Genomic DNA, 139,492 nt, shown 5'->3' with positions numbered 1-139,492 from the left:
AGAGGATCCATGTATTCTTGCCCAGCATTGACTGCTGGAATGAATGTTTTCCCATATATTCTGTCCAGTGCTGTCCATACAGAAAGTTGGAGTTCAGAGGTGAGGTTTCCTAAAAGAATAATGCCACTGTCTTAAACAGATTTACACCAATATTCAGTAGCTGCTTCCTGAGCTCAATTCACTCTCTTGCTAGAAGGAGAACCTGTCCCATTTTGCTAAAGTAAAAAGTATGATGTAACAACTGAGTCGATGTAAAGGCACTTGGGAATTTCTCTGCAAGAGAGGTGCCTGAGCACAGCTGACACCTGACAGCATGTGTAAGGTGTCCAAGAACTGGGAGGGGATTTAGGCTGAATCCCTGACTTAATGCTCCTAAATCCAGGAAAAATGGAAGATTTCAGACACATCCCCCTCTTTAGTGTTTGCTATCAGCCAGTCTAAGCACCCACTTGCTCCATATGCCGACTGCTACTCATCTGATTTTGTTCCCTGTATGGTAAACTCAAAGTCTGTAATGTCCTCTTACAGACCTGGACACTTAAATAGCTTTGTGAAGCTGGATTTGAATTCTCAGAAACTTGACTGGAAGGATCAGAAGTTATTTATCAACAACATGAATCACCTGCTGTGCCAGGAACCAAGATGGTGTGTCACTCTCTAATGAGCAAGATTCAAAGGCATAAAGTCCACATGATTAATTTTCATTTGGGTATGTCATGACTCAGTGAAATCAAAGCAAGTTCTAAAGACTGATCAAGTTTTTTCTTTTCTTAGGAACAAAAAATACCTGCACATTCCTCCATGTTCATCTAGTTATCATAATTCTCTTTTGAGGGATTTTCTTTTTTTAAAAAAAAAAATTTCACTACATATGGATATGTGAGCCTCCTTACTATAGCACTTCCCTGTTTCTGCTCTTCATTTTCCTTTTTCTTTAATTCTTTCCCTTCAGGCCATAATAAAACAATAGAAGAGAAAAGTTTATCAGTGAATATACAACAGGAGAAAAATCTGCCTAGCTCCAGGGTCAGCACTTACCTTTCTCTGGAAATCCCCATTCTATGGCCCATGAGAGCTGTAAAGCTGCCAACTATGTCAGTGAAAGAACTGTTATTAACCCTTTTTTGATGCTTTTGGGACATGAAATAATAAAGATGCCCCCCAACTGGGGCACAAAAGGGAATTTCCCAGACAACTGCTAAATCAGCCTTCCTCAGGTACCAGATTTTTCTTTCACGCTAATTCTCTTGTACCACTAAGTTGACAGCAGCATCTCTCCAAAGGAGGCAACATTATGGGCAATGAAGTCTTTAGCACTGCCTGCTGTCCTGATGCACAGCATGTAGTGCTAGAGAAAGGATACAGAAAAGTTGGGTCCCATCAGGATCATCTTTTGTCTGAAGGTGTCTTGCAAATAGGCATTTTTTCTCCCCAAGCTTATTCTGGAGAGGGAAACCACACGCTCTTCTTCTTAGCAGCAGGCAACTTGCAGCAGCATTAATGTACCAAGCAATGTCCCTCTTATAGTAGAAATGGATGTTAACTAAACAAATGTCAACACACTTTAGAAGCAAGCCATTTTTGTGAGAAAGGGGGTATGAATTCCTTACCAAAAAATAGGAGAAAATCTTACAGCTTTCTCCAAATGAAACTTCTCATATACCTGTTATTTAAACATAGTTGTCTTGTGAAATCATCCTGGCGATCCTAGAAAATGCCACCACATTGAGGGTTAAATTCCAATTATTATTTTTTTTCAAAGTGAACATGTTTAGCAACAATTGTCCTTTTGAGTTTCCTGTGCCCAGTGCATCACTGGGAGGTTGACCAATTATTTTTTTCCTCTTTTTTTCTGCCCTGCACATTGTGTTACATAAAATAACAAGTCTGCCAGGAATACTGGGCATGACACATCAGTGACTGTGCTAATGAAAGCCTTGGTAGTTCATTACAAACACAGGAGGTGAATAAACCATTGTTATTGCTATAGGAAAGCTTTCAGTATGGATCACAGTTTGCTTGTTTTTTTAATATGCAGGGGAAATCAGGTCCAATCTTCTACTGCCGTAAGCTGAAAAGCTTCACTGGAGCAATGCTGATTATTTGTTTGTTTTGAGGGAGGCTTTTTTATGTAATTTTCATGAGTTTTGTTACCCAGATTTCATCACTGCTGTATGCTGTATGCTCTGTTTCACCATGGCTCAACTGCTCTGGCTCACAGTTTGTCTTTGGCACAGTCCGAGGTGCTGATTCAACATCAGAGACTTCTTTATAATAGTGAATTTCTTTTAACTGCCAAGTGTTATAGGGCACTGGATGTTGAGCTGATATGAAAAATAAAAGGGAGACCTTGAGGTGAAACTTGTGACCTATTTCCCAAGCAGAAAAAGCCTTGAGGTGAACTTTGTCAGGTTTATCACACAGCTGGGCTTGTCAAATCTATGAGATCACATTGCAGCAGCAAAGAACTCACCATCTTAACACAGGCTGAAGAAATAAAGCAATAAAACAAAGTAACCATAGGCAGAGCACTTGTATGCCTTGCAGAATGTTGTGCCAGAACATAGTAAATGGATCATTTTGGCAGGTTACTTAGCCTTTCCTGCATCTCCAATTACACTTACAATCCTCCTGACAGCAGTTTATCTAGTCTGTCTTAAAGACCTTCCTCAAGGTACAAGATTGTGATTCTTGTACCCCTTTATATGATCAATGCCAGTGCTTACTGTTAGAAAGGTTCCTTTACATCCAAACTTCCCAAATCTCCTTTGTTGCAATTAAAGCCCAACAACATGCATCTTGGAAAATAATTTATTCCCTTCCTCTCAAAAATGTGTGAGAATTTTAAAGATTAGTCCTATTCTTTCTAGACTAATAACTCATTTTCTTACAAACTTTCTTCTTTTGGTCTTCTTGACTTCTATAAATGTAGTTCTTTATGTGGTGTTTGTATGATCATAACACTGTGAATTTTCTCCATAGGATAACCTCCTTTGTACTTCAGACCAGTTTTACAATTCACAAGTTTCACCTTAAATTCTAATCTTGCACCTCCAGAGTACTGCTGCTTCTTCTAACTCAATACTGTTTGCAACTTTAACACCTGTTCACTACACCATCACTCAAGATGTCATAGAGCAATTGAAAATAACACACCAGAAGAAGATCCTAGAAGAGCCACTATCTCAGTAACATCCTTAATTTTGATAATGAACCATTGCTAATTATCTCTCAGGTGTAGTTTTCCAACAGTCATGCACTTACTGTAGCTTCATAATTCTGGCTGGTGTTGTCCTCCCTTGCTTACAGGAACAGAAAAGTCAAAGTTTCACTAAGGTCAGGAGACAACATACCTATTGCAACTCACCTACACATAACCCTTAAAACAAAAGAAAATCCTTAGCAAGAGTGACGTTCATCTTATCTGACTTCAGAGAGTTACCATTATGTTAGTTACACTTGTTTCCCTTACAGTCAGTGGAAAGAAAGAGGCAGTTTTGGCATTCGACTCACGGAATGTGTTTATACATCCGCTTTGGATGCATGGCGCTAGAGACACCATTGACCGTGTTGACCAGATCTTTACTTCAAAGTAAACTTTGATATGTAAAACTACTGTGCTTGTTTGTGACACAAATTATTAGCAAGACCTACCATATTTCTCCAGGAATAAGCATAGAGCATGTTGGCACTCGGAAAGCAGTAAGAAGTTCTGTCAACATTGTCTGCTTTGGTTGTAACAAAAACATAAGTTACAACTGGGAATGGATTATGGTCTTGTGGACATGAACTATTACAGACTGAATCAGTTTCCTGGTGGTTGTCTTTCATCAGGAAACACTATATTTAGCCACATGATTAACCAGCACACACACGAGTAAATCTACAACCTCAGGAACCTTGTTCTGCAGTTATTTTACAGATTGAAGACTTATGCGGCCTGGCTATACAGGCACATGTAGGCAAAATATCTGCAAGGCCTTTAGCTAAGATTTGTCCTTTTTCACACCGGGTCTCATGCTAATTGCATTCAGTAGCTTTTGGGCTTGCATGGCCATGGCAGAAGAGGGCTCAGCCATTTACACATATCTGGCATCCTGAAAATCCCATTGTGATCTGCATATGAAAGGACTGAAGACTCTAAATGTTGCTTTTCATCAGGAGGGTAGATTTATAGGAAATGCAATGACCTTCACCCCGAAGATCTACCTTTCCTCTGCCATACATCAAGATAACATGAATCACTTTCAGGTGTCTGTCTTCCTCCAATAGCTGTAGAGGGACCTCAGATGATCAGTTTAAACTCAGTAGTTAATTTCTGGATGGCTTAAGATAAATGAAATTATCTTGCTCTCAGTGAAGACCTCAGACAGAGAAACTTAATCCAAGCCTTGAGTTCTCCATATTCTTAAACTCAATTCTTTATGTCCATATTCTTTATACTCAAGTGAGTGGAGCTGGGGTTCTCTCTAGCATAGCCAAAACACAGCACTACATACACTACTCCTCTGTGTTCACTGAAACAGTCTCCTAAAGCATCTTTGGTGATAAAGCTCTCCTATCAACTGTCTTCTCTCTCTTATTGAAGGTACCTACCACCTGTCTTCTGAATACTCAGGAATAATAACCATGGGCATTTGTGCACCTTTGAAGGCACGGTTTCATCCTTGAGCCTCTATGGGTACTGTAACTTGCTGTAAACATAGTTCAGCCTTTCACTGAGCACTTTGTCTTCCTTGGGACCACCACACCTTGCAATGTGAGTCTGTATGTGGTCATTTCACTGTTTGAACACATCTCTCTTTCTGTTTCACCTTTTGTCCTTTTCTTCTTTCTTCCTCATTTTTATCAAACAGATCCTCTCTTTCTTTCCAGGTTAGAAAATCCTGTTCATTAGAAGCCAGCATCACACACAAGAGTTGCCCTTCATTGTGGCTTGTTTTATCTCTAAATGAGAACATGAGGACACCAGTGAAGACATCAGCACTGGAGCCAATTAATTAAAATTGAAATAAATATTGTGAATAACCTTCAATTATCTCCCTACATGATAATGATCTTTGCAAACACCTTACCATCATTACAATTTGAGATCCCATCTGAATGTAAAAAAATAAAATGAAATAAAAGCAGATTAGGAGAGTTTAATCATTCCTTGCAGTAAGAATTCTAAATAAGGTCACATTCATTATATGAATATTTATAGGGATGACCATTTTCTTTCTTTGCAGAAAAACATAAATGTGCAGAACCATAGAGTCTATCTAGAAAATTTGCCAAAAAGCAGATCAGTTAAGTTGCTGCAGAAGTAGTCAGAGATGAGTTGAAAAAAAAAAAAAAAAAAAAAGTCTATAAATTACATTATGTCACAGGTTTCCTTCAGAGAAATAAATATGAGATCTAGGAAGCATTAAAGTTTTTTTTTTTCCCAAAGTAATCTCTCCGTTTTGTGGTTGTGTGATATTGTTCTCATCTCACCAGTAACAAATGGTCCCTATTATATTCCCTCCTATTTTTCCATCTTATCCTGATGTTATAAGGAAATAAGATTCCAGCGTTAAGTGCATGCAGATTTGTACTCTGGAAGGGCACGTTAGCACCTCACTGTCTGACACTGAGTGAGTTCACACTGATTCATTGATGTTGAATCAGGATACAAAACAGTGATCCTGGCACAAAATGAGCTTTTCTAGGAGCTTGCTGTAATGGTTTAAGACATGTCTGTATCGAGTGTCGTCCTTGCACTGGACAGTCCCCATCCCACAGGTAAACTGGGGTCACGGTCTGTGTTCAGAGGAGACTCAAACATGCTCACAAAGCAGTGACTTAAAATAAACCCTTTGGCTTGGACAGAAATAGATTACGAATATGCACATCTTGTGGTGTGTGTCAGCTGGCTGGGTAGAAACTTTTCTTTAATGGATGGTAAAAGATGGACAGAGAGGAACCCACTATGGCTAATGTGACATAAAGAGAGCTGGGCCACACCCTTAATTTGTGCATTCATTCCCCTCATTGAATGAAGGCTGGGATAATTATACCCCCCACCAGGGTTTGCAGAGCTCTCAGTAATTCCAGACTAAGTATTTATATTCTGCTGTGAAAGTGTGTCTGTGTTTTTATATCACACAGTTTTCCAAGCTGTTTCTTCTGGGGGGACTATCAGAATACCCTTGAGTGGTTCAAGCACTATCTTTGTATGTTCAGTATGCTCATTACTGTTTAGCCAATTACAGCATATAACCATGTAAGTATTGCATTAATCTGTTAAATTCCCAGAAAGTGAATTAAAAAGAAAAACAAAACATTGCCATATGCCACAAGATTGCTTTAAAGGAACAAAGAGATTCCAAGAAACAAAGCTTGTAAGGCAAAACCGCAGTAAAATGAAATCAACAGTAAGCATATAAATTTAAAATCTAAATTACTGTTAATAGGGATAGTGGCTTAAATGAGCAGCTTTTGAGTGAATTTTGATAGAAATTTCCGGTGCCTCATCCTATCCCAAAACATAGCTGAACTCAAATACTTCAAGGTGTTAGCATGCTAGTGTTTATTTTCATTTTCTGTTTTCGTCTACTGGAGAGACACATATAAAGCCTGCTACAAGATTTCTCCAGACTTCTCAAAGAGATGGAGACACTAGTTCCAGGTAGAGTCATTGGGACTGCTTAAGGTTGTAAACCAGGAGTTGTTTTCATCAGATGACATTGTTCCTTAGCCTTCCTTGCTACGAACTGAAAAAATAAACCTTCTTTGGGTTGATAGTGAAAGATTTGTTTTCCTGCCCTGGATTGTATTTGCAGTTCTCCTTTGAACTCTTCCCATTGTTTAGATGTCTCTTCTGAAACGTGTACTCCAGAGCTGGGTACATCATTTAAGAACTAGTTCATAGAGGCAAGGTCACTTCTTGTCTTCTACTGAATGTTCTTCACAGACATCCAAAAGTTGCACTGGTCTTTTTTTTTCATAATAAGTCATGTTGAGGCAGTTATTGATGCTTCGTTTGCCACTTGCCAGTTAAATTTCTCCCCTCCCACACATACAACCTGCAGTCTTGTCTCCCAGACATTTTAACTTCAGCTGGACATTATTAAAACAAATTTGATTGGACTATGAATATTTAGTCATTCCTGTCCTATTAATTACTTACTAATCTACCTTTGTTGTGATACCAGAAAACTGAACTCACAAAGATATCATATTCTTATGGAGTTGTTCCTAAACATTGGATAGCATTGGACAAAGATTATCCTTATTTTTTTCTCTCTTAGGTGCTTTTCTGAAGCCCTAGGAACCTGAAAGATCTCTGGAAAACTGGCATGATAAATCACTTCCAAAATAGTCTTTTCTGCTGAACACATGATCTTGTTTATTTTTATGCAGAGTCCTTCACTTTCTTATAAGGGGAACAGATAACTGTCCTGCTGTTAGCTCATTGAGCAACATTCTGTCTAGTCTTTCCCTTTGGAAGGCCTTCTTAGTTCTGTTTGATGTTTATTGTGTTTAAGATGAACAGTTTCACAGCTGTCTCCTTTGTATCCATGTCTGTAACTTTTCCTGAAGGTTCTTGCAGACTGTTCTCTTCAAATATTTTATTTATTGCTTTGAGTTTTGAAGATACACTTTGGGTTTTCCAGCTCTCGGGTTCCTAATGTTTGTATGTTCCATAGTCTCTCCTTATATCTTGACTCTTTTGCATTCATGTGCAATCTGCAGCACTTTTGGAAAAATCAAAAAAACTTCACATCATCCTTTCATACTCTTTGCAAGGTGGCCAGAAGTTCATGGACACCTGGACTTTTTGGTTCCTTCAGGATTATCAACATGAGACACTTTGACTCACACAGAAGTTTCCAAATTTTTTTTTATGAATCTTTATGTCAAAAACTATAGTTACAAATCAGACTTGCAGAACAAGCAACTGATGAAATTACTTCTCTGGCTCACTGCACTGTGTCCACGTGGTCTGGAGAGTGAGTGAGGAATGGCTGCAGTTCAAGGCTCACACTCCTGTCCTTCCATGTGTTCAGAAATACTCCAAAACTCTCCAGCAATTCCAGTGTTATAAGTTTTACTCATGGTAAAGACAAGAATCAGGGCACCTGAGAGGTGGGCGCTCAGGGTCTCATCATGTAGTTGAGGCCCAGCTGAAACTGTTGATCTTCTCAACGTTCATTTACATTGATTTTTCTAGGATAAATGCTCAGAGTGGCTCACTCTAACCATAAAATCTGTGAAAGAAGTGAAGACTAACACATAGTGCAGAGTCCTAAATGATAAAGATCTTTTATACTTATAGGAACTTTTCTTTGTACAGTGGTGGGTACTGAATTGCCCTGAGAGCACATACACTGCCAATTACCTAAAGACTTGATGTCTTTGGCAGGATCACATAAATAATGCTTCTCTTAGAATAACATGTTCTTGAACTCTTTCTCCAGTGTATTTTCTGCACATGTTTCCCATCAGTAACGGATGGGGAAGTCTTACCCAAGAGCACTTTTATATCCAGTTTACAGAGGTGAAAAGGAGAAAACCGAAAGATTTCTAATACTGTCTTTGATTCTGATTTGAAAACTTTCTGATTTGCCTCATGCTTCTTTAAAGTCATGTATGTGGAGCCTGTGCAACTTTTGGTGCTTTAGGATCACTTCCCACACTTGTGATCTCTGAGAATTAGATAATTCTGTAGGTTAGGAGTGAAGTAAAACGTTAAACACAATTATCATTGCAATATTATTATAAAACACATCAAAAAAACCCTCTACATCAGTCACTGTGAGGTAATCCCAGTTTAAGTGCACATGGGACTAGAAAAATTCTGGTGGCTTAGCAGTTTTATATCAGGAATGCACTGCATGGAAACTTCATATTACTCAATGAATTTAGATAGCACAGTCAGTAGACTCTGGGGGGTCAGTCAGCAGGGCAGTACATGGTGTAATTCTTCTGCCTAAACATAAGTATCTGGCACCATTTTATTCATTACAGTCTCTTGCCTGGCCTCCAGCAGCTACACCAGAAATAAGAGGTCTCCTTGTGCTGTTTCTTTGTCATATCTGCCAGCCCTATGTAGATATCTCAGCTACCCAGTGGTAAAGAGTTTCCTAGCTTAAATAACTAACTAATGATGTGTGGGAATTTAAAATCAATGCTCAGGTGTATGAAAGCTGTGTGGACCCCCTTTATTGACAGTAGATACAGATCGACATGGTCAGATGGCAATGTACCCTGTCCCAATACTTTGTCCAAAAGAGGTGATGCAAACCATTCCCTGGAAGTACCAGCTTCTGCCTAGAGATGAACCTGCTCCATTCGTTTTCAGATAGCTAAAGGTGAGGTGGATCCCAAGCTTTACAACACACTCAGTGAACATTTGTTCAATACTCTTTCTTTTACTAGGAGAGAATGAAATGTAACTCAGCCATAATTAATCACTTCAGCTTAATTCCCTTTGGAAGCCTCTCTGACACACATGCAGACTTGTGCTAGCACTCTTCACCTTGACAAACATACAGGACTGACACAATCTCATTCCAGCATTGGAAACATAATTAATGATGTGTCAGAATGACTCACATCACCACGTACCTCATGTTTCCCCTTCTACATCTTTACTCTGCATAGTCTCATTTTCCAGCTGCCACCCCTGTGCAGGTGGCATACAGACCTGTCCACTCTGAATTCTTATCCTGCTCAGTGTGGTTTCTTCTCTTCATCTTCCTTTGAGGAACTAGAAAGAAGCTGCAAATTTTCATAGTTTTCAAAGATTCCATGTTATTGGGAAAGACATGTCATTAGCCATCCCACCTTACTCCAACTAATATATTATTGGAAATTACTTTTTCTGTCCATCCACAGAAGGGCAGATCTCATTTGGGCTTTTATCATCTTGTATCTTTTGTCTCAGTTCTTAACCTATGCAACCTTACCTTGGTACTACAAATCCTGAATATTCCTCCACCTTTCCTTAACTGGGAGTTATTCATATGTCATCTTTCTCCTCTGATCCTTTGCCTAATTCCTTTTCTAGTATATGAAACAAACTGCTTGTTTTCAATCTTAGAGACTTTCATGGAGGATATTTATCTTCTTTTCATTCAGGTATACAAACCTCTAAGTAGGCAGTGAGGACAAACTTCTTTATTTGTTATTTTCAAGTGATCTCATCTTAGACTTTTTTTCAGGTTATGTTTTACACACCAAAACATTATTTCTATGTATGTTCAAAATATCTTTATTGTTCCTTACTCACCTCTTCACAAAATATCAGAATGGTTGAGGTTGGAAGGGATGTCTGGACATCATCTGGTCCAACCCTCTGTTCAAGCAGGGCCATCTACAGCTGGTTGCTCAGGACCATGTCCAGAGGGCTTTTGAATATCTCCAAGGATGGACACTCTACAACCTCTCTCTTTGAAACCAGCTTTCACTGTGAAGCCTGCAAAGCACATGAGGACAGCTTGTGCTGAGTTGTGAGACGCCCATCCAGTGTAATTCTGTAAGAGAGAAGCCATCTTATTTCCACAGCTATAACCTGCTCCATTAAGGATGATGGTTCTAATCTCTGAGGGATGGTTTAAATCTCTGTGATGGTAACATAAACGACATGTGTCTCAGTATTTTATTTGGCTACACTTTTCAAAGGGTCAGTAACTGCCAGGTGATATGATCTCTCACAATCTCATTTCATGTGATACACCCCTCAGATACCACACAAGTTAGGATTTTGGGGAAAGACCTAACAGTGCAGTATTGTGATTGAAATATGTCTCCACAGATTCTCTTTTTTTCCTCTAGGAATACAATGTTCTGTTATTACTAACCCTATAATCTCTCTTCCGAGACCAGCTAAGAAATCATGTGATGTTCATATCTTAAAATGAATGCCCCAAAAAGTCTGCCAAAAGAAAAGAACCTATATGTTGAAAAACATATTACATATGTCAAAATCTAAGCACTTGGTAGGAACACCATGATTTTTACCTTTTTTTTTTCTTTTTTTTTTTTTGTTAATGGCAGTTTCTGGTGGCATTCAGCTCAAAAAATTAGAAATCTCAGTGTTCATCTCTACATGTAAACTAGGTGCCTATGATCCCCTTATATTTAGTTGAGATCTGGGATTTAATTCAGTTACCTTAATAAAGGCATCAAGGTGGCATATTTTTGCGTCAAGGTCATCTGAGATTCCTTCTCCCATCAGATAACCAGTTGCTAGTCCATAAATTTGTAGATCTTCTGTAATGGCCACCATTTCCATGTAGATTCATCCCAAATGGCACTAGCCTCTTTAGGCAACTGAATCAATTAGTAAAACAAACAGAGCCTAGGACCTTTTGAAGTTTATGTTGTAGAATGTGCATATATTTAACCAGTTGAATTATTCTCTAGATTCCACCGATTATATTCATTGGACATTCACAGATTACATTGGGAGAGGGGACGCAGTTCCATGTAGACATCTAGATGTAAACATCTAAATATAAGTGTCTTAATCTCTGAGGTGAAACCCAGCACATATTCCTAGACATCGTGCTTCATAGTATGCTGTCTGTGTCCCATTATATTTCTTGAGAAGGCACAGTTTTAATCAACAGCTGGAAAAAACACATGTAGAAGAAAAATACAAAATATTTGTCACATATTGTTTTGGAGGCCGTTTTGGAGGCCATTTTGGAGGTCGTTTGTTTTTTGGGTTTTGGTTGTGGGGTTTTTTTAAGCATAAGGTTTGGAGACCTTCCAGGGAAAGTGCAATCAGTGTATATTAGATTTTGTTCAACAGCCAAATGTAACGGACAACTCCAATTATATATGAAACTGAAAGAGTCATATTGAAAGGATCAGTTTATTTCTTGTTCCAAGAAACTTCTCAAAAATAATACCTGGATGCAAACACTGAGAAAGTAAATACATTCACTTCAGACCATTGTGAGTCTCTCTTAATTGTAATGTTTATATATCGATTGTACGCTTGCTTACTACAGTATTTTTATACTCTATCCAACCTGAATTTAGATCTCTTAATTGTGAAGAGTTATTTATTACCCTTGGAAAACTGTTCCAGGACCTGACAGATCTCACTATTATAAAGTTCTTTATTGCATTTCATTTAAATTATTTTTTTCTTCCATTTTATTCTATGCTCCTGGTTATATTCCACTGCATTAATAGTGCTGATTCCCTTTTTCTCTGTTGCACATATCCCTCACTATAAGAGTGCTCTTAGGCCCCTCAACCATTGTTGGATTTGGTTATTTATAAAACTTATTTTTCATAAATCTTAGCCCTTTCACAGCCTTTGTTGTTTCTCTGAATTCATTCCAGTCTCTCTCCATCTAGATGTTTTACGTTTAGAATAATGTAGTTCACAACAGTTTTCCCAGCCACAATATGTCATATGTGAGTATTAAATATTTTTAAAAGTCTTTCAGTGGATTGTCTGTCTGTATTTTAGGATTATGATGTTGCTATTTCCTGCACACATAGCCTCCTTCATTATTTGACAAACGTGATAAGTCTAAGTGCCTAAGTTCTGCGTTACATCAATTTTAAATCAAGTGTTCTCATCCATAAGGAGCTGTATCTATTCTGAAGAGAAATGAGAGGTTCTGCATAACATTTTCCATCATGGATTTACAGTGCCATTTGGCAAAGTAATATGCCAGTTATTCATAAGAACAAAAACACAGTGAACTCAAAATATCCAGTCTACTTTTTTTTTTTTTCTTACCACAGGTTAAAATTAGAATAAAATAATCAGCTAGATATAAACTTGGTGAACTTACAGTTTCCAGCTGCATTTTTCCTTTACCACCTGAAAATGTGAAGCTAACTACCCTGGGTCCAATTCTGAACCTGTTTACCAAAATGTAAATAAACAATAACTCTGTTGAAACTGAGAACATATAGAATGTAAGAATAGTAAGTTGGGACCCCTAGGTGATATTATTTTCCAGCACAGATTTTCCCAGTACAATAAATGGAAATTATCCAAGAGAAGAAAACAATGAAGCTATCTATCTATGGTGGTGTAGTGTGAAAGAATAACAGAAAAAAAGCATTGTTGGAGAAAGCAGCTGGAGATGTAAGGCTACCCTTCTTGCAATGTATTTGTGATGCTGCAATCAATTTTCTAAAAACCAGAGCATTAATGAATGGGCTATTATACAGCAACTTACTCCAAGGCCTGGTTCTTTTCCAAGTGATTGTCAGCTTCACCCTGCCTGCAGTGCAAGTATGTTGGCCCTGGGCCTTTGATTCAAGTCTAAAAGTACTCTTCAAAGATGCTCCTTCCCAGTGCAGTTCTCCCATACACTACAAATTGCAGATTCATGGTTAGTTATTCTGCCACTGACCACAGCAGGCCATGGTCTACAGCAAAGCCTATATTCAGAAGGATTAAATAACATATAGGCCTTATTTAGAACAACACCACACCATGCAAATAATATACTAAGACCTTCCTTACTATGTGGCAAGCCCACCCTCTGCATTATATCTCTTAGCATAGCGGAACTCCTCTTGTGTAGGGTCACAATAAAATGGGCTTAGGGAGACGACCTTTGATTTTCACCATTTTTTAAAAATATTACTACAACAGCTGACACAGGTTGAAAAACACTCTGTGATTTTGCTGCACTTCTTACAAAGTACCCATTAAGTTACAACAAAATAGTCTCAATAGCAATTTCTATCATGACAATCAAAATCATAGAATCATAGAATGGTTTAGGTTGAAAGGGACCTTAAAAGTCATTTAGTTCCAGCCCCCCTGCCACGGGCAGGGACACCTTCCACTAGACCAGGTTCCTCAAAGCCCCGTCCAACCTGGCCTTGAACACTTCCAGGGAGGGGGCAGCCACAACCTCTCTGGGCAACAATGCCTGGAAACAGACTGTAAGAAAATAGTCAAAAAAGAGTCCTGGAAGATGAGAAACAGAAATTAATCAGTGATACATCGTCTTGTTGAGGATACAAAGTGAAAACAGATTTCTCGCATTGTTCTGAAGGTTTCAAAGAAGGAAAAAATAGCATACTTCAGGCTGGGGTTTAACTGGTATTTGGAAGACTTCCGGTGGTCACTGACTGATTGAGCCTTGTGCTTTAAAATAAAATACAAATGGCTTGACAAACCACTGGGAATTTGTGTAGCCAGGGAAAAGAAGGCGGTATCAGGCAGAGGCACATTCCTAACTCTCATCTGGATGGGATGTTAGAATGCACCAGTCCTTGTCTTGTGTCAAGAATTTCTTGTAAAAACATGTCTGGGGATGTAAAGGAGGTAGGGGCCACAGAGCTCTCAGAGCATTTCCTGGGTGATCCAAAAACCAGGGCCTCGGTGTTTGTTGCTCTGCACACCCACTTTTTCTGTACAAGCATTCAGAAATTGTTTACATTTTTAGCATGTTAAGTAACAAATGCACAAGACAAATATGCTCAAACTAATAAGAATTCAAACCGTGTTTTCCAGGATTTATAAATACATTTATTCAGTACAGAGAATTAAAGTCTGAAAATTGTTCTTAAAAAGAAAATCACAGTAATTTAAAAGAAAAAAAAAGAGGACATGAAGGTAAATGATGCAGATATCAATCCTGGTTATCAATGCCAAGGGACAGATGGCATGCACTGATGCATAGTAATAATCATACAGATCAGCTTTGAATACACTAATTGTCAACATGAAAAGAAAAGCATGATAGATAATCTATTGTTATTTTCTATTCTTCTCATACAGTGCTGCTAGGAAACGTATTATTGGGGCTGAACTATACATCAGTAGTAATGAGTGTTCTACTGAGCACGACCCCATGTGATGACAGAAGTATATTTTTAAATTTCTGCTCCATATATTTCTGCATTCTCCTCCATATTCAAAAGGAATTTTGAGACTATAGGGCCACACTAAAATCAAGTGCCTATACAAGGTTCTACAGCATTTAAATAACGTGCTGTTCAAGAGAATTATATGTTAACCACAAACACTTAAGCTCAACTTCTCTATACCAAGACCTTGGGGAAACCAAGACCAAGATATCACTAGAAATTTAGCTAGATGACTTCCATCAATACACATAAGAAACCAGTGAACTACAGCATCCCATTCTCACAACTGTGGATAGAGCCTGCAACAATGAGGTTCTCAGCTTCAGTGTTTCAGCCAAGAAGTCTGGTGGGTTGAAATCCTTCACTGGTGTTTCTGAAGAGTTGTTAGCCTACTTCTCCCAGCAGAAAGTCTGGGGAACAAGCCACATCATGCCAGAAATGATGGTGGCAACTTAATGGTATAAATGATTGTCTGCTGGAGACATACCCTAGGCCCTGGACCCATTCAGTTTGCCAGTACAAACACATGCAACTTCAGTCACCTGGATCCACAAGGTACTGTTACAGGAGATGAGGTGGTGTCATCTGTGGCTGAAACTCCTCGGTGGATTTTCAGCAGGACTGCTTTTAGTTCACTTGGGTGATGACATGAACTATTTGTGCCACAGTAAGAAGACTGAGACAGCATCAGCAGCAAAAGAAATGATGGATGAACATCTTCAGGGCAGACATTTGATTTGGAGGATTCTTGTTACTTGTGCAGTTGAGGGTAGATTATATGGTTCTTGCCCAAAAGGCTTGCTCCTAACTACTTCAGGGAAGAAGCTGTGCTGTACCGCACTGTAATAATCTCTCATCTTTCCTAGTAGACTGTTGTGTTTTTCCACTTCCGTTAGTTGGCTTGGCCACAGGGCCTCTGAATTTTTTTGTTTACTTTTATGTAACAAGAATATCAGGCAGTAAGATCTAGTGTCTTGATGCCTGGCTGATCAATCACTTAGGTTTATTAACAAAGATAGCCAGTGTGGAACATTAGAGGGAGATGGGTAGAGAGGGGGTGGGATGGGCATGAGATATTATTTCAGATTCTTTATCTTCCTATTCTGTCCAGTGTTCAAAAGCAACAAACATCAGAGTGTCTCCACACTGTAAAATGCAGACAAAGTTTCTCTGCTTTTGACTTTTCTTAAATACTGGATTAATATAGCAGTAGTATTATACTAGCAGTATACTCCTAGTGGCCTACTAGTAAAGAGTAGAAACATAATCAGAAAGCACTAGAAAAATTCCCATGATGACAGCAATATACAGTACAGGAGATGATAGGAATAAATGATCTTAGAGTCTTTTCTGACCCTGAAAGCCAATGAAGTCTAATGCATCTTTAAATCCCTCAGGCACACAAAACAAAGACCCTAAGAGGAACAGCTGTATTAAATTGGACTTAAAAGCCACCATCCTTGGCACTGGGTAGTAGTCTCTAGTACAGAGATAAGTAGTGTGATTTTCCAATGGGATAAATTATAACCTCTTCCAGTTTTGACTCCACTATTTCAAATTCATGAGCTGATTGAAAAAAAGGGGTCTGATATTGCTGAATGTAATAAATTGGGCCACGAAGGCATAGTCTTAGGTATGCATCCCAATAAATTATACTGAGATAACTACATCTTGAATACATTGAACATAAAACAGCCTCTTCATTTGCTGAGAACTGCAGCCTGATTTCAAAAACTGTCCTCTGCTGAAATCTTCCATATCCTGTCCCTAATCTCCTAAAACATCTCAACCCTGGAGCGCAAATATTAGAGAAAAACAGGGAGATATATTTCATTCCATGTGCTTCCTCTGCTTGGATGTGAATGGCGTTCACAATATCTTAGCTAGCCCATGTGCAAAGAAGACGTGGTTTTGTCAGCATCTGTTTCTTGAAAGTGAGGTGAGCTGCATGACCTCTTCCATCATCAAATTAAATTCACTACTGTTAAAAAGAATCCATACCATATTCTTGCTTCAGTAAATACATAAAGCTCCATCTCACAAGCAGTTACCCCTTTCTCTCCTTCCTCTGTTTCTCCCTTTACAATGCTGTTCCCAGTCTTCAGTGGAAGCATGGCTAGGGACGTCTAATTTCAAAATACATACATATTAGTTTTCAGATTATCCCTACCATTCCTGTGCCATGCTTTACCTTAAACAATTCTTCTTTTTCTCTTCTTCATCTTCCCTCGAAGTAATTGCAAAGAACATCTAAAGCCTTTCTCAGACATTGCTTTTAGCCAAGTTCTTAGACTCTCTGCTCTGAAGCCAAGATGACCAATTTAAAACAGTCATAGAAACATTCCAGAGAGAAGTCTTCTAAATTTGCAAGATTTAAAGATTTTATAAAGGTGAGTTTTGACTCAGATTAAATTGTATTTCTATTAAAATTCATCCTGTCTGCTCACATATCCATTCAAATTGTCCAGAATTTCTAGAAGTCCTATGGTTATCAAGTATTACAGCTCTCAGCTTAAGCAACCAGCCAGGTTTCTCACGCTAATCTAGGTTGCTTCCATACAGGGCATCCTTTGGAGTAATGTAAAGAGCCTGATGATGTTTTTATGCAGTTTGGATACATTTTATATGAAATAAAATTATGCTTGGGGAAAAAAAAATATCTTTCCTTGGCTAATAGGCTTACCAGGAAGAACTTTTTTCCTTTTTTCCTTCTGCTGCCCATACTCCTGGTTATATTAGGGAGCAACGGTGTCCAGCCAAACCCCCCTTTGCTGGCAGATTAAAGACATATTTCTCTTGGTTTTAGGCAGTTGAACTAAATTATCACTAATGTCTTTTCTGAGCCTAAACTAAGAAAATTAGGTGGCTTATATCAGGCCTAACCTTGTACTGCTTATTGAGATGAATAATTTGATATACTTCGCTGTGTCTAATATGAATGATACAGGGGGATTTAGGAGCAGATTCCCCCTGGCTGGTTTGAGCCAGCTGCTGAATTTGGGACCTGCACAGTCTAGGCATACTGGGCAGGGTAAAGTGGAAGGTGATGATCCATTAATCCTCCCCTGGTTAAAATATCCCCATTTACGTGTAGTTTAGATAGTTTAATAATGGAAATGCAAATCTTACATCTGCAGCTACAGCTTTCAGACCTTTTTTCTCCTTAGTTTTCAGATGTAGAATATAATTTTTAGATATGCTCTGGGCATTGTTCTTGGATGCTGACTAAGACTGTCAAGCACGTTGCTGCTCTCAGAGACTTTTAGCTGTTCACTTGGAGGAAGTGTTTTCCACTGAGCCAAGAAGAAGGATACTGGAGTCAAGATTAAGTCCCCCCCACCTCGCATCACTGAATCAAATAAAACCTTATTCCACCCACACATTGCTATCTCAACTTAACAACAAAAATAACCTGCCAATCTCTCCCCACACAGAAACCTTCAGAGTTTTCATCAAAAGCAATAGAAAGGTACTGCAAAATTTCTCAAGTACGTCGGCAGAAATTGACATAATTCCTTTCAATTAATCTGCTGTTATTTTCTTTGACACCACTGGATGAATCAGATCAGGAGCAAGGGAGTGGGATATTTCCTGTACCAAAAACATGTTACAAATAAAGACAAGAAAGTTTTGCTCCCCTCTAGAGGAGCACTTGTTGGCCAGAACTATCAGTATTTTCTGAGAAAAAGCTTCAGTCCATAAACTCAGTGAGATAAAAGCAAATAGGAACCTTTAAATGTAGTTGTAGATATTGAGGAGATTAATCTGGGAAGGGCTACCAACAAAAATAGTAAATTCAGGAAGGACCTGCTCTAAACAGGGACACGAAAAGAGACAGGAAAATAACTGTGACATTCAATCTTGATAAAGCTGAGACAGCTAGGGAAAAGAAAACGTCCAAAACATTTGCACTGACAAGGAATGAAGAGAACTAAAGATGAATAGTCAGAGTCTGATGGAAATAATATGGCAGAGCAAGAATCTGAATTTAGGTCTTCCCAGACCTGGTTATTACTGTAGCTATAAGGCAATGGTGACTTACTAGAAGCAAGCTGGAGAAATTATGAATATTAATAAGGGACTCATAAGAGTCCATTGTTTATCCAATCTGTAGGCTATGCAGGGCTTTGGAGTACCATAGCACTTAATGATGTCTTAAAAAACAGAGTCAGGAACTTATTTGATTCATTCACATTATTTTAAACCTTTCTCAGTATGCCCCTCGCTAATCTGCAAACATGGACTCAGCCCATGAATTTATCTGGATCACAGTATCCTGCAAGTCTTCATTGACCACATCCTCACTAGTGAATAACAGTGAGGTTAGACACAATTCTCAGGACAAGATGTGGCCAAACTCTTAAGCCACCCAACTAAAAGCTTCATTGCCCTTCTGCTCCCCAGGTGCCTTTATCCACACCACCCATTGTGAACCTGTGGTCTGTGTTACTCATCCAAAGCATATCCAGGCCCCTTCTGGGAAGGAGCTGCTCATCCCAGACCCAAAAACAATTAGGGACTGTGCTGGAAAATTACACAGTGTGGACAACTGTGAGCAGGTTATTGAGTCCCTCTCCTGGCCATCTGCACCTTAATAATGTAGGTGTAGCTTGTGGGTTACATATCCAGCTGTGCCAAACTGAAGGGTACCAACATATACATGGATAAAGATGACACTTAAGTAAATCATAAGCAGCAATAGTCCTTATGGGCATGTCTTTTGCTGAACAGAAAGGTATGAGGATTGGACAGAGGATGCTGGAAGATGTTGAACACAACTTTTCTCCTACCTGTGAGTCACTTAGCAAGTCTGAGTTTTTTTCATAGCCTTCAACACAGCTATGACACAAGATTAATTAAAAGCTGTACAGGATTATTCTTTGAAACCACTTTTTTACTTAATCTTGTTTTTCAGCTCTGTGCACTATGCTGTGCTGCAAGATGGACAAAATGGAGCATTTAAGCCCATTTCTTTCATTTATTTTTTGGGTGGTTTTGATGCCATATGAGAGTGTGTATAAATTTCTGTACAGGTGGTTTTGTTCATGTAAACAGATCTTGGCTTATTTCAACCAAATTTAAGAGAACGATGGAAAACTCAGATGGTAAATTTCTAAAACACTTATTAAAATAGGCAGCTAAGTAGAAAAGTCCTCTTAGTGAACTTTAACTACTTTTCTAGACATCACAAAACCTACTCATTGAGGAAAATAAATAAAAGAGGAAAAATATACACAAACATGACCAGTGATAACCAGTCTTCATTTATTCCACTGCTTACAGAACAAGTACTTTTTTTGCTTTAAATTTAAGTCTTACTTTATCTTTAGCCCTTTGGTATTTCATGAAAATCGTCACACAGGGAAATACATCAATCTAAAATTCCCAACCATAACACAATTCCTGACATTTATATTAAAGTGAAATCTATGAGAAGTATGAAGCCAATTGCTAACTGTGTCATATACATGAGAAATAAACTCTCTCATTAGCATTCAGGGTGTTTTAGACCTCCTTTTCTGCTATTGCCATAATTTTAAAGAATTTTTTTGTAATTTGCTGACAGCTTTCTTTTATTCAAACTTAGAAACTAGAAAACCGTATTACATTTATTCATTTTGGGCATTTTCTATTAATAGTGCCTCTGAAACATACACCTGCACTTAAAAAACTCAACAAACACAGCAAGAGAACTATCAAAACATATATATACATGTTTATATAAATATATATACAGAGAGAGAGAGAGAGATACCCTTAGGAAGAGAAAATCTAGGTTAAATTATCAAGGTGGAGGGGAAACCTTCCCAACAAGAGCTATTATAATAGTTACCCTGGGGAAGTGATGAGTACACAATTTCTTGAAATACTGAACATGAGCTTTTTCAAAACCAACAAGTGTGCACTGGAAAGAAAACCTCTACTGGCAAGGATCTGGACCATTTAATAGTCCTTTCCTATCGGTGCAATTTGTGATTCTGTGAAGATGTCTAAGGTCTAAATGAACCACAGAGATTCTGACAATGCTTTCCAGTAGTTTGTTATCAGTCACAAGTGAGAAAACAGATGGGGAGTTACTAGAGCAGTTCATGCAGTTTCCCAAGCCCAGTCAGACTATGCAATCTGTCACCTTGGTACATAATAGATTCAAGAGTGGAAGTGATTAATACCACGTAACATCTGACTATACCACCCATACTGTTCTGCTGTAAAGACCTATGCCCTGTCATTAACAAAGACATTGTTCATTAATTCCTTATTAATTTCATAAGAAAAATTCAGAAATACAAGGATGAAGACAATCAAAACTGAGGAGGCAGGGAAACATAATTTTTCATTTTTTTCCAAGCTTTCTTTCCAGTGGACCCTTGTTGACCCATCTAACTCCAGACCCTGGTCTGCAACCAGATAGCCTAGGGCAGCAGCTTTGCTCAACAAACAAGCTTGTGTACCCACCGCATGTGGGTTTTGCCTATGAATCACCTTCTGATGTTGTTCCAGTTCTTTTCTGTGCATTTATTAAAAACCATTTCAAGAGTGGGACGGACATGAGACAAAAGATGGCTCTGTAGAAGCTGGAATTTCATATGGAATTGCTTCAGGACTTATCAGTCTGAGGAAACTGCACAGATGTTGTATTTCTAAACATTAAATTATCACTGAATAAGCACTGTTTCAACATAATTCATATTTCAGTCTTGGGATTTCCCTGACAACCTCCTCCAAATAATTTCTAACTGTTATTGTTCTGTCAGATTTAATGATTCTGGCTTCTCTGACGATTTTATCTTTAATGTGAAATAAATGTCTTCCTGATGCTTCACTCTGTGTTGCTAATGGGGTGGTAGCTTAGCATTTTTATTCATGTTTGTCTTTTGGTCTTCAGAGGCTAATCAAAGCTGTCTGTTGAAGGCCAAAAATGGATTCTGCTGACCTCACTGAAAATTAGACAAGTCTCCTGGCCAGTTGGGACTGCAATGGTCACTGAGGCAGATGTGGAAGGGGATGAATCTCAAAGGAAGCCCCTCCTACTGGATAGCTAAAGACAGATGAGTTACTTGAGAGAGAAAACATTTTTGCCAAAGGAAGAAGAAAGAAGGGAAAGATTCATCACAGGCACAGGGTCAGCTGCATTAAGCACAGGCCAGAGTAAGAAAAGTTTTTGCTCACTAAAACTTCTTTCAGTCTATACAACCAAATATTCAGGTTTCACAGTGCACACAATCTAGCTGCAGCACCACAGCCTGAATAACCAGCCTTTGTGTATCAACCACAAAGACTCACTCCAGACACAGAGAGGTCTGTCGTTTCTTCACTCAGCGCTTGTAAGAAGTAACATGCTTGACTTAGGTCAGAAATCCTCCATAAGACTGTGCTGATTCCCTCTGCTCCAGTAATGTAGGAGAAAACCTGTTCAAAGGAATCTTTGAGCTACAATTCCCTGATCTATCAAATGCTTGATTCAGCAAGACTGGGTCCAATCCAAGGTCAGCAGTATAAATGGTCTTCTCTTGGAAGTTATCATCTTTGCAAAGACTAAATCTGTTCCTCAGGATTTGCCTTTGCTGGGCTGCAAATCTCTATACTGTAGTCCCTAGGGACTGGTTATTATGGGAAGAGGATAATAGTTATGTGCTTAGTGTCCTAGATGGTTGGCATAAAGAGAGACTCCTCCAAACACTCGTCCTTCTCCTTTGAATAAGGAGAAGTACATGAGGCCTAAACTGCTGACTTTTGTGTCAAACTTGGATGCTTAACATTAGATGACATGAATATCTCCCTCCCCACATCTGCCACAATCAACATTCATAAGGATCCAGGAAATTTGAGGTCCTTAGCCATGAAGATGGAAGAGTGTGTTTCCATCAAGAAAATGGTGATCCAGGTGACACAGCTGTGTAGAATAATTGAAACACTGGCAGCACGTTCTAATACTGATAGAAGATAGAAATTTCCAACCCAGAGTTCAAGGAGTACAATTTCTCTTCCCTTTTATTATGGGGGCTACTGAGGGATGCACATTGTTCTACAAACATGATGACAGAAAAGCAAGACAGTCAAAGAAGCATTTTCCTTATGGCAAGACTTGATTCTGCCTTATTTGAGTGATTTTTCTATGCCTGCTTATTGTGACCAAAATGACTTCAAAAGAAGACAATGCAAGAAAAAAAGGTGGCCCAGAAGCACAAAATGTGAGGTGGAGAAGGGACTCTTGTCTCTATCACAGCAAGTATTTCAGAGAACCTTATTTTTCATACTCACTGTTTCCTTCTCTGATTTTTTAATCTCTTTTTTTTTTTTTTTTTTTTTCCACAGAATAAGCCAAACAAAAAAACCTCCCAGAAACCAGAACCTTCTCAAAAGGTCAGAATGAAAAATTATATTTCATACTGCAGGTTGTGGAGACATTGCATTCCTTTTCAACAACACCAGAACCACATGAGAAAGTTTTCAAATACCATTTAAGATTGCAGAGAATGAGTCACCTTACATAGGACCTCACTGTCCTATTTAGGTAATACTTGGCCTAGCTAAAATTGTAATAACTGGTACCAGCTATCACTATTAGTAACAAATACTCCATAGGCAAGTTATTCCTTAATCTGCCAGTATCACTGCCAACACTTAATTAATCTGCCTAAAAGCCTGGTGCTGCCTCAGTGGGGTAAAGGAATGTTTTGCAACTTATTTAGAACTAAATCATAACCCAGTTACCATTTTTAGGCACTTGAACATTCTCAGATTTTCCAGATGTGCAACACCATTTGTTTCAACAGCACAGCCATCTAGATGGTTTCTAAACAGATTTAGAAGCCTAATTTCTGAGCTGACAACGGGTTTTTTTGTAATATCTGTAATGTTTAAATACCTGGCCCTCTGATGATACTTCGTCATCATTATTTTTCTTCATTCTGTAAATGAATATTCATGAAATAATAAAATCCCAGGACACAATGGTGGGATAAACTACTTGTGTTTCACATGTGAGAAACTCCAGGTTTATAACTTTTCCTTCCACTTATTTTCCAATTCAGTCAACCTACTGGAAGGGGTATTTGTTCCAGAAACCAGTTTGGTATGAAACCTATTCAACCCATAGGCTGTGAATGGAAAATGCTGGTATCTATATGAAGTGCTCACATGGTGTGTCCTTATGTGTTGGCCCATTTAATCTTCAAATATAAAAGACACCACTACATGTATAGTTACTGTTTTGTGATAGAAATAGTCTTTTTTTTTTTTTTTTTTTTTTGTAGTACCATCAGCACTTTCATCAATCACTATAACAGAATAAATTTATGACCCCTAGGTCTCAATTTCATACAAACCCTTTCTCAAACTAATTTCTGAATTTGAATCATCTCTTTCAACAACAACAAAAATGTAAAGTTATTATATTCTTGGGATTCTCCAACAATCAGTAATGCAGAAACACAGGAAATAATAACAAAATTACTTGCAAACTCCCCCCTTTTGACCAATGACCACACCCAGCACAACCTGGAGTTCATCCTGTATCCATTTGTTTAAACAAATAAAGAACAATGAAACATTTCTGGACGTTCCTGCAATTGCCTTCTATCCATCAGTTCTGGCAGCTGCTTGGCAACTCTTTACTTGGCCTCCAGAGTAAACCCACCCTCTGAAGAAAACACTGCAAACCTCTACAGCCAGCCTGTTCGCATGCTAAGAGATTAATTTAGAGCATCTTGAAATCAAAACCAGCGTGCTGATAACATGAAGCAAACAGCAGGAGCAGTGTGTTGAACAGCTCGGAATGAACTGTTCCTGCTTTGCAAACCAGGTTTATACTCTCACCACACGTTGTTTTCCAAGTGATGGAAAATAAGCACCCCGGGCAAGTTTTAAAGGCTTGAGAGGAGGTCTTGCTTGTTATCCACCTTCTCATCTCTATGATTGTGGATACACACTTTGATAAACATACATTTAAGCTCTTAATGTTGCTCAAGTCTGAGATCAATCTCTCTGCTGAAATTCAGGGGCTTCCCTCTCTGAGACATCCTTGGAAATTCCTTCCATTATTCTATTGATAAAACAGGAATATTTCATATAATAACATATACTGATAAGACACGAAGGCTGAGATGAAGAGGCCTCTTATGAAATCCAGTTAAGAAACACTTGGGTTATCTCAAACAGATGTTATTAAACTCACCACAGGAATTACTGGCTTGGATATGCTGGCCTGTGTTAGGAAGTATTCAAGCCACATGATAAAACAGTCTCTTTTAGCTTTAAAATCCACATATCCTTGCAGCTATGGAACTTACTAACTCCTTCTCTGGAATTTCATGTGACAATATTAGTTTACACCATCTTTTCAGAAAAGTGTTTGCAAAGAAAATCTTAAAAGCATCAAGAGAACCAAAGAGTCCCTTTTCCTTTAGTAATTTTCAAGTCAATATTACAATCTGGAGGGATCTGCCTCAGGATTTATATGAAAAGTTAGCCTACTTACCTACCATGTACGCTTTTATCTCATGCTCATCCCACAGTTTCTGGACATGCCCAGTTGTAGCCAAGGAAAACTTAATTAATCTTCACTTAAGTCAAGGTAAACAATTTAAAGCATTTTAAAATTCTCTCTGGGGCTCAAAAAAAAGCAAACAAGCCTCACTAATGGAATACATGATTTCATTCCACGAGCTATTGCTGAGGTTTCTTCAATTTGGTTGAACATCTGTAATGATTTTCTAAAAAGAAAGCAATAACTATTGTTTGTAGCTAGAGGGCTTGATTTCATGTCCCATCTGATTTTTACTGACAGTCCTCAAGATGCTCCTAGCAATGTCCCAGTCTTTTTGTTTGTTGTTTTTTTTTTTTTTTTTTCTCCCCACCCCTTCCTTCATGTATAGCAAAGCGTCCTGAGAAATTATGACAGACTGGGAATGGAGGTGTCACCTGCTTGTTCATTTAAACAGACACAGTGTGCTCACAGCATGCTATACATAACATCACAGGCATGCATGGGGATGGTATATCCTGGGTCCTTCTAAAACATTGAGTTCCTCTTGCCTAAGTGTTTTTGGAAGGAGACCAAGATGATGTATCATTGCAACCAGCTTCCAGCATGCACCTGAGTTTACTTAACTTCAAAATGAAGTCTGTGCTGGACATCGCTGGATAAGATGTTAACCTCTAAAAACTGGTTATACTCTTTATTCACCTTAGAAAAACACTGAAATTAAGTTGTTAAAGACAAGTCCTGAATACATTTGAGCATACTGAAGGTAATCTAAGTGGGTGGCTTACAGTTCATTGAACTATCACACCCTCACTGCTACCATAGCCTGGAAAGATTTCCAAGAGATACAAACCAGTGAGACAGGATTGAGCAAGGTGTCAGAGAGTTCAGTGGGACTGCTTACATTACTGTCAAGACCAAAGCATGACCAAGGGCAAGAGACTGACCTGGGAAAGGCACTCACACTAAGATTGATGAGCTACAGAAAGAGACCAGCTATGAACAGCAACTTTAAAAGCCTCCAAGGACTTTTGTCAACATTTGGTGATGCCACTGGGAATCCAGTCAGGGCTCACAACTTCATCTTTCTTATGTAGATAACAACAGCAACCTGTCTGTATTTTGTCTTGAACCTCAAAAGCACAACATTCATCACATTAATTACCCAATAGAGGTCCATGACTCAGACCAGAATACAGTTTCTAAGGGATTTTAAGGAAAAAGTATTATCTACTGGTATGTCTTGGGACTTGGCATCCTGAAAGAAAAAGGTTATGAAAGCTGTACCCTAAGCAAAACATGAAAAGGAGGAAAAATTGTTTTTTGCTTGTTTGCTTGCTTTTTTGTTCGTTTCCAAATATAAAATTAAGGAATCCCTTGTTGCCCTGTACAGGGTTGTATAGTTCTGGGCAGCAAAAACTAGTGACAATAAATTTCAGTGCTCAAGAAAATATATCTTTAGAAAGCTGAGAAAACTTCCCTTTAAAATTTCTAAACAGTCTTAACTTTTACCATGTACAATATCAAGATCATCAGAATAATAGCTGCAAACTGCTCTTCCATGTAAAATCTTTTGAGGGAAAAGAAACACTGAGATATTTCTTGTCCTCTTTCCACCAGATATGGGAAGGAGAAGGAGAATTATTTTAGGGTAGAGTTAAATTTTTCTTTTGGATAGAAGTCCATGTTCTGTTAGACATCTCAGTGGAAATATGGTGTAAATCAGCCATAATCAGTTGAGTTCTGCATTTCTTTACTCTGCCTGAATTTGAGTCCTTTGTTATTCACATAAATATAGAAGTTTATAAAGGTCACTCAAAGCCAAGCAAGAGTGATACATTAGTATATTTTCATCACTCAGGGTCTCAGCCTATGAAGCCTTTTGGTTTTCTTCATGTTCATTCACCTGTTTTGTTACTTCATGGTGACGATTGTCCTTTATTTCTTCATTATTCCTTAATTTCAGGCATGATTTTTTATTAATTTCCCTTCTTCATATTTGATTGATGTTCTGAACAGTTAAAGCTGCAAAATTTATCTTTTAATGAAAATTTTTTTAGAAATTAAGGAATTAAAAAAAATTCAGAAAATACTATCCTGATGGTGTACATATGCTCCACTTCTGAGCACTGTTAATCATTTTGATAAAATCTTTGATTTGAAAAGACTGTTTATCATTACAGTTCTGACAGGTGACATCTGTCTTTTTTTTTTTTGGTTTGGGGTATTTTTTTATAAGGAACTTCTGGACACTTTAAAAATATAAATGTAAAAGATGTCTATGAAAACATAATATGAAATGTAACATGAAATGTTCTAGTTCTGTGCCATTGCCCTATTCTGGATGAAACATCAGACCTACCATTGATTTTGCATTTCTTTTACTTTATGATAACTGTGTTCAGGCCATAAAAACACACAATTCTAAAACATCAAGAAAATATACGACTTTAGCTGAAGAAAATTTTTTGTTTGGTTGGGTAGGGGGGGAGCAGAAAATATGTGTCTATTTCCACCATGAGCTGTAAACTTCAAGTGTCACAATAATGGGCACTTGCTCAGAAACAGTCCACACATTTATTACAGCCTGTAAAAGCAATGTCCTGTTCGCATCCCTTGGCTGCTGAGAGCAGTGAATGCCAGTGCAGTAGCACTGGTGTCTGATGTACCAGACCAAAATATCCCTTGGCAGAATAATTACCTTGTGCTGAGATCTGTGCTACTGTGGCTGCTTCACCTCTAGAATGAGAGCTGGCTTGGTTGAAGGTACAAGCTACCCTGGCTGTATAGGATGTAAAAACATGCTGTGACACTAGATATGTCTTATTTATACTGCACAGCAAGACTTTAGACTTAAATTTCCATTTACTCATTTCAAACATGTTTACTAGTGTATGGAAGCTGTTGAGAACAAGATTTAAGCAATCGGCATTTCACAGCAAGCACTGAAGGTCTACATGACTGTAGCATTAGAAAGGTGGTTTGGGATTCCTAAAATCTGCAGTTTGATCTATGTATAATGGAAAGTGGGAAAAGGAAGAGAATGGGAAAGAAGTTTATCTTCCAAGCTGTCCACATATCACCCCTGACTTAAATATATTTGTCATCTCTGTTCATGGGTGCATAGTCTTCTCCCTCTGTTCTCAGAGATGTCAGAAGCTCCTATAAACCTTCCACCTAGCAAAGCCCCTGAAACAGGCTGCTATCATCTATCTTACTCCCCCTCCTACAAAGCAAACCCTTCATCCATGTGTTCCACTGTACATCAACAAAACAGATAATAAAGATGCCAAGAAAGGTTATTTTCTGTATTTTTTTTCTTCCTGTTTCACACAGCTTCTGTGAAAAAACATGACAGGTGCTTTGAATAAAACATCCTACGTGCTTTCTTTTTTTCATCACAAAGAATGGCTTGTCTGTCGCATCCCTTTTGCAATGTCTTTATTGGGACAGGATGAGACAAAGGCATTTTTGGAAGCAACAGTGTTCCCAAGCATTTCTGGGTGGCTGGCCTGAACAGCGTGTGTGTACAGATGATGCATTACAAGCCAATACCTTCACCACAAGCCAGCCAGGGCTACCAGGGATTTATTACAGTTGAACTTTGGCCAGTGGGTGTCACTAAAAATTAGCTGTAAGGGAATTTTTTTTTTAAAAAAAAGCATGGGGGCACTAGAACCTGAATATTAAAAAAGCATTTCAGAACTTATTTTTGGCCCCACGCCTTGTTTTGAATCCTTCCTTTGGTCAAACAATGGCAATGAGATCAGAGGCAGGCATCTAGTGCCCGCTAATTACTATCTGGACTGACGCTTGCAGTGAATAGTTGGTAGGAGGCCCGGATAGGATGGGAAATTATTTTGCTGAAGTATCCCACGTGGATTCCCTGGTGATGGTGGCATGTTTCTTTATGGGCTTCCTACGCTGCTCTCCCTCACGCAGTGGGGGAACGCCAGCCAGGTGACTCACTGAGATTCTGCCCCGTGTTTACTGCAACAGGCCTCTCCACAGGGACTTGTTCACTCTGTGGAGTCTGATTTTCCCAAGAACATCTCAAAGGGCTAATTTTAAATTAACAAAAGCTTTGGAAGGCAGGGACAAGGGAAGGGGGAGGGGGATTTCTTGCAGGAGGAAAGAGATGGCAGAAATAGACTCCTTCCTTTTTCCTTTCTCTTGTCCAAGATAAGGAAACATCACACACTAAAGGCAATTTAAAAACAACTTAAAAGGTAGATAAATTTAGTCACAAATATTCCACTGGGTGGACAATCGAGATATAGAACAAGTCTTCAGCCAGAAGGTTTTTAGGAAAAATTACCAGTGGTCAAGGCAAAGGGGCAAAAATCAAGGAAATACTGTTCATATTAAAACTACCACAGGACCAGGTCACAAACCCCTTTAGAGGAAAGATGGTCCAGTAGTTAACACAATGGACTTTAATTTATGCAGTCCACTTAGGTCTCCTGGTCCAGTCTAGGCTTCCTCTCCAATTTTGACAAAATAACTGCAGTTTTTCTGTGTCTTGGTTCTCCACTCATAGCATAATATTATTAACAAGATGATGGCTAGGGCCAACATATGAACAGCTATGAGCTTTGCTGGAATTATCATTATATTAATGAGAAGTTACACTCAGATCTGAAGAGGCCTACTGTACCCTGCAAAAATCAAGGTTAGAGAATTTTTTGGGGGAGATCAGATACCCCTGTTACTTTCCAATTCATGGTCTAAGTTTCTAACTAATTGACAAAGACGAAACATGTGAGACCTGCAAACTGGTCCTGTAGATGATGAGATTTGCTTCCTGAGCATATGAAGGCAATGGCATACTTTCACTGTGTGTCTCCTGGAAAGCTGGAAGTCAACTCATTCACCCATGATAAAGGGAAGTTGAATTGGGATGCCTTGATATACTTTGATTGGAAGTGCCCTTCTGTAGAAAGGGTGGACTGGCACATGATGAGCATAAATCTGTAATCTTTCAGAAAGCTTAGGAGGAGATGTTCTTATTGAAGAAATTATGTTCCAGTTCTATCAATACTCAAACTCTTTCAAATCTTTAAAAGGGTGAAGAAATTCATTACTCAAGGAGATAAAAAGTGAAGATGGTGAAAGAATTTTGCAGGCACTGCTACAGCCTGATGGTTCTTGTGTCAGATCTTGAAGGGACTTGTAGCTCTGGGGCAGGGAGATGCCATCAGAAAATTACACTGGCAACTACTCAGTAGAAGTAGAGGTTTTGCATGGAACCAAACCTAATATAGTCACACTCCAGATTTAATACAAGGATTATAGTATTATGTCTCTTGTCAACTGCTACTTATTATCTGTTTTCTCGGTGGTCTTTGGGTTATATGGAATTTGATCCAACTTCTAAAGTTCAGTGAGACAACAAAGATATTCTATCTATTATTGTGGTAAATACGTATCAACCATAGGTCAGCACGAGCTTGAGGTTGTCTGTATAATGCTCCATTGCACTAAATAAACATGTCTTTAATCTCTCTGTACCATCTGGAAAATCACAATATTTTTTTTATTTTTCCCTTTTGATTTTCTTTTCTGTTGAGATTACAAGTATTAAAAGGCAAGCCCTTTCTCTTATTACACAAGGATACATGAACAAAAGTATGATAAACAGGCCAGGACCTGTTCCTTGGCCCTGAAGGCAAGTAGCATGATTCATCTCATGTTTTTATGGCTAAACTTTCTTCAATGTGAAAAAAAGTGTGGCCTCACACATACTACCTACTGGGAACAGTGTCTGACCTGTGATATTACTTGAACCATCTCAGAGCATTGTCTGGAAAAGAGAAAAATTACATGGAGCAAAACTGTGCTAACAGTTGATCGCTGTGGAAGATTGCAGGTCCAGCAATCTTCTTTAACATCATAGACTCAATTTAAGTGTAGAATGCCCAAGACAAAACGCAACAAAGTTGATTGGGGCCTTTAGATGTTACCATAAGGAAAAAAACCACATATTTTTCCAATTGACTTTTGATTTGGCTTCTATTAATTCAAATCACTAGTCATGAACACCTCCCTGAAGAAAAATACCAACTCAAAGGCAGCATGCAGTCTCTACACAATCATTCCTCCAGCAAATGTTCTTGTGTATTGCCAGCCATTCTCTGCTGGTTTTCCAGCTCTGGAAAATCAGCACAATATGTTACACCAGTGCATGAGAAGAAAATGTCATTAAAGAACATGACTCTCTTGACAGAGGTAGAGGTGTGTATTGCTTGGCTTGGCTACGGTGCACTCCATTGGCGCCTTTGAAACATGTGACTGCGAAAGCAACATCACTCAGATAATCCTTCCCAAGTGTAGTGAGAAGGAACTGCTGGTGCCACAGAGCAAAAAAGATTTCCAAAGCTTGATTCTAATTTCCTGATTTTTAAAAAGAAATTGTTCATCTGCAGCTAATCATGTTTGTGCCTTTCGTTGTCTCCAAAAGCAACATTTTCCGAGGTGGTTTTAATGAACTGAACAGTCTCCTAAAGTCTCATAAGAGACAAGGAGAATGTCAGAGACAAATTGCTTTATTTGATTATGCTTCACAAGATCTTGGTACATTCTTAGTGGAAAAGAACACAACAAAGATAGATCCTCCTCCCACTTAAATCAATTGGACTTTTTCTGCAAGATGAGTTCAGATCCAGAACATATTAATTAGAAATGTGTTTTGATGAAATGTTGCTATGTAGTATGAGGTGTGTAACCAGAAATGCAGATTAAGTTACAGGAGAGACGTAGCTGGAGGTGACTTCTAAAGGGAAAAATGACAGGGAGAGGTCAAAGTGGTAGGTTTCAAACTGGAGGGCTCAGCAAAGAGCAAGAAGGGGCATCCACGCACCCTCAGTCTCACCTCTTGTGGGGGCTTGGACCCTTCTGACTTGAAGGATATAGTCCCATAACTCCACCTACATTCTCAATAGCTTTGCCAATAGATAAAGGCATTTATTTACAATGAACTATTTCATGTCCCTTGGCAGAAAAGCACATACTTGCTGAACAGTTGGGAAAGTGTTTTGTCAGAGGCAGTCTGGCTGTAGGCTCGCCTACAGCACTGTTTGTTAGAGCTCTGTTGGGCTACATTTCTCATTTACAATCTGCTCTGCTTTTCCAGTTTTGTTTTCTTTAATTATGATTTCTAAACTGCCTAAAAGAGCACTCTTCCCCAAATCCAGATGAAATTTTCAAAATTCTTTATTTAGTCATTCAGCAGTAAATTCTTGCATTTACTCACAGGTAACACAGTCTTGATAGCAAGAAATTTCATAAACTCTTTTGACAGAAATCACAAGAAACCTTCTGCACTTCTAGGTGCAGTCTGTGGTTTGGCTGTCAATATATCTCCCATTTTCACTCCCTCCCTCTTTCTGGTAGCCAAGTACTGCATAGAATTTGAATCACTTTAGCATAAACTGAAACATTGACAAAAGTTTATTCACAAGGTATAGATTCAGTCCCACAGAAGGATCAACTTTCTTTTCTGCTCTGTCCTTTTGGTGATAAACTGCTTTAGAACAAATGAAAACCCACTTAAATTTTCATCTATACCTTTCCTGACAAGTGAAAAATTGACTAACTGTGAAATAATGTTTTCTCTTACATGTTTTCTTTGGTACAACTGAGATTTGGCTAGGACAGAATATCAATCTGCCAGAATTATGCGGAAGGCGTAGGATTCATGGTATTTCAGACCCAGTCAACACAATTAAGCAAGCTTTGTTCTATTTTAAATTCACAGAACACCCCGATCACCTTAGAAGTAACTTCCAGAAAGTTTTGTTTTGTTTTGTTATTAAACTATGCAAGTTCCCAGGTGATTTCCAGAACATTTAAGTTTCTATCCCAAATAAGAACTTCTGGGGAATCACCTGAGCTGAACCTGAAGGTCCTTGACAAGACTTACCTGTTGAGAATAGACAGATGTTCACTTCACACAGAGTTCTGTTTAACTTCAGGTGTCTCTGTAAGGTCTTCTATTACTGCAAAATTAATATTTTCAGCAGTATCTAACCTCTCTATGAGAAAAATCGAGCAAAAAGCTCAACAACTGTGATGAAGCCTGTTAAGCAAATGAAAAATAAAATAATCTAAAAAGCCCTCCAATGTTTCAACAATGCTGATATATGCTGATGAAAAAAATCTCAGATGTGTACATTAAAAAATATAAGCCATTACTCTATCACTGTTTTTCCATTCATTTGTAAATTCATTCAAACAATATCAGGTTAAATCTAACTTGGCCTCTTCAGAGCTATAATAGCCCCAAAGAAAATTACATCCTCAGTTCGTTGACAGGAGTCTTAAGGGTTATAACTTTAAGTTCCATCAGTTTGGTGTAGTGTTAGGAATTTTGGAAAGGAGAAAAAAAAATCAAGTAAGTTTCATATGCATCTTAACAGATGCAAATAATTTTAATCAAGTGCATCCTAGAGTCACATCTATGTTTTACTCTGACATGTCAAATAAAACCTAATGAGAAGTTACCATAGATTTATGAGAAGAAAAAGGAGAATATTATTTTTTTTTAATTTCCAAACTGTTGTGGAGTCAGTAAGGGATAAGAATGATATGTGCCAGATACTATGATGTACAGTTTAGACTGTGGTTACTGAGTCTTGGTTATTATATAATATCAGCAGAGAAACATGGAAAAGGAATAATTACAGGGCATCTTCTGGGCTTGTAACCTGAAGAAGATCTTTTTGTATCCATTATAGATTTAACCATTATTAACCTACTAACACTTAACGCTTCCAAATTACAATGCAGTGTTCTATATTTTTATTATCATATATCTCAAGTGAGATGCTTATATATATGGGTAGGTAAATGTTCAGGAAGAAAAACACTTCTGAAAATCAGATCACTCAAGAAACTCAAGAAGCCAAATTTTGGTGCTGGTTTTTTTTTTTTTTTTTCTCTGATGATTTAACACTGTCATGGACTCTTTTCTGATATTTGTCATGCATCAGAAACATGTTTTCCCTTACACTTTTTACAATTTAGCTTGCAGAATTTCCTCAGATATTAGTGTCCTTTAAGAAAATTATGCAGACAGCACTGGCACAATTTGCTGTAGGTTGCAGAAATAAGCGAATTCTGTGAAATGTTTAGCTCACCTAGGTTGTTACTAGAGGAAAACCTGGGACATTGGGATTCAAAGCATGGAAGCCAATCACTTGGACTCCACTATGTGGCAACAAGCTCTTATTGCTTACATGACCCAATCATTAGAGGAGAATGTGAAATCTGAATACTTTTTTTGGAAATAATATCTCTCTGGATATTATTGGAAGCATAATGCAACTATGATACTTAGACATCTCAATCAGATGTTTAAATGGAAATGGGATCAATCTGGTCTGCTGTTTCTAAGCACAAAGGTAGTGAGGAAGTCCTGTTGTTATAATAACAGTCCCTATAGCTCTCATTATCTTGACAGCTTCAAATTGTGAAAACCATTATAAAATGTCACTAATTTTCCAGAAATGTCTTTAAAAAGGGGGGAGGTGAGATGTCTTGGGGATTCTGGTGTTAAAGTGAACCATGTGTGACATTTCTGTTCTCTTCTCAGAGAGAATAAACCTAGGGAGACATTGATTAAATGCAGCAGATAGAGAGTAATGATTCTTTTTGCTCCTTGGCATGAGAAGGCTCCAGGATTATCCACTCCACACAGCTTCCCTAAAAGGAGAGGAGGAGAGCATGTGGTGCTTTCTATAAATTGCTTCCCAGAGAATGTGAAGTGAGTGTTTAGGCAGTAATGATTCTCCCGTGCCTCCTTGGGCAGGGAAAGGTCCTGTTTGCTCTGGCCCAGACTAATTTTTCAGCACGTTTGCCTTAGTAACAGCACTACTTTTTGACATCCCTATTTTCTGTTGACTCAGTGATTTGGTTGTTTCAGTTCCAAGTTTTCTTAATGTCTTCTTTTCTTTTTTTCCTATTAACCTTGGTAAACAGTCCCGTATTTGTCAGATTCTGACTGATTATTTTCACCTGGCTGAGGACTCTGCATTTTTCCTTCTTTGGTAAAAACTGCATGGATGTAACAATTTGCTCCTTGTTGCAAATTTTTCACTCTAATTAACTAATAAAAAGAATACGTTGTTGTAGTTTACTTTAGTTAAATGGCCATAGTTATTTTATACCAAATGACAGAATTCTTCTGTTTAAATCAAGGCTATATTTTGTCTAGGAATCTGTAACTGTTCACCCAATTAATCCATCTGAAATTGGCCATATGATCATTTGTGTGGGGACCATGGTCCTCAATTTAGTACTGACAGTGCACCATGGCTATAAAACTGAATTCAGCTGAACGAGGCTAGCCCAATGGTCTAACACTTAATCTTTGACTTCGGTTGGTTTACACACTATTCTATTTATATTGCTTTGGGAGCTACCAAATTAAGAATCCATTCTCAATTATGGAGTTGTATTTGATTCCATACACCTCAAAGCTGATTTTTTATTTTTTAGTGAAATCCTATTCATTTTGAAATCAAATCATATTGATGTCAGCAGGAATGGAATTTTGCCTTTAAAGATTTTTAATGGTATACTGAACTTTTAAATTGAGTTACTTTCCTTCATTCCTTATCATAACACTTTTTTTCTCAGAGAAGCATATGGTAGAGATGCAGTCAGCCTCATTAGTTGGTCATTAGAAATGTGTAGGCCTGTAAAGCTCTACTATCAATTACTTTATACATCTTATGCCAATATCGACAGGACATATTTAAGACATCATGATACTGATGAATACTGAGAAGTATTTAAAGGCAAGTCAGAAATTCTCTGATTAATTCTCATAGAAATGTTCCATTTCTAATTTTACAATATCCACTCAAATTCACATGGGAAATTCTTTTTGATTTTGCAATGAGATCCTTCATGTTAGATTATGAAGGTGTCAGTTTTATTCTCAAACTCCATGTAGTTAAGAAATAGGAAAGCAAAAATAAAATTCAGTCAACAAAGATTTTCTCAAATATCCCTAACTATATCAGGACAGAAATAAGCATAAGACAGTTGAATGGTGGTACTCCATATATCCTTGATTTCAAGTTATGTTCTTTCTTCTCTGAATGTCCCTTCACCTTACTGCAATCATGTGTTTTGCTGTTGTCATTATATTTTTTCTTTCATTTTCAAATTACAGAAGTGCAGCCAGGAAGTTTTGGTTATTCGCTTTCAATTTTGTTTTTTCATTTTTACATATAGAAGTATTTTTCTAAATATTCACCACAGACTTGGCTGTCCTTTTCCACATTTACTGTGAGTTTCAGAGTGAAAACATTTAGAACATCACAGTTTGTTCCCCTGTTTATTGTAAATGGGATTCTGAATCAGTACTATGGAACTGCTTAAGAATTTCTGAGATTTATTCTTCTCCCCACTTTCAGTTTAGAGCTCCAGTGCTTTAAGCAAATGAAGTTTGCTTGGAGCTGTTCTGCTTTGTCGCTTGCTGGGCTCAGGGATCATTAAAATAGTTTGTCCTCCCTGAACTTCTCAGGTACAGAGGACTCAATGAACAAAATAATTCATTTTGTGTGCTGTGACTCTCTCCTAGCACAACTGTTTGCTGTTATGTACTTACGCCTTTATATTGTGAGTCCATTCATTTCAGATTTTTTTTTGCTTACTTCCCCAAGCTTAATAAACCAGGCCTTTTTATCAAATATTATCAAGGTAATAATAAATTATTATTATTTACAACATGGATACATTCAGAAAGACATGCACAATCTTAAGTGGGGATGCCACATGCTGTTAATTTTGAATAAAGCAGCAGTTTTATGCTTCAGCTCTGGAGAATGTTAGGTGTATTCACGGTTCTCATCCTAATGTACACAGAGGGCAAATGCAGCATGGTTTAGTTTATTTGTTATAGCAGCAATCGTTTTGGCACATGCTGGCAGGGGCACTGAAAGCAGAATAATGTCACCAGAGGCCGTCTCCTACACACTGCACTGGAATTGCTCAAAAATTTCAGCTGGAAAACAGCCTGCTGAGGCCTGAGATCATAAAGAGCTTCTCGTGCATAAATGACACTGATCCTGATGCTGGAACAAGCAGTTAAACATTCTGCAAGCTCAGAAAGATCATGGAGAAAAAGCCCAGAAAATTACACCTGATTTTGTAATTTTATTTTTTTTCCACCAGCTTATGGTCTGCACACAGATGTCACTGGCTATGATCCATATATAGAAGGGGAGGGGGATTAAAAAAACCAATCTGTACTGTTACAGTTGTAAGCAGAGGGTTGCTTGAAGGATCTTCTGAAGTCACAATTCATCTTGTATGCTGTGCTCCACTTCCAGAAATGTATTATTTGTGTTTTCCTAAATTAGGTGTAAAAGGCAGGTCAGATGGAGGCATTTGTTCATCTGACCCTAAAAGATGTGTAGGATGATGAGTTCAGACATAATATTTCAAAAATGAAACTTTAATTGACAGCTTCCACTCAAGAGAAAAACAGCATTTAACAAAATTATGTTATTCAGGTATCAGTCTGTGTTAGGGCTGCTCCAGACCAGGTCATCACTTCACACACACACTCATAGCCCAAGATAACCATATGTCTTTCATTAAGGGATGAAAAACCAAAGCTCTTTCCCTCATTTTGCTCCATTTCTGGTATGCAGTGGAAAACAGAATACTGCCACAGTAAACAAAATGTAATTGTCCTTTAACCTGAGGGGACCCTTGTTTTTAAACATAGCAGTGATTACAAGAAATATAATAGCCATGGTTTTGGCACAGAAACTGATATAATCTTCTGGATAACTATCATTTTCCCTACCTGTATGGTTTGTTTCTTCAGAGGTTCTCTGTTTTCACACTTAAAATTTTTGTGTGATTTGCAGATTTATATACCTCAACAACTGGCCATAAGAGCCTTTCTGGGAAACCATGATCGAGATGTGTTTATCAGCTTATTCATTCAAAAAAAAGTTCTTTATTCTCAAAATCCTTAGCAATAAACTGAAAAGGAAAAACCACAGATGAAAATAAAGGTCATGCACTTTTAAACAGCAGGTAAGCACATCTAAGCATAAAATATTTCTGAACATGAAGAGCAGAAGAAGAGAGTAGATGTGCATTTACTATAAGACCATGGGCAGTGGCTTCACTTTGGATTTTGATTACAGACAAAAATTATCCATGGTATAAATTCTCTTTGCTTGAATCTGTCTAGATGTTGAACGTTTTCTGGCAAGGAGAATGTTTTTATATTACATGCCATTAAAAACCACAGCAAAGTAGAACCTGGTATTAGTCAGAGTTTCACTGGGGTGCTGTGGAGTTAATCAATAATATAATTCTAGTTCAGGCACCTGACATTTAATTTTGGATTTGCGATTAATATTGGATGTGAGGCATAATACACTGGTATGGCATTTCATAACTGTTCACCTTTATTATAGAAAAGATGCTAAGAAATATTAAATCAGAAACCCATCAGTCCGTTGGACAGAAGTAGGTTCTGTAGAGACATGGAGAAAAAAATGATCTGAATTGTTTAGTAAGCAAGAAGTCAGAGAGATGACATCATGAAGGGGGAAATTTGAAACCTCCTCAGACCAAAAGTGGTGGTGACATGACTTTCACATATGTCTACAGTGAAATAAAGGACCAGAGGAGATTTCCCCAAGTTGCTGAACAAAACACATTATGTCCTACAACCCCTTTCAGGAACTTTTGTTGGTGGACGAACAAGTTCCCATCCCTTAGATTCAGAGCACAGAAAGGCCTCAGGGGGTTGCAGTTGTCCAGCAGTGCAGTTAAAAGTCCCAAAAAATATTAACGTCAAATTTATTTCCTTTTTTTAATAGCTTAAAATATGTATCCAAAAGTTTGGTCTCTCCCTCAGTGACTTACATCACATTATATGATTAAAAGATAATCACCGTAAACACCAAGATTTAGTGATGATCAGATAGATGGTCAATGACTGGGGACACCACAGGTCAGGACAATGGATGTTAGAGGCAGTTGGATCCAAGAGCCCAGTGAATGTGAGGCTGCCATAGCTCCATGTCCCTAGGTTCAGCCCGCTGTGACGTTCAGCACGTGTTCCCAACAGGCTTGCACGCACACTCACAATCTCTCCAGTAGCTTCTTCAGACCTACAAACCTCCAGTAACCACTTGCCAACCCTCTGTTTCCTCCAGTATTTGGCCTCAGGGCCATAGTCTCTCCCATGCCTGGCTTCCACACCTCTTGCCTTTCTTGCCAGCTAGTCTGGTTTGAAGTTCGCTAACAAAGTAGGCATATCCACGTGTACACACACAGAGGACTGCAGCTCTTTAGGGAAACACTCACACACCCTGGTCTCTCTGGTTCCTTGCCCCACAGACACACGAGCCTTGTGAGCCACAGATGCTTCTCCAGCTGCTGGCACTCAGACCCCATACACACACATGCACACAGCATAGGGACCCCCTCACCCAAGAAAATATTTGGAAATTGAGTTTAATAAGAAGAGAGGACAGACTGAACTGAGCAAGCACAGAGCATGGCCAGCCCTGCTCTATATGTGTCCGACTGCTTTTATCCTCTTGTCTCTCTGTTTTCCCACACTTGCTCTTCCCCAAGACACATTGATTGGTTCTTCCCATAAACATCCTATAATAAGTCTCACACACTCTCACAATTCCCATAAAAACATCCCACAATAAGTTTTACACAATCCTCAGATGCTCCTCCCTGGTATCCCACTATGAGTCCTGTTCCTGTGACAGCAGTAAAACTCGTGGCTTTCAAAGCCACCTGGGAAGTATTTCATTGGCCAAGGCAAGTCATCTTGGTGGGTCTCAGCCCTGATCATGGGTTGATCACCCTCCCTGGGTAGCCTATGAAGCGACTGAGTCAGAGTACTCCATTGGCACTAATTGGCATTCCTCCACCTATTGTAGTTCCTCAACTCCTTGACAAGCACTTGTTTATGGTGATTAGCTCTTAATCACATATGTTAATGGTTAGGGAAACATCCTGTCTGCTGACTAGTTTATTGCTCTTCTGGACAGCCCTTGCATGGCATCTAGCACGATTTGCCCACTTGCTGATCCAAAAATATCATGCTTTGCTGCTTCCCATGGCCCAGGCTGCATTAAGCTCCCAAGGTCTGGGGAACACCGCCTGGCCAACATCTCATTGTGCTCTCTTCTTTTCAGTCACCCTATATCAATCATCTCCTTACTCATATCTGTGAAGGTTTTGAGATCCTATAACTGTTCCTGACATACAATTTCTGTCTCATTTTTTATTGTGGGCCTTTCCCTTTGGCTCCTTCCCTCCGGTTAAGACACTAGTCTTTCCTCTGAGTTTCCTTCTCATTCACTCTCAGAGATGTGTGATGCCTGCAGCTCTGCTCCATTCACATCCCTACTCAAAACTCCTTTTCCCTGGAAGAGTCACCAAATCAGCTAGTGAAGCATCTCTCTACCTCACTGTGAGATATAAGGGCAAGAATGAATATGAGTGAAAACCAGCTGTAACTCTGCTTTATCAAGCAGATATTTTAGATTTTGCAGATTGGTTTTAAAGAGAATAAATCATTTTGAAGTAGGGTACACATGAAATAGTTTCCCTTTCCCAAACCTGTTAACAAATATGAAGGTAAATAATTCCTTCCAGACTTATTCCAGCAGACATAAAATCTGCATGAGCCTTCTGCTGCCCCCAGGACCGACCACAATTGGGGCAAGGCAAAGAAAATGCTCCACCTCCCAGAGATGTGTATCATAAAATTTAGTAACACCCGAACATACATTCTCCAAAGCTAATTCTTTAAAGACCCCAATAAGAACAGATTGTTCAGTTTCTCTGTTTTACCAGCCATTGTACAGCATACTTTTTCCATACGCTTTGATGCTTTACTAGAGCAGGGACTATGCCCTGGCAAGGTGTGGCAACAGTGCAACTCAACTGAAGTCAGAGGATTTACGCACTCTGAAGACCTGGCCCTACGTTTCACCTTGGCCTTTCCAGCATGCTGATTTAATTTAACCCAAGGCCAGGAATTAAAATAAAAAACAACATTTCATGCCTGGTTACATTTGTGCTTGTGACCTACGCCTGTCCGAACAGGGGTTGGACAGGACAAAGCACAATGCACTTCCTTGCTTTTATTGCTTTCATTTACTTCATGTCATGCCAAAGAAGGTTGATTTAGGAAGTTCTAGTAATTAACTGCTGATGTTTTTGACTGCTGTTCCCAAGAGACTTACAATGACTTGTAATGGCTGTTCTGTAGGAAACTCTTTCTGGAACGATTGTCAATAACACACATTCTCCGTATGGCTTTGCTTTTACTTGATTATTTTTTTAAGCAGGGAGCATCATTTTTCCTTTAAGCAAAAGTCACCTGTTCCCTGCATCCCAGAAACCTTATAAATCAGCCTTCCCCTCTCAGACCATACTGAGATATTTTGCTGTCAGATTCCACAAAAGAAAGAGGCTTCCTGATTCAGTTACACATTAAATGTAGAATATGTAAAGTGGACAAAACAAGCAAGGAGAGAGTAAAAATTAATGCTGTCTTTATACTACAAGTTATGGAGTGCCTTTCATTGTTCTCAGCAGTTGAGAAAACTCAAGAGGAGGAAGCACAGGAGCAATGTGGATTTGGATAGCACAAGTTGATAGAATTTTAATCTAGGCTGGTGCAATTAGAGGAGACTCTTACAGCTCCTAACATGGTTTTATGGCTGTTTAGTCTCTCACTCTTCAGGATGTTTCCCTGTATTTTTAAGTTATGCTTCTGTTAAAAATTAGTGGATGCCTTAACACTGTTGCATAAAACCCAACAAATTCCACCACAAATTAAAAGAAATATAATTATCACTCTAATTCATCTTTCTGTGCCCTCTGCTACTCATACACACATGTATTTCTCAAAGCATATGGCATACAGACATTAGATACCTATTTTCTTTCTTAGATGACTAAACAGTTGGGTATCCATGGCTATATTTCATACTCTAAAAAAAAAAAGCCTGACTTTCAGATTTTCGCCTACTATGTTCATCTGCTACTGCCATTGAAAACTCCTGAAAAATAATACCAATAAAAGCAGAGCAGATTCTAATGTGTGTGTTGCATTTGTCAGGTTTGCAAATTGGAGTCACAACTTTAATAAAAGTAGATTGTTTCTTACAGAACTGACTTGACCAAGAGCGACAATATCCGAGAGGAAGGATATTGTGCGTGATAGGAATTCAGCCCTGAGAAGGATGTCAGTCATAATAAAACTGTACTGTATTGAAGTGCTCATAAAAAACCAGCATTCTTCACACACCATTGCAAAGCATTACTTATTTGTCACACTATCTAGGACTGACATTTACCAGATGGAACTTGCTATTGTGATATTTTTTCATTTTATTTCTATTAACCAAATGCAAACAACGTATGACAGCAGATCTGAAATCATATCAACAATGTATTACAGCCACTTAAAAACAGGAATACAGAGATGTATCATAGACAATAAGACATAAAGACACAAGCTGGGAACCTTTTTCTCAGCCAAAACGTAATAGCATGCAAGATCATTATCTTCTATGTGAGATAAATAAAAATATGGAGCACACTGAAAACAGTGTATTTGCACTTGGCATGAGTTTGGCCCTTAGTATGTTTTTCTCCTGAATTTAAAGGTCAATAAAGTAAATGAAGTGTAGGCCTAAACCTGCATCACAAATAAAAAAATCTAAGTAACACAAAAATCAGTGATTCATGATGTCCTGTACCTTTGGGGTAAAATGATTTGTAGCCTCTTCTATGTTCAGTGTTTAAGGTGGATGTTTTCTTTTTACTTGAGTTACTGAAATTAATTTACTGTTGCACTTTCTACCCCCACTTATGATGATGCCTTTTTAATGTTTAGGATTTAATCCCTACCAAAACTTCACTAATGTGACCCATGTCACATGCACAGCTGACTGAGTGGCTACTCAGTAACTGTGATCTTCAGTTAGGGTTTTAACTTCGGTTTGGAAATAACCTCGCAGAAACCCGGATGTCCTCAGGGGAACTGTGCCACACAGATCTGCACAGGTGGAGATCGTAGACCACTCCCTTCCCTTAGCCAGAAGCTACGTTTTTCCATGCTCCCTGCAGCAATGATCCAGAATTCAAGGTCTGGAGACTTTGGCTCATACCCACAACACTTCAGCAAAAGGTATGTTTGCACAACGTAACTTTTAACCTCATATTCTTTGTGTATTGTACAGAGAGGATCTGAACAGTTTATTCTTTTTTTTTTTTTGTTCCACATTCTTTGCTAGTGCTTTGTCAATTAATAAATATTTGCTGAATTCCAGTGTACAAAGTATTTTTACAAATGCCCAGAATATTTCTTACATTAATTTGGAAGTCCTTGCCAAATGATAAGATAACGATAAGAAAATAAGCAGAACACCCACACAAGGTACAGATATCTCGGGTGTTTTACCAGGATTTAGGATTGTGACACAGTCCTAGTGCTGTTATACAAGAAATCTGTGCTTACAAAATCTCATGTCCAGAACACCTTCCAGGTCTCAACTCTGATATGCCTCCTGTGTGCCCACGTGAGCAAGTAAATGTTATCAGCAGCTCCTTCTCCAAATGCTGGCAAATTCCTGCTGCTCAATCCTGTGATTTCTTTCACAAAGAGCTGTTTCTCTATCTCACACCTAAAAGTTGTGAAGTGGAAAACAGAGGTAGAATGAGGTGGAGAAGCCAGGAGGAATCTAATCCATCATCTCATTCACTTGTTTTCACAACTATATGGGTCTATAAACAGATTCTTCTTCTTTTCTGACTTTATCATTCACACACAGTGGGATTCATTTGAACTAGTCATGCTAGCCTCCTGATAGTATAATCAGTGGATATTCAGCCAGTAGCAGGCAGGGAAGTGAAAAATGCGATTCACTTTGTAGACACCTAAAATAGGTCAGGTGGCTCATGACCATATTGTTCTTATTTCTCACCAGTGGCTTTAAAGATTGTCCTGGGTCACTGGTTTACATGGAGATGTAAACCTGTCTACCCTCTAGACACCTCTGACTAGATCAGGTGGATCCTTGCCTGAGATTGACAGATCATAGAACCATAGAAACATAGAATGAGTTGGGTTGGAAGAGATCTTAAAGATCATCCAGTTCCAACCCCCCTACCAGGGGCAAGGATACCCTCCACTAGACCAGGTTGCTCAAAGCCTTGTCCAACCTGGCCTTGAACACTGCCAGGGAGTAGGCAGCCACATCCTCTCTGGGCAACCTGTTCCAGTGTCTCACCACCCTCACAGTAAAGAATTTCTTCCTTATATCTAATCTAAATCTACCCTCTTTTAGTTTAAAGCCATTACCCCTTGTCTTATCACTACAGTCCCTGATAAAGAGTCCCTTCCCGTCTTTCCTGTAGGCCCCCTTTAAGTACTGGAAGGCCACTATAAGGTGTCCCTGAAGCCTTCTCCAGGCTGAACAACCCCAACTCTCTCAGCCTGTCCTCCCAGGGGAGGTGCTCCAGCCCCCTGATCATCTTCGTGGACTCCTCTGGACCCGCTTGAGCAGGTCCATGTCCTTCAGATGTTGGGGGCCACAGAGCTGAACACAGCACTGCAGGTGGGGTCTCACGAGAGCTGAGTAGAGGGGGAGAATCACCTCCCTCGACCTGCTGGCCACACTTCTCTTGATGCACCCCAGGATACAGTTGGATTTCTGTGCTGCAAGCGCACATTGCCCAGTCATGTTGGGCTGCTTGTCAACCAACACCTTCAAGTACTTCTCCTCAGTGCTGCTCTAATCCATTCTCTGCAGAGCCTGTATTTGTGCTTGGATGTGACTAAACCTCCTACATCAGGAAGCCACCCGAGCAGAATAAATATTGCCAAGTCTAGTTGACAATGTTGGAAGTTTTTGGCTTGGGATGACCACTTTCAGACATATGAAAGACCTTTATTTTGAGACTGTGGATGCTCACTACTTTGCAGTGCCTTTATAGGCATTAGTACATCAAGCAAACGGATTGTGCTACAAACATCTTCTAGTAAGCAATGCATGGACCAGCTGCAAAAATTAAATGTGTTGCATCTGAATCCATTAGCCTTGCTGCATCTCACTCAATTATCCTCCATAAAAGAATAAGAGTTTATCAGTTCAGCTTCAGAGCTGTATTAGTCACACTGCTGCTTCCAGATTTACTATCTCTGAGTATCTGAATCTAGTCTCTGCACAGGACCACCTCATCTCAGGCTGTCTGCAGACAACTCTTTATTTTTTCATAAATGATCTCTGGTTTCTTAAATGGGCCTTGAAAATTGACGCACACAGATCCATGAGTTGCTATAAGACATTTTAATATGTGCAGACCAAAGACGTGTTATGTAAAGCATGCAGTGTGTACAGTGCCACAGAAACCACACACTGGCTAAAATTCACCTTGATGCCAAGTGCCAGAGATCAAATAAATTGTGCTCTGGTTCAAGAGTCTAGCAAAAGTCTCAATGCTATCATTCTTGTGAATAGCTAAGAGTTGTGCCTTTAAGCACAATCTCGATGAAGTGTCAATTGTTTCAGTTTAGCATAATTCCTTCAAGTAAAAGAAAAATTTAAAAACCCACAGCAGATGAAACTTGAAATCTTAAACTGCTGATAAATATTAATCTTAGAAAAAAGTCACTTTGCATACTTTACAGGGTTTTTCTTTTTAAAATTGTTTGTTTCCATGTTGATATAGTCAACAACTATTGTTAATGAGGGATATCACAAAAATAGGTTGCTTTCCACTGCAAAACCAATCCCTCCCCACCCTCGTTGAAAAGACAAATGAAATACCTGGTTGAAAATGCCCTTTTTCCTTCTCTGGTTTTATAAACAAAGCTGCTAAGGAGAAACTGCTTCCTTATTTCAGAGATAATGTTGGATTTATTATCTTCTAGCCAATGAAAATAAACACATGAAGAGTACTAGTATATACAAAGTGCTCTTAATGGGATGAGTTTTCCTTAGGTTATGCAGCAAACTGTGCCCTGTATCAAACGGACATGCAGGAGCAATCATTTTCTTTCCATGAAGAAACCTCTCTGTTTCCTACATGATCTTACTGATGAACAGAAAAATAAAATAATGCACATCAGTCATGAAGGCTTTGGTGCTTGATTCTAAAGTTTTATGTTTCTACAAATGTGAACTGAAGAGACAAATTATTACAAGACAAACTTTGGTGTGGTTAATTTTAATCACGTACTCCACAATAACTTTCTGTATACCAGGTATGGTCAGTGTGAAATAACTCAGGGCAGTTTCCTCCATAGTAAACTTACCCTGGGACAGGAAAATGAAACAGAGTTAATAAAATAACGTAAATCTATATTTTGTATCATGTCTCTGTCATGGAGGCACTCTGAAGAACTATTTTACTCCTTCAAAAAATTGGGACCATCATTTTCAGAAACAACCAGTGATTTGAGGTTCTCATGGTTTAATGGAACTCCCAACCACCACCAGAAAATCGTGCCTTCTTCAAGTACTTCAGTTTCAGCAACTGAATCTTTAGAGCCCCTAAGACACTTATCACTTCTGAAAAACTTGGCTTATGCTTGTGTCTTTTTTACATGCTCTCAGCTTTCCTCTGATTTCTAAAGTGACCATTTCCTGTCATTTCAAATCAGCCCATTAGATATATTAGGAACAAAACCAAAAAGAAATCTGTCTCAGAAAAGTGAAGACTTGAAAACAGACTCATGTTGTCATTTCTGCTCTACCTGGGAATAAAACACATAGTGACAGCACAGATTAACTCATGATAGTCAGTCATTATATCTCAAAGTTTTCACAGATTTGACCAGCATAATAAGGGCAGACATGTAGAAAAATGAACATCAGCCAGTTCATCAAATTAAGTCTGAATTTTACACACAATGATGAGTTTTTAACAAGTGGTTGCTGCTGTAATAATAAAACATTTTTTTCTTCTGCATAGTACGCCTGCAGATGGCTAAGAAACCTACTCCGTGTGTGCACATACCCATCCTGCTCAGACTCCCAATAAAGCTCTGCAACATGACTGCCTCTGCTCTGATTTTCATCAGCATGGTATGACTCATATCAGACTAAACAACAAGTTAATAAGATCTTTGCAGTTTTCACTACCGCTTGGGTAGGCTTTAGGCAGAACATGGTAAATGCATGTGCATGGAGTCAGTGTGCATGGACCTCATGCTTTAAACTAGCTTCAGACTAGTTGGTTTAAGTACCTGTAGCTGCCCCAGGGTAACACGACCGAGGTCAGCACGGGCTACTTTATCCCACTCCAACTGCACTATGGTTCCTCTCACAGAAGAAGCAGCTTAACTTCTTGTTATTCCACTGACCTGATGAGGCCCATGAAACATTTATAATCTAATCTCTCAGATTAATTTCCACTAGCAAATAAATTATTAAAGGAGGAGGAAATCTGGGGGTTTATTATTACCATTGCTTTAAATGTTTTATTTGTATGGGACATTCTGTACAAGACAAAGTTAAATATACATTTTGTACAAAGGTGACATATATGACACATTACCAAAATAGCACTCCACTTACATATTCATCTACACACACAATATGCCATGTCTGCTGTTAGCTAAGGGGTCAATTTTCAGCAGAGGGTGTATTTTTTTATGCCACAGAAGAAAACAGAATGAAATTAAGACAACATGTAGACCAAGTGCTAATATCACTGGTGTCTTTTAATACTCAATTATCAAATGGTTGCTGTTTTGTTCATTTCAGGAAGTCACATTCATTGGGCAATGAAAAAGAAAATGAGAAACAATGAAGAGGAAAACATAATTTTTAAAAAATAGATGCATGCTGATGGAACAGGATATGATTCTACACAGATCTGTGCAAAGGTTTTTGCTTTACCATATAAAATTTTGCATTACCTTGCATGATTGACTCAAAAAGCTCTGTAATGTCTTAATGGAAATAACTTCTGGTGCTTTATACTGAATAAAAATACACAAGTCTTCTTCTTGATGTAGACATTGATTGAGGCAATGCTCTGGCATTCTTCTGAGAACTAGTTCTAAATTAATGTTCTGGTTGCATATTTCTTCCTTATGGAAGGATGCCCTGGCAAATCTCAAGATCCATGTCTCTTGCCTAATACGGACACTGCCACTGAACCCTGGTGAAGGAAGATATTGCTTTTAGGCTCCAGGAGCAAGGATGGTGGAAGGAGCTTAGCAATGCTGAGGTTCTCAGTGCTCCAACTTGGTGGAATTACCCTACACAGGTGGCAGTTTGGTGAAATGGTCCAAGTGCTTTATTTCTGACTTTGTGACTGAGGGTACAGGTGAATCTGGAGTTAGTTCATCTTAAACAGATGACAGGTGGACTTTGCAGAACAAATATACGTGGGCACAATGACAAATAATAGGTAAGAAAGATCTGTCTCACTGAGGTTCTGTTGTCACAGAAATTAAGTTTCAACAAAAATACTCTCCATAACCAGTGATGAAGGAGCCTCAAAGTTCTTTGCAGCCTGTTTTAGAAAGAAGGTCAGACTTCAGGGCCTCTCCTCATCTTCATTTACCCTCCAGAATAACCCATAAACCACAATCTATATCCAAGACCTATTCACTAGTCTATACTCTTTCTTACAGCCTGAAAAATCCTTACATTTTCATGGGTGAAATCTGTTTGAGGCAATCCTCTTTATACTTACCATTCTACGGTCTGGAGCACAGTTCTTATCCTAAAGTGAAGTTACATCACACCATGGTATCTCCCCTCCTCGGAACAGAGGAGAACAGCTCCTCTGAACACATCTGCACTGTAGGCCTCCATATTTTAGTCAGATGAAATTTGTCCTGTCACAAGGCAGCTCCCTCCTTCTCCAGATGAACACTTATCTTTGCTGCTCTGCTATAAGGGAGTGGAAGGTTATCTCCAAACTGACATATTTTAAAGTAGTGCTTTAAAGTAAATAATGTAGGTTTCTTAGACTGGAAAATCCAGAAAGGAATTTTTAGTTAAACCATTTTTCAGCTCTACATTATTTTCTGTCCAAATGCATTCTCCAAAAAAATCTTATTTTACACTACAAATGCCCTGTGAGGTAGGAGGGAAAATCAAGTAATACTTGCTTCATGAAACAAAGTGTGGACTATAGTTCATAGAAATTTCCAGAGTAACAAAGGCTTTGGATCTGGGATCTTTGACCTTTTGGGATCTCCCACTCCCAGAAACACTGAAGCTCACACTGAGGCAAGCTTTTTCTGGGAAAATTGAGTGCTTGAAATATGGATGATGAGTGTATCCTAAAGGCAGTATTGAGTCTGCCTATAGCTGACAGTACAAATATATCCCTATATACACAGAGATGACAGGGTTTGCCAAAGACCGTGTAACATCCCTGTAGTAGTCAGGAATGAGCTCAGATCTGACACTGCCTATGCCTCAGAGACTGAATGGGAGATCTTAATCTCACAAGGTTTAAAGTTTGCTTAACTGCTCTAAACCAAACAAATTACATTACACTGAATTAAATAAAATTAAAATAACTGAAAATCTGAAATGCTTTACTGCTTATAGATATTTTGATGTGAATGGGAAGCAAAAGGGGAGACAGATGTTCATTCAACGGCTATCTAAACCTTTCTGGTACTCTGTTATGGCTTATATTCAGATTGGTTTCCAAATCTAGCTCAAGTGCTAATTCCCCAAATTTGTATTTGCATAGTCAGTTCAGTATCTCCACACTACACACAGCAGAACATTGAATTTTTGTTGGAAATTGATTTTGGAAAGAGCAACTAAACTATCAGGACTTAGAGAAGTTTGCATACTGACTGGGAAGAAGGTTCTATGATAAATACCAGAAAGTAAAAGTTCTTTATTAAACTGTCATGAAATATTCACTCTCAAGAGAGAGGAATAATTCTAGAAACACCATTTATCTGCCTTTTTTCCAAGGCATTTTTCTGATCTTCAGTTCAGCAACTTCTTCCAATGTTGGCAAAGTGTTGCCAAAATATGTCATTTAAAGAATTAATTTCAGAATACAAACTGCTGTTTCAGTACCTCATGATACATCTCCACTGTACATCATTTCAGTACATGCACTTTATTTAATCATGAACAGTATCTATCACAGATAGGCACCATTTAAATTTCAAATCTAATAGCTCTTCTGGTTTCTTGTAATTATGAAGAAGCAGACCACAGATCTTATCTATCACTTTGGTGTAAATAAACCTTAGTGTATAAGTAGTTACAATGGTATGAATGTAAAGATACTGATACAGCTATCTCTCATCCAGAAAGAAAAATGAGCTACATCAGCCTGAGGCACTGTTACACACCAATTGCACCCAGTATAAGGAACATAGTAGAGTTATTAATCTGGTAACACAAACCCACAATTTTTACTGCAAATTTTATGACACAACAAGAGCTTCGTATGTTACCATGGTTTGTATGGTTACCAATCTGTTCAGTGCAAACTGAGATTTACTAATATCAGCAAAAAAAGTGAAAATGTATTTCTCGATGGTATTTTATACTGGCACTGGAGTTTTGTAGGTGAAGAACTAGGTAGTACAGAGAAGGCATGTACAGTGACAGAAATCTGGGTTCAGCATCTTTCATCAGATGCTTTGAAACAATTGCAGGATACAGAGTGGATCCAGAAAGAGACCTCAAGGGGACGTTGATGACTTCACTGCTTCATCTGTAACCTTGATTTTGTGGTGGAAACTGAATCTACTCTCAGAAGATGTATGTTAAAGGCAGTGACAAGGAATTTATGTAAGTGTTGTTTATATTATAAGCAAAATAACTGAAGCACGAGGTGATTGAGGTGAAACTCTTCTGGCCTGCAAACCCTGTCATTCTTCCTCATTGTAAACTACACAACTCTAGTCCTATTTCCTGTATTGATGGGAATAGGAATGTGCTAATTCAGTCATTTCCTTTTTATCTTTACAAGTAAAGTGCAGGTCAGGTCAGTCACAAGATTGGTTCTGTGCCATTCCAGTCAATAACAGCTCCTTCCCACCTAGAAATGAAAGCAATCATTTTACATCCATCAGTTAATCAGGTCATTGGAAAGGTAACCCAACACCCCTCCACCACCCAACAAACGTTAGAGATTAGGATGGACTCATTTGGGATAACTAATCACATCTCAAAAGGGAAAGGAACAGAAGTGAGGTACTTGTGCCCCCTAATTTTAGGTGCCCAAGTTTGGAGGTCAGTCCCCTTACCCTTCCTTCAGTCTCTTCTAGGTAATAGTCCTCAGGAGCAGCTGATTCAGAACAAGTACCTTAATGTTGCAAACACTGTAGGGAATACCCCAAGGGTACAAGAATTAACCCTGTATCTGAATGCTCAGTCTCAGCTGTTACTAGGCAATTTGCACACTCTCATACAGGCAGGTCTCCGACTAGGAAATCTGTGACTCTGAGAGCTGGAGACCAGATAATTGCATTTAGCAGCTATCTTTGCTCCTGACCTTGGTTCCTCTGAAGGATTCAATGCCATACTTTAATGACAATGTTTTGCTTTTCCTATGCTGAGGTTCTGCTTTTTCTCTGCCCTCATTCCTTCTTCAGAATAACACTAAAGATGTACTCTAAGAAGAGTGTTTCCAAATGACTCCACACACATGTGCACAAAAAACATCCATGTATTTAATTCCCAGCTCTGTATTGGTTGCTACTGCTCAGCTGCCCGCTCCAGGAATGTGACCAACACTGAACGCAAAGAGGTACCAATCCTGCATTTGTCACCAAATGTGTCTTCAAATCATGGCAAAAGATAAAGATCTGACCAAAGACTTGGTAAAAGCAGGATGATGCTCTCCAGTGACCTCACTGGGTTGAAGTTAGTCAACTTACTGTACAGTCAGAGTCATTTATCGCATGAATTGCACTCTTGTCAGTGGCATTTCTCATGTTTGCAAGTTCATGGTCCACATCTTCTGAGAACTAAACTATTGCATTCTCAGTGTCAAGTATTTATATGTGTTTTGAAAATGTGCACAGTAGTAAGACATTGGTGAGGCAGTGGAGATGACAGTGAGTTGCCAGAGTGTCACCGAGTTTCTGTCACTGAGGAAAGAATGTGTCAGCAAGGGTATGGCAGCTCAGTCCTTTCGCTGAGCAAGTCAGTTCAGTGTAAAACAAAACCAAAATCTGAATTCATGCAGTATTCAGTGCAAAGTCTCACAGGAAGTGATCAGCTGAGGGCTCTTGTGAAATTTTTCCTTCTTTTTTTTATTTTGCTTACAAAATAAAAGTAAAAGATTTGTAGAAAGACTGTCCTCATTCCATGACTTAGTGGGAATACACAACAGTGATGCCTCACATCTTAAGCTAAAAGCAGAATATGTTCTAGCTGGAGATATGTGACCTAGTCTGGCATTAGCCAGTGGTGAGAGTTGTCCCTGCCAAAGGTTCAGAATATCACCCCCAGAACAACCAAATCCAAGTGGGAAGTACAATTGCCACCTTCTGTCCCTATTGGATTTTTCAGGTAATGTCATCAAATCATCTCTTATCTTTGTGTACAATCTTCCCATGGCACTATCTTCTATCTCACCAAGGTGATTAAAGCTTTGAGAGGGATCCACAGAGACCCCACAGAGGCCAAAAGACACTGAACGACATCTGCTCTGAGACTACACTGTAACCTGTGAAAATACTAACGTACTGATACCATTTTTGCTGTTAGGGGTTAAGATGTTGCTAATCACTAGGCAGTGAAGAACTGGCTTTTTTAAAACAGGTTTTCAATAAAGAGCTTAAACAGAAAATGATATTTTGAAGCAGGTCTCAAGGTAACTTTCATAACAAGACTATCTCCATGTACATTTTCAAAATATTTTTGCTGTAGACTGAAAAGTGGTCTTTGGCTGTTTGCTCCTATGGAGACAGATTCAAAACTTTTTTCACCTAATGAATCTGCACAAGAAAAGGTGCCAAACAGTGAGGAACCTCACTCACAGGTGCTGAACAATTCTTTCCTTTACAGACAGAAACAAAACTGTCCAGACAATTCAGCACTATCATTTCCCCAAACTATCCTGCCACAATGTAATTCAAATACAATCCAGTTTCTAGCTGCTGATTCAATTATAATTTATCAGATTAGCAACACAAAAACTACATTTGAACCATCTGGTTCAACTACAACCTCACCCAAGGGTCATGGAGTTAACAGGAATCCAAGAGGAACTGGTTCAGTCCTTGAACAATGTTCAGACTGGATAACATTCAGAGGGTATCTCCTGTAGTGATCATTTGGTATTGTTTTAGAGCATACCAGCAATTCAGGATGAAATGCCCATGCTCTCGTCTTATCCACCAATTTTCCACTGGATGTCTCACTTCAAAGTCAAACAGATGAACTAATGTATCATACAGCCCCACTACCACAGAGGAAAGCTGATGCTAGAGGGTTAACAAAATATACCACTGAATTCAGATTATAATATCAGATCAAAGTTTTATTCCCCTCAGGCAAAGTTAACAGATGTTTTTTTCCACCAGCGCAGAGAGCCGCTGAGGATCGTGACTGTGATATAACAATATTCATCAGGGAAGAATGGGATAAGATGTCTGCACGGCATCTCCCAAACAACCCAGGGATGCACATTCCAGACATCTCTTGGTCAGAATCTGACTGCTTCTACAGATGTCTAGGGATGAAAGCCACAATAAAAGCACATGCACTTATATACTGATGGGTTGGGAGCCTGCAGGTTAAAGTGATACCTGTTGGTGACTAGTTGTTCTAGCCATCTGAAGTGTTACCTGCTTTAAACTCAAATCTCACTCTTCTGACATTTTATAGAATAGGGACTGAAAACATGAGCCTCCTCCTCCTGCAGAAGCAAAACAACCCTTCTTCTCTGATAATAATAATAACAACAAAAAAACCTAAATACAGAAACAGTCTATTACATATGCAGTTTTCCTTTTAGGAGAGGATAAGAGAGCAAACAGCAGACAGATGTTAGGTATATAACTCAGTGCGTTACAGGATAGTGGCCTTCAGGTATTGAGGTAAACAATGGGTAAGACTTTTCATGGATTAAACCATAACTGAGTCATGTGAATGAACGGAAAAAATCCAACCAACATTTGGAAACAACACTTAACCTTCTCAGTTCTGATTGTTCAGACTGAAATTCTCCACACTGCCTGAGAAATTATCCTGCCTTTTTTTATGAGAAAGGTTTGATTAGGAGCTTCATCATGAATGCTTGGTCAAAACAAGTAATGGCTCTTTGTTTGCTTGCTTGCTTTACTACAAATTAGTTTAGGAATGTATTCCACAGTTGTATGATAGAAAACATTTCTTTTTTATCTCCAAACTTGTTAAAATATTGGTTAGTTTGTTTTTGTTTTACTTTTCCTTATATACTGTTTCATAGCTGGAAGAAAAAGTTCTTAAAAACAAAAAGGAAAAATATAACATGAAAAACCTTTAGCAGCAAGGCCATGCTTAAATAAATATGCTCAAAGCAAATGGAGAATACTGAAAACAAGAAGCCAGACTGATCAGGGTAAATCAGACAGTCCTGAGAATGGTATAAACAAAATACATGGATGCTGGAATTTGCTGGTAATTTACTTCTCCAGTAGATTAAAGCAGGGAATTTAAAATAAACAAACATCACTATTACAAAAACTGTGTAACTTTGATACAATGCCAGGAACGGAAGATGTTCTAAGAGCAACTTTAAGTAGTTGCATGCCTTACTCACCCCCACTGTGGGGTTTCTGAGGCTATATATTATTTATTTTAGTTTGTAGTCATGCTTATGTGTCACTGGAACAGAGGAATCAATACAGTCTATATGTGCAGGGAGCCTGGACTAATGTCACTGCTGTCATGTCACAGGATGCCGCTTCTACTTTTCTGTAACTTTATAATGGCAGCACTGCAGGAACACACTGTTTGGCAGCCACTCTTTTTTTTTTTTTTTTTGGTGGTTTTTTACAGGACAAACTATGGCAAGGAAAGGAGGGAAATTGCAAGAGAAATCTGAAGCTGCTTGGCTTGCTGCTTTAACAAATGTTATGGTCTTTGACAATGAGGCTTTTACTTCTTGCTCCAAAGATATTCAGATAGCAGCTTTCAAAGTCATGTTGATAGAGTTGGTATAACGCTGATTTTTCTACCCAGTTAAATTTTTCCATTTTGCTTCTTTCATGTCTCACTAAACTGAAAATGTTCTCATTAACTTCACTATGACTTGGATAAATTGATTAAAAGTCCATCATTTAATATCATATAGACCTCAAAATGGCCTGGAAATTCCTAACATGACAGGAACTAGCCTTGTATTTAAGGAGAGAATATGACTTAAGAACTGTCAAGAATGACTTCACAAAACACAGTGGTTTGTGATCTTGAGAAACTCTGTGCGGCCCATAGACACATGGAAAGCTTGAGAAACTGGAGACCATTGAGCACAGAGCTTCATGCATCGAGAATGGTAACCAGGTCCCCCAGTGCAATTATTTTTTTCAGAAAAGACTGATGAAGATGGAAGAAATTTTCTCCTTCTTTCATTATACCTCTATAATAGGAATCAATCACTTTTGGGAATCTAAATTTAGATCTATTGAAATCAAGTTCTGCTCTCAAACTGAATTTGTCTCCGTCAGTTCTTCATGATGTAATGAAGGTTCCTTTAAAAATGAAGTGAATGTCTTAGCTAGTTTGATGTTAACTACAATAACACACAATTAAATGTGTAATACATATTATTAGATCCTGGCCTATTCAGATCCTTTCTGATTTTTAAGCAGTAATTTTGCTGCAAAATATTATACATATTTGTATCAATAACTGATTATATCTGAATGAAAAACTGTAATTTCACTTACTTTGTCCTAATACAGTGCTCAAGTGGCGGAGTAAGATCATTTTCTTTATCTTCAGCACACATCTGAGTTGTGTCTGCAGAGACATATCAGACATTATTAGTGGCTGGAGTACATTTCTGTTCATATAGAATTCCACAGTAACTTCTAGAAACTCCACCTATGGAAGTGATGGACTACCACTCACAGTGTAAACGTCCTAGCCCACAATAGGCATGTATTCACTTTGGATTGAAATACCCTGGAAGGTGAGCACTGCTGGCACTTGAATACCATTTCATGCCCTCGTTCACACCATCTGAACAGAGTGGCCACAGACAGGGCCAGGAACGCTCAGAGTAGATAACACGACTACGGGCCTTTGCAAATAGCATGGGCTTTATAGCTCTCTTAGAGTAGACAGTCTGGCACTCACTGCTTTGTCATCTCTTGAACCCTTTCAGCTAGTGGTCTACTGCCTGTTCATGTGATGGTAAGCTAAAGGCTGAAAGGTGGTGACAATGCAAACACTGTTGGGAATGAGTCCCAGATTGTGCCCAGTATTAGTTGTTCTGGGCCAGAAATTTGCCCAGAATTGTGTTGACTACTTAACAGTAAGGATGAACGTAGGACAGTGTTCAGACTCATGCCCTGAACCAGGTTAGTTTACTAATATAGAGATGATTTCAAGGAAAAACATGGATTTGAAGGTGAAAGAATATGCTGGAGGGCTGTCATGAGGTTTTTATTTTACAATTGATATCATAATTACTAAGACATTTTTACTCAAATACTAAGGACAGCAGTAGTCCTACACTTGAATAGGAAACCCCAAGTCCAGTCCAAAGTTCATTAAGATTCTTTCACCCTTGAGAAGAAGATTGTCCCTTGACTGTTGAGAAAACCATGCACAGACAGGAGAAAATGATGTTGTGTTGGATATAAGAGAGCTACCACAGGCTGTGAGCATTCCTTTGGGACGGAGATGCAATTGTATTGTTCCGGGGAAAACAGAGAGGTCAGTGTCTCAGACACTGGATCTGTCAACAGTGAAAGTAGTCTCTGAACTTCCCAGGGAGAAAACATCCTGCAACCAGCTTGGATGTCAGTCTGCTCAGCTGTTTCCTGTTTGGGAGTAAAATATTTTAAACTGCAGCAGAGTAGGTTTTTTTCTTTTTCTTCTTTTCTGTCTGTCATCTAGTCAACGGGTAGGTTGCAAGCAACAAACAATGCCAAGGCAGGGTACAGTATCTGGGTCTGCTTCAGTGAGACTGATGTAGACAGGATGGGTGGCAATTGCTCTTACATTCACAGCTGCCAGTCTCAGATATATCTGGCTTCCTCATGTCATAAAAAGAACTTGGCTTTCCCTTGCATGTTGATCTTGTCAGTATAAATACATGCAGAAAACTCTGAATGACTGTAAGGGCTGGACTAGTAGGAAATGGACAATATTTAAAAGTACATAAAGTACTGTCAGTTTTCTAGATCCTCAGGAACTTAGAGGTACATGGGAATCTTTTAAGTTTCAAAGAGCCTCTTTTATCCTAATATTGAACAGTTTATAACAGTTCGTTAGAGGTCTCCAATAGTATTTGGATCCCGCTAGGAATTCCTGATACTGATGTTCTGGATCTTCTCAAAGTGAAAAGGAAGAGCCACTGTCTTGACCATAGTACTGATAGCAGGATAGGCATATGGCATGGCTGCCTTGCCCAGTCATTTCCAAATTGTTGAATTTTGTCATTTTTAGACTTGAGATCTTCCAATCACAGGGTCTGAATAGAATTTTTTCATACAAAGGAATAGGAAAAAAAGTAACATTAAAGATATATCTTCCAGGAGTAGGCAAGGAACATTTAGCTAAGTTAATTAACTAACTGTGTTTCATACAACTCATTTGGAGCAAGAAATAGTGAAGCTACACTTGTCTGTCTTGGCGTCACCAACAGCAAGAAGGATATGAATATGATCTCTCATAGCTTCACTTATATTCTAAGCTAAGGGTAATGAGAAACTGAGTGCCAGCACAGTTACAGACAAACTTGCAATTCAGAAACTATGATGAGCACAGGTTCAGAAGAGTGGAATCTAAACAATCACCGAGAGAAAAAATACTGCTCATAATTTACATGGAAACCTTAGGAAGTGATGTTTTAATAATTGCCTTTCCACAAGACTTTTGTACATTGGAATAATCTCATCTTAACTGTGAGAAAAAACTGTTCTGAAAGAAAGTGTCATAACCAATAATACACCAGCCTTCCCTAGAAGCTGCCTCCAGTATCTGAACATCTGTTAATTTCACTGCTTGCGCTACTTTCTGTGGGATCTGCAAAGGGACTGAGGATGGTCTATGACTCTGGAAGAATCTTCTGAGAAATTCAGTTATATTCTTCTTAGCAGTTATTCAGCTGCTTTTTGAAAACACCTTTAAAAGGGTACTAAGTTGAAGGCATGCACCAATGAGATAAAAGAATGATTTATTAAAACATATTGTACAAAAATTCCTTATATCTTCACTTGGAGACAACATATTGTAAATATTAATGTAGGTAGGTGTTAACTATATATTAGAAAGAAGGAGCAGTGTCTCTCTGAGCAGTACAACACACTCTTTCATACAAGTGCTCTGTGACTTATAACAAAAATCCCAGAATCTCCACTCAGTCTCTAAAGAGCTGACAAAGAAGATGAGCATAATGCAGGGGATTATTAATCTAGATACACTGGCTTGTTTTCCTTCTCTGCCTATCAGAAACTTTACTTAATGGAAGAACTTTCATCTATTTAGGATAGTATGTTGAATTCACTAGCAGGCATTGCCTGTTTTTAGGAAGGAACTTCCTATTTCTTGTCTACATTTTGGCAAATGGTTATGAGTATGAGAAGCAGCAGGGCAAATTTTCAATATAAAGTGGAAATTGCTATTACTCCCAAAATGTAATTCTACTCTTTCTTTCTGGCTTTTTTGCCTTTCCTGCCCAGTGTAATTTCTTCAAGCTTTCCCAAAATATGACCTTGATTGTAATTTTCCTAATTATAAACAAGATTTCCATTTCAAGGAATTTACCTTCTTGTTAGTGAAAAGCAAACAACTAACCAGCACCAGTGAGATGTAGCTGTGCGACACCCAGGACCTCATGATGTATCTCTAGTAACACTACCTAACCATTACAGCTTGATATTTCCACGGAAATACCAGTAATACTTAGCATTCTGATATCTCCATCTGGTACTGCATGCATGGTTTACTTGTATGACCATTCTTACCTTTTGGATATAAAGTAATTTCAGTTTTTCTCCAGACCTAACAAAGGATTACTGTAGAGCCAGAACTAGGAAAGAGTTTTCCTGGAATGATGAAATTATTTGCATTTTACGGCCTTTTGCAGAATTTCACAGATAACAAAAGATTTACTAGGACATATCCCTAAAAGAGGCTGTAGCCACAACAAAAAGATACCTACCTCTCAATGCAAGTTTAGTCTTTGAGAAGAAATATACAGATATGTCATAACAGGCTGAACAGTAAAGAGAAAAATTTATACATAGTCTGAGCACGTCCTCATCCAGGGATCTTAGACTTCTTGGTAACTCTGGACTTTGGAAATATTCCTGATTTATTAATGATGAAAAGACAGATCAGGACACCTGTTTTGGACCGTATGCTACATGGTACAACACAATAGAAAAACGCGTCTCGATCTCCCTAGTCCTGTGCTGAACTGTATCATCTGTGTCACTTACAAAGCAACTTTTATCTAGGGCAGACCACGTGGGAACCAGTTGGTAACTACAGTCCTTTAAAGGTCAAGCATTTTTTTGAGATAATATATAATGTGATCACCACAAAAGAATGACAGGGATTTTAATTAAAATAAGAGGATAAATAACAGGCAGAAAGATGATTGAATTCACTACCAAATCTTGTGAGATGCTAAAGCCCCCAGCACTCCCACCATACAAACAGCTTTGTCACATGGTATCAATTAGAACACGCAACAGCCGTGTATAACTCATCCTCTCCAAGAACCAGAATGCAGGTGAAAACAAGGAATACAGACTGCTTATTTTTAAAGCGTGGACTACAACAGAGTGGCTCCTTAAGATTAAGAAGGAATTTGATTAGATTGTATAAATATATTGAAGGAAAGAACACAAAAGATAAGTAGGATATTATTAGCAAATAGGAATTTAGTGGTTAAGAATGTCTTAATATGTCAATAAGTAGGAGCTTTCTAAGCATTAGAATACTGCTTGTCCAAATGCCTTCTAGTTGGAGAAATACATAATTACTGTAAAAGCAGCTGCATAATTTGGCATGGTTTCCTGAAACAATGAGTGTAACAAGTCATGCTTGTGTTTCCAGGTATGCTTTCCAGCAGGTAAGTGACTAGACTTTGTTAGCAGATTACTGCCATCTTCTGAAGCAGCTGATTTTGGAAGCAAGAATTTCATGCTTCCTCACCCTCTCTGCTCATTTTACGATAGGCATGTAGGGTTGAGGAACAGGAGGCTTGCATTTTCTGCCTGTGGAAACGATGTGAGAAGATGCGAAGGAGAATGGGAGTAGTTAAATATGGTTTACAGTCCTGGGAGTATGAATAGGCCAGATCACCATCTGTTCCTTGGAAATCAGTGTCACTGAAAGATTTACCAGTCTGTATAAAGTAGCACATGCTCACTTTTAACCCTTTCAAGAACTTAGCCTCAAAATTTCATTGTGAAATCAAATTTCCCATTAATCACCAAAACTAATTATGGAAATTAGGAAACAGGTACACAAATAATCTTTAATGGCTGAGACCATCATTGTTTGTATTATTGGATTCTTCTTCCTGATGCGATGCTGTCGCAACCACCAGAGACGAAATGCAGAATTACTGAGCTGTACATACCAACTGTTAACCGTATTTCTTCTTCCTGGTTGGCCAAGCCATCGTAATAATATAGATCAAATCTCCGCTCTGTTTTCCAGTCACCTAGCAAATCCTTTTCCAAACAAAAAAGCACACTGAAGTGGCTTTCACTGCATACCAACCAAATTGGGTATTTAGGGGTCTTCAAGTAACAACCAACCTAAAAGAAAGATACAAAACATTAGAATATCACAGGGGGCATGGGGAGAAACAATTAATTGTGGAAAACATGAGATGCATAAAATCACTTACTTATTATAGTCTACAAACATTAATGAAGACACATTATATACTGCTGATGAAGCAGACCAGGATAGCTCTGATAAATCATGGAACATATAAAGCAGGTATCTGGTATCTGGACTTGAATTACAGGCAGGTAATGAAATGCAGCTGTAGTTTCCTTAGAGCAAAAAGATCATATCCCAGATGATCAGAAACAAAAGGAACCCTGTTCTCTCCAATAGCTATAAACCCACAATGAGTTTAGGTCAGGAATACTACATGACAACAATGGGAGACCATGCTCTTATGCAACAGTACCTAAAAGCCAGGCAAGAGACTTCATAGAATCTCAGACGACGTGTGACACCCCTGTGTGGGCAACTAAACTGAGTCCAAAATCTTTTCTTGGATGCAATACATTCCCTTCACTTTAGCACCTTCTTCTAGCTTCACAGTACAGATATGTAAAATATTTTCATCTGCTAGAAGATAGCAATAACAGAAGCACTTGTTTTGATTCATTATTCTTAAAAATCAAATATTCTCAGTTGAAAAAAACCAATTATTTCTTTAACAGATGCCTTTTCTAAGCCTTTGCCCTCCTTTTGAAAGTTTGGAAGTATATTTATTTATAAATATCCTAAATTTTCTGTATTAAATTGCATTTAGATGATTTTCATACTCAAGATGTTTTAAACTAGAATGCTCAAGAGCTTTACACTAGAATCAATGGGGCAAGGGGATACCAACAGGATTGCAGTAGTAAGCCAAGGGTTGGCATGGCATCGCCTGAGGGTGACAATGCTAGTGGGAACATTTACACTGCTTCTGGGAGCACGGAGGGCTCAGGAGTGTATCTGAAATGCTTGTACACCAACGGATGCAGTGTGAGAAACAAACAGGATGAACTGGAAGCATTGGTCAGCTTCCAGAGCTACAACATCATTAGTATTAGTGAGACTTGGTGGAATGAGTCCATGATTGGAGCGCTGGGATGGAGGGCTACAGGCTGTTCAGGAGGGATAGGCAGGGCAGGTGAGATGGAGGTGTCGCACTATACGTAAGGGAGAGGTTTGATTGCACAGCCCTTATAATTAGCGATGATGTGGTGGAGAGTCTCTGGGTAAGGATTGGCAGGATGGAAAACAAAGGAGATGTTGTGGGTGTCTACTGCTGATTGCCTAGCCAGGATGTAAGCACTGGTAAGTTATTATAGGCAATTAGAAGAAATTTATGGAACGGTAGCCCTTGTGCTTATGGGAGATTTCAACTTCCCAGAAATCAACTGGGAATATCATACTGCAGGTCTTGGAAATTCTTGACGTTTGTAGGAAATAACTTCTTGTCACAGGTATTCGGTGAGCCACCTTAGGAAAGATGCCCTCCCAGACTTGCTGTTTGTGAGTACAGGAGGACTCATGGGGAATGTGATGGTAGGTGGCTGTCTTGGCCATGAAATCGTTGATCATGAAATCGTTGAGTTTAAAATTTTCAGTGTAACAAGAAAAAAGGACTAGAGAGTTGCTATCCCGGACTTAAAGAGAGAAAACTTTAAGTGATTCAGGGAGCTATTTAGCAGAATACCCTGGGAATCTGCTTTTGAGGGCTTAGGAGTCCATGAGTGCCGGTCAGTTTTTAAGAACCACCTTTCAGAAGCACAGGAGCAGGCAATTCCACTGTGTTGTAAGTCAAGCAAGTGGGGCAGAAGACCAGATTGGCTGAACAGGGAACTCCTCATGTAGCTCAGGAAGAAAAAAAAATTGTATGATCTCTGGAAGCAAGGTCAGGATTCGCAGGAAGGGTACAGAGCTGTGGTTCATTTATGCAGGGAGAAGACACAAAAAGTCAGTTGAAACTGGCCAGAGTGTTTCAGATAGCAAGAAGTGCTTTTTAAAGTATGTTAATAGCAAGAGGAGGTCTAAAGAAAACATTGGAGTGATACTTGTTGAAGATGGTCACCTGAATAATAGGGATGAAGAAAAAGTGTAGGCATTTAATGCATTTTTTGTTTTAGTCTTTAATAATACTGATAGACCTTGGGCTGCCTGGCCCCTGAGTTGGAGGACCATGAGTGTAGGAACACTGACTTTCCACTTGTGGACACTGAAATTGTAAGGGACCAGTGGATTCAGCTGAATGCTCACAAGTCCATAGGGCCTGATGGGATTCATCTCAGAGTTCTGAAGGAGCTGGCAGATGTTATGGCAGGACCCCTCCCTATCTACCAAAGGTCTCAGGAGTCTGGAGAGGTCCCTGCTGACTGGAAGCTAGCTGACGTTATTCCAATCTACAAAAAGGGCGTGAGCGAACTATAGACCTGTCCTACAACCTCAGTTCCTGGAAAGATTATGGAAATCATACTGGGTACTATTGAAAGGCATTTAAAGAATAATGCAATCATCAGGCATAGTCAACATGTGTTCACAAAGGGAAAGTCCTGATTAACTAAATTGATATCCTTGTATGATGTCGCCTGCCTTGTGGATAAAGGGAAGGCAGGGGATGTCATTTTTCTGGATTTTAGTAAGGCGTGTGATACTGTCCCTCACAGCATCCTTCTGGACAAGTTGTCCAACTATGGAATGAGCAGGTTTAGTGTGCACTAGGGGAAGAGCTGGCTGAAGGGCAGAGTTCAAAGTGTTGCAGTGAATGGGGCTACATCTGGCTGGTGACCAGTCACCAGTGCTGTTCCTCAGGGCTCAATTCTAGGGGCAGTTCTGTTCAATATATTTATCAACAATCTGCATGCAGGAGTTGAATGCATCATTAGCAAGTTTGCTGATGACACCAAACTGGGAGGTGCTGTTGACTCTTTTGAGGAACAAGAGGCCTTACAGAGGGATCTAGACAGATTAGAGCATTGGGCAGTGATTAATGGGATTAAATTTAACAAGTTGAAATGCTGGATTCTGCACCTAGGATAAAGTAATGCTGGGCACAAGTATAAACTGGGAGAGAAGTGGCTGGAGAGCAGCCCAACAGAGAGGCATCTGGGGTGCTGGTCAACAGCAGGCTCAGTACAAGTCCCCTGGCAGCCAATAGGACAAACTGCATGCTGGGGTGCATTAAATATAGCACAATCAGCCGGTCAAAAGAGGTGATTATACTGCTGTGTTCAGCATGGGTGAGGCCCTACCTTGAATACTGTGTGCAATTCTGGGCCCCACAATTTAAGAAGAATGCGTCCAGAGGAGGGTAATAAAGCTGGTCAAAGGGCTGGAAGGAATATCCTATCAGGAGCGGCTAAGGACTTTGGGTTTGTCTAGTTTGGAGAAAAGGAGGCTGGGGAGAGACCTCACTGCTCTCTACAGCTTCCTGAGGAGGGGAAGTGGAGAGGGAGGTGCTGATCTCTTCTCCCTGGTATCCAGTGATAGGATGAGTGGGAATGGTTCAAAGCTGCACCATGGGAGGTTTTGACTGGACATTAGGAAGCATTTCTTTACTGGATGGTGGTCAAACCCTGGAACAGGCTTCCTGGAGAGGCAGTCAGAAGCATTTGGACAATGTCTTTAACAAGATGCTTTAACTTTTGGTCAGCCCTGAAATTGATCTGGCAGTTGGACTAGATGATCACTGTAGGTCCCTTCCAACTGAAATAGTCTATGCTATTCCATTACTGATTTGAAGTATTATTCTTAAATCTGCCAGCTATTTAAGATGTGGGCTACTACAGCAATTCTTTGGATTTGTGAGTAATTGCTTTTATCTATATATGTATCCATTTATCAGTTTATTCAGTTTTTTCTGCTGCTTCACCCCATAGTCTTTAAGGTTCAAGCCCAGCGAAGGATTGAAGCTAGTTTTATGTATATTTAGACTCATATGTATTATTTGTCAAGGAATTTATGTTTTAAGGCAGACATATATATACTTTAATACCTGGGGGAGTGTATCTATGGATTTGAAACTTAATATGTGCTGATATAAAATGAGTCATGGAAGTTACCTGCATCCCCTGAGGTCAGTGAATATCTTGTAGCATTTTCTTCACCTCACACTCATGTGTTCTGAGACAGATACCATCCTCCTATTGTATGCTGCTGCTTTAAAGCTGCAGTATCAGTTAATGATATTAGCCCCTTCAGTAGTAAATAATAGAGTAAAAAAAAGTGATTAGATTGCTTAAGGTAGCAAAGAAACCTTATTTCTTCCAGCTAGGATTTTAATATTCAGCTACAAGAGATATTTATTATTAGCGATATTCCTGTCATTGAAAGCTGTATTCTAATTTCAAAATAATAACCTTTTTTTCCCCCCCATTGTATTGTTGGGGTTTGTATCTTTGATAAATCACTCAGGGAAACTAAAAACCAAAATAAAACTTTTTGCTTTCACTGCAATGTTTTTGCCTAGAGCTCCACTTAATATTCTTATAGAAGACAGAGTCACTGCTCTGCAGGACACTGTATAACCATCTTTATTTTATCCCCAGTTTTATGCATGCTTTGCTAAACAGATGTTGCACTGCTAGTATGCTACCAATCTGCAAAACAAGCAATGGCAGCCAAGTGTGCAAATATATGCGCATAGAAATATAAGATCAGTTTCTGCCTCCATAATACAGACACATGGATCAAAGAAACTTTGCTAGTTTAGAAGCTTAGGTAGTTTTGAAGAGGTTTGCATAGTAATATGGTAAGTGATACAATCTACAGAAATAATCTCTGCCTATTGCTACATTTACTACTATGGGATTTAAATCATGCTTCTGCATATGCAGTGGGTGCTAGTGGAAACTGGAAGACATTTAACAGAAAAATTCTTATACATGTTTTCTAGATATAGATTCACAGATACAGCTTTTACAGTACAACCCTCAGTTCTTCACCTTGGGCACACAAATGCAAATGTCATCTAATATACAGCTAAAAGGCAGAAGTCAACATATATTTTGTTGTAACTAAAAATCTAAACAGCATCCTAAGTGATAAGGAATGTGAGGGTTTTCTTTCATTACTGAGATTTAGAATTTATATCTGAAGTGTTATTTGAGTACAAAGTCAATTATATTCCCCAATGAGAATTTCTTCTGATGTTAGATAACCAGTCTCTAGCTAATTAAGTAACTGTTCTCTGACTCATTACTTTGCTAATATCTATTTAAAACAGCCTTTTATACAACAGTTTTGTTTTTCATGTAAATTCTTGGCTTAAAAGTAAAGACATTTTTTTACAAGCTTACAAAAATACTCATAACAGGAGTTATCAAGAAGGGAAATACGCAGATGCAACAAAAGATGGCAAATTAGAGGGATACGGATGAAAAGATTCAGTCTCACAAACATGCATATTTTAATATGCAGATAAATCAAAGCCAAAAAGGAACAGCTAGTCTGCTCATAAAAAAAGTGTTCTTCCTACATATGTCTGCTAAAGTAACTTCCGAGCTTCATCAAACAACATTTGACAAAACAAGATTAGAGAGATACAGAACTGTTTCAAAGCACACATCCACTCCAATTCTTACTCACATGAACAGTCCTATTGAAGTCAGGACAAATTGTTCACATGAGTATGGTCTGTAGGAATATTTTCCAAATATGTATAGTTTTCAATTACAATGCTTGCAGAAGAAGGCGAGGGCATGAACTTTAAGACAATAAAAAGGGAGAACTCTTCATTTCAGTTACATTAGTTATGCTAGTTGAGGATTAGCTGCTGCTTTTAACATCAAGTTGCGTGCCAGCTGTTGGCTGGTCACTGCAGGTTTGCTTCTCCCCAAAACCACTGGCCACTCTGTCCCACTGTCATCACCTTCCAGGGGCTTCTGGCTCTCCAGATACTTCAAGTTATTCCTACATTCCAGTTTTAAGGTCAAGCAGTATGGAATGTTTTTTATCCATAAGGCTAAAATTCCTTTCTCTCCCCAAACATGTTACTTTGTCTAGACTTCCTATGAGGAACTTCCCTCTGCTATAGCATTCTGTGTCTAGATTTTTCAAACAAAATATAATATGGAACCACGCTACTGGCAAAGTAAGGACAATCTTCATTGTGAAGATTCCTTTGCCCACTTCTTCAGGCATCAACTGCTGAGTAGACTAAAAGTCTGCCCTCGTTTAACTAGTCCAGATGGTGAGTGGTGAGTGCTTCTTCAACTGCCTGGTCAGGTTGGTTGATGGTAGTGATCCTGGAATTTAACAAGACCTTGAAGCAGGACAGGGAAGAACAAGCATGAACACCCAGTGTTCTGACTCCTCAGGAAACCCTTTAAACTCATTCAGAGTGTGTGTCATCCAACAAGTGCTTGCCAGAGAATGGGGCCCTTCTTTCCAGCTGTTGTATGCTGCCCTATGAGTGTAATGCTGGCTCTGACTTCCAAAGGCAAATCAGGGATATGTGACTTGAATCCATTTAATTAAATATTATTATTTTTGTTAAGGGCTCAACGGCTGTATTTCTACTTTGCAGAACATAAAAAGTATCATTTTTTTTTTGCTGCTTGCAGTATCATAATGAATTAAAAAGTAATAATGCATTACTATTCAAATATATGTTTTCAAATATGCTCACTAATCTTCTTCAGGAAAAAAAAAAAAAAATAAGGGGGGGAATGAATTAGGCGTCTTTTCATACTGCATGTTTTCAGTTCCTATGGAGACTTCACTAACCCTAATCCTCTCCCTTACAAATCCCTTAAGAACGCTCATAAATTTCAGAGACACAAATCTCATCTTTGGAAAATGTCAACCTTTTAAAAGGAAGCACCTTCAAAGGGCTCATTTTCAACACTACGGGTGGTCTTGTTACACATCTGACTTTAGTGTGTATTCGCACAATGGTGAAATTAAATCTACAGATAAATATTTATTCCTGGAGAATTATTCCAATGTATCTGCCAGAATGAGTATACGGTACTTCACCATTCAGATTTTATTTGCTCATTGAACAAGGCTATATTTTGCCATGTGTATACCAAAATAAACAAACAAGAACTATAACCTAGATTCCGTGTTTCTTGGACTACATTACACAATTTACCTTGAACAAGAACAAACAGGTTATCACTCCAATGCAGTGGACGTGATTCAAAGAAGAAGAGAAGAAGATATCAAAACCAAGGGGAACACTGGATATGGCTAATGTGATGGCATTTTCCTCTAGTTTTGTTATCACAGTATAATTTCACTTCCTTGCTTGCGGGACTTTATTTTTTTTTACATTAAAATTATATTCAATCATTTCTTGCTTTATGTTTGTTTGCCTGAATACAACGGTTATAGATGCTTATTTTCCAAAGAAATCATACAGTGTAGTACTGAAGACCCATGTGATTCCACAAAAGTCTGGGTTCTGTCAAACTGAGTAATTAACAGTTGTACTGAATTCAATAGGATTGATAGACAAAAGGATAATTACACAAAGCTTTCACAATTACAGACCACAGCCTATTGTTTGTTCTGTCAAAGTTTCTTCCCTGCAATTGCAATGACCTTTACTGAATTAATATTAAACAATGTTCTAACAGTGTTAAGACTGAAGTGACAATGGCGTAAAACCAGATACCTTTGCAATAGCCCTTGGGTGATCAAAAACACCACTGACTCAGTTCACTCAACACCAGGTCAGCCACATTACTATTATATTTGCATATAGTTAAGGGACTCTGTGAGGGTAAAGTTATTGCCATTGATATGTACTTGATTTCAATCAGATTAAGAAAAATAAAGTTAATGTTCACAAGATCTGACATTCAGGGTATGCATAATTTAATGACTACGCTAGGTTAGGCAGAAATTGAAGAGTTTTTAGCCAGATATTTATACATTGTAGTAGGAAACACTACTGCTACCTGGGAGCCCTAGATAATTTCTCTGCAGCTTTTAATCCTTTTTGTTGTAGAAAAGGAAATAATTCTGATAATGAATTAGGGAAGAAAAAAGGGCAACATTAATGAAGAAGAATAGAAAGAGATGTGTGTTCAATAGCAGGACTACCAAACAAAAGAAAGGACTCCTGGAAAGCACTGGCTTTTGACTAAAGTTCTCTTACACTGCCACAACATAAGTGAAGATAGCAGCTGTGGCAACGCAAATAGACATCAGGGCACCAGGTAGCCTCAGGATCTTTTCTTTATCCTTGTCCCATTCTTCTGCATTTCTGGTATGTCACATGAAGTGAAGAAATGTTGAGGGAGATTCAGACCCTCACTCAGACTTCAGCACTTTGTCATTCCCTCAATACAGATGAAGCAGTTTACAAATAATTTCAGTAAGTTACTTCACTGAAATGACAAAGATAGGTAAAGATTCAGTTCACCTAACTCTTGAGCATCTATTTCTAGGCCCTCTAACTTAGGCTAGCCCCTAGGCTTTGGTTGTCTGTAAAATCAAACAAGGAAGAGATGGGTGTTATCAGAAATTTAGACCTCCCCTGTTCATCAGGTATAAAGGGAGTTGGCTGGACTCTTACCTGAAGCATTTTCAGCCTATAAAGGACCTAAAGATAGATGGGATAAATCCAAATCCAAATGCAGGTATTTATAATCTAGAGAGACATGTGGAAAATATCTGACTTCTCATTATCTGTTTTGTCTGTTTGTAAAGCATGCAGAACTCTTTTAAACATGTGGGGTTTGTTATTCTTATTGTCTTAAATAAAAACTCTGTGATTCTATTTTATTTGTAAGGATGTTGACAAGAAATCAATGCAAATATCCCAGCAACAGTGGCTGGGGTCCAGGAAAATAACTGTCCATGGATAAGTAGGAGGACAATAAGACTTCATTAAAGAAAATTTCAGTTCCAGGCTAGAAAGGTAGTTGTAAAAACAGGGAATGAAGAACAGACTTTTTAAATGGCCAACGCTTTGTCAGCCTTGTTTCAGTAAAACTTGTATGTATCACATGTTTGTGCCCACAGTGGCACTCACAAATGTCTTATATAAATAGCAGGGTCCCTTGCCGAATGCATCTACATGGCACACTATCTACTGCATACCCATTACCGAAAAATAAGTGGAAAATTAAAACCAACCATCAGTTTCCATTTTGCACATGCATATTTTTGTTGTTGGTTTCTTAAACAAGATGGTTAAAATACTCTTTCTAAACCTCCCCCTCTGCAACCCCACCAATGACCTGGCTTGAATCCAGTCCATCTGACTAAGGCGCCTGTTTAGCAGACATATTTCCCAGTGAAGAAGGTTATAGGAAGGACATTCCACAGGGCAAGTAAACAGGTGAGGTGCCAGAAGACAGAGCATGTGTGCTGCATTTACGAATTCAAGTAGATCTTGTTGTAGCACAGAGTGTGCTGGTTTCATCAAAAGGACCAAAGATAATATTTCCCATCTGTGGAATTTTAATGAATAAATTCTGTTTATTTATGCTCTCTTTCTTTTTAAAAATAAATAGGAAAAAACCAGCATAACTCCTTTGTCAATGCCACGTTCTCTCTTTATTTTCAGAAATGCAAGAGCTAAAAAGCATCAGTCTCTTGAAATGCTGACAACTCAGGCAGAGACTTGGACATTGTCAAAAATCAGGGTAGGGTAAGTTTGGGAGGGAGGTCAGATGGTAGGAGGTTTAACTACTATAGCAGGACAGGTTAAAAGCAGGAAAGAATCAGTGAAGACAAAGAAGAATCAGAATCAAGGCTCAAAAGAGACAAGTAACCTTGAATACTTCCATTACTTCATGTACAACAGCACATACCTAAAGCGGTTTTAAAAAGCATTTCAGAAGAAGGGTCAAGTTCATCAGCCAGTATCATACTAACTTTAGAATGAGAGATTCAGAACACCTGTACTCTCTTCCCAGTTCAGCCACTAGTTTATCGGATGACTTATTGGGATAGGCACTTCGACTTCTGTTTGTCTGTTACCTCCCCTGAAAAATATATTACTTTCTCTTTTGCAAAGCACAGATCTATTCATAGGAAATGACACATAAATGCTAGATACTATTATTGTTATAATTATTATTATCATTATCATTATTAATGTTAATAGTACTATCTTTTAGCTTTTTCAGATGAGAATACAGATTATGTTTCCCTTTTGTTGCTGTTAGTCTCTTAAATGATCTGGTATAAATATGAGGAGCATCTGTTTCCATTTGTTTTTATTTTAACATCACAATAAGTTTTGAAAAGAGCATTTCATCATTCAAAGTTTTTTCACCTGCAACTTCAATGCGACATTTAGGTCAAAGACTCTGACCCAAACACAGGGACTTTCTCACTCACGACTGCTATAATTGGCCCTGCCTGCTTCTGTGCCTCACCCCTTTCTCAGAGGTCTTGTCCCTGTTGCAGAATCAACTCAAGCTGCCCTGAGACTAATGCTAAACTGCTGCATGTTGCAACCCAGCAAACAGAGGAAAACCTGCACCAATTTTATGTAGACTGACCAGCTTTTGAAAATGTTTCTATTGTTTTGAGAGCTCTAAAGAAATCCCAGGAAACCTAAAATCTGAATTTAGGCTTCTTAGTTAAATGTGCAAGATCAGATGGAATTAATAGGGCTTAGCTCAAAGAAAAGAAATCCAAAGATGTGTAACTTGCCTACCAAAAAGTAACAGAATTGGACTTTTAGTTTTTTCGTATTAAAATATGGAATCTCACTATGAAACTAAATGTTTGCATATGAAACAGATTGAATGAATCCATCTGTCATCATGAAGCAATTTGCAACAAGTAATCACATTACAAAAATATACTGAGTATGGTGATATGTTAGGACTAAGAGTGATGATTAGACATTAACAATTCCAGACAAATTACATGAAGCACACATTTTTCTAATCAGCAAAGATAACACATTCATCATGATTCACTGAAAGAGATTAATGGATCAGCAACAGAGGGCAATCACTGGAGAAAAAGGGACTGATCATTTTGTTTAGATTTGCTACTGTTGAAGTTTGACAGAAGGATTAACTCAGTTATCATGCCCTCATGATATTTTCATGATGTTTCAGAAAATATTGCCAAGGAAATTGTGGATTATATACAAATACTCCGCATATTAGACAAGGGAGACAAGATTGTATAGAAAATTTTCTCCGTGTGGATTTACTGCATCTAGCCTGGAATCTTGCATATCTCTTCCTAAATGCGTTGGTAAGTTGGAAGAAGTCTAGAGTAAAGCAATAATAATAAGCTTTGGACAGGATGTACTGATGAAAAAGGGAGGAACTGTTACATCAGCTTGCAAATGTCTAGCGGATGGGGATGAATTGTTTAGGGGACTGGCTGGATTAGAAGTAAGAATGATAATCAGAGGAAACTAAGTAAATGAACAGTCATATTTAATATTAGTATATCCAAAGTACAAGTTTTGTAGTAAATATGAAAACCTCCACATTCGCAGGCATGTGCAAATCTGTATTTGCACCTCCTCATATTTTAAAGTAGAGATGTGTGAGAAAAAAGGTAAGATCACAGTTATACGCATTACAATCAACTAATAAATGGCCATCTGAAAAAAAAGGCAGGAACTTCATAGATACAGATTTTTAAAAGAAAGACTACTATATAACAGGACATAAAAATATCCTGAATTATCCCCTGAGAGATTGGCTGGATATGACCTAAAGGGAGTTTTCCAGCTCTAATGTCTATGATTCACCATATATCATGCTCAGGATTTTCTTACTCCTGGAAACAAAAAGAAAACCAACCAAAAATGACAGTCCTTTTCCATTACTGGTTTCAGCTACCATCCTCATAGCCACAATGTAATTGGATGCTGAATCCACTTACTGAAACACTGAGAGGAAGAAAAGAGTCAGTTTGAAAGGCAAATGCTATTCTCAGTTCCACTACTGCAAACTATCAGTGACATTTACTTTCTTTAAACTCTTCTAAACTTCTATCTTTCTAACAGAAAGCAAAATCTGGCCCCTCATGCTGAAGCCACAGTGGAGACCCTCCAGACTTGAGGCCAAAGTCCACCAGAATCTGAGTTTTGTCCCAGTCCTAAGGCAGGCATTGCAGCATGTCCTGGGACATACAAACTGAAATGCGGAGCAGTCACATACGTTCTTAATAAAAAGTAAGACAATTTGCATCAGTTGCCTAACTACTGTAGACTGAAAAAAGAGGAAACTACGTCTACTGGAGTTTCTGTAACTGATTACGAGTCACTGGCTTGGAAAACAGATCACTGCTCATGAGTCCAGCTCCCATGTGAGAGCACAGTAGTACAAGAAAGAGACCCCACTCCATTGTATAATTTGCAGAATAAGTGGAAGATGGTGTCAGATTCTCAGGATAACTTTTAATTTTATTTTTAGAGGGCAGATGGGAAAGAAACAGCTCTTACCTGCATTGACCTCACTTACCATTTTGCTACTTAGAAGTCATTTTCCTCACTAGAGAATGGAAAAAATGCTACAGTGGTGCATAACCATTTTTGAGGTTTTAAATGTTACACTGTTTATAGAAAAGGACAAGGAGCTTGAACTAGACACAGAAGCTAGTTTATTTTTAGTTTGGTTTGTTCAGAATTTATCTGATTTGGATACACTGATATGCTGTCTTGACTGAATTTAAGCCTTATAATCTTGTGAATAATGTCAAGAATTGAGTTAATTAATAACAAAAATTATAATTTTTCAGTAGGAGGAAAATGTAACTGTCTTTAGCTATACGGGGAACAAGTAAAATCAAGCTTTATTTTCAGTAACACATTTATATTAGATGAGTACAAACAAATTCTTTGCTAATCAATTTCAAATTTTTATAAAGGCACTGACTGCAAATCCAGATGGGACTGTTACAATTATCTAATCTAGCACCTAACACAAGCAAGAGAATTTCAAATAATATCTTTGCATCAGACACATGATTGTCTGTTTAAGATAGAACATGTCTTTAGGAAGGATGTCCATCTTGACAACAATGTCTGTTGATGGAGAACCAGTGAAATCCTCATAAAAGTTTTTCCAGAGGTAAATTAATGGCTGTCACTTCTTTGAAATTTTTAATCTCTCTTTTAATTTTCATGGTGACAATTAAAATACTGATTTCAAAGACATGTTAAAGGGAATGTTCTTGTTATGTTGACAGATATTTTAATTGTCTATTATTTTTTTGACCGCTACTACTGACCGCCATTACAGCACAGAGTACAGGATTCAATCCATCACATGGGAACTCATGGAAAACTGAATACTTAGGGTGAGTTTCAGATCCAGATTCAGTTGCTTACATATAAATGAGTAATATACAGGTGTCCACATGTGAGCTGGGTATCTCAACTCCACTATAATCAGTGGAGATCTAGTGAACAGAGTCAGGGGAACTTGTTCAGCCCAGCCTAGAGAACACAATTATCTTTAGTCAGCTGAACAGATTTCAGCTCCACAGACTGCACTGAGCAGGTCCTAGTTCACACATACAGATCTATACAGTAGCCACTTAAATAGAAGTCTGTTAGTCTGTAAACTGACTCCCGCTCCAGATCAGTTAGAAAATGACACAGGTATCTAAGATTTGAGATGCTGTAGACTACCCAAGTCATTTACCAAGGGGTGGCAGTTGTGACACAGAACCTGCATCCAGAAGGGAGACGACACTCTGCCTTTGGGTGTCTAAAACAGCACTAGATGCCTCTGAGTGAGCAACTGAATCAAGACCATAATTTCTTAGCTACTATACTCTCTCCAAGCCAATTTTAAATTTCATTGTTTCCTTTTTAAATAAAATCAGAAGAATGGAAAGCATACCTGACAAACATCATAGTGCTCGAAGAGAGAGAGCAAACCAATATCACTGCGGCTTGTAATACCTTTCAAAATTGTGATATTGCCATTTCCAGAGTCCAGCTCTATCACATTGTTGAAAACATTGGACACAGCTTTGCCAGTCAAAAGCAAATTCACCAATTCCTGTTTGTGACATGGTTAAAAAAAAAAAAAAAGTAGTTAAACATCTTGTCTTTACTAGACACCACTACAAGACTCGGGATTGATAAAGTTACACATGTACCAGACCCTTAATTTATGTGATGGCTTTAACTTTAGGGATAGGATGAGGATTGCTTATTAAATGTTTTCCAGATATTTTGGGGAAAGTCTACTCCCAAAGTAAAATAAGGAAATATTAGCAGTTTTCAAAGTTCATCTTTCCAGAGGCAAAATGCTGACAATCAATTTACTCTTACATCCAACTCTCAACCTTCTCATGTTATTGTTGTTTTTTTTAAATGAAAACATTTTGGTGTCCCTTTTTCTCTACAATGAAAGCTACAGCATGAATGATATCAATTAAAAGCCTGTATAGTATTATCTGATATTTCTGCATGTGCTTAGTGATGTATTTTGTACATTGGACAAGATTTCTTAAAAGATTTTTTTTTTTCCTCACTGATTACTTCTGGATGAACTTAAGTCTCATTCAGTAAGACATTCACCCATATGGCTTCACATCTGGTCCATATCACTAACATACTCATACTTACTCTAGCAGATTGTTTATTATTTCTTCTCCAATTGAACTAGAAATATGGGTGTGTCAGAGGCTAAATACATGTGAGAGAGTGGGTGTCTGTGCATGTGCACACGTGAGTGTGCATAAAGTTCAAGAAACAGAGACACTAGTCATTTTGTTTAGCATAAGATCCCACGAGGGCCTTCTAGGATGTAACAGCAAGGAACAATACGTAGCAGCAGACTGCTACAGCAGTGAACCAGCTAACTATTAATAAATAACATATGTCAAGAAGCATGAGGGGAATAACAAGAAGAAAGTTTCCAGAAAAAATAATTCAAATAACCATGCCCAAAGACATGAATAACACTGGTATTGCCAGTTTTGACTTGATGTATGATTTTAAAAATAATGCACACATTTATAGCCCCGTGTTTCTCTGGAAGGACTCTTCAAAGTTTGTAGGTTCTTACCGATGTTTTTAGGACTTCTAATCCACCCATGATGTTCCACCACCTTCTTGAGGAATCATCGCATAACACAGTATAAAAGTCCTCCCGCAACAGTACAAGAGAAGAACATGAAGCTTGCCTTTTGCAGCCAAAATGGCAGCACATTTAATGGCTGTGGACCATATTCAGACCATCCAACTGCGTACGTCACAGCTTTGGGGGAATCTGTCCCAGAATTTTGGGATCTACATTCCACCTACGTGTCCAAGGCAAAGCATTTCCAACTGAGTGGATGCCTCTGCAGGTCTAGAGCCAGCTAGAGGGAGACATTTGGTACAGGACATGAGCTGAAATTTAGACTACATGAAGCTGTGGTCCTAGGTGTCAGACAGCACTTCAGACTGTTTATTTTCAAGCACCAAATGCCTTTTAGACATGTATATCATAAGTCAGTTTGATATACATGCTTGAATCACCAGTTAGCTTCAGTCAGCATCAGCTCAGTTAGCTGGGCAGTGACCACTCACAGAGGAGCTGTACGACTGGACATGCAACAACAGTCGCCGTTCTGAAACAGCAGGAACAAAACTCAGCTTGCAGACTCAGTGGTATTTCAGCTCTAAAATCAACTAAGGAGTTCAAAAGAGGCAGATGAGAGGAGTATGAGGACATGCACACAGACGCAGACCAGAAAACCAGGCCAAAAAGCAGAGGCTCTGTAAGCAACGACAAGAATATGCCAAAACACAAGGAAAAAAGAAGAAAGGATGAAGGTGCTTGACATTATGGGGAAAAAGGAAAAACATAAGTAACTTTAAGAAATGCCATCTTCCCAGAGTCAGTTCACAGCTCTGCACGCAGAGGTGTATGACATACCCAAGACCACACACTTAACTTACCTGAGTACAATAGCCATGGCTGCCAATCAACCTGTTTGTAAGCACATCAAAATCATTGCGCACCCTGAAAAGGAGTGGAGAATACAATTAAATTTAAATACAATTGTTTCTTTTCATTAGATTTAACATCTCTAAATCTTGGGGGGAAAAAACACAAACTGTTTCCCAACCATAAATATAGATCTACATTTTGGAATCCTTTCAAGGTGACTTTTTTCATGGCAAAACAATGTGTATGTATCAACTAAACCTGTTGCAAGAAAAGGTTTGTTAGAGCTAGACTAAAGAAAATACCTGTAGAGGAGAAAAGAAGACATTGTCACCACTAGCTAGAACTTTAGAAATTAGAACTACTGGACTACTTGTCTTACAGAATTACAGAATCACAGAATGTTTGAGGTTGGAAGGGACCTCTGGAGGTCACCTTGGCCAAACTCCTACTCAAGCAGGGCTACCCAGAGCCAGGTGCCCAGGACCATGTCTAGATGACGTTTTGAATATCTCTAAGGAGGTAGACTCCACAACCTACCTAGGCAACCTATTCTAGTACTCAGATAAGATGTTCTCACAAAGGCATGTATTTGTTATTCCTATCAATACTTGGAATATACCCACAAACTGAAGATGATATAATCTATACACTATATTGTCCATGAAAAGAAGAACAAAAGAAAAAAAATTAAAAAACCTCTAGGTGTACACATATATAATACCACTGTGTGGTCCCTTCTTCTATTTTATGACATCAAAGAGAAAAGTATGTGAAATTGCATTACTGATAATTATGGAGTAATATCTCCCCAAACTAAGTTCCCTCTCCCATAACTCCTGGAATTATTGAATTAGCGATTGGTTAATGACCTAAAAAATAAAGGTTGTAACTGTGATAATTTTTATCCTGCAGACCTAATGTAACTGCAAACATTATTGTATACATAAATAAGCGTCTAATCTAGTTTTGAGAAAAAACATTGTACTATATTCTGGGACAGCTATGGCAGTGAACTCCACAGATTAATTCTATGGTTCATAAAAAAAGCTATTTCCCTTCAGTATAAAACATGTCAATCTCAATTGTTTTGGCTACATTCTTATTTTGGTATTGTTACAAAGGTAGAGAGAATGCCTGAATGATCATCAATTAAAACTTAGTTATTCCACACACATCTGTCCTTCTCACTCTCATTTGACTTGTAAAATCTTCTACGCACCCAAATATTCATGTTTCCTGGCAATTAGCACATTTATTTTAAAAAAATAAAATATTTTGTTTGTGATAAAGAGTTGAACTGATGTGGTTAGAGTAGTGCTAGCTAGAAATTTCCCTTCAACATTGCTGTACATGCTCTGTTAATCCTAAGTAAAAAGTTGGGACATTCCCTGTCTTCATCCCAAACTTTACATGATTATTTTCTCATGGGATTTCTTTGAACGCCAAAATCAGAATGTAATACATACTTTATAAGATTTACAGCCATAATGATACTTAAAATCATTCAAATCAGTCATAGCCATTGAATCACATTTTCTTTTTAAAAAAAAATTATTTTAAAGATAATTTACAAGTTAGTCTCAATCATAACAAAGTGCCACAATAACATCTCTTGCTAGTGTGAAATCAAAGAAAAGACCACGGAAAGTGTGCCCGTGATATAGAAAATTCTCTCATGCAACACTGAAGGAATGGATGAGGTGATAATCATCTTTGGATTTTGGCCATTTTTTAGTTTTAGAAACAGTTTCACTTGAAAATGCCATAGCCTTGTTTGAAATGAGCAGACTATACAATATGCGTCAGTTAGGGACGATGGGACATACGACAAAGACAATAGGAGGAAGTTCTAATTTCATCTGTAGGTACAAACAATATGGGAGTTTAGAGGTGTATCTCAGATTTTCAAGAAGAACATCTGCCTTTCAAATCATCTCTGCTAATGAGGAAACAAACATCAGGCATATAGCTATGAGATTTACACCTATTCTAAATGGTTTTAAGATTATCATTTATACCTGCCAAAGACTTACCATCTACTGTGCAGGTATATTTACTGTGTTATAATAAAAGGCGTCAGTTTTTAAGCGCAAGTACACTTCATGCATTGTAAAAGTGTCAGATAACTATAATAATGTGTTTTGTTTTCTGCCAGGCTGTGAAGACATTCATTTATGACAAGCAAATCTGAAGCATTTGTTCATTCTGGTGTCTTGGCTATCAGATGTCAAAACAGATATAATGAATAAATCATTACTACCAATATTACTTTGTCCCTACATGGCATTTTCCATTTAAAATTTTTAAATCACTTTAAAACAGAAAACCCCATTAATTTTAAGCCAGGATACTTTTAAGAATCCCCATTGTCATCAGACAATAAATTAAAGGCTTGGCTCTACTGAATCCCTCCTTCTTCATTTACAACTCAGTGCTCTGCATGCTGCTTTGACAGAATCACAGGTCAGAAAAAGACACTACCAAAGAGAACAGTGGTAATCATAAATATTTCCTCCTCATGCAATATTATCAGTATTTTCCAGTATCATGTTAGTACATAAGTCTAACTGGAGAGTGAGCTAGGAGTATGTTGACTGATGGCACAAAATAGTGGTTTGCCTCACCTGTAATACTGTAAAGTTTGTGAAAAAAACTATTCAATCAGAGACCAAGATACTGATTTTTAAAATCTCCTGGACAAATACTTAAAATTAAGCATGTTTTAAAATATGCTTAAACTCAGTTTTCAGCAGGAATCATTTCCTGAGTTGATACCTGATCAAAAAGGTGACAATGAGATCTGCTAAATTTCAGATCAATCTGTAAGATCTCCCAGGTTGATTTTTATTTTTAGTTGTACTGTGTGTAAAGTAATGTGGCTTACATCTCTACTGAAACCAGGGAGGAGTGAGTTTGAATTCTCTATGGAGTGAGTGAAGCTGAGGCTTCTGCTACGAAAGAAGCAGCCTGTTGAGACAGGAGAGACAGCAGCAAATACACTCAGATCAAATGCCTTCCTAATATGAGCAAAGTCATAGTTTCAACTTTTCTTTTAGTTTTTTGTCCTGGGACCCATGAATTGCTGAATTCTGCATTCAGCAGTGCTGGAATTGTTTAGCCCAGCTTTTCTGATATTTTGACAAAATGTGGATGTATTTTTTCTATGCTCACAGAACCTAAATAACATGGCAAAACTCATCTCCACATAGTTTATTAATTTTGTACTATTCTTTTTAAAAATATTTCCGTTTAAATATTTTTTCTTTTTTTCTTTCCCAGAACAGGGTGATCTATGTGAGGTACCTATATTCTGGGGCTTAACTGTCTTTTCATTCAGAATGCAACCAAAAATTTTTTTCTCACATTATTATTGCATAAAATGAATGTCATTATGTGGCAAAACCAAAAGATGTGTAAGGTCGCTTCAGACCAAATATCTGCTTTATAGCAACTGCAGAAATCTCATCATGACAGAAAACAACAAAATGCATCTGGTGTGAATTATACATATTTTTTCATGTTTTCTAATTCTGCTGGTTTTACGGCAGAAATGCCTGAAATAGCCTTTTCAAAAAATATCATTACAAAAACTCATTTTCTTTCCATGCTCCTGTTGGTGATTCTGTGTTAGTCTTCAGTCTTGTTGAAATTGTTAGTTATAAATAACACATTTATTAAGGATGTAAAGTACTGAAAATGTATAGATGTTCTGAGCCAAACCTTTGACTGCTCTGAATTGTCACAGACATACTGACATAACTTGCTGACTTCAGGGTAGCCATGACAGTTCTTATTAGGAATCTGCCTCATGTTTTCAATGTATTCATCCATTCTGGGATATACAAATTATAAAAAACAATTCTAAGAGTTTAAGACAGATGGACAAAAATACCAGAGTTAGAAGAAACTGTAACGGCAGTATAAACCTTAGCAATTGATAAAATAAATTACAGCTATCTGTATGGACTCTACTGAAGTTTTAAAAGTGCATAAATACAAATCCAAAATATAAATATTTTTAGCACTGGATGCTACAATATAGAATCACAGAATCGTCTAGGTTGGAAAAGACCTTGAAGATCATCCAGTCCAACCATTAACCTAACACTGACAGCTCCCAACTACACCATATCCCTCAGCGCTATGTCAGCCTGACTCTTAAACACCTCCAGGGATGGGGACTCCACCACCTCCCTGGGCAGCCCATTCCAACGCCTAACAACCCGTTCTGTAAAGAAATGCTTCCTAATATCCGGTCTAAACCTTCCCTGGTGCAACTTGAAGACATTCCCTCTTGTCCTATCGCTTACTAGAGACTCATCCCCAGTTGTCTGCAACCTCCTTTCAGGTAGTTGTAGAGGGCGATGAGGTCTCCCCTCAGCCTCCTCTTCTCCAGACTAAACAACCCCAGTTCCCTCAGCCGCTCCTCGTACGACATGTGCTCCAGACCCTTCACCAGCTTCGTTGCCCTTCTCTGGACACGCTCGAGTAATTCAATGTCCTTTTTGTAGTGAGGGGCCCAAAACTGAACACAGTCATCGAGGTGCAGCCTCACCAGTGCCGAGTACAGGGGTAAAATCACTTCCCTGTCCCTGCTGGCCATGCTATTTCTGATACAAGCCAGGATGCCATTGGCCTTCTTGGCCACCTGGGCACACTGCTGGCTCATGTTCAGCCGGCTGTCAATCAACACCCCCAGGTCCCTCTCTGACTGGCAGCTCTCCAGCCACTCCTCCCCAAGCCTGTAGCGCTGCTGGGGGTTGTTGTGGCCGAAGTGCAGCACCCGGCACTTGGCCTTATTGAAACTCACACAGTTGGCCTCAGCCCATTGCTCCAGCCTGTCCAGATCTCTCTGCAGAGCCTCCCTACCCTCGAGCGGATCAACACTCCCACCCAACTTGGTGTCATCTGCAAACTTACTGAGGGTGCACTCGATCCCCTCGTCTAGATCATCAATAAAGATGTTAAACAGGAGTGGCCCCAAAACCGAGCCCTGGGGGACACCACTCGTGACTGGCCGCCAAGTGGATTTAACTCCATTCACCACAACTCTTTGGGCCCGGCCATCCAGCCAGTTTTTTACCCGGCAAAGCGTGTGCCCATCCAAGCTGCAATCATCCAGTTTCACCAGCAGAATGCTGTGGGAAACAGTGTCAAAGGCCTTACTGAAGTCAAAGTAAACAACATCCACAGCCTTTCCCTCCTCCAATAGTCAGGTCAGCTTGTCATAGAAGGAGATCAGGTTTGTCAGGCAGGACCTGCCTTTCATAAACCCATGCTGACTGGGCCTGATCCCCTGGTCGTCCATTATATGACTTTTAATGGCACTTGAGATGACCTGCTCTGTGACCTTCCCTGGCACCGAGGTCAGACTGACAGGTCTATAGTTTCCTGGATCCTTCTTTCTGCCTTTCTTGTAGATGGGTGTCACATTTGCCACCCTCCAGTCCAATGGGACCTCCCCAGTTAGCCATGATTTCAGGTAAATCATGGAAAGTGGCTTGGCAAGCACATCTGCCAGCACTCTTTCAGCACCCTTGGGTGTAACCCATCTGGTCCCACAGACTTGTGTGCATCCCAGTGGTGTAGCAGGTCTCTGACCACCTCCTCTTCAACTGTGCTGACCTCAGTCTGCTTCCCCTCCCCATCTCCCAGCTCATGAGGCTGGGTGTCCAGGGAACAGACAGTTCCACTGCTAAAGACTGAGGCAAAATATAACATAATCTGTAATCAGATGAACTTTTTCTTAGCAAATAACACTGAGTTAGACAAATAAGACATTTTAAAAATGCTTCATACACACATTAATTCTCAATTTACTTCTAGGAAAATTCTTGCCAAGTCTTAAATGGAGAACATCTGAGCACTGAATATTAAATACAAAAGTCACATACAAACTGTAACACTAGGAATAACTCCAGACTATCAAAATATGAGTTAGTTCATGTCAGTTATTTACTCTAGACATTGTTTGGGTTGATAGCAGAACAAAATAAAACAATATAAAACAAATAATGGTTCATTTAAGTAAGTGCTAGCTGGTCCTTAACTCTGTGGCAAAGCTGTAATAGAAAATTGGTGACCTCACTTTGTTCATGGCAACAGACAGCTATATTAACAAACACACAATTACAAGTCTACTCCGAAAATAGAATTTGGGTTGGGAGGGAGAAAAAATTGTCTTCAAGCATAAGGATTTCAAATAATTACAATGGGGATGTGGAAAATGACAGGATGGGTGACTGGCTTATTGTGTAAATGTTCCACAGTATTTATTTTTTTTTTATACTAGCACACTGCAAAGGTTTCAAATGAATGTTCAAAAAAGAAGGGAAGAGCCCTTCTGAAAAAAAAAAAAGATTGCTGTTTGGGATTCAAACCAGTGAAAGCAAGGACGTGGTTTCATTCTTTATTTATCACTATTTTCATGTACCTGCTAATTTCACAAAGTTCTTAAAATGTACCTCTACTGAGGTAATCATGCACATTTAATCATCAGCTCTGCTGCTACAGGGTGCTGACATACTATAGGAAATATTTATATTTCATAAATGATCTGATATGAAAAGTAATTAATCTATTGACACATTCAACCCACTATTTCATTTTTTAAAATAAATTATCTTTCTTATTGAATGCAGTATGTCTTCCTGAGAGCAACACATTAAGTGAAGATACTAAACCCGGATCTGCTTAACCACGTTGACCTTAAGTTTAGCAAACAGCTGAATAGCACACAGTATGAGAGTGCACTGGCTGAAATTTAGCAAAAATATGACTGGTTTTGTTACCGCTCTACTTTGTAGTAGAATCACACTTAGTCTTTCACATCTTTGGAGTCTTTTTAATAAATATACTTTATGTCCCTAAAATCAAAAGGGTTCATTTCTGAAATGCTTTGATTTTCTGAAAGAAAAGGAAAAAACAAGATTGGGAAGATGACAAAACTAAACAATCACTTAGGGATGGGCTTCATATCACTAACTTTTTTATATCTAAAGATGGACACATAAACATTAGCTAATCACTCTGGGCTTCTTGTACATGGAGGAAAACAGATACATCCCAGAGGTAATTTATGTGACCTTGCTTATAGTTTTCAGAGTAGAAGAAACTCTACTGGAAAATGCCTTTTCACCATCTGATGAACATAAAGTAAAGGAAACCTGCCAAGACTTGGGTATGGCCATCTAATTGCTATATACCAGGGACTGGACAGATAAATCATACTCACAAATATGCCAGTACTACAGACAGGCTGAGTATATTTTTTTTTAGATTACAAGCCAAGAAATAAGGTTGCTACAGAAATGACAGTACCCTGTAGCCAGCCTTGAAAAAGACTCCTCAATTAGACAAGCCAATTTAAAGCAATGCATGAACACTCTGTTTCAAATAGTCACTTTAAAAAATTTTAGCTCAACAGTAACAGAATTTGAGCATTTAGATATAGTGGAATTAGAGAAAGTTCAGATGGTCAGAAGAAACAGTCAAGATATGGAGCAGCTTTCCTATGAGAAGAGACTACATAGACGAGGACCATTTCACTACAAAAGGACACAACTGATGGACTACAACAGAAGTTTACAAACTCCTCAATGGTAAGGAGATGATTAAGGAACATTTACTCACTACTTTTCATAACATGAACTAGGCAGCACTCTGTAGACTTATTGGGCAACAAGTTCAAGCAAACAAAAGTAAAAAGTCTTTCACAAAGCACGTAACTACATTGGGGAACTCTCTGCCACAGGATGTTGTGAAGGCCAAAAGAATTAAAGGGTTCAAAGAGGTTTTAGAAAAATTCATGGAGGATAGGTTCATCAAGGGCTAATAAACTCAGTGGTCCGGATACAACTTCCAGCTTAGGAAGTCTCTGAATTACTGACTATCGGAAACATGGAGAATATACCACCAAAATAATTGCTCTATATTCACCCTAATACTTACACAGCTTTCTTCAGCAGCCACAGCTTTCCACTATCAAAGACAGGCTATAGGCTAGATGCACCTTTCCTTTGATCCTATACAGACAGTCTTATGGAACTGAGGGGCAAACAAATCCACATCTCTCGGATACTCCTCAGAAGAGTACTCTTATATTAGGCGTGGTGTGGACTACAGCCATATGCCATACTGGGATAAAGCAGAGCTGTGGAGAGGAGGAAGATGAAGTTCTTTGCATCTGGCATACAAAATTCAGCGATCCCAGCTACTCTCTTTCACAGAAAACCATGTTTCTTAGTCACTTTCTTGGCTTTCCATGCTTTTCTCAGTGGAGGCTTAGGAACCTGAAATCTAGTCACACTTGGACTAGGTTCACTGAGTCACAGGCTAAGTTTACTGATACATTTTCATCTTGTACTAATATTGTTCTTTAAATTAAAAAACTCTTCTCAGTCCTTCTTGTTTCCTTACAACTACTACCCTCCCACTTTTCAGACAATAGTTATGTCCCCTCTCAAAATTTGTTTTTTATGCTAGCAGAGATAAAAACATATGTTCTACTTTTATAAGACATATTTTTCATTCCCCTACACTTCTCCCAGTTTTAATAAGTGAACCCAATTTGACAGGGTATTTCAATGAGGACACATCAGTGCCTTGCACAATCTATTCATATTTCTTCACCTAAAACAATTTATGTTGATTCACCCTAAGAGTAGATCCAGTGCTATTTTATAATGCTGGCTCAAAGTCACTGTGTGCTCCACTACTCTTCTCAACTCCTCATCCTGCCATTTACAACTCATGAACTCCCACAGTACAGCAGTGAGTAGTCTCTGTTTGCATGACCTTGTAGTTTTGTAGTTAAATTATTTTTTTATTACCCTCATCATGAAGCTGAGCCAACTCTTTTTGTACAACATGATTTAGTCTCTATTGACAGTGTCTTTCAACTTTTGAGTCATCAGTACATTTCATTAGCATACTACTCCCTTTTTCTGACGTTACTGTAGGGAATAAAAACTGAGTTTAATCCTGGACTGATAATTGAGGAACTCTATCAGTAACCCTCCCCACACTGATAACTTTTTTCTGAGTCCCTTTCCTTTATCACCTTTACAATTCTTAAATTTTCACATTAGCAAATGACTTCTCATTTGGCATGATATCAAATACAAACACCTCTTATTACGTGTCCATTAACTAATTTTATTCTTTTTCAGTTTAACTAACAGTTCTCCATTTGATACTATAACCGCATGCTTTACTGAAATCCAGATAGAATTAATCTATTTCATTTCCCACCTTAAAAAAGCAGCTTTTTTATCAAAATAGAATGTTAGTTCAGTCTTGTATAACTTATCTTCTGTAAAGTCAGACTGCATTCCCTGCCATTTTTCATTTATCTCTGTAGTTAGTTACACTCATTTCAGAATTTTGCCTACAGTTTTCAGTCTGCTAAGATAAAGGCTAAGTTGCTTGGTCTGCTTTTCCATATTTCTTAAATGTAAGCATTGTTTGCTATTACACAGTTATGTGGTGACCTCTATTGTGAAAAGGTATTAAGCATCAGTGTCATTGTATCTGTGATTTTAGATGTTAGTTATTTCAGTATTTGGAGATGAAGAGCATCCACTTCTCCAGATTTACTGCTCCAGAGATCCAGGGTTACTGTATGTTTTAATGGGGCAAGTTGCATAGTATGACAAAGCATGTAAGCTATTAGGATCAAGTCCATTCATAAAGTCTGACAAAGCAAGAGAGAGTTCAGAAAGTCTTGCGTAAGTTTAGAAATGAGATACAGGCAAAAAGATACCTGGTTTATTTTTTCCTTCATATTGTGTAGCCATCACTTTTTCAGGTTCAGTTCTATCTCCCGCAAAATTAATTCAATTTCTATGCATGGATTCCAGTTATCCATACTGACTTTGCACCATATTGTTTTCCTTACTGAAATGTAAGGTAGAATATTAATTTAGATTTGGAGTATTCTTTACATTACTCTTAATATCAGCCACATCCACTTCACACAGAAACTTCACATATTTCCCTGACAATCTTTTTATTGATATGATAAGGAAATTGCTTGTTGTTTAATTTCTGACTCAAGGTCTGGGTCTGACCTTGTCTGAATCACACTATTTCTCTATTTTCCAACACCAAGACTCAGATCACTAGTGCTAGAGCTATCTGTTGATGACCACACTTTTTTTCATTCCTTTGCACTCTTTATTGAGATCAGAAAATTCTCCAGAGAATGAGCTAATAAGCTTTACTCTCTTCAGCCATGTTCCTCAGCTTTATGATTTATCCTGATCCGTTCTAGAAGGAACTGGATGTGTTCAGGGAACAATCTGGATTTTTTCCCCCTGTTGCCATAAGAAATATTTCTGTTGCATATCCACACCAAATTTGCTATCACCAAATATATTCACTTCTCTGTTCTGTGGACCCGTGCTGGTGACATGCTTCCTGAATTTTCTTAACAGGGAGACAAGAGCCACATGTCTCTCTCCATTATTTGTGCTAATCCCAGGTTTTTTTCCTTTTTTTTTTTTTTTTTGCATTATTTCCCAATATTTCAGTCCTTCTTGATTCTTCCCTTTTTTGCTGAGTTTGGTTTAATTTTTCCAGTTTCCTTTACCACTAACTTTTTTTCCTTGTTCTTCAGTGCAGCATACTTCTTCAAACTTAATTCAACTTTTCCTCTTGTTTGCCTTTGTGGTCACGGTTCCACCTGGTTCACATTTCTTATCTAGTAGGCTATATAGCTTCCTTATCTTCAGATCTTATTTGACAGATGCCTACATATTTGTGTTGTGTCAGACCCTACTCTCCTTTCCTGTATCTTCTCTTCAAAATCCCATTTTACCATCATCTCTAGCTTTATTCTTTTGTCCCTGAGTCATACATCAATATATTCCACTGCATATTCACTTTTGAAAAAATATAAATCTCATACGTTCAAATCTTGGTCTCACATCCTCCTTCAAATATTGCTAAGGCTGTCTCACTTATTATCCCTGTCTTCTTGTCTTTCTTTGAAGGAAAAACATTAACTTCTTTCAACCAAACTCCCTTTATTGACTCAGCGGCTGAAGCTGCAATCTGTGCTTCATTACAGTTCTACATTTATTAATATATTTATTAATGCAGCAAGCAATTCTTGCCCAGTGAACACCCCAGCTAGAAGGGCCTCTGGCTAATTCATACAACAGAGCCTCAAAGACACGTAAGATCCTGAAGATTATGAATTGCATGCAACCTATCAAGCAGGAGGCACAGAAATTCACTTACCCAAACAAACAAGGACTCAATTCTCCCCTATCAAGGACTGGATCCCACACAAACTCTCCTATTTGCTCTCCTCCCACTGTTCCTGGTAAATCTAATCTCATGCTTCCTCCATGTTGTAAAATCACAAATGGGTCTCAGAGAGGTCTGACACTCTCAAATACAGACTTTTCAGCGAGGTCAAGCTGCTTGTTTTTTAGCACTGTAACGTAATTGACAGCTGTTTCCCCTTAAAAAATAGCTGCTTCCCTATCTTTGTCAAACACCAAAAGACTAAGCTGTAAAATAAATGATGACATGTATTTATATTACATAACTGTAAACACTGACTGAAAACTGCTCGCACACGTAATTTCCCCTTGGTGTTGGTCTTCCAGGCGTTCTCAAGTGTGGGGGGTAACTACTTCTGTAAAAGTTTTCCCAGAAAACTATCCCACAGAAAATGAGAACAGAGTATGTTCCCTGTGATTGGGTCTTTTATGTGAAGTTGTAATTGCTTTTACCATTGGACAAGCCAAATGGTCATTTCACAGAAAGCCTTTCTTCACCAGCCAAATAGCATGAGGATTGTAGATGCATTTTAGGGGAACTATAAATTAGAGATTGGCTCTGAGACAGGAAAAGGTGTCAGTTAAGGAAAGTGGATTGAGGGTGGAGGACCCATTGTTCCACCCACAATTCATGTGCCAACAGAGCATCACTTTCTTTTTCAATGTCTACGTGTCTGAAAGTTTAAAAGTTGAGTAACATGTCAGAATCAGGGTTATTTCACAGTAAATGATACAGAAAGGATACAGAAAAGGATACAGAAAAAAATGGCTTGATACAGATTACTGCAATGATGATTATCACCTGTTACCCATCTCAATAAAAACTAGTATTATTGAGTAAAGGTCGTCTTCCCAGAGCTTGGTTTTCAATATGTTTTAATTGCACTAATATTTTATAACTTTAATATGTTTTTTTAAGATTATTCCTCGTAATGAAGTGTATGGTTAATTAAGAGTGTTTACTCTGTCCTTGCAGCTATATGAAATAATCCAGATGAAAATGGACCAGTAAATCATGTCTGAAAGGCAGGTAACATCATGGCTAGAGATGCCAAAGCTCAGTAGTCAATTTAGAGTTTCTTCTCTGATTTGTGGCATCTTGTTCTGGCCACAGTAAAACAACGTGTTCACATGCTACTAGCACATGCCCAACAAATCATAAATATCTGGAAGCTCTTTGATAAATCAGATCCCACAGGCTTCTGCTTCTCATTTGTCACAAGTTCCTCCAGTTCTATGAAAATTCTGTAGAGCAGGAACTGTGTGGCTATGGGCAAACAACTGATCTTGAGGCCAGGTACAGTGTGACCCGAAGTAATTGCATATACAGATGCTCTTACCTGGCAGCAAATCCGAGATAACTTTCTCCTGTGTGAAACAAGGCTGAACACATCTGTTAGCCCTATAAGTTACTGCATATATCGTCAGAGCTATTGGGGAGTTGTAGGTGGCACGCTAAGGTGACTCTGGATGTGGCTTTACTCCTTCTGATTCTTTGGCAAGGAGAGCTTCTGATCTTTATTACAGCCCATAGTTATTATGAACATATAATGTATACATATAACAGTACGTCTCACAGTGAAATACTGTCCTATGGAGATGAGCAAAGCTAGAAGTGTTTGTTGTGGTTTTTTTAAATTGATAAAAACAGTTTGCCAGTGGATCAAAGCAGGGAGAGTCTTGAAATACGGCTTACAACCAGACAAATAATTACAGCAGTAAGACCAAGTTGACAAACGGATATATTTGAGCATAGTATGGGGCATAATAACGATAACAATGCATAATTCATCCAACATCCTTGGAGCACTTACAAATGAGATTCCTCAGATGAACAAGTTATTCATTCAGGAAGGTATACCAGTTCTGTAAATGCTGAAGCTAGATGCCCTGCATAGTCAGAGAGGGATTGTAGCCACTGGTCCTTTAGCCTCTCTGATCACACTTTCATCTGGCATGAAGTTCAAACAAGTCAAAACTCTCCCCTATAACACGCCAAGTGCAGCTCAACTTTATTTATTACAGGAAGGATATTTTTTGAGATCGAATGGGTATACTGGACAGCTATTAACATGATTTGATGCTTGTGTGTGTTTATTACAAGGATGGATTAGAATAAAAGATGAAGGGAATTTAACTTCCCTAGTTCAATAAAAAGGTACCACAGGAATGAAGATTTCAGAGAACTAGATAAATTACTAATAACTAAGGGCAGACTTATTCGGTGTCAGAAGTTCTAGGTTGATAAGGAATCAAAATGTGATTTATTCCATTTAATAAAAAGACATTGACTTTTGAAAAACAAAAGAAAAAAAAGAAAAAAACCCTGAACAACCAAAATCCAAACTCAGAAATGGAAACAGCACAAATAATTTTGAAACAGGGCAGTACATATTTCTGGAACAGTAAAGACTACAGAAGGATAGTTATTAGAGTTGTGGGATCACAATAAGGAAAAAGGTGTTGATGTGTATCTTCCTAGGTTTGTAAGGATCCAACCTTAATGTACACAGCCTCTTGACTTGCAAAATCACTCTCCTTTTTTTTTTTTTTCCCTACAGATAAAGCCATTGTTTTCTTTATTCTCACACAAACACTTCCAAGAAAAAATTGAAAAGATACCCAAATGACCAACGCTGACTGCAGAATTACATTTGTCATCTGCTATCAGTAAGTTATAAAGTATTCCTAAATCAACAAAAGAGACTGCAAAGACTGGCATTTTGATTCTATTGGTCAGCAAACTTGTGAGTCACACCAGTCTGTGTTTCAGATGAGGCTCTATTTATTTTCTACAGGTATCTTGAAAATGGCAATACACGATCTTCCAGAAAGTAATTTGACCTAAGGAATTTTCTCATTCAATATGTTCTTTGCTATTATAGATTCTAGTAATTATGGTTTTATACAATAGTTGTTGCACTGATTAAGAAAAATATGGCAATGAAAATAGTGTGACTCTTTTGTAAGAAGCTGAAATTTGAAGAAAGCTTTTCAATGAATGGATCAGAATCAGCCACATCCCAACATAGCAATGGTTTTGCATGAGTAAGCACAGTGAGGGAGGTGCCAAGTGTTAGAGGTGATGAGACAGCATCTAGCAGAGAAAGCTTGTGCTGCCATTCCAGTGCATGTTGTAACTTCAGTAAAACCATGGGGTTTACTGAAGCTGCCATTACTGGGTCAGTGTAAACCACTCCTGAGTATTCATAACTTTGCTACATGCAATGTGCTATTCTCAGATGCAACGGTGAGGCCCACATGGGGGCTTGCAGCCCACCTTTAAGCTCAGTCTCTCCCAGGTACATGGAAAATATCTCGTAGCTCTTAACAACATGAAGATTTTAGTACACATTTTGCACAATCAGGAAGATTAGTCCCCTGAGCTAGTACAATACGCCCACTATTTTTTAATTCACTGGTTGTTAAAAAAAAAAAAAGAGGTTACAATTGTTAGTGACTAGCATTCCTTCCTGTACCAGAAGCAACAACACGTTCTCAGCAACTTCCTCAGGAATTCTCACTCCTCTTTGGCCATTTGTTATCAGTTCTACCAGTGATGATCATTAGTGCATGGAGTATGATAAAGTCATTACCAAAATCTACAAAGCAGTGCAAAACCCTGCATTTCCTGGCATGCATTCCCATTAAATAAAAATACTTAAGGTTGTCAGTGATTTAGAACAACTGCTCGATAGACCTAGCTGAAATCTGGAATTTCCGTTTACAGGTAGAATCAGTAACAATGTAAAAATTATGCAGCCAGCCCAAAAGTCAGCCTATCCCAGCGTTCAGTCAGCAGCAGCAGTAGCAAACATCATGGCAGAACACAAAAATGGGGCACGTGGAGATTACGTCTAGACAGCTGAGTTTAAAGGTACCGAAGCATGTATGTTCCAGTAATTTGACTAAATTTATTTGAACGACTTCATACTTTTGGCCTCCTCATCTCCCAGTACTGAAAGTTACTTATGCTGTGAAAAAAAAGTACTGTGGTTTGTTTTAAAATGGAAGCCTTAGCATTTCCATGACAGCCCCCAAGTTTTTGGACTCTGAGAAATAATATAATCACTCCTTATTCAACCTTATCATGGATGTCTAATTTTTTATCACATCTGAGTTATTCCTCTTCAGTGCCAGAGAGAAAAGATTTCATCTGTCCTCACACAGAGGCTAGTCCACACTAAAGGGAAACTTTGTTTTTGTCTTCCAGTGGGTTCTAGTTCTAATGTGTCTTTACTGACCTGGGGAGACAAGACTACATGCAAGATAAAGACATAAGAAGATTGCATATTTATATAAAAACATTACCATGTTTTTATTCTGTTCTCATTTTTTATCACCCTAACTCCCAACACATTATTTCTTTTTTGTCTGTCATAGAAAATTGAGCTGATATTTTCAGATAATTAGATTACTAGCAGTGGTGCCAGAATTTCTCTCCTTTTTTAGAACAGCTTATTTAAAGCCCATCACTACGTAAGTAGAGTTGAGACTGTTTTTTCATCATGTATAATGCTTTGCATTATTAACACTGAATTTCATCTCCCATTTAATTGACCAGTCACTATAAGACACAATTCGTTTCACCACTTGATGTTTACAGTGTAAAGCCTCTATATGAGTAGGTCATTTAGATTTTCTTTTTATATAGGGGAGATAAGTAAGCATTTCAGGGATGATTTATCTCATTCTAAGATAGACATTCAAAATGAGTCCAATGAATCAAGATTTTTTTCTCTCTTTTGAGCATAAAGGAAGTCTAAACGCAAATATTTCCATAAAAAGTAAATAGAGATAAGATAGATCATTACCCTCAAAATAGCAAACACCTAAGAAACAGAAGTCTTAGCTAGTAGTTCTCCCTCCAAAAATCAAAGGAAAAAGACAGGCACTGCCCACAGCAATTGTCCTCCCCTTTCTTGACTCTTCTTTTCCAACGGGATGACTCTCTCTTAGAGTCTCTCTTAGAGAAGCTTCTCACTTTTCACAGAGGGAGCTGGGAGAACTGAGACTTTGCATAATTTTTAGCAGGCTGAACTTAGATAAGATTACTCCATTGTTGGCACTATGAGATCTTTCTGAACTGCTAGAACTTAGTCATGGATTTAAGAAGTTGCTAAGAGGTCTTGATCATTCAGAACGCACCAACTACTGCAGCTGTCATTTCTGAATTATGTGCATGGTCACAACTGCATGCCATCTTCCATCTGTACAGACATGGGAAGCATCTGTCCAGAGATGTGACTGCTCTGAGGAAGTCTGTAAGCTTTGTGGTTTCATTATCCTGCACCCCTTCTAGACCAGTTCCACATGGGTTGAACTGCACAGGTCTTGGTACAGTGGTACTTATCCTTCAATTAATCAACCTCACCATTTAGTCCACCTTCAGTGCTCTGCTTTTTTTAATGGGTAATTAATGTTTCCCCACCATATAAAATATGTTCTAATATGTTAATTTCTTCTAATTATATGCTGAAGGGAATGCTTCAGTAAACACTGTAATGATTAATGGAACAGAAAACACTGAGAAGAATATTTTTGATTGAAAGAAACATTTCAATAATAGTCTTCTCTTTGTTTAACCAAACATAAATGCTTTGGTTTGGTTTCATCGGACATACCCCTGCATCTTACACAATGTTGTTTTTTGATAACCATGGTTCAAGACTACTCCATCGTTAGTTTTCAACTTCCGTACAAGCAGTGCCAATTATTTATAGAAGAGATATTTACCAAGGGACCACAGAGAGTCAGCGTTGTGGGCACATGGTGAAGAACTGACACAAACAGAAGCATTTCATCATGATTTAAGAAACTAAAATATGTCGACTTCTGAACTAAAATCTATCTAGCTTTTTCAATAGAAGATGCACACAAAAATCAGGACAATTGAAATTTCTGTGGAATTTTCTTTTTTAAAAAAAAAAAACCCAAACACTGATTTTGTGTTAAAAAGCTGGGACAAAAAAAATCCCGGGGAGATCTATTACTGGATGAAAATTCCATTACCTAAAACAATTATTATGTGTCTTCAACTGTTCATCCAGAACTATGCCAGTTATGTAAATAATTACTTACAATGCTTGCAACACTCACTAAATGGTACATATTTCTTGAAGATATGAGCAGTGAGTTATTTGCCTTGATACTTGTAGTAACCTAAGAGAAGTACTATGACATAGGCATTCAAATCTATTACCAAACATTACATAAATGAAATTTAGTTTGCACTTCTAAAAAAATTTATGCAAAGGTCTGAAAACACATTTCACTGTATCTAGTGACAGAGAAAAATTCCCGTGTCTTATAAACAAAAGATAGGTACCAATGCAATATATTACACAGTACCGAGCTAGAAGAGTAATGGTACTTTCAAATGAAGTTCTGTGAGAAAGTCATGAATATTCCTCAAAATAGAGCTACATTTTATAAACAGTTCTGACACTGTGGACCAGAACTGTAAAAATATTTAGATACCTAAAAATGCAAATAGCCCCCATAAGGAATTTTCAAGTTCACTTTAGACACTTATCTCCCCCAAATACAAACACAGATGATTGATTGGCCTTGTCATAATCCATCTGGTAAGAACTGAGAGGTGATGGGAAAAAAAAAGGTCCTTGCTTATATTATTAAAGAATGTTTACCATTTTATAGCAAGTAAAGCAATTCACTCAATAGCAGTTAGGAACATTGCTGCTTTTGGTAATCCTATCAAATGCCAAATATATTGTTACTTGCTCAAATACCTTTACTAATTTGGACCTCTCTGCTGTAACTAGCTCAGAAAAATGAGAATAAATGACATATGCTATAAAATTATTATGTCATTTGAGTTAGAGTGCAAAAGTGGAGTTAAGCCAATGGCCTGTAGTGTTACTGTAAGCAAAAGAAAGGAACAAATGACAACAAAACCAAAAAACCAATCTGTAAACGCCTATAAGAATCTCAGTAGGTGAGCATCTCAATTGCATATCACAAATTTGGACTAAGTAGCTATTTATTTTCAAGACAATGCAGAGATGTAAGAAATAAAAGCTTCCATAAATCAAGCCTGTGCTTTTCAAGTGCAACTGCTTTCTTCAAGTCAGTTGTTGTTGGGAAAGTGAACTGTCAGGGAACAGGTTTTTTCACTTGCAGGTAACTCTAGGAGATTTTTACAAAAGTGGAATTGGACAAAATGAAGAAAGCTTTTACATTCTGACCCACTCTAATATTCACAGAAATACGTTTAATTTGTTTAAAAGCACAATTAACTTGGGCAAGCCTCAATGAGTTTTTAAAAAGGCTATAATGACTATCCCTTAGTTAGAGGTCAGCATATTTATTACACCAATAAACTGAGACCAGATTTGTCATACCTTACTTATAACCATCTAAAAATTACCTGCCTAATCCATTTTATACTAGCCTTTCTTTATCATTATCATTGATGGAGAGACTGGGGCATCACAAGAAAGTTATTCATCCCTACCTAAGACTGATATCTGAAATAAATAACCCTCTAAGTGAGTCCTGCTTTCAACTGTCAAGACAGGGAGCATAGGCAACTACCTTAGACATGATGTCTAATGTTTAGATGGCATAATTTATATCAGATAGGTGGACTGATCACTACCACTTTAACAGCATATATATATATATGTGTGCATACAATAAAAAAAAAAGCCAAGATTAGGTGAGAAAATCTGCATAATTTCCCTATATTTATCAGAGTAAACATCAAGATAGATTAAAAAGGCCAGAGAATTAAGTACATCATGGTTGTTTCCTTACTTTACACAGCTTGTTTGCTTTGAAGTTTATGAAATAGGGATACAAAGACACTCACAGGTTGATAGATCTTGATAAGATGACAGACACAGTCAGAAGGATGCACCCACAGGGACCAATTTCAAACTGAAAAAGAAAAAGACTGGTTTTATTTTGTTTGTTGTGTATGTTTTTTGCCCAATCCTAAAGAAATGCAAATCGAACTGAAAGCAGAAAGAATTGTTCTCATTTATGTCAAAACTGAATTTGTTGCTGTTTGTTAAAATGCAAGACATGTCCACATAGTGTTTGAAACAATGTTCAGAAGACCTCATACGAGACTGATAAACACAGACAGACTGGCAGCTGAACTATAACAGGTTTAGTATCTTCTCTAATACAAAGTACCTGGTGAATATTCTGCTGAAGAAATACAATCAGATCTTCGTATCTTGTGGCACTATGTAGTATTAGCTGGGAAGAAATGTAAGAAGAAAAAAAAAAATAACTAAAACAGTAACTAATTTTTATAACCTGAAAGCTGAACTAAAGTAGCCAAAACTTTCAATCCAACTGAAAAGACTTGAACTAACAAAATGGAATAAAGATCTAACGAAATCTACCTCTTACTGTTGTTACTTGGTATAATATTGTATCTCAGCACTTTGTATATTCTGAATCTTTAATACTGCTTCTTGTTGGTTTTAAGTTCATTGAACAGACAGTTTGACTCAGTTTTAAGCATTGTTTATGCAATGAAAAACAATTCCTAGAACAAACATAGGAATACTGCAGCTTTAGAAGACATAGAACGGGCAAGTAGCTCAGGAGTTTGTACCTATGTGGTGAGCCATCCATAGCAGGCATGTATCAGGTCACTTCCTACCATATTCCCATGAATACTCCTATTTAACAGGAGAATTCACAGATCCAGGCCCTTACTTCAACATTCTTTGTCATCTTCAGATTTTGACAGAAATGATGGTCTTGCGGATACTGTGTGAGGAAAGATCAAGCAGTCTGGATTATATTCCTTTCCATCATATTTTCACTGTGGCTATGTCCACCTGACCTTTGATAAGCAGTACTCAGAGGCAGCATAATGGTGTTAGCTGCATTCTGAAATAGTCAGCAACTCAGAATTATGTTAACATACTAATTAAATAATCTATCTTGTCTCTTGGAAGAGCATATTACAGACAAGGTTTCCTGCTGCACTCATGCTGTTTATACAGGTTTTCACTTCTAGCTGTTCCAAAACCGTCTGCTTCTGAAAAGTTGTTGACACATCCATTCCTCCATGTAGGAGGCCAGTAATATTTCCTTAAACCACTAAAGTCTGGCTTATGGCATCACTGTTTGCAAAGCCATTTGAGAGCTTCAGGTGGAAATAAAGGCATAACTGGAAAGTATTTTCCCATTTAGAGCTTCTGAAGGAAAAAAAAAGGCAAAGAATTCTGTGTAAGACAAGAAGAAAATACTGCCTTTTGATGCTCACGGTCAACTTGAAAGGATCCACATTCACTTTTACTGTGTATCAATAAAAATTGGCAGTTTATAATCTTGAAAGGTAGATGGAACAAAAAGGACTTCAGAGAGCCCAATTGCCCAGAGACACTGGGATGACTCAGAGCCAGGCAGACAAACTACAGGACTTTGTTACTTCCTATTGGCTTTCGGATCACAACTAATTTGATATAAAAGATTTTAAAACACTAAGAGAGCAACAGAAATCACATTCACTGTACTAAAATAAGAAAAGCTAGAAAGAGGATATATGGAGAATGTTACTGTGAGATACACAGAGCCTTACAGTTTCTAAGATTCCATCTGCCTTGTATTTTCCTATGGGAGTGAACTGCTGTCTTCCTGATGGCCTGAAGAGGATATTCAGACAAAACCACAGCTCATGTTAAAAGGAACAAAATGGCATTAAAGAGAAATCAACATGTTATATGAACTGAATGATGAGCCAAAGATTTTGTATTATTATTTTTAACCACTTTTTTAAAAAAGACCACTTGCATAAAAAGTTCATACTACCTATTAAACAAAATTTTATCAGTGAAGCATATACTTTAGCTTTGCTGTGCTCTCACAATCTATTTAATATGAATTACAAGTTTGTCTATACAGAAAGAGGATAAATATAGGTTTAAGATGTTAATGACAGTTTTTATTGGAAAAGAATATTAGAGCAATGACATTAAAACAAGCAGAAGAACATATGTACAATATCATCATAGAGGAAGCATTTTCTAGATGTAAAATATGCAAAATATCACTTGAAATGTTTTTGAATTTGCTGCTTCTATTTCAGGTTTGAAGAAGGACTTCTGTGCTCAAAAGCTTCTCTGTTATTTTTCAGCTATCTCAGTTGATCTAATAAAAGAAATGACCTATTCTCACAAAACCTGGCTTACTTAAAAATATCGTGTAGGATCCAGTACAGCCAAAGCTAGAGATCTAAAAGTTATATGTTTTGTGTACAAGCAGCCTAATTGCACAGCATAAACTAACTAACTAGTAGGCAGCTACAGCAAAAGGAAATCAATCCCAGCCATAACAGAATATCCTGCAATATGAAATTGTTGGAGTAAAATGCTGCATCTGGAAAAATAATGCTTGGTAAAGGTTTTGGAGGAATCCTAACCTCAATGAAATCCACAGGATATTTCACAGCAATTTTAAAGAATTTGACTCTTCTGTCCCAGCTAGTGGGACAGCAGAAATGAGATTTTGCATTTCTCCCCAAGCCATTTTTAGACTGCACAAATAAATCTTAGAAAACTTTCATTTTGCAAACCATGTACATATATAACAGACACAAGTATAGAAGCATTGTACAATAACTGAAACTGCTTCTCCTACTTACAGTGCCACAATTGCTTTTTCATTGCCCCCTGCACGCCACAATATGCCTGCAATAGCCATGGTGAGGCATTCGGTCCTGTGAACTTCTGAAGGCTGAAGACAACTGAAGTCCGTGAAATGCAAGAAACAGAGAAGTATCAAAATGTGTATTGGGATGCTTACTCATCAGAGGGCAAACTGCGCCAATTACAGTCAGCACCTAAAGAGCTCTAAAGATGGAGATGCAGCTGAAGTCGCTGCTGGAATATGGGCTTTCTGGAACCATTCTTTGAGGTCAGCCACCTTGTATCTCATTTTAGACATTTAAGAAGATACCTTGCATTTTACTGAAGATAATAAGATCCAGTGAATAGAGTTGTATCTAGAACAACTTCCTCTTTAGATTGCTAGTAAAACATCTGGACACAGTGGGTAGATCTCTTCTGAAGTCAGAAGCAAAACAGAAATTTGAGGGAAGTTAATTCACCTAGGCCAAGTCTTAACAGCAGTGTCCTGCATTTGGGGGATCTGGATGAGCTTATGTTGCTCATAATGATGGTTAGACTGCTGTGATGGGTACTTAAGCTAAGCAATTGTAAGCTTCGTAGCCTATGTCTATATGTTTTATGACAATACCCTTGTAATACGAGTGAATCTAAGAGATGAAATGCACAGTCTCTACCTCTAGGAGATTAATAGTAAAGATGGTGTCTGATTTATAAGGAACGACTAAAACAAAACTATTATTATCAAGAATTAAAATTTAAAAATTATTAAAATAGAAGACTAAATAAGATATGATCAACAACTGGAACTGGTTATACACAGATCTATAATAATACCCTGAAAACTAATCTTCTAAAAGAAATAGCGCATGCTCTTTCAGAATACATATTTATAATTGGTTGGACAAAAAAACAGGTACATGTACTTTAGGGAACAATAATGTATTAGCAAATAACAGACAAGAGAAGCTAATTCATCTTTAAATCTGTAATAAAATTGCTTTAATATTCTGTAACAGGATTGGTTTACATATTAAATATGAATTTATGAAGAAGGCCTTCATAATTTCTTTCCTTTGTTTTTATTTCTTAAGTCTTGTCAATAAATATACACCATAATGTTCTTATATACTACTAAACTTTATTTAAAGTACCATCTGCAATAAACACTACATTTGCATTTTTATAATAAAAAGGTATGCCTCAAAGTGGTGACCTAAAACATTACAGTAACTGACACAGTATTAGTATGTGCAGCCCCACTGTTTCTGAAATATTTTCACTTAGATGCTTGGCTTGGAATTTACACAATGATGTACAAAACTACGGAATATTTACAGCAGTCTATTGATCCCAAATATCACAGAACTGGAATTTTCTCCAGTGCCTTCAAGAATGGCAGTCTTTGAAATTCAGATATTATCAGTCTTAAGATTGTTACCAGCATGGGAGATGATGTCAAACCTGTTCCCAGCATTTGAGTAAAAGATCTAATAATTCAAAAGACTAAACAAGAAACACCAAACATCAAAAAATTAAACAGCCTTTTAAGTTCAATGTCTGCCTTCAATGTAATGTTCATTTAGAGAATGTTTCCCTCTCCAAAGGATGTAAGATATGGGAAATAATTTGTGAGAGTTTTCAAGTAAATAAAATATAATCACAACTTTCTCTTACCTCTGCCTACATTCAGAAATTTATGGGAAGCTTAGCAACTAATTTATGTGTCTGAGAGAGGTAGCACAGTAAGGAGACATAATAATTATTTCTTGAATGTTGAAGAAGCCTAAAGTCAAACACTTACTGTGAAGTGGATAATGATTTGAAAATTCAGGTTAGAATTAGGAAGAAATATTAATCTTCTTATTTCAAGCTCTGAGACTCCCCTTTCTTTCTGCCTGACTTTCTGCCCATGGCAAACACATCATAAGAAAAATATGTTTATCTCATGAATAAAAGAGTCCATCTTGCTATTCATTTTTCGGAGCCTGAAGGCTTTTAGCATTTCTGTGCATAAAGACAAAGAGCTCACCTGCTAACCTGAAATTCCTTGGAGACTTTCTGCATACTTCAGCAGCATTTTTCATATACAAAATATGTAAACCCAAAATCTTTTAAAACCATGTGGATAATAGGAGGGGAAAAATAGGAGAGGCAAATATTGCCAAGTAAACAGGATAAGTTTTAACTGGCATGAGTTGGGACACTTATAGTTTAAACAATCTGGCCTCAATCCTCTTGTTGGTGCCACATAATTTTATGACGCTTATGATCACTGAACCATGTTGAAAGAGGAAAAGGTTAACATCTCTATTTTTACTAAGGATGACCTGAAACTCAAAGGAACCAAGGAGCAGATGATCAAAGGATGTTTCCCAAGCTGAAACAAATTATTAGTTTTCACAACCAGAAATAATTCTTCAGTGAATTCTGTGGAGATTCCTGGTCATAAAGTCTAAATATGTACTGATCTTCTTGCATGGAAGTTTCTCAGTTTTTTCTTTTATGTGGACAAGTGCCTCATTCTACCTTGAAAAGTCTGCTCTCATTATAATCTGAATTAGAATAATAAAGTTTTGCTAGCTAATTTCTGCATTTTTAAAAGGTGAGCTCTAAACAGCAGGCTCTTGATATTAATTATGGACAGAGGTGATGTACTGAAAGAACTGAACAGAAGAAGAAAAAAATTAAACTGCATAACATTGTAGAATTAACTTGACATTACACTGTGCACATGTATTATACCACTGACCCTACATCTTTATCTCTCCATGCTTCTTGCCTTTAAGTGACTTCAAGGAACAGGCAATTTGCAAGTGATGAATTCATAGCATCTTGTTTATTTGGCCCTTGTCTTGGGGTCTGCAAGCAATCAGTGCCAATAATAACTAGCAACAGCAATAGTAGTAATAAAGGTAAAACTTTCAGTATTGTATTTGGACTCTAAGTCTGGTTTTCAACATATCTAATGGATTACTAGGTGTCTTGTATCAGGACTGCCTACCCACTAGTACTCCTGGACCTGGGAACCTGTGTGGATCCCCTAGGGCCTGGCAATCCTTTGATTAACTGTCACATCCCACCCTGGGTGCTGAAGACAAGTAATGATGTTCTACAGGTGCCTGGTTTTTTTCATTATTGATGAAAACAGCCCAAACAATGAATTTATATTAAGTGCCAGTCAGACAAAACTAAGGAAAATCACGATAGACCCAGTCACTTTCCTAAATAGTTCCAAGCAGAAAAGTATATATTTAAGGCCAAATTTTTATACATGAGGAACTTTTTTACATTGTAAGGTAATGAAGTTCAAGAAAAAAACTCAGCATGAAAGCTTTTCTTCTGACTAAATTGGGGTCAGGGTATCACCCACAAATAACACATAGTGGTGGTAGCATAAACTAATAAAATACAGTTATCCCTATTCAACAAACTGTACCTATAAAGAACAGGAAAGCTTTGTGAAATTTTTCTTTTGTAATGGACTTGATTTCTTATTGAAAACAGAAGACAAATACAAGAAGTCTGGTAATAAATTAATTTTTTAGACATTATTTTCCAGCATTTCATTGATTAAGCTCTGTTCCTTTAGCAAAGTGACAAGTTCGTTAATATTATAGCAGTCCAAGAAACTTTCCTTGACACTAGCAATACTTAACAATATTCCTTTAAAGTAAATATAAAATACACACACAGAATTTAAATTCAAATTCTATTAAGGAGTTTAGCTGTGAAAGATCAAACACAGTAGCAATAAAAAAAAAAATATAGCTATAACTTTAATTTTTCACCCTCCCTGAGATTCTTAGTGTCAAAAAGTGCATGAATTTCATGATCTTTCAAACTCTGATTACATTTTCTTTGAAATCATATCTCCACGGGATCTCAAGGTTAAATAATTTTCATTGGCCTTAATTCAAGCTGTTGGCTTTTTTTAGAGGTGCTTGGATTAATCACAAGCAAGTAATTACACAAATAGAACAGCAACCTCTAAATTCCTACAGTTGAAAGAGAAGTAAATATAAGTAAATCATATGCTACTTTCTTTCTCTCTCAGAGACAAAGAGAAGTTCAATAAGTTCAAATTCAAAAGGCTGCCGAGTGGCTGCAGCAGAGAAAAACATTTTTTACTTCTGTGTGGAAAATATTTCTGATGTCAATTCCTGACTTACCGAGTGTCTTTATTCCTGTTACTGTCTGCAAAGATAAGCTGTTGTAGGACACAAGCTTGAACTGCAGCCAGTACTCCACACGGACCACCCTGAGGGGAGTAATGGGACACTCCATGAGCAAAACAATTTGCACTGTTTGATACTGCTGAAAACTTTTGCAAGCCACGTGCTTCCACTCAGGCTTAAGCCATTCTTTCATCTCTCTCCTTCCATCCATGACTTTGTAGTGCTCTCTGTTGCTTTATTTTTTTTTTTGCAAGCCAATAAAAATCAGTGTTACTAACTGGTATTGTGTTTCCCACCTATTTTTCCTGAAAAAGTCTAGACATTTATAACGTCAAAGGAAACTTTTTTAAAAATCAGTTCTGTGATTATGCAAACAAATGAAAGATCACCTGATCCCTACTGAGCCACAACCTACCTTAACTCCAAGAGAGAAATCAAATCTGACTGTTTTCCAAAGGATGAAAATAAGCCTTGCTCTTTTACCTCCTCTGAGCGCTATGCCTCCACTCAAGTTCCCACTTACATCACTAAACAAAGATTTCAGTTTTATGTATAGCCCTCTGCACCAAGCAGCTATCTCACTGGGGAAGAGAAAGAAAACAAAGGAAGTTTGAACCTTTCAAACGATTAATGTTGGGAAAAAATCACAATACCAACAAATATTAACTTTAAACTTTATGGAAAACAGATTTATAGATGTTCTGAAAGACTGTGGGATGGTGTAGCAATGCATTTCCTTCTCCTTGCTTGTTCCCTGCCATCTAGCCCACCTGACCCCACAGCATGAGCAAGACCTGTTTCTATGGATTAACTATATGGCAGAGACAGCTGTACAAGTTGTCCTAAGAAGCAAATGGTATACCCTTTCCTTTTCTAGAAAACTTCATCCACCATAATTCTCCTTCCCTCGTCACTCAACTCTCTCCCACGTGCCTCGCATCACAGAATCACAGAATCACAGAATTGTCTAGGTTGGAAAAGACCTTGAAGATCATCCAGCCCAACCATCAACCCAACATTAACAGTTCCCAGCATCGTATTATTTACTCAAGAGTTTGCTGAGGAGATAGAGAAAAGTCATAATTTCTCTGGTACATCTATGCATGAATGGAGCAGGCTATGCAGGACACAAGACCAACATTACAGATACCACAATACCACATATCACATTGGTAGTACTGGGAATTACTGCAATTTAACAGAGGATTCAGCATATTAAATCCCATAGATGCTATCCCATGTGTCTGTCAGCACATGCTGCCATGCTCAGAAATGGGTTCATTCTTTACATAAGCAAGTCCATTACTTTAACCCAGGTATTCCCTAAGCCAACATCCCATATAGGCCAATGTATCAGTGCTACCTTTGTGTACCCAGGTAAAGTAAGAAAAACAATGAAGGTAAGAAAGTATGGACCATCCAGTAGGTTTTCTGGAGAGTCTGTGTTCTGATTTTAACCCATGCCAAAGTCTGAGATTAACTCAGAATCGCACTGCTGTCATATACTACAGTTGTACCCTCGATTTCCTCTATAGATCATGACCAGGCTATGATGAATCAGTTTAGGATCTGTCAAACTCCCCTCAAAACCCTGGAGGAGAATGAAAAATGCAGCCAGCACTGCTATTTTCAAATAGCAATGTGATTGAAGTGATCAGTTTAATTCTCAGGTTGTCCTAAGTACAGCATCAAGCCTAAGAGAATGGGACCTGCAGGTACATGCAGTATGTGTAGTATGCAACCTAGAAAATAAAGGTCCTGTAATCAGAAAATAGCTTAGATATTGATACCTTCTATCTTCTCATTTATATTACACACACACTACCTCTCTATAATTACTTACATAACTAATGAGCGAATTGTCTGAAATATGTTAAGGAAAAAAGCAAGGATTATTTCAATCCACCAAGGAAAGCCTCCCAGTCAAAAAAAAATTGTAGGAACCATTCTAAATATCTACTTATAGCGCCACAGAAACTTAACATAGGAAAGAATCAAACAATTGTTCAGCTGAAATGAATTTTGGAAGTGAGGATGAATATATTAACTATCTGAAATAAACACATCTAAGCAAAACACTCTGGTTTACCATTCCTGTTGTGGAATTTACAGCAGGGAATTTAATGGCCAGTGAGTCACTAGAAGTGATGAGACATCCTTCCTCTAGTAGCAGGGTCTGGAAACACCAAAGTAACATTTACTGTGGACCAGTGAACATTACTGCCATGGTTCCTTTTGGAGTTTAAATGAACGTTTAATATCTTTTTTCCACTAGATTTTATTTAAACATATTTAAACATAAGCAGCTTTCTTCTGAGATCAACAGCGTAATGAAATATTTAACTAGACAAGGTAAGTTAATTAAACATCTTAATGACATTTTTATTAGCCATTGCCTTGCCCCAAAGACTCTCTTCCTCTCATTTCTGTATAGTAAATAATGGTCTACTTCTCTCAGGCCAGATAAAGATTTTCTGCATCAGCACAGAAGCCTGATGAGTGTTTTGTAAAGAGGAGTCTACTCCTTCCCAAGTCTTTACTGAAGTGCTCAGATCCTTGCTCTTACAAGAAGAGACCTGGTGCATGGATATCCCAGAAGCATACCTCAGGGCAGAGACTAAGGCATTAAGCTGCAGCTGAGGAGGATACATTTTTATTATGGATCTGCTCAATTTTGGAGGCAGCTACATATTACACACAAATCTTGTGCCCTGAGTGTGGTCCTTGGTCTGAGTCTACACATCAGCCAGCTGAGAATCCAGGCTGACCAACTGTATCCAGCATACCGAGCAGAAGGACAGTCTGAAGCACTGCAGTCTGTCTGTAAGAGTCAGGTGCCCAGGTAAGGTTGACAAGATAGACACCAGATGAGCGAGTCTCCCTATGAATGCCCTAGACCAGAGAGAACTTTGTTAGCACCAAAAATTTCTATGGATTTGGTACATGCTTTTCAGGCTGACCCTAGTCATGGCATGGTGCTTTAACCAGCTCTGGTCACCACAGGGACGAGCTGGGGATTTTAGAGTGGTCCACTTGGTAGATGATGCCTAGGCATTGATGAAAACCTTGTTTTAGGGAGGAGCTGGCATCTTGTGGCTGCAGTCCAGAATTACAGAAACATGACTGCAAAAGAGGTGGTCCCACCACCAGTCCAGTGCCCCAGTCCCAGGGACACTGCAAGGGCATTTGTTTCCTTTTATTTTAGGAATGAGCCTCATCATGTGACCCTTATATCTTTACGAGGCAAAAATCATGTGATTTCTCAGGCACAGCAGGCAATTCTTGCCATGTCCCCCCATTCTGAAACAGCTCAAGCTCCATCTTAAACTTGTTAAACATTACCCCTATATATACTGTTTCTCTTAAACTCCACCCTTGATTTCTGCCCTTTTATTCTTTTACCACCACTAGCTTTCAGCTGAAGAAGCTTGTCTTCCTCCCTATAAATAACTCCTCATCACACACACACATATGCACACTTTCTGTAGCTACTTTAAGTTTCCCTCAGAAATATTCCATCCATCTCAAGTCACTGAACAAGACTTGACAAGGTGACGTCATCCAGTGGTAACCAGAGAAGTTAAAGAAAGAGAAGAGTCTTTTTTTTTACTGCTGAAACACACAGCCTTTGTAAACTCAGTGTAAAAAGCAAAGATCACTTTAAGAAAGTAATTTACAGTACCTTTTTTTGCACAATGCCGTATTTTAACTGTGGTATGTTATTAAATGTGAAACTCTGTATTTTCCATTCTTCACTGAAGCAACAAAGACTAGAGCCAAACAAAAGATTTTTTAATTCCTATAAACAAAAGAAAGAAAAAAGTTCTCATTTTAAAAACAAATCCAAAACACAGGTACATTTACTTGCAGTAATTTCTAGAAAAGAAAGGAGGAGTGTGGAAGGGCAATGACTAACTTACTATAAACGCCCTTTTCTGTTTTACACATACTGTAAATAGCAACACTCAAATGAAAAGGAGCAATTTTTTCCTTTTCCTGCAATATTCCTTCAACTCATAATGCTGTGTGACGCTCAGCATAGGAAACTCTTTATACAGTTTGTCTGGGGCACAGTTTCCCATGAAAGCATTACAGAATATTGCCTTAAATTTAACAGCTAGAAGATCAACACCTACTGATGGTTACATTAGGGAAAAAAGGACCCTGCTGGACACAGCATGGAGAAACGGCAGCCTGTTTTGCCTGTCAAAGTTGGTGGTATGAGATAAATGTTACTCCAATGTTTGACTGTTGTATGTTGGGCAGTATATCAGCATATGCCAAATTCAGATCTTGGCCCTGAACAACTGCAGACTACTATAATTCAGGAATAGCTAGACTGAAAAAATTGCATTCATGCTAAAGTAAAGCTGAGTAAGTAAGAACAGACTGCTCAGTGTTTGTATAGTTACTCGGACCTCTTTGATCTAGAAATAAAATTTAAAGACACCATTATCTTTTCTCTGTTTTTTTTTTCCCTCTGAATGGGAAGGAAAATATTAAAAGTATTTAACAGTTCCATCTCTGCTCAAATAAGGAAGAGAAGCAACAGAGAAACAGTGATATGAGAATAATAAACCTATTTTAAACCACTGTCAATTTAAATGACTGGACAATAAGCACATGAATAACTGACTAGAATCATTAAAATAATACAAGCTTCATTAATTAAAGCTATTATCTCTGCTTTAAGTGGGCTGACGCATTCTAACACGTTCTTCTGGTATCCTTCTGAATTTTGGACAGGCATCCCTACATTACATTTTCACCTGAATACCAAATAAGGAATATACTCAGGAATGAATACAGAACATGTTCAATCACACACAAACATGCAACACAGAGCAATCCATTGCAGTTTTGGCTAACTTGACTGAAGTAACATTCTCACACATCTATTTGTATTAACCATCACAGTCTTACTTTTGCAAGAGAAATATCAATTGCCTTTGATACGACTTGAAGCATGTACAGTGTTGAAAGATCTGTGTTCTTACTAACTTCGCCAGTTGCTTCTTCATCCTCAACATCAACTGAAAGAAAAAAAAAAAATCATATAATATGTTGGATGAAAAAAATTGCTTCCCCCAGCAGGCTCAGTGCCAGGGAGTGATCAATATGACAATCAACACTTCCTTGTCATCCATCTTTATAAAAAAGAAAATACAGGTTTAGACAGAAAGGACAGATAAAAAATACATGAGCCAGTGGTTTTTTGGTTACTTCTTAATGACTTCTTTACACAGTCTTACGGAAGAAGTTAATAGCAAGTGCAGTTACTCTGAATCAACTAAGAGTTACAAAAGAAGCAACTCATATGTATTTGGTTACAGCTGCTCTGAAGAATATTATGGCAAAAGTCAAACTGAAGCTTGACATAACTTACCTAATTCTAGGACATCTTTCATCTGGTCTTCTTTATAGCAAGTGGATGTTGGAGACTTCCTACATTAAAATTAATCAAAAAATGAATGACCAAATGTTCACTTTTAATGAGAAAAGTTGTTTAAACAAGAAGAAATATGGAGTGTGCCCACACAAAGATATAAAATTTTTATGTGCATGTATATATATGTATATATGTGTATGTATATGTATGTATATGTGTATATATGTATATATACATACACACACGGGGGGGGTGTGGAGAGAGATAATAAAAGGTGCAGATAGATAAAAAAACCTATTCAATGGCTTCACCTTTAGCTTTTAAAAGGTTCTATACAAAGGAGATCTGTCTCACTAACATTTTTGTATAAAGAAATAAATGGTGTTAGAGCAAAAACATTTTCAGTGGAAGAAAGCTAAGCTTCGGGAGTTGATGAGGAAAAGTAGCCAGTACAGAGCAATACACTGCAACTGATTCAGGATTTCAGTTCTGTTTCAAGATCAGTTTCATTTCATTTGTGTGGTTTCAATTTATGTCAGGTCCTGCAAGCTCATACACAGGGGCAGACTTTATACTGCCCTGAACTTCAGGTGAGGATATTCATGTATATGTGACTGTCTCTGAGTTCAAAGGATCAGGACAGAAAAGAAAATTTACATTCCTGATGGGGATCAGGATGAGATTCAAGTTAAGTCACTAAACTACTTGAAATATGCAAATAATATAAGTGGAAATAGGTGTTAGACTGGCTTCCTTTACCAGGGTAATTTTTTAATCCACTAATAGGTAGCAGTTGTTCAACTGCCCTTGTAATTTAACTGTTTATTACATAAATTACAGGTTAAAGATTCATATAAACAACTACTAAAAGGACTAAGTATTTATACTTGGCTGTGAAGTCAGAACTTAAAAATAGAATGTTAGATTTTCGGAGATGAGATGGATTTAGTCTTCCTGTTGAATTTGTACCAAAATGAATTCAGAAGGAAAAGTTTCAAATAACTACTGTAAAAAGATGGTCTTTTTTTTTTCAAAAGAGCAATATTGCATCATTGGCCTTTGCTTTGGAAAAAAAGGTATTGCACTGCAGTCCTTTCAAAAATAGTATGGAATCATTTGCTCAGAAACATTATTTGTATGCACGGTATTATTATAGCAACAACTGTTGTCATATCAAATACTTTCCATTAACTTAATTTCCTTTTTCACTGTGTGAAAGATGAATAAAAACAGAACAGACATATCACACTCAGTACTTTTTCAGTTTAAAAGCATTTTGGCACCTTTCTCACTGATAATCTTCAACACTGTAAGAAAAGAAACACTTCTCTTTTTCTCTATAAACAAGTTAAAGGATTTATACAATGAAAAGTGGATGGCCATAATTCAGAAAAGATAGAATGGAAAAGAATCACCCATGTTACTAGGGACTTGAGGGAAAAATTAATAGGATGCCCAGCAGGCCAATATAAACAAGAGTATTGAGAGCAAATTTTTATAGTGGCATAAGTACTATTGAGCTCTCACTTAACAGTACTTTTAATGTGATATAGAGTTTAATATAGTTGACTGTGGTAAATTTTAAAATGCAATTAGATCTCCCCTTGCTTTTTGGTAATGAATTTCAGCTGAGATTTCCTTCTGCTAGCTACTTGCTAGTATTTTTCATCTCTCCTGGTGAGGCAGTCTCAATGACACTAAATTTGCCAATGAAATGTTTTTCAGACAAGTACTCATGTCACTTAACTGCACTTAGACATAACCACAGCCCACATTTTTATTTTGTCTGAGATTGCATACTATTGTCTCTTGTTTCCTAGAGCATAATGTGTTTCTTCCTAGGTAAACCTAGTTTTGCAAAAACAGAGATCGTAACACTTAAGAATGCAGCACTACAGGTTACAGCATCCTATTTGGCCTCAGTTGCTCCTTCGGAAGAGCTTGGGTCTCCTATAGGTACTGTATCATATCTCCTGGCCTCATTAGGTACCTTGGATACCTTAGAGTCTCAAATAGCACTATATGCCTATGTTTAGGCATGCAGATACTCCCTGCATCAAATTAGCACCCTTGATTCATTATTGTTCCAAACACTTCTCCTTGGTAGTGTTTGATCTGAAAAGATCTATAAATGAAAATAAAGTCAACTATGGTACAATTCATGTATAGCTCACCTGGCACCAGTTTTTGTATTATTGCTTTCTGTAAAGTCTATAAGATCTTAGTTCTACACTCATTCCAGGAAGAACCAAGCCCAGGATGCAAAGTGCTTTGAATTCTCAAGGCACAAGGAAATTCCCATCAAGCCAAGGAAAGTGCTAACATCAAAGATTGATGTAGGGTGTTTTCTGGTTAAGTGGGGTATTTTTGCAGGTGTAGGTTCCATCCTTAAGGGGAACTTGTGTTTCTCAAAACACTGGCAGGACATTTATTGCAATTTCCATTTCAGCAGATGGTTACCGTTCCAGGAAAATTTATTGTACCAGTAAAACCATACAGTTAGAATACTGAGGAAGGGGGAAGTCATCTGTCATGGCAGAAAAATGGGACAGGAAGAAAATATGTTTCATTATAAACATACTATACAGTACTTTCTCTAAATATTTGAACATTCCTATCTGATCTTCATGCATTGCAGAAATCTAAATTTACACAGAATAGCTGAACTCGCAGAGAAAGCACTTCTCGGCACAATAATGTATGTACATTCCACTATTTCCTATTTATACTACCATACACAAGAGGTCAAACAAACAAAGGGGCTTAAAAAATAAACACTGATCATCAGTGGCTTTAAAATGACTGTGTTGGGAAAACTTATTTTCACTGCCTGATTTCAACAGCTTTTCTACTGGACATATATCTTTTCTGCATAACAATTTAATGTCAGAATGATGCCTAGAAGTCGCAATGCAGTCCTCTGGTCTTGTGCTGTTATGCCATATATAGACATACATGACATTCTTGTTATAGTGAGTAAGATCTGGAGAGTAGGTAAGAAAAAAATTAAACTCGGTTACTATTTGCAAAAGGGTAAATAAGGTCATTTTATGCAATGCAGCTTGCCACTGCTTTGGGGCAAAGTTATAAAAACAGAATTATTAAGAGCAATTGTAAAGATGCAAAGGAAATTATCATAATCAATAGCAAGCAATACATTTCTATGGAAAAAAGACCTTGTCGAGAAGATTTAACACAAATTCTGATATGCTTGCAAGTCTAGCTGACAAAGGTAACAGAGCTCATACACTTAATTTCTCCGAACTTCCTTTTAGTTAAGACCTGCATCTGACTTGATTGGCACATTAACAGTATGAAAAATTAATTCATGAACAGATGGCTCATTGACAGATATAAAAAAGGTAAATGAAAAACTTGGCATTGAAAGAATCATTTCTAATAAGCTCACACACGAATCTGTGTTTGTCCTGCTGAATTTTATTATCTGTAGTGACAATTCAGGAGAAAATTACACCTTTGCTGAGAAGGTTTGCATATGAAAAAAATACAATGATGATCACGGGTTGAGCTGAACTGCATGATGAGTTGGGCTCACCTGAACAGAATGCTTTCTCATAGGCAATGAATGAATATGAATAGTAACCAGACTTAATATAATAAAAGTGTAGCTCCTTTATTCATACTGTACTCTGTCAATGATTTTTCGGTGCAATGCCCCCACACTGGAATTTTCAAGGAGCACAGTACCACTCATGTGAACCGATCATTACATTCAGCAACTCAAAACAGTTACCAGCAAAACAAACAAGTATCAGTAAAATAAAACAGGGATCTAAAATGCCATTAAATAAAGACACTTACAGGACACCAGCTAAGAGACACTACATAAAGCATTGAGAAGGGTTCCCAGGCTTCAACACTCAATCAGTTTACATCAGCGGAGGTGAATACAACCCTCCGTTCTGTTTGTCATACATGAAGTACCCACTCTGTTTGGTTTTGGCTCTCAATTTTCAGGTCATTTATTTTTAAGGTTGTGGAATTTTCGTGGCCTTACATTTCCTGTCTGAAACCTCAGATTTTTAACAGATCAAACCACTGTAATCTGACAGATTTTAGCAAAATAAATTATCTTCCTGAAAGCTAATATCAAGTGTTAAATTGGAAGAAGACAAAAGCTTACAATGACAAGTGTGGTAGTTCTCTTATCTCATTTTATTATAAAAAAAAAGGTGAATACAGGTAACAGCCTATTGGTGAGCACTCATACTGCAGAGAGAGATTTCACCTCCTGGTAAAGTAATCTGAGGGAGAGTGACAGGGGGACAAAAATTCCTTGTGCTACCTGCAAACAACTGATTGTTTTTAAGGAGCAGGGAATTTCTTATACTGCTTCCTACTGTGCTCCCCCCGATGCTCGTATGTAAACACAGTGGAAGGAAATGGTATGAAGCTGTACTAGTGAAACAAGTTGTATACTGCCTGATCTTGCTTTACATTTGAGAAGATCTAAAGTCCCTCTACGTTTGCATGAACAAGGCAAATTCTCAATTGACTTGAATGCATTTTAGGCAATGGGCTGGACCTTTCCAGTTTTATATCCTTTCCAAAAATAAAGAAATGATACAAAAACCATTTGTCATTTCCAGTAATTGCAAAGTACTTCTTCCTATGGAGTGCTGGAAAAATACTAAAAGGGCAAATGGCAGCACACACAGATGTTATGTCGAAGGCTCTGATGCCATAAATCCATTGGCACAAGGCAAAAGTCACAACAGTTTATTACTTTTATTTTAGGTTCTTTTTTCCGGTTCAAGCATTATGTTATAAAAAAGGTGTTATGCAACTCCAGATACTTGAAGATTTTCACTACTGAGTGATTTGGCAACCACAATCTCTCTCTCTTTTTGTATATGGTCTAGTTAAATCCATATTCCCCAAAGATGACCCTGTTTTGTTTGACAGTCATTTTTCTGATTGCCAATTGCAAGAGTCAAATAAAGACTTACTCCCCGGCTAGCAGCTGAGCACACTCCAGGAGGGTTTAGTTAGTCTCTCAGGGAAGGTGCCAACTGCACTATTCTTACTGTGCTTCCTGCCTACAAAGCCACAACGAAGCATTGACGAAAGCTTGAAATGACGTCATGTGCTTCTTCGTGTGGCTTCCGGATGATGCCTGGTGCTACGCACAGATCACAAACAGACAAAGCTGGAAGGAAACATGCAAAGGTAGTTTAGTATTAGGCTGCTCCAACTCTGCATTCCTTTTCATTCTTTTATCTGAAATGTTGCACTCTGACTAAACTCCTATTTCCTAGAAATGCCACCATTGCCAAATATATCCTCTTCCTCTCATAGTGGGAAAAATTTAATTAATTCCTCAGACATTGCTCATACACACTGCATGTCACTGAGTGTGCTGGCATATACTGAAATCAGTTGGGGTTTTCTCGCTGATTTTAAACAGGCTCTAGTTTATAAAAATATGGCCAACTGAGCTTGGACAATAGGCTATTCTGAGTTCACAGAATAGGCTATCGAAGTGATAAGTACATTTAGGAACTGCTCAACACCTCACAGGTTCAAAACCTTATTATTTACCAAAATATCAGATACTGTTTTAGACAAAGCAATCTCATCTGACACACTGGTTCTACATATAACTGTAAAATATTACAGCTACTAGGCAAACAGTACAGAATTCACTATTCTTAGAAAGCCTATTTTTACACCAAAATGCAGAGTAGAAAAGACTGTAGCCAATCATAACTGTTGAGTGAATAACATACATTACATAACTTTGCTGGAATTATTTTTCCTTTGATTTGGAATTTCAATTTTATTTAAAAAATACCATTAAAACTGGAATGTTGATTAGTATTCTTTATTAAATCTGACTTGCATATATTAACCTTCATTAGGCACTGTATTTTCCTGTTTCAGTGATAGTCCATATTTAAAAGAGGGCAGCTGTTTTGGCTCTGTTATTTTCATCACAAGTTCAGAATCACAGAATAGCTGAGGTCGAAAGGGGCTTCTGGAGCTCACCTAGTCCAACCCTCTGCTCAGAGCAGGTTCAACTACAGCAAGCTGCTCAAGGCCATGTCCAAGTCATGTTTTGAGTATCTCCAAGGATGGAGACACCACAGACTCCCTGAGCAACCTATTCCAGCACTTCCACCTTCACAGGAAAAAATTCCTTGATCACCTGTGTCAGGAAGTTAACATCAGTGCAGTCCAGAAACCTCCTGGATTGCTTGTGCTCTGCTTTGTTGCTTATGCTGAGAGAGGGAACAGCAAATCCTGCTCTAGACTTGCTCAGAAACTCATGGTCAACATGCTCTGCCAATGTTCTAATGTAAATCGGCACAGCTTGTGGACATGAATGATGCAGGATAAAAATGTGTGAGAGGATCCTGGCAGTTTTAGGCATCCAGCCATGTATAACTGACAGGTATAGGCTTGGTCCTCACATAGAAAATAAGCCTGTTTATCCCTGTTAATAGCAGAAAGCATGAATGACCATAACACTTTTAAAATACTATTTTGAAAGTCTCAGATATATAAAAGAATACAAAAAAACTGCATATATTTCTAAAGGACTTAAAGGATTTCTTTGCAGAAGATCAGTATTTTGTTTTCCTCTAAAGATCTCCTAGCTTCATAAAAATGAATTTTCAGGAACTTTTTGTTGGAACATATGAAAGTGAAAAGGCAGGAATTTTCAGTAACACAATGGGTCCACCTGTACTGGTCTCCATTCAGGATGAAGAAAGCCATAGGTGGTTCAGAAAGTAAAGTAAAGCCATTCACTCCTTGTCAGTCTCACATAGAAATGCAGGGAGTTCCAGGGAGGTACCTTTTCTATAGGAACACATTGCCTTACCACAGAAGATTAGACTGACTTCATAACTATATTATAAAAGCCATTTTGGAGGAAAACAGACCAAAACACTGAGGAGACATTTTGCATTCAACGTGCTTGAAATTTAAAGTAAGAAGGCATATGCCTGTGATAAACTGCATTGACAAATGTGCTAATGTGATTTTATAATGCTGAGAATCATGCCATGAGCAGCAGGTGACTGTTCTTACTCTGTATTAGTGAGAGTCACAGTGTGACAAAGTTAGAGCAGTCCTTAAATACAAATCAATAAAACCTAAGAGAAGAACAAGAGCAAAATTTCAGAGCAGGAAAGATAAAAATACAACGAGATGACACAAGTTTTAGACAAAAAATGCCTAAACGTATATGAAAAATATTTAGAAGTATTTTAACAGAGGCAATTATGTAGCAAGGAACAGAAAGATCAGTCAAAAATCAACTTCAGCTATGAATAACAGGGCAGAAAAAAAGCAAATGCAAGGTGAATATAAAGAAAAATTCTTAAGACTAAGGACTGCTAGACACTGGAATATATTCTCAGGGGAGAGGTGTCACTTGAGTCATTTAAGACTGGACTAGACAAAACCCTGGAAAAAGTATTACAGCAAATATATATATAGTAATGAATAATCTGCCATAGAAACAAATGACCTTAAAAGGTCTTTTCCATCTGTAATTTCTAAGATTCTGTGAAATATGAGTAATGTTCCACTAAGGAACTTGGTATCTATGGCAATTCACTAACCCTACCCTATTTGTGTTAGAATGCCGAGCACTGCTAGAAAAAGGCTTATTAACAAATAATGAGTGATATTTTGGGAACTACTGAAGAGTGCCCAGCTAAGGTGAACTCAGTTGAGAGATTATTGCAAGAAGAGAAACCCTGGCTCTGAAATCACAGGCACTTGCTTTCCTGGTGGTGGAGACGAAGTGCATCAGTGGTACTTAGGTTTTGGTTGGAAAAGGCATCCTAAGCCAAGCTACACAGTCATAAAACAGTCCCTACTGTCTGAAATATCCATCTGTACTGGCAGACTTCTGAAAGGAAACCACTAGCTCACATTCAGTTTGTAGCCAAGACTGATGGCAAGGTAAAGGAGCGCATGGCAGATGCAATAAGAACTACCGGATAAGTAGGGTGATCGTTCACAATGAAAGGATGAGTGGAGAAACAGTTATCTTCCTTGCTCCTGAAACTGTATTATAGATCTCTGCCTTTGGACAGTGGGATCTACTACTATACCTTTTGCTCACTAGTAGCAGGAGGAAATTTTTGTTCTGATGTAACGATATTTCCGTTTCTTTTTGCCTTTCTGATAGCCATACCCTTTTAGTTTCTATGAATTGGCAAGATATCCTTAACTTCAGGTCCTGATTGCTAAGCCCTTTTGTTCCTTTGGGTCTTCGATTCTAGTTTTACACTTTTTTCTTCTTTCATTGCTCTAGTTTCTATGCTTTTTTTCTTGGAATTGGAGGTGGGAGGGTGGTTGGCTTTATACATGAAAACTAGAAGTTAAAACATAGCAATATCTTCTTAACTACCAGAAGTGAAACTGAGGTCTACAGATAGTATCTGCACATCTAACTCAGCATAAGGTGGTTCCACTACACTGCAGAACTGCCCAGTCAGAATGCACCTGGCCAGCTCAGATTTTCTCATTTAGAAACTATTCAGCTGAGAACTGCAGGGTTATTACATCACTACCACACCTTACATTGACAGAATTAACAGGCATGGAGAATTAGGAGAGCACTTCAGAGGCTGCATAAGCAACAACTGCAACATGTCTCTGTAGCTTACACAAAAGCACTGTTTCTCAACTGCTGTGGTTTTGCTTGTCTTTCTCCAATTTTGTTTGCTCAAGCCATGAAACATGGGGAAATCTTGACCTTTTAACACCATTTAGCCTTACCAAATAACTCATTATTCACCACAGTTTCTCTGGAAAAGCAATAGAAAGATTTTAATCCAATCAACTTCAGGAGATATTTATTTTATCACAGTGCCTAAATATCATGGATTCCATTCCACTATAGACCCTCACTCTTCATTCTGTGTGCTCAGTTTAGTGGTAAATACTTCCTTCGTGTAGGGGATTCAGAATTACAGAATTCAGAGAATCACAGAACGGTTGAGGCTGGAAGGGACCTCTGGAAGTCATCTCATCCAACCCCCTGCTCAAGGGAGGGTTGACCCCACCATAAGGTATTAAACATGGCAGAGAACCTTTCCTCACTGCCATTCAAGGCTCTGCCCAGTTTAAAAGACTCAGGAAAATCTTTAATACTTTGCTACCTTTGATCTGAATATGTTCCTTCAACATTGTCTCTCCCAAGTTCCTGTGGAACCAGAAGCACTTTAACAAAATCATGACTACAGATACGGCCACTTTTTAGTTGGAATCTTGGATCACTCACTTGAATTGTGCACTTTTAAACATAATTTTTTATTCCCCTGAAAACTGCAAAATAAAAAAAATTTAAAAGTAGTGAGTCATCCACATTTTGCTTGCGCCTTGCACACAACTAACACTAATATGAGGAACAAGGACTCAACAAAAAGGAGAAGAGTGAGAAATACTCCTTTGAGAATGAACTATAAACAACAGCATCAAAATGACCTGAAAGGATAGTGGGATATCAAATTCTCCACTGAAGTGGCACTGAGACATAAATGTCACTTTTAATTTGTGAAACTGGTATGAAGGAGCATGGAGGAATTACTGACATAATTCCTTACACATGTGTGTGTAGTTTGGTATCAATATGAAAATATTGGACTATGTATTTGTCTCCATATGTTCTTGGAGAAACATTTTTTATTTCTTTAAAATGGAAGGTTCTACAGTAAAATAATAGGACTGCTGCATACATTGTATTAGTTTATACAACAAGAAAACTCATCAACAATCTACCTTTGTATGATAAAGTCACATAGGAAAGTATCACAAACTGATTCACTGTTAATTACTTCTGCTGCATGATTTATCTGTCAAAGCAAACCCTTACCTTTCCTTATTTACTTCATATATGCTTGACTTTACTAGTGTTACATAGTTTAGGCAGAAAAGAAGAAATTTACTGTGGCTGCAGAAGCACTAGATCTAAACTATTAAAAGCTAAAGCCATGGAATATGAAAAATCAGACATCCAACTCCTGAGAAAAGTAAGTTTAAAATTCAGATTGAAATACTGTCCTTGTAATGACTTCCTGTACCTAGAGCTTCCAGGGGCCAGCACGGTTACCATTACCAACACAACAACATATACGGTACAATAAACAAAACAAGTTCTGCATCCAGAGTGTGGTGATAAATTAAATTTTCAAACTGGCAACCTGACACAAGTGGGGTCCCCCAGGGATCGTTACTGGGCCCAATACTGTTACATATCTTTAGAAGTGATCTGTAGGATGGGATCAAGTGTACCCTGATGAAGTTTGCTGATGATACCAAATAAGTGGGGAAGTGGGCCCTGCAGAAAGGAGAGCCACCCTGAAGGAAGACCTGGATAGGGTGGAAGAGTGGGCTAACAAGAACCTTAACAAGTTCAACAAAAACAAGTGTAAGGTCTTGCACCTGGGAAATATAATCCAGGAGTGCAGCACAGCCTGGGATATACCCGGCTGAGGAGCAGCTCTGTGGAAAAGAACTTGGGGGTCCTGGTGGACAAGCTTGGTATGAGTAAACAGTGAGCTGCAGCAGCAAAGAAAGCCAACAGGATGCTGGGTTGCATCAACAAAGGCATCACCAGCAGAGATAAAGCAGGCATTATCCCACTCTACTCGGCATTTGTCGGTCCACACCTAGAGTATTGTGTTCAGTTTTGGTCCCCACTATACAAGAAAGATGTGGACAGGCTGGAGAGGGTCCAGATGGTCAAAGGACTGGGAAGCCTGCCATAGGAGGAAAGGCTGAGAGAACTGGGTTTGTTCAGCCTTGAGAAGAGAAAGCTTAGGGGAGACCTTATCACCATGTTCCAGCATTTAAAGGGTGGATACAAGGCTGGAGCACCTCCCCTACGAGGACAGGTTGAGAAAGCTGGGGTTGTTCAGCCTGGAGAAGAGAAGGGTCTGGGGAGATCTTATAGCTGCCTTCTAGTGCTTAAAGGGGGCCTACAGGAGAGATGGGGAGGGACTCTTTATCAGGGAAAGTAGTGATAGGATGAGGGGTAACAGTTTTAAACTGAAAGAGGGTAGATTTAGATTAGATAGAAGGAATAAATTTTTTTTACTGTGAGAGTGGTGAGACACTGGAACAGGTTGCCCAGAGAAGCTGTGGCTGCCCCCTCCCTGGCAGTGTTCAAGGCCAGGTTGGACGGGGCTTTGAGCAACCTGGTCTAGTGGAAGGTGTCCCTGCCCATGGCAGGGGGGTTGGAACTAGTGATCTTCAAGGTCCCTTCCAACCCAAACCAGTCTATGATTCTATTCTATGAGTCTATTGACAATATGTCTGCATGAGGATTAGCATTAAGTATGGCAAATACTGAAAAAATAACAAGAAGTTTTCTATTAAAAGTCAGCATTTTATTACAGTTATGAGCAATTAGGTAGTAACTGCAGTTAAGCACTGGCCTTTTAAACCATCACTAGAGTTACCAGAATTTGAAAGCAGATGCTCTCAGCAGTAGCAGTTCAATGAACAAGGAAAGACTACATCAGTATCATTAGTCTCCATTTGATTGATACACTAACTTGATTCCATTTTCCTAAAAAGAAACAAGGAAATGAAGCAATAGCAATGCAAAGAAATGAATCTGCTTATTTTTTTCCTATTTGTGGTGGGTGTGTTGGCCTGTCATTTTGGAAAACTTAGTGCTCACTCTTGAACTGCATGGCCCTCTTTGCAGGTAAGCATTTAATTTGTGTCATCACAGAAATCCAAATGCCTCCTCACTGTCAAATAGCAAAATGGTATCTATCTGAACAAAGACAGAGCCTCCAATTCTTAATGAGGACAAACTTTTATGTGAAATATGGTACTCAGAGATCTAACTTCATGTTGTTACTCTAAGACTGAAATACCAAGTCACAAATTTGGCCTCTTGACCCAGTTACCCTCCCGCACACACTTCATGCAATAGCTAAGAATTAGATAGTTGATGAAAAAAAAGCACAATCATTTCTTTCATTAAAACGTGTGAGTCAAAATACTGTGGATCTGTATTTCCCCAGGATATTTTTATAGATAGGTATTTTTGCCCACTCAGTTCGTAAGCATTTATCTGATAACATTCAGCTTGCCTTTTGAAGCATGGCAGTGGTTTTGCTTCATTTTTTTCTCATATGTAGACAATGGACGCCTGTAGCCTGTATGTAACAATAGCATTTTTTGCACATGAGACGAGAAAATGAAAAAGTACAGCAAATGGAAGGAAAAATAAGATTTGTCTTTAGTTTTCTATGGAAAACAAATACAGAATTGCAGATGCCTGTGAATGAAGTAGCTGTGGTTAGTCCTATATAGATTTTCAGCTACTCATCTAAATATTTAGACTAGCATTTAGAGGCGTCGGGTAGCAGTAACAGAGAATGGAAGACGATCCAGACAAATATCTGCTCCTACATTGTAATTTTTCATGCCTCAAAATGCTCAAGCACTCTAGCCAAATCCAGAAAGGTTCTCAAACACTGCAGGGTTTGGCCAAAGGGATATAAAATCTTGCAAGAGCCAGGCCTTATATCGTAATGGTCTATGTTTATTTGGAGTCTCACTTCCACTCTCTGTTACTTCCACTTAACTTCAGGAGTATCAGCAGTCCTGCTGATTTGAGTGAGAGTTTTCAGGAGCTCAGAGCTCAGCATGAATTCAAATGCTCTACTGGCTTTAACTCAAATCATCTGGCAGGAATGTCCCCGTTTTGCTTTGGAAACAGATTACATGGACTCTTCTTAGGAAATAGCTCCCTCTGCTGTTCTTGCTGAAACCAAACCAGTCCTTTGACGGAACGAAACTATTTCAAACCACTTACTACAGCAACGGAGCACAGTACCGCAGTATGTTGCACAAAATGGCGCACTGGTGCAGTCCTCTTTCAGTCCAACTTCTCTTTTTCCGCTCACTCCAGAACTACTGCATAAGGTCAGGAAGTGTCAGCACATCCAACTACAGCTCAGTGAAGTTAGTACAAGATTTCTGGGTCACGGTCTTCCCAAATAATTTTATCTAGTCCAATATGCTTCTGACACTCATAAATAATGTACTATATATTAATTGATTACCAAGTAATACACTTACTCTCCTCAGCTTTGTTGGGGAGCTGTCAAAAGCCCACTGAAGCTGTATTCTCTATCTGAATTAATGGTGAGCATGAAGTAATAAACCATCCTGAAACCAGAAAGGATGAAGTTGTAGGTTAGCACTAACTTACATGCTCTGTCAAGCTATACGAAACAAGAGTTGTATGGAGTCAGATCCCATTGCTTCTGCTTCCACTGCTGGCTCTCTGCATTCACACGGAGTAATGCAAGACTTAATAAATCCTTCTGGAAGCAGAATATCAAAGGTGGATCTGCAGGCACCACTTCAGCAACAGCTGGACTTGTATTGCCTGGGTTCAGCTGTCATCTGACATAGCTTAGTTTTCCAGTACAGTACATAATGGAGAACTGACCTCTTGTGGATTTTAAGACTTAAGACAGTAGTACTTTGGCCTGTCATTCAATAATCTTTCACAACTGAAGTCAGCTAACACTGTAAAATAACTGCGTAATGCTGGTGGCCATTTTCAGTTGCTTTTTGGTTCCAGACAGGAAGTGCCACTCCTGGCCCATTTGCAGCTCCACTAGATCCCCAGTTTGATAACTCCCACAGCCTCTAACATAAATCTGGGGAGACCTAATACATCATTGCTTCCTCATTGCTTCCTCATGATCTCAACAGGCCCTCAACACACTGTGTCTCAAGATTTATAAGAAATTAAATAGGAAAACAAAACAGTAATAATAATTTTTAAAAGTCTGTGGTTGCAGTTTTAGCATATTAATGAGGTTTTTCAGCACTTAAACAAAAGCAACAAACATGGCTGCTCTTAAATTTAGTAAGACAGAAATACTACTTTATGGCCCACAGAAGGGGATAATGGCATGTGCCTCAGTTTATGGAGCAACAGGTGATAGAAACTCGAAAATTTCTACCAGTTATAATACACGCTCACCTCTAGCACTGGAGTGTACCACAAGACCAAAACTCAGGGTGCCTGAGCGCTATGCATGACTTTACTATTGACATGCTGTGTGACGTGTAGCATGCAGGTTTCTCTCTACCTGCTTCAGTTTTCCTATTTGTAGTATGGGCAGAGTGATACTCACCCCCTGCTTAAAGTTGTTCAAGAGTTGCTGACAAGAAGTGCTAGATTATGAGGCAGCAAATTTTATAAATGCACAGACAGGGCAGAATTGCCCTGCATTGTTCAAACCTAGAGCATCTCCAGCCATTTAGATTCCAGACTGGTTAAACGCTGATGGATGACTCAACCTGAAGCATTTCAAGATCCAACCCAAGTCACAGCTCTACTACGAAGCCAGCTTTGAGATGTGGCAGTCTGGGTCCTACTGCTTTAGCAACCCCCAAATAAACAAAATCCCATGCCTCGCACTCTTAAATTCTGCACAAAACCCCCCCCCCAAAAAACAAAAAAAACCCAAACATCAAACCCAAGATCAATTAAGAGCGTAAGACAGGCCAAAAATACATATTTGAAGCTTACAGGAGGCTCTTCTAAACCTTTTATTTCAATAGGAAGCAATGCAGGACAACAAAAAAAAGTCTGAGCTAACTTTTGAGTAAAATACTTTGAGACACAGGAGCTGTGTGGCTGCAGCATCATGGTGCGTGGGGCTGCTAATTTGGCTTAGTCTAAATACTGCAGTGACACGGGCTATCCTTCTTCAAATACACACTGCAGTGTCTCTACGTGGTACAGCACTGTGCTGGTGGCTAAACCAGCCTGTTTGGGCATGGCTTAGGTATCTCAACACAGCACTGCACTGAATCATGTGAACGTACGCATGCACTTGGCTGGTATTCCTTAATTTTATCCTCTGAGGTTTTCTGGATGTACTACTACAATACTTAGAGATAATCAACAATATTTCCTAAGGAGCGAGCAATGTCTCTGGAACACTGTAGATGATCTCCACAGGTGGGAGTCGCCTGTATTGCTTAGATGTCTAAGCGGTCTGAACTAGCAATTAGTTCCCTTTTGAAGCAGTAAAGGGAAGCCAGCACCTCTAGGGTCTCTCCACTGACCAAGAAAGGAGTCTTGAGTGGTTTGGGATGTCAAAAGTTAGTATGTTAAATCTTAAAACTTTTCTGCTTTTCAGTACGTTCACCTCTTCCAGCTAATTCCCCCCAATGAAACCAGAAGGTGTATCTCAGGCACTCGTAGTCCTCCATCAGATTTCCTCAATGTTTTAGTGTAAATTTAGTGTATTCTTACAAATATTCTTACCTGTGGCCTGACAACTGACTCTCATTTTTCTTGAGGGATCTTTCTCTCTTCTCTCTTCCAGCCCCTGAATGTCTGTGAGGGGCACTCACTTTAAAGCTTTTTTCATTGCTGTCTATACCAAAGTTTGGAACTAATTTTCTTTCTTCTGTCTTGGTCCTTTCTCTTTCAGACAGCAGTTTGGCAAAAGAGTCATCTGTATCTTTGGTGATGTTTCTTAGTTTTTCAGAGGCTGAACTTGAGTGTGAGCTTGACATAGTCTTTGATGCAAACTCTGTATTTACTTGTGTTGAAGACCCTTTGCTTTCCTGAAAATCAGTACCGGGGACATTCAGGTCATTTTCTTCATGTTCTTCACCCTTGAGCTGTGCTGTGTTGCTTATGCTAGAGCATCGTTTTGAAAGCCTCCTTTTTTGCAGATCCTAGAAATAAGTGCCATTAAAACCATAGATTAAAATTTGAGCATCTTTAAATATGTATGAAAAGCAAAGGAAAGTTCTATCACTGATTTCTGGACTAAGCAATTTGTTTATTATTAGGAATCAGGCTATACAGTAAATCAGATTTTTTTAGGAATTGTTAATAAATAAGACAGACATACACACACTTTTACTTAAAATTTGAACAGTGTTAAAGGTGTTATATACCATTAAAAACTGCTTTCTTTTACCCAAGATCAACAAAATACCTCCTAAAAGCTAAATTTTGGGGTTGTACGCAACTTGGGAAACCAAGACATACAAGTCATTTTGCTGGAAAGTCTGTCCACTACAGAGATCTAGTTTTTATTTCCAAATCAGAGATATTTAGAAGAGTTCAACAAAATCATTTAATGTCCATATTCTCTTCAGTATTATCTAAATGATATGTTAAAAATATTTCAAAGTCTCATTATTACAACCCTAATTTTACACAGGGAATGTTCCTGTCTATATAAAAGCAGCATGAAGGTAAAAGAAAGAGGCAAGATGTCTAGAACTGTGTTTTAAAAACACTTACTGATGGAATATGGTCTGAATGGACCAATTTAAAAACTTATTTCTAAATGAAAGTAATTTTCAGTTCCAAACTGCTACTGGTTAAATGTGGGGTTTCAGAAAAACCTGAGTAAAACAGATACCCATGGCTAAGAAAACTTTGAAAGCTGTAGATACTGCTAAGGTAAAAAAGCAGTTTTCCTAGGAAAATAGAAAATCCCCTCTGTCAAGAGATATCAAGAATGGAAAAGATTTATAAAGAAATTCTGTAACCTAAGATCAAGACATACAGTGGGTAGTTGCATGTAGTAGTTATATCTGAAACAGTTTTAATTTCTGAATTAACCAGAACCACTTCCCTAACTTACCACATATTTTCAAACTGAAGATTTAATGGATTAACATGCAGAAGTTATTTCAACATTATTTGCAAATGACTTTATCGCAGAAAGTTAGATATAAAATCCATGGCCAAGCCAAATATTTTGTTAAGTGTTGGAAATCACCTCTGGGGAACTTGCTACTGGTCCAGCCATCATTCCTCTGACAAAGAGACCAGACCTGGGCCTTGGCTTCTCCCTCACTGTGGCTTTCAGCTCCTCAGAAACAGTTACTGCTTTTAAATCTTCTCGACTATCTCTTAACTTCTTTTCTCCATCAGAGGGTAAGTGGCTGTTATGTATTGTCCCTGTGTGGCATTTTTCACTTTTGTGCCGATGTTTTCTGAATGGAAGGATTTTATCTAGTGGATTCTCAACATCGTATCTACAAGAAAGAAAAAGGCAAAACCTCAAACTGCAAAATAATGCACAACGAAATCAACAAAAACATCTGCTTGGTTAAAGCACTACTGTCAAGTTATTTATTATCTAGCAATGGTAATCAAATACAATCACCTTTCACTTAAATATCTATATGTAGGTCTTCAGGACATTATTTTATTATCATTATCATGTGTCACAATTGGTTATAATCAGTGTAACACTTTAATCTTAGGCTCACTTATTTTGATATGTACCATATCACAACAGAAAGCAAACTACATATACAGACAGGTCCAAAGCTACCACCAGCAGTTCCCATTCCTTCTCCATCTGCTTGCTTGGCAGTTTGAAAATTTGTTAGCACTTTTGCTAACACCCTCTGTTATAACTTAGACTGACCCTACGGACCCCCTTCATTCTTTGTTCAAATGTAAACACTTATTTTAGTTCAAAAAGAAAGGTACTTTTGTATTTGGGCTTTTCCTTGATAATAGGTTGCTACACTGCTGTCATTTGACCTCTTGCATATTCTTCAGCCTGGTCCTCCAAGTAGCAAAACAAGGTGTAGTTCACCATTTGCATCTGTTTTCCTACACATATATAATGCTATAAATAAGCTTTTCTGAAATGCAAGTGAGATTCACCTGGATCTGTCACTCTGTTTGTACAATGCTATATGCATTTGTTTCTTAAAAAATATCTTCTAACAAATCATGTTCTTCCTAAAACAAAGTCATCATTTGAGCCTGTAAGAAATCACAGAATCATAGAATACGAGGTTGGAAGGGTCCTCAGGGATTATCTGGTCCAAACTTTCTTGGCAAAAGCACGGTCTAGAAAAGATGGCCCAGCACCCTGTCCAGCTGAATCTTAAAAGTGTCCAGTGTTGGGGAATCCACCACTTCCCTGGGGAGATTATTCCAGTGGCTGATTGATCTCAGTGTGAAAAGTTTTCCTCTTGTGTCCAATCAGAATCTCCCAAGGAGTAACCTGTAACCATTACCCCTCATCTTTTCCATGTGACTCCTTGTGAAAAGGGAGTCCCTATCTGCTTTGTATCCACCCTTTAAATACTGGAACACAGGGATAAGGTCTCCCCTAAGCTTTCTCTTCTCAAGGCTGAACAAACCCAGTTCTCTCAGCCTTTCCTCCTATGGCAGGCTTCCCAGTCCTTTAACCATCTTTATGGCCCTCCTCTGGACCCTCTCCAGCCTGTCCACATCTTTCTTGTATAGCGGGGACCAAAACTGAACACAATACTCTAGGTGTGGACCGACAAATGCCGAGTAGAGTGGGATAATGCCTGCTTTATCTCTGCTGGTGATGCCTTTGTTGATACAACCCAGCATCCTGTTGGCTTTCTTTGCTGCTGCAGCTCACTGTTTACTCATACTGACCTTGTCCACCAGGACCCCCAGGTTCTTTTCCACAGAGCTGCTCCTCAGCCGGGTATATCCCAGGCTGTGCTGCACTCCTGGATTATATTTCCCAGGTGCAAGACCTTACACTTGTCTTTGTTGAACTTAAGGTTCTTGTTAGCCCACTCTTCCACCCTATCCAGGTCTTCCTGTTCTCCCTTCCATGAGTCCAATGGCAAGTCTGATTTTCTTTATCAGGATCTGTTTCACTGTCTGCATAATATTAGATCACTGTTAAATAGAATTTTTTTTGAGTAGTGCCCACTTCACTGAAACCACTTTTGTGTCGTCAATAAATTTATATTCTGTGTAACCTGAAAATGATAGCCTTCTTTATGATAAACGTCCTTGAACCTTTTTTTCACTCTAGGAAGTTTTTCATCCTATTTCATAGTAAAGGAATTCCACAAGTTGAAGGATCTTGTACCACAAAATTATTCCTTCAACATTTAACCAGTTAAAAAAATGGTTTTTGAAGTAGTATGTCTTGTGTTGTGAAGACACACTGCATATGTAAACTCACAGGAGCACAATCAGTCTCTGGGAGCATTAGAAATCTGAGGACTGTTACTCCTGACCTAGGACAACATAAACCCTCATTGCCAAAGGGCGCAGTGTGTCAGCTTAGAGACTGTTTTAACATTTACAGACATTAAAAAAAACTTCAAGAGTTAAGTTAAAAGGAAACAAGACTCTGATAAGGAACCAGTGAAGAGTATCCATCTAATTATACTCTCCACTCCTGAAAGCGTTGTTAAAAATTATCCAGGTAGTTGAATTTCAAACTAATTTCAGGCACTGGCTGTTTGACCTGGTAATGCCTGATTTTTCCTTGGCCAGACAGGATGGAAATGGCTAGGAGGATCACAGAGCTGTGCTTTGCCATGGTGTTTCTCTCACCAGTTCATTTTGTGGGCTGAAATAGGATGTGGTTAAGCCATCCCATCAACCTGCCCACGATAGTCCTTGTAATGGCAGATTTGCAGCCTCTTCCTTATGGCCATGCTGCAAAAACACAGCTGAATGGCACAGCTGGGACAAGACCTGATCCAGGGGAAAAATGAAACCACCTGTGTCTGAGAGTCTGATTCTCAGCTGGTTTCAAAATAAAAATCAGGTACAAATACCAGTTTGTATCAGGACAGGCCCCAAAACCCACATTCCCCTGTCATACCCACATGGCCCATTTTTTCTTCCTTGCACCTCCAGCCAACTTCATGTTCCCCCAACTCAGGAAGGCATAACCAGTGAGTTTGGTGCATACAAAGGCATGAAAATGGGTACAAAATCACACAGGATTTAGATGGAAACCTGCAAGTCAATACAGGATTTTGCCCTCCCCATAGCTGGCAGCTTTCAGTGTGTGCCTGGGTAACACTTCCAAGTTAGTACACACAGAAGTTTGGGCATTTCTGCTTTTTGCTTTCCAATTTTCCTTTAATCTGCCATTTTTGGCTCCCCCCTGCCCCACCGGCTGGGGCAACGAAGGGGATGGTACCATAAAAGCCAGCAGAGGAACTCTCTAAGACTTGTTTTGGAGTTTTAGAAAGCAGGCATTCTTTATTGCAGCGCTGGGTGCACATGTGAATAGCTTTGCAAAAAGTGAGCACGCCAAAGATCTATAAGCAGCAGCTAATATACAGTGTGATCATACATATTCATAATTTTTCTAAGAAGTGAGTTACATATGCATTAGGTTTCCTGGAACTAATTATAGTATTTGCATCCTAATTACGCATGCGCTTTCTTGCTGGGTGATGGTTTCGAGGGGTCCCTGGTGGTTGTTGGTAGTCTTCCTCACTGTGTCTGCCGGCTGACCTCCGTGCTCACACATGCTCACAAGGGTCTGTTAGGAGGTGTTGTGCAGCTGTGTTGTGTCTTGAGCTGGTTTGTTTTAGTTTGTCTGGTCCTTGTTCTTGTTATTTTTAAGAATAGGCCCTCACTGTCTTATTTATTACTTTATCACAGAATCACAGAATCATTCAGGTTGGAAAAGACCCTTGGGATCATCGAGTCCAACCATCAGCCCTGCTCTACAAAGTTCTCCCCTACACCATATCCACCAGCATCTCATCTAAATGACCCTTAAACACATGCAGGGATGGTGACTCCACCACCTCCCTGGGAAGCCTATTCCACTGTCTGACCACTCTTTCCGTGAAATTTTTTTTCCTAATGTCCAGTCTAAACCTCCCCTGTTACAGTTCAAAGCCATTCCCTCTTGTTCTGTCACTAATCACCTGGGAGAAGAGACCAGCACCAACCTCTCTACAATGTCCTTTCAGGTAGTTGTAGAGAGTGATGAGGTCTCCCCTTAGCCCTCTCCTCCTCAAACTAAACAGTCCCAGCTCCTTCAATCTCTCCTCATAGGATTTGTTATCCAGGCCCTTCACCAGCTTCCTTGCCCTCCTCTGCACTCGCTCCAGCACCTCGATATCCCTCTCGTATTGAGGTGCCCAAAACTGGACACAATACTCAAGGTGTGGCCTCACCAGTGCAGAGTACAGGGGGACTATCACCTCCCTACTTCTGCTGGTCACACTATTTCTAATACAAGCCAGGATGCCGTTGGCTTTCTTGGTCACCTGGGCACACTGACAGCTCATGTTCAGCTGCTTGTCAATTAGAACCCCCAGATCATTTTCTTCCACACAACTCTCCATCCACACCTCCCCAAGCCTGTAGCAATGCATGGGGTTGTTGTGGCCCAAGTGCAGGACCTGGCACTTGGCCGTGTTGAAGCTCATCCCATTAACACTGGCCCACCGATCCAATCTATCCAAGTCTCTCTGTAGACCCTCCCTATCCTCATGCAGATCGACACTCCCGCTTAACTTGGTGTCATCTGCGAACTTACTGATGATACAAACCCCTTTTTATCTTCAAACCCTTTTCTTCTTTACGAAAGCACCAACCTTCAGTTGGGTCTGCACATTCCAAAAATTACGATGATCTAGTCTATTCTGAGTAAAAATATTAGTAAGACATTTTGGCTTACAGGGAAGACTTTGCCCCTTGAGGGACCGTGCCCGTGCCATCTCCCACCCTCTCCTACCGCCAACACGCGTTGGTTCTCCATGTGAGGCTTTACGTTGACTTTATACGTGTGTAACGAGCATGTACGTCTGCGCGGGTCGCGGGTCTATGTGTGGGGAGGGTATTGGGGGCGGGGGGGGGTGGTGGTGTTCAACTCGCAACCACACTGCGCATGTCTTTCCCGCCAGTGGAGGATTACAACCATAGAGTGCCCTCCACTTCGCAGCAGAGCGGCCCCGTAACGCGCCATTTCCTGAGCAATGACGGCCACTCTGAAACAGCAGCCGAGCACTCGCCTTGCGCTGTCGCTGGCCCTCTCGGCTGCCACCACGCATGCGCACAGCGGGCTAGCACGGCCGGCGGGGCGGGGTATGTGTGTGGCGGGCGGTCAGCTCTGCTGGGTGCTGCTCTTCGGCAGCAGGGGGTTTGCTAGCGGAGTCCTCTGTAGGAGGGAGTTTCTTGCTGTAGTAAGACAGGTCTGCAGGCCCTGGGGAGGCTCGCAGGGGGAAGGGAACAACTTGCAGTGTGCATGGCAAGGGGAGAAAAGGAGGCAGGTATGAGCTCTGAGGCAGCCTGAGGTGGAATAGTATCAGGCGGGGGAGAGCAGATCAGTGCCAGCATGCTAAAAGATCCTGTATCTCAAACACAGAAGCAGCTAATTACTTTTTTGCACTGCTTCCTTTTCAAGTGTCGCTTCTCAGCTGGTAGCATCAACTTTAAAATAATCTTGGCTTTCTTCTTCTATAAGGAAGGACTTGCTGGGATTTTGCAAGCACTGATGCTCAGACTTAGTTACTTTGAGCATGCTGTGTTGACGATGAGGAATAAAATTAAGATTAATTTCCTGAGAGTCAAGGCTGGGAAGGTGAATTACTCTTTTGTGCCCATTTAAAAAGTTTTCTACTGAAGCACAGCTGGGGCTGTTAACCAACCTTGAGGCACTAATAAATGCAATTGAAAGACTTTGTTATATGCTGTTTCCAGGTATTTTGCAAGATGGAAATAACTGAACCTATACTGTTTGTAACAATACTGAATTTAAGATAGTAGGCCTTGCTTTTGACTATGTAAGGCACAAATATACCTGTAGTTTGAGTGCAGGTGGTTAGTTTCTCATCAGAATATGCTTCAGTCTGAATATTTCCCAATTTACAAGGCATAAAAGCTCAGATTTCTATGTGCTTCAGTGACTGAAAGATGTAATTGAGATCGATCCTCATACTTGTTAGGGAACATAGAAGAACATTTTTAAAGGGTGACTTGCATACGAGATTTTAATAATCTGGAAATTTAAGCTTTGTGTTACTAGGATAACTAATAAAAGGTAGTGTAGCTGAAGGTATAAATGATAAAACTTTTAACATTATTTCCCTTATTAAATAAAAAAACCAAAGTAATGACTAGACAGGGCAAAGAGAAAGAAATAGGACCATACCTGTAGACTTGAGTTTCATTCTCATCAGGCATAATGGCACTTCCACACACATGATCTTCATCCGTGAAGTCGGATGGGTAAGATGTTAAGCTCTTACTTTGAGGAGCTGACAGAGTAGAACTTGAACTGATGCTTCTGGAAGTCCCACGGTGCTCAAGGAAGTAATTAGTAATAATTTCAAGAAGTGTTTTCAGTGGGTTCTCCTTTGCCTATCCAAAAAGAAAAACAAAGTTCTTGGTGACTATTGAAACTCTCTTAGTCTTGCTGCAGCCTAATAGAGGGTATTCTTTTTATACTGTGCAGTAGCTGAATGTGTTAACTGTTTTCTAGATAGAGCTGCTTGTGGGTTTACCCTAGATGTGACTACAAAAATATTGGAAGGTCGAAGATGTCAGCTAGGGAATGTCAAGAGCTCAAAGTGTTGGTGTGTTAAATAAAATAAGTTCTGATACAGAACAACCAACCTGTTTTGGTTGTTCCTTAGTCTCATTTCAGATGAACATTGCAAAGTATGGTAACTATGCTAGAACACACCTTTTCTGATGTTACCTGGTCAGCTTCATAAGAATGTAGAATGAACTGCAAGTATTTTTAGTACCTGAATTCAGTATTTGTGGTTTATTGTACCAGAACTTGGTGAGAAGCATGGACTGTAGAATTCTTTTCATGTGCTTGGTATAACTCATAAGTAGAGAGTCACCTCACCCCACTTGTTATACTGGTTTTCAACAGTACTCTGAAAAATGTGTCCTACGTACATGATTATTTAATTAAGAAAAAAAACAACACAAAAATTATGGGCTTAAATAAAAAATGCTATGATGTCTGCTATAGCAATGCAACTACCCTGGGAGATTTTTTTGAAGTGACTTATTACAGGATAGTTTCATGCTGCTTATCAAAAGCATCATGGTGCCTTAAATCATGAGTGAACTGGAAATGAAAATTATCCATTGATGTCCCTGTCATCAAATATTGCTGTCTATATCACATTTCAAATAATAATAAATGCTAAAAGTATAATTTTATCTGCCAGGTCTTCTACAAAGTTGCAAACAGAAATGGACATGTAAGGCTACTTCCAAAATTGAATAATCTGGCCATAATGATGGAAAAGCTGTTAAAGTGAGTAATTGTTCCCAGTTTACTGGGAGTTGTGGTTTGTAACAAGGGTTCATGAACTGCTAGGTGCTCAGCTTCACCCCATGAGCTGCAGTCTCACCTAAAGGTTAAGCTCTCCATTCTCCAGCAAGTCCACAGCAAGGCAGTACCAGGCACGAGCTTGAGTTCTCTGCAGTTTGGACATAGGCTACAGTCTTGATGTGGTTGGCCTAGTTTCATGGTATCTGATAACCATGTTTTGGGGAGCACGACATGTTTCCTTACCTTGTTTTGTTTGTACAAGGAGTGCAGATGTAGGACATTTCGAAGTTCATTCCTGTTATTGATGCTAAGTGGAGAACGTGGAAGTTCTCGGTCCATGGTAGTGATAGTTTTCTTCAAACCCTGAAAAGGAAAAGTGTCAGATTTCAGAGTACTTGAGACAGTACAACTTACCAAAGCTTTTCTTCTTGACTTTGTTGGATGTAATATGAAGCTTCTGGATGGCAGTAATTAGTAACAAGTTAACCCTTAGAACCTGTACTTTAATGGTACAATTGCATTATTACAGCCCACGGATTTGAAAGTAATTAAGGTGGCTATGTTGTCTGTAAGATGGAAATTACCAAACATGGAAAAAAAAAAGACCTTTATGCAGGTGACTTCAGCTGCTAAACAGCCTCATAAGACTGACTGCTCTGTATGAAGGCCCCTGCTAATACCTGGGCTTCTGGTACAAACAGTTCCAGAAACACCGTGTTTACTTTTTCCATCAAGATGTGATACAGCTTTTCATAAATGTGATTCTGACTTGGGTAATTACAAAGTCTGAACATCAGATGTACTCTAGCTCTCAGTGGGTTCAGAACAGGTTTCAGCCTTTATCATGAGTTGAAATCATTCCGCTCAGTCTCAGGTTGGAAATCACTCAGATCCCCATGGCATCAGCAGGCTTGGGGTCTTCAAACTTCCTCATATACTTTGAATCTGTAGTCAGCATACACGGGCACTTCAGAGTCAAAATGTAGGGGCATCTCGCTTTCTGGAGGGAGAGACTGATTTATTGTGAAATGTCAGAGTCAGATCCCAAACTTACTCAAGTGGTACAACAGCAGACCACCATTTCGAGAAAGTCCTGATTTCTTCTCTGAAGGGCTATTGTTAAAAGAAAAAGTATTTTTCTGCAGATGGATTATCAGGCTCAGATTTAGGGAACTATGGACGAGTTGTAAATAAAGGATGGTTATCACAGTTGGCTCTGATGTGTATTAAAGATTTGGGGGAAGAAGGGGAACACTTGGGCAGAAGCATAAGGGATTATCAGTGCCCTTTGTTTTTGACACCAGGGTATACAGTAAGAAATAGATGTGGCAATTCAAGTGTAAGTTACTGTTGTAGGCTGTATGGTCTGTTTTACCAGCAGAGCACTCCCTTTCTTTTTATGCTTTTATTCAGTTTTACCTTTAAAGATATCTAACTCAGAAATGTAAATGGCTTTCATTTGAAAAATCTTTGGAATCAATTGGACAGACTTGAGCCTCTCATACTTCTGGCAGTAAATGGCAGATAAGGAATTCTGCATCTGAAATTCTGTTGGCAAATGTTTCAGCTTTCTTCACAAACATTGAAAATGTGCATTTTGACTGGATGCAAAACAGAGGAAGAAAATTGAGGTTTGTGTAGCACTAAGACAACGGCTGTTTAACATACAAGCTAACTCATTCCTGACACTGGGGGACTGACTGAGCTGGACATCAGAAGTATTTCCTTAGGACTGAACGTAAATACAAGGTGATAGGTACTTTCACCTGGAAATGTGAAGGTGCCTTCTGCTCAATCCCACACTCCCCATAACTACGTACAATACAAAGTTTCCTTTACAGCATTAAGTTTGTGAAAAGTACAATGGCCTCTTTCCTCCCCTGCTCCCTGGCCCCCTCCCCCAGATAAATGTGCCGTCTGCCAAACTATTACTGAAAACTGGAAAAAAACTTGTTACTGGTTCCTCTAGCACCACTACCTTTTGCATTTTTTCTTTTAAGTATTTGTTCTGGGAAGTTGTGTATGCCTTTTGTAAACACAAGAACAATAGCATCATCGGTAATTAACGAGGGGGGGAAAAAACCAACAAAACCAAAAACCAACCAAACACAACCCAACTGATTTAATCTTGGGTTTTGCAGGCGCGTGTTGGTCACTATCGGGCTTTCTCAAAGGAGGAAGCTGGCGTCCATATTCCGCAATCGAAAGGCATTGTGGGAAATGTAGTGCAGATACTCGGCCGGTTCAGCTTTAGCCGCTGTAAGGCTGGAAGAAGCCCCCCCCGCTCCCAGCACTCCTCAATCTTTTAGCACTTAACGTTTTTCATGTGTCATTCTCATTTGTACTAGCTGGAGAAAATCAAGACAAGTTACCTTTCTACTGAGAAATTCTCTCACCAGGGATGCAGCCACTTCTTCCACAAAGGAGTTGTCCATTTTTAGCCCAAAGTGTGCTTAAGGGGCTTATTCTTTACTTCCTCTAACAAATCATTCAAGTCTGCCGGCATCGCAGCTCCTCGGGGCGGCTCTGAACGCCCGCAGGCCTGCAGCAGCGGCGGGCTGGGCGGCGGGGCAGGGCTGGGCTGGGCGCAGCCCGGCTGCTGGAGGGATGTTGCTGTGGAGACCATGTCATCGGAAGCAGGGAGAACTCCTCCCCCTGGGAAGGAACCCGAGCAGAGACTTAAAACTGGAAGAGCTCGTGGCGTGACACTGCAACAAGCATCTCGGTAATTGCTTTAAGCAATAAAATTTGAGAAAGAAACCTTCAAATGTGAGCGAGGGGACAGTTTTCTGATTATTACTTTTTTAAAAGATACAAACATAATTATTTGCAACCTATTACTCCTGTGCTAACACAACTTTTAACCATACATGTTTCTGTAGTAAAATTGCACTCTTGTACAAAACAAACGAAAAATGCAGCTGCTAAATTAAGCTTAATCTCTCATACTGGCAACGTCTAGGGTGGGAGCATTCATCAGTTGAATCTTTCCTTTCAGATTGCACCTACGTTTGCCAGTAATAGAATATGCTAATAGGAGGGATTGTGGTGAGTAACACTTTGGGCTTGGGGATCTGAATTTGGTTGGAGAGGTCATATAGCAGAGAACCCTGCTCAAAGGAGGGTATTTTCCCAGGATGGAGATTCCGCAGCCTGGGCAACCTCTTCCAGTATTTGACCACTCTTGGATGGGTAAACTGTTTTCCTTAGCTAGCTAAAATTTCCACTGCTACAGCTTCTGAGTCTTTCACCTTATTAACCATGACCTCTGAGATTAATCTGGCTCTGTCTTTCCTTTAACCCACATTCAATAGTTGTATATAGCATCTAGACCCTCACCTGGTCTTTTTTCTCTTTAGGCTGAGCAGACACTGCCCTCTCAGTTGCTCCTTGCATCTTGTGTGCTTCAGCCCCTTAATTGCCTTACTGGTGCCTTGTTGTACTTGGTCCACTTCATTCGTCTCCCTCTTAAACTGAGTAGTGGGGGAAGGAAAATAAAACATGGTATTCCATATGTGACCTCAGCAGTGCTTCACAGACCGGCATTTATGCTTTCACTAGTGTATTCCAGTATGTGGTTAGGTGCCTTTGCTGCAAGTGCATCCTACTGACTCATTTTCAGCTTGTCTACCTGCTCTCCAGGATCCTATTCTGAAAAGTTGCTTTCTTGTATAACCAACATTTACACTATATTTTTGAGTGGGTTTATTTCATTCTTATTGCAGGACTTTGCATTTGACCTTCACATCACCCACCAGTTTTTCCATATGTGTGTGTAGCAGATCAGGCAGAGCGCCCACCCCTCTTCATTGACTTGTCTATCCAGCACAACACCAAAACATTATTGTCAACACACTCTAGAATTCTCTTGGGTTGGTTATGCCAGGCCACATTTCTTTTCCATGAGATGCTGAGGTGCTTAAAATCCTCCATGAGAAGCAGGACCTGGTGATGGTGAAGCTTCTTCCAGTTCTCTGAAGAAGTCATCATAGATGTCTCGATAGAACAGACTGTGGCAGATCGCCACAGCAATGGCTCTTTTGTTGACCTTCCTTTTGGTCCTGACCCATAAACTCTTGACTACTCCCATCATTTGTTGCATAGATCTCTGCATTCAGACCACTGCCTTGTATACAGCACAGTTCTCCCCCCTCTTCCCTGCTTCTCTTTTCTTGAAATCCTGTATTTCTTCAGTCAGGTGAGCTATTTTTAGCTACTTCCAGACCTGGTGTTTTGCTTACTTATGGGTCAGCTTTGTGTTCAGGGGTATCAAATGGTATACCTGCAAGACCAAGTAACTGGGTTTTGTATCATTTTACTTGGTAGGACATTGGCTGAACTCTCAGCCTTAAGTCTGCCACACGTGCATGTGGGCTCTCTGACTGCCAAAAGGTGGAATGTGACTCTTTGAATGTGGAAGAGTGGTCCGTGGAGATGGGCAAGGGTGATGTGCCCATGAAGCTCAGAGAACAGTGCAAAGAAGCAGACTTTATCTCAACACAAAGGAGACCAGAGGGTAGACTTTATTTTAGATAAGTAGCTATCAACAGCTGAGTGGATCAACTGGTGGTGTACATGTTTCTCCCTGAGTTCAATAAAAGAGTGTGAACATCTCCTTGAGTTAGCCAGACCAGCTTTTGATACCTATGTTCCCTTACAAGAGAGGTAACAGTTCCTAGAAGTTATTTTTCCCAAGCTGAAATGTTAGTGCCAGACATGCCCTCTGGCGCCCATAGGTCGGTCTTGCAGCACCGAGAAAAGTTCTTGTCGATGCGACTACCGACTTCGGCACAGAGAGGGTGACTCTGTACCATCTCGTTGCTGTTGCTGTCCATTGCACTAATAGTGTTCCCAAGGTTTCATTTAATGCTTACTAGTAAAAGTAGATCGATTATAACCTGGCAAAGAGATTACGTGAGGTGGTGATGCAGGGATTGATTTTCCCAGAAGTAGCTCTTCAGGTGCTCCTAACAGTGGGTATTCACTTGTGCTGTCTCACAAGGACACAGAAAGAAACCTCAGCTGGGATACAAACAGAAAGAAATCAGGAAACTGCATTTCAGAGCTGAGGAAGGTTTACTATTAAGCTATGCCAAAGAATAGTGGGCTTCTGAAACAGTTTCTGAAAGAGAGTTTCTGTAACAGCCTTCTTATAATACTGATTTTATCACTAACTGATCTACGTGAAGTGTCTTATTCTTAGTGTGTCTGCTGTGGTGGTTATAGTAGACATAACTGTTACGCGGACTGGGTAGTTGTTGAGCACATGGGACAGTGTCTCTCCAGTATCCACATGCATTAAGAAATATTCAGCAGGCGCAGTTAAGTCTAAAGCATTTGCCACGTTGGCATGTGGCAGATCTCCCAACATAGCCCCACTGCAAAATTAGGTGCCAATATCGTGCTCCACCTCCCTGCAGCCCAAGACAAGCACCCCTGAGGTCATGGGGTTCCTCAGCTGCATAAGGTTGCATCAGGCACAGGCAGTGGGATGTGCTATTTCTGTAGAAAAATAATGTAAGAAAATTCAATATGAAGTTCTATGAAAGGCAGTTTTTTTACTATGCAAAATATTTCTTGCTTTACGTACTTTTTCTGCTACTTACTTTGTTACCCACATACTCAGAAGCACCAAAACCTGTATGTTCAAGTGGTCTGAGCAGGTTCCACCATGGAAGGCTAAGGGACACTGGCTGTCAGGCTCTCACTCTGTCTTTTGGGTTCCTCTTGATCAACAGCGATAGGAGTTGGAGGGCACCTACTGGGGATGCATATCTTATGCTCAGCATGAGCACAGTTGGGAAAACGTTTAATTAGAAGCTTCGGATGTCAGAAGCTTCCCAATGTCAGAGAACAGCAAGAGCAGATCTGCTCTACAGAGGAAGGTGAGCTGGGTGTCAAGGGTTACCACAGCACAGGTTAAGGGGTGGTGACATCACCAGCAAGGGTGCAGTCCCATGTTGCTTGAGCAGGGCAGATCTATCTGGAAAATGCACTATTTATAGACAGATCAGACATCGGGAAATCCTGTTTCCAAATGCTATATTAATGAAAAAGAATTTCTTAAAAGCATTGGCTAGACTGTTTCTACTGTGTTTCTCCAAACTTGCTGCCAAGTCTGGAGTACAGCAGCCACAGCCTTTTGGATCTCAGTAACTGCATATTCTGATCATGGTAGTAGCAATAATTCCAAGATGTTTCTCTGCAACAGCAAGACAAGCTGTCATCCCTAGTGTTACCGGTGTAGTATCTTGTGATACCACTACTCATGGTGTGCTCTACAGTCCTGTTTGATCAGAGAACAGAGTTTGGAGCTCTGCATGGCAGGTGCTCCTCAAGTTTGAGAAACAGTGTTGCAGGAGAAACAGACTATAGTTGGGGTGTTTTACTTGAGCTGGTTAGTTGTCCATCACTCTTTGACCATGATTTGAGGACTGAAGGGAAAAAAAAGATAAAACAATTAGAGAAACACTTCTATCTTCCCCTTTCTCAGTCTCATATTCTTTTTTTTCACCAAATGATACATGGAGTCCATAAAAATTCCTCTGATGAATAGAGGGGCAATGTAGGAGTTTGAGGCAATAAACACAGTGGTTCCTGCTCCAGCATGGTGACAGCCATAGACTGGAGTTCTTGGAGGAGCATGCCTGACCCGGCATGGTGTATTCTTTCCCCTTGAAAGTTCCCTAAACAGTTCCAGATGTTTTGTTAAATATATTTAAGCTCAAGTACTTCTCTGATTCGATTAAGTTTTGGCACACAATGCGGTTTTCCACTGTTGTTTCATTTGTCTTAAGGCAGCCTGGAAGTGATTTTGCCTGACACACAGCGGTTTGTGATGTCCTTCCCCAGAGGTCACTATTGTAGCTCACTTCTTTACAGTCTTCTAG

At 38.7% G+C, this 139,492-nt stretch overlaps 1 protein-coding gene and 1 long non-coding RNA gene across 3 annotated transcripts; one reads left to right on the top strand and one right to left on the bottom strand.

The window, feature by feature from the left end:
• Positions 1-42,872: 42,872 nt before the first annotated feature.
• On the top strand, positions 42,873-48,366 carry LOC141943884 (uncharacterized). The gene is made up of 3 exons (XR_012629079.1): positions 42,873-43,523; positions 47,312-47,424; positions 48,106-48,366. It is a non-coding gene; the product is annotated as an uncharacterized LOC141943884 (long non-coding RNA).
• A 2,063-nt stretch (positions 48,367-50,429) lies between these two features.
• Positions 50,430-135,191, bottom strand: MINDY4 (MINDY lysine 48 deubiquitinase 4). Of its 2 annotated transcripts, XM_074869559.1 has the most exons (18): positions 134,975-135,191; positions 132,846-132,965; positions 131,460-131,668; positions 125,313-125,571; positions 123,833-124,251; positions 108,532-108,590; positions 108,069-108,178; positions 106,828-106,944; positions 103,140-103,228; positions 98,985-99,086; positions 97,923-97,986; positions 96,518-96,583; positions 96,189-96,256; positions 77,072-77,135; positions 75,018-75,179; positions 61,100-61,280; positions 56,223-56,295; positions 50,430-51,379 (listed from the first exon to the last, which is right to left on the bottom strand). In XM_074869559.1, exons 1-18 carry the CDS (start codon positions 135,035-135,037, stop codon positions 51,331-51,333), a joined length of 2,274 nt encoding a protein of 757 aa, XP_074725660.1. In that variant the 5' UTR covers positions 135,038-135,191; the 3' UTR covers positions 50,430-51,330. The 2 variants fall into 2 exon arrangements, with proteins under 2 accessions (XP_074725660.1, XP_074725670.1); XM_074869569.1 differs by lacking the exon at positions 75,018-75,179.
• Between the last annotated feature and the right edge of the window lie 4,301 nt (positions 135,192-139,492).

This window comes from Strix uralensis, chromosome 1, assembly GCF_047716275.1.
Source record: "Strix uralensis isolate ZFMK-TIS-50842 chromosome 1, bStrUra1, whole genome shotgun sequence".
In the NCBI taxonomy this organism is placed as follows: Eukaryota; Metazoa; Chordata; class Aves; order Strigiformes; family Strigidae; genus Strix; species Strix uralensis.
This window is presented reverse-complemented; position numbering and strand designations above follow the sequence as displayed.

What these genes read in the sequence shown, in the direction of transcription:
- MINDY4 (XM_074869559.1), bottom strand. Translation starts at nt 135,037, where the DNA reads ATGGACAACTCCTTTGTGGAAGAAGTGGCTGCATCCCTGGTGAGAGAA. An exon ending in GAAAGATGTCCTAGAATTAG is followed by an intron (nt 108,179 to 108,531) that starts GTAAGTTATGTC and finishes TTTTTCTTTCAG; the next exon opens with TTGATGTTGAGGATGAAGAA. An exon ending in ACGGCATTGTGCAAAAAAAG is followed by an intron (nt 103,229 to 106,827) that starts GTACTGTAAATT and finishes TACTCCCCTCAG; the next exon opens with GGTGGTCCGTGTGGAGTACT.